Source organism: Mesoplodon bidens, assembly GCF_964165515.1.
Source record: "Mesoplodon bidens genome assembly, chromosome: X".
Taxonomy (NCBI): domain Eukaryota; kingdom Metazoa; phylum Chordata; class Mammalia; order Artiodactyla; family Ziphiidae; genus Mesoplodon; species Mesoplodon bidens.
Genome location: NC_138163.1, coordinates 49,197,875 through 49,342,053, shown reverse-complemented (window position 1 = coordinate 49,342,053; position 144,179 = coordinate 49,197,875). Strand labels below are relative to the sequence as shown.

At 42.8% G+C, this 144,179-nt stretch overlaps 2 protein-coding genes across 2 annotated transcripts; both read left to right on the top strand.

The window, feature by feature from the left end:
• Positions 1–57,783: 57,783 nt before the first annotated feature.
• LOC308609051 (large ribosomal subunit protein uL6-like) lies at positions 57,784–58,395 on the top strand. Its single transcript, XM_081222530.1, has one exon. It carries the CDS (start codon positions 57,792–57,794, stop codon positions 58,368–58,370), a length of 579 nt encoding a protein of 192 aa, XP_081078656.1. The 5' UTR covers positions 57,784–57,791; the 3' UTR covers positions 58,371–58,395.
• A 20,825-nt stretch (positions 58,396–79,220) lies between these two features.
• Positions 79,221–140,601, top strand: LOC308609322 (uncharacterized protein; the record flags this gene model as incomplete). Its single annotated transcript, XM_081223009.1, has 5 exons — positions 79,221–79,707; positions 131,046–131,176; positions 132,007–132,227; positions 136,145–136,282; positions 140,512–140,601. The coding sequence occupies exons 1-5, from the start codon at positions 79,415–79,417 to the stop codon at positions 140,599–140,601; spliced, it is 873 nt and encodes a 290-aa protein (XP_081079135.1). The 5' UTR covers positions 79,221–79,414.
• Positions 140,602–144,179: the final 3,578 nt, after the last annotated feature.

Below are 144,179 nucleotides of genomic sequence, written 5' to 3'. Positions count from 1 at the left end.
ATTAGCCAGACTCATCAAGAAAAGAAGGGAGAAGACTCAAATCAATAGAATTAGAAATGAAAAAGGAGAAGTAACAACTGACACTGCAGAAATACAAAAGATCATGAGAGATTACTACGAGCAACTCTAGGCCAACAAAACGGACAACCTGGAACAAGTGGACAAATTCTCAGAAATGCACAACCTGCCAAGACTGAATCAGGAAGAAATAGAAAGTATGAACAGATCACTCACAAGGATTGAAATTGAAACTGTGATTAAAAATCTTCCAACAAATAAAAGCCCAGGACCAGATGGCTTCACAGGCAAATTCTATCAAACATTTAGAGAAGAGCTAACACCCATCCTTCTCAAACTCTTCCAAAATATAGCAAAGGGGGGAACACTCCCAAACTCATTCTATGAGGCCACAATCACCCTGATACCAAAAGGAGACAAGGATGTCTCAAAGAATGAAAACTATAAGCCAATATCACTGATGAACATAGAGGCAAAAATTCGCAACAAAATACTAGCAAACAGAATCCAACAGCACATTAAAAGGATCATACACCATGATCAAGTGGGGTTTATTCCAGGAATACAAGGATTCTTCAATATACACAAATCAATCAATGTAATACACCATATTAACAAGTTGAAGGAGAAAAACCATATGATCATCTCAATAGATGCAGAGAAATCTTTCAACAGAATTCAACACCGATTTATGATAAAATCCCTGCAGAAAGTAGGCATAGAGGGAACTTTCCTCAACATAATAAAGGCTGTATATGACTAACACACAGCAAACTTCATCCTCAGTGGTGAAAAACTGATAGCATTTCCACTAAGATCAGGAACAAGACAAGGTTGCCCACTCTCACTGCTCTTATTTAACATAGTTTTGGAAGTTTTAGCCACAGCAATCAGAGAAGAAAAGGAAATAAAAAGAATCCAAATTGGAAAAGAAGAAGTAAAGCTGTCACTGTTTGCAGATGACATGATACTATACATAGAGAATCTTAAAGATGCTACCAGAACACTACTAAAGCTAATCAATGAATTTGGTAAAGTAGCAGGATACAAAAGTAATGCACAGAAATCTCTGGCATTCCTATACACTAATGATGAAAAATCTGAAAGTGAAATTAAGAAAACACTCCCATTTACCACTGCAACGAAAAGAATAAAATATCTAGGAATAAACCTACCTAAGGCGACAAAAGACCTGTATGCAGAAAATTATGACACTGATGAAAGAAATTAAAGATGACACAAATAGATGGAGAGATATACCATGTTCTTGGATTGGAAGAATCAACATTGTGAAATTGACTCTACTACCCAAAGCTATCTACAGATTCAATGAAATCCCTATCAAACTACCACTGGCATTTTCCACAGAACTAGAACAAAACATTTCACAATTTGTATGGAAACTCAAAAGACCCCAAATAGCCAAAGCAATCTTGAGAACGAAAAGCGGAGCTGGAGGAATCAGGCTCCCTGACTTCAGACTATACTACAAAGCTACAGTACTCAAGACAGTATGCTACTGGCACAAAAACAGAAAGACAGATCAATGGAACAGGATAGAAAGCCCAGAGATAAACCCACGCACATGTGGTCACCTTATCTTTGATAAAGGAGGCAGGAATGTACAGTGGAGAAAGGACAGCCTCTTCAATAAATGGTGCTGTGAAAACTGGACAGGTACATGTAAAAGTATGAGATTAGAACACTCACTAACACCATACACAGAAATAAGCTCAAAATTGATTAAAGACCTAAGTGTAAGGTCAGAAACTATCAAACTCTTAGAGGAAAACATAGGCAGAACACTCTATGACATAAATCACAGCAACATCCGTTTTGACCCACTTCCTAGAGAAATGGAAATAAAAACAAAAATAAACAAATGGGACCTAATGATACTTCAAAGCTTTTGCACAGCAAAGGAAATGATAAGCAAGACCAAAAGACAACCCTCAGAATGGGAGAAAATATTTTCAAATGAAGCAACGGACAAAGAATTAATCTCCAAAATTTACAAGCAGCTCATGCAGCTCAATAACAAAAAAACAAACAACCCAATCCAAAAATTGGCACAAAACTTAAATAGACATTTCTCGAAAGAAGATATACAGATTGCCAACAAACACATGAAAGAATGCTCAACATCATTAATCATTAGAGAAATGCAAATCGAAACTACCATGAGATATCATCTCACACCAGTCAGAATGGCCATCATCAAGAACTCTAGAAACAATAAATGCTGGAGAGGGTGTGGAGAAAAGGGAACACTCTTGCACTGCTGGTGGGAATGTGGATTGGTATAGCCACTGTAGAGAACAGTATGGAGGTTCCTTAAAAACTACAAATGTGGGCTTCCCTGGTGGCGCAATGGTTGAGAGTCCGCCTGCCGATGCAGGGGACACGGGTTCGTGCCCCGGTCTGGGAAGATCCCTCATGCCGCGGAGCTGCTGGGCCCATGAGCCATGGCCACTGAGCCTGCGCCTCCAGAGCCTGTGCTCTGCAACAGGAGAGGCCACAGCAGTGAGAGGCCCGTGTACCACAAGAAAAAAAAAAAACCCTACAAATGTAACTACCATATGACCCAGCAATCCCACTGCTGGGCATATACCCTGAGAAAACCATAATTCAAAAAGAGTCATGTACCAAAATCTTCATTGCAGCTCTATTTACAATAGCCAGGAGATGGAAGCCACCTAAGTGTCCATCATCGGATGAATGGATAAAGGAGTTGTGGCACATATATACAATGGAATATTACTCAGTCATAAAAAGGAACAAAATTGAGTTATTTGTAGTGAGGTGGGTGGGCCTAGAGTCTGTCACACAGAGTGAAGTAAGTCATAAAGAGAAAGACAAATACCATATGCTAACACATATATATGGAATCTAAGAAAAAATAATGTCTTGAGGAACCTAGGTGTAAAACAGGAATAAAGACACAGACCTACTTGAGAATGGACTTGAGGATATGGGGAGGGGGAAGTGTAAGCTGTGACAAAGTGAGAGAGTGGCATGGACATATGTACACTACCCAACGTAAAATAGATAGCTAGTGGGAAGCAGCTGCATAGCACAGGGATATCAGCTCGGTGCTTTGTGACCAACTAGAGGGGTGGGATAGGGAGGGTGGGAGGGAGGCAGATGCAAGAGGGAAGAGATATGGGAACATATGTATATGTATAACTGATTCACTTTGTTATAAAGCAGAAACTAACACAGCATTGTAAAACAATTATACTCCTATTAATATGTTAAAAAAAGCCCAAATCATCAATTATGGTTATTTTCTGATTTCCAAAGCAATGCGCGCTTGAGAGAAACAATCAGAAGGGAAATATATTAAATGAAAATATTGAACTATTCCCTTATCACTTGTTTGGTCCCTTATATATAATCTTAAAGATATTTTTCTTTTCATATTTTGTACTAATAGGAATTCCTTTCTCTTCTCATCCTCCAGAGGGACAGAAAAATGTATGAAGAGAAAGAGACAGAAAAATATTTAAAGAAAGATATAAATATTGATTCCCATTTGCACACCAGTACCAATACCATAGAATGTTGGAAAACACCATACTAACTTTTAAGTAAATTTGATTTCTCACAGGTCCATGGGTATAAAAGTGCATCTAATATCTGACTTTAGAATTCAGCCACTGTCTGAAAAGTGTGAATACACAATGAGATTAAAACAAGAGGGAAATACTATAATTGACAGCTCTGAAATCTATAATATCATGGTCAAATTTAGATAATCAAAAAATAAATGTTTCAATTGAATATTTTAATTTTTCACAGCCCCTGTTTAACTTCTGTTCTATGACTTTTGCTCTTTAGTTAAATAATGGAAAAATTAGATGAAAATTAACTTTATTTCTCCAATCAACAGCCATGGTTTTGGAGGAAATACAAGCTCTATGTTGTTAACTCCTTTCTAAGTGAGGGCTTAAATAATTTCTGAGGAAAAAAGATAACAATCTTAAGTAAGGAATTCTTTCAAAATTGGGTGCTTTTCTTAATAAAAACCCTACCACGACATTATCTGGAGGCAGTAATTCATTTTCTTTCATCTTTAATCCTGTGTCCCTTGCCTACAATTACTATTTAGTAGAGCTTCTTGTAAGCTGTAGGCTTTATAATTTTAAAGGCTCCAAAAAAGTCATTTCATAAAATATAAGTCAGAAGACCCCTTTATCATAATAAAGGCATAGTCTATAAAATTACATTTAGAAGGAAAATACAGTCTTGCCTATTATTGTACCTTTCCATCTCCAGATTAATTTTAGCATAAGTTTTCACATGTACTTTTTAAAAGCTTATGAGATTGCATTGGGTTAGCAGTGAATTTTCAGCACAATTTTTAAGAATTTCTATCGTTAAAATTGTTCTCTCCTGTTGTTCACCAGTTCATATATTTCTTCACAGTTGTCATGCCTAAATTTTAGGAGGGTTGTTTTTTGTACATAGTATTTAAATGGCAACTGTTACAAACTGAGGACTCATTTAATTGCCCTCGGTTTGCTAATTAGGAATAAAAACTTAGACTTATTTGTCATTTTCCAAATTATATTATATGACCATAAATGTGCATACACATATTCAACTTACCAAACTTTCAGTACTAAATCCCTGACTCCCAATTTTTCTCTAAACAAATAACCAGTCACAAAACCTAGTCTTCAGGTACGTATTTTAGAAGACTATCTCCTACTTAAAAAAAAAAAAAGACCATCTCCTACTTAGAAAAGGAAAAACATGAGCACTTCAGAAAAGGAACCATTCAACACTCATGGTTTATATTGAAGGCATTATTTTAAGACAAGTGTGAATACTCTCCCTTTCAAAGCCCATTCCTTTACAAAACTCAGGTTGCTTCTCCAGTCCAGCAGGCCAACTTTCTTCCAAAGGTGCTCTTTTAACCCTTTGGTCCCTATTACCCTGCCACAGGAAAGGTATCTAGTATGCCCTGTAATTGTAATAATATCATGCATAGTGTTTTGTGTTAAAAAGTCAAGTGTAGCTTCTTCTTTTCCTGAAGGTGGGACCTTTACATTTACTAACATTCAAGTGAGGGAAAAAGATGTATCTTTCAGAACCTATTGATTTCCCTGTGTTGTGCACAAGGATAAGGAGTTGCTCATGTACACAAGATAAGTCATCGCATTATAGTTCATTATAACAACAATGACAAAATGCTATCCATGAGACAGACTGAAAAACTGAGTCTAAGTCAAGAAGGATATGTTATTTATCCATTACAAAGACATACAAATCTAAATGCACTGACACAGAAGAAAAATTCCAGTTAATATAATCAAGTTAGAGATCAATGATGTACAAATCATGCAGGTCATGTAAAACACTACAGGTGGAGAACAATGCTATATATGCTTATTTTGGAATACAGATTCGATAAAGGTGAGTCTTGAATGGTAAACAGAAATCTGATAACATAGTTACACATGAAACAAAAGAGTAACAAGGATGGAAATGGATAGTAAAGGAAGACCTGATTTTCCCCTGTAATATTATAAAATATTACATAGAGAATGCACTTATATGTATATATGCACTTCAATGTAACTTTATAGAGACTTTAGGAGATATGAGATAAAATATCAGATATAAGTGAGAAAAGAAAGTAACCCTAGCAAAATGGTACCATACAAAGGGAATGTAAGGAAAATATATTTCAAAAGTTCTTAGACTAGTATTTTATATTGATCAAAGGAAATATTTCTTATTAAAATTTAGGTACCTAAACACCTAAGAGATATGTAAGGAGTCCCAGGAGAGAGCCTGGGAAATTGAGAATACTGGAAGGAATAATAGCTGAGAATTTACCAAAATAATGAACAATATCAAGCAGAATATTCAAGCTGTGCTTTAAAAAATAATAAACGAACATTTGAATACACACGCATCCCAAAACACACATACACACACACACAAACACACCCCTAGGCCAGTTATAGTAAAACTCCTAGAAAACAAAGCCAAGGAGAAAAACCTAAAAGAGAAGAGACAAAACCAAAAACAATCATAATTAACAAGCAAGGGCCCTCTTTTTTCTTTTCTTTCTTTTAAAAAAAAGTCAAAGTTAACTTAGAATTTTTTTGAGGCTGAAAAAGGCATAAAGGTAACCATGAGGTAACGTGGAGATAGCAATGGTAGAAAGGAGCTAAGGCTCTTAGGTCTGGAAAAACCAAGTGAAGACATAGCAGTTCTGAGAACTCATAAGCTTAGAGGAGGGGTCTTTCAGAGCCAGGACACAGATTCCAAAGAAAGGTGCTGCTCAGCTAAAAGTGGGTTTTAAGGAAGATCAGTAGAGGGACCCCCTAAAACCTAAGACCCCTTACCTCTGATGATGGTGACCTGATCTCTGCTCATGCCAGAGCATCAAGATCTCAGAGGAGGACACCCTCAAAGCTGAGATCTAGAACTCAGGAAAGAGAGAGAGTTCACCAGTGTACTAGTGCTTGTCTTTCTTAGGGGACCTGATGTAGTGAGCCCCTGAAGTTTGGACAAAAACTGTATTTTGGATATTCTGGCCCTTCTGAAATCATATGGCCTTATTTTTGTTCAGGGCCTTTATTCAGGCGACATTGAGAAGAATAGGAACAGAGAGGAAGGCACATTCTTCTTCTCTTTCCTGTCTCCCTTTGGTCAACTTGACTGGCAGAGCCTAACAAGGAGCAGGCTGGTAAAGGAAAAATGAGCTTGGCAGACTCCGAGTCCCAGCATCATGAACAGAGTAGAGGATATGGAGCCAAGAGACTTAGATATCGTTTACCCAGCACCTACTTCTTCCTAAAGCATATACCTGACAAAGAATGCAACAGCAAGTCTTTTAAATGTTATGCATTTTTCTTGAAACACAATAAATACCAAGATAACTGTAACATTAGCAACATCCATTTTCTAAAATGCAAAACCAAAAATCAGAACATTTGTTAAGGAACTCTTACCTGATGCTTATATAATAAATGGAGAGCCATTTATAGATTTCAGTTAATGGTGTTATGGCAGGAAATTTGTTTATTTCCTTTACTGAGAATAAATAAAGAGAATATTTATTAATTTGTGTGTCAGCTGCACACGATGAGCACAATATCACAAGTGCTACCTGCTGACCAGAGTGGTGACTTTGAACACTTGTGCAGGGAATAAAAAGGAAAAAAAAAAAACACTTCTAGTGAGGAATTCTCTTAAAATGTGAGCCCTTCTCTTAATACCACCCTGCCTGGAAAACATGTCAAAGACTCAGAAATAGGCACAGGAGATTCCTGGGACCCTACAGTGGAATGTCAGGCATTGGCTAATGCGTTCTGCAGGAATTAGCTCATTCTATAGAGGTATGGCCTTTTCATTGTCTTTGATTAGACTAATCTGTAGGAGACAGAAATTGACATGTAGAAAACTGATAGTAATGCCACTGTTTCTGTTCATGGCAGTGCAAATGATTCCTATCCTTAGCAGTGCATATACAATTTGTCCTATAGAAAAATAATATCAGTATCTCAAATTCTTATTTGAAAAGTGTCCAATAGTTTACTGGTTCCTTTTTAAATTGTTGAGATAAATAATAACTTGGATAAGAGTTTATTTAACAATAACATGAGAGTCTCAGCATCACAGAGCAGTGTATAAGATTTGGTGCAGAGAGAGGGAGACATAGATATCCTTTACCTAGTACTTCTTTTTAAAGCACATATCCTGATGACAAATGCAACAGTAATTCCTTTAGATGCCATGACTTTCTTTTGAAACATAATAAATACAGAAATAATCATAACACCAGCAACAACTACTTCCTAAACCACAAAAACAAAAATCAGAACCTTTGTTAAGGAACTTGTACCTTATGCTTATGTGATAAATGGGGAGCCCTTTACAGATTTTGATTAGTGGTGTGATGACAGCAAATTTGTCTTTTAAAGAGAATATCTTTCTTATTCTATGTGTAAGCTGTTCAAGGTGAGCACCTTTCAACCCCGAAGTTCCACATAGTTACATTAGAGCTTCCAATCCTACTCATTTATCTCATCATATCTTGACTTCAAATTTTCTCTCCCGTAACATACACATAATAATTTCTTAGTAGAAGTAGATATAAAATGAGCAAAGTGCATCTTTAAGAGTTCAAGCACAAATCTTTTTTAAACAGAGGTGTAAGATCACACATATTTGGAGATATCTGCTTTAAAGAACTCAGATCACAATGCCCTCACACAACAGGTGTCATCTTAGGACACAGAAAAACACAGAAAGGTGACTCATCACCTCAGATTCTCTTTAGTGGGAATTTCCAGCTTCTTCAATAAAACAGGAGGGCTTATAGCCCCTAATCCCCAACTAAATACCTCACCTTCCCAAAGCACACATACACAAACATGCACACACACACTACCTCACAGTGATAGTAATCACGTACTAGGTTGCTAGTCCATCCAGCCTGTAACATCCTTGTAATAATGTTCCTACCTCCAGCATAAAACAGCATATCTCAGTTGTCATAGAAACCAGAATGTCATCAAAATGTTTTTGCTGATGTTAGCTTTCTAAGGAAACCAGGAAATGGTTTCACGTACAACCTCAGAACCAGAGCATTGCACTTGATCTTAGTCACTTATACCATGCCCAATCTGATGAAGGAAATATTGGAGACAATACTAGCCACGGCATAGGCATTTAAAAAAAGGAAGCTTTTTGCACAAGGCATTATCAAGGAAGTAAAGAGGGGTTAAGCAGTATGGTTCCCCTGTTAGAGACACAGACTCATGTTCCAGTTTCTGTTACAAACCACCTTTCAGCCTGCCATAACGCGAGAGTTCAAGTGCACTTGTGGAGGTGGAAACCTGTGGATTGTTGGTCACTTTTAAATGACCTGCAGTGCATAAAGTATCTGGATGTCAGAGGAAGACAAACTAGAAAATCAGGTTTTGCCAGGGTCAAAGGAAGCTGTGCCTGCATTTGGACAAATGTGTTAATTAGGGTTGTGAGGAGAAAATGGTTCCTGAGAAGAGAAACAACTCCCACAAAGTTGCCTGTGCTCTAGGGCAGCAGGGAGATAAAGCTAAGTATCTTGCATTTGGGAATCTGCTCTGCCCACGAAATGCTGAAACCACACTGCCAGTTAATAATTTGCTTAAAGGTAGGTTTCTTACAACCACATTCACATTTTTAAATTTTATTTATTTATTTATTTATTTTCTTTTTGCGGTACGCGGGCCTCTCACTGCTGTGGCCTCTCCCATTGCGGAGCACAGGCTCCGGACGCGCAGGCTCAGCGTCCATGGCTCACGGGCCCAGCCTCTCCGCGGCATGTGGGATCTTCCCAGACCGGGGCACAAACCCGTGTCCCCTGCATCGGCAGGCGGACTCCCAACCACTGTGTCACCAGGGAAGCCCACATTTTTTTTTTTAATCTAGTAATGTTGATAATGACTGCACAAAGTCATCAGGGTACACAAGCACACACAAGTTCTGTCACACAGTCATTCACATTAGAGAGAGTTGCCCGATTTTGCAGCACTTTCTCCTATAATAAATAAACCTGTGTGGTCGGCCCTGAGCAGTAATGCGCATGAAACAGGCCCCCAGGGGAGAGGGCAGTGCAGTCTGGTTTCCAGCAGTTCCAGGTTCCCTGATTTAAACGCCCCCACCACCACCAATAAACACACTGTGGCCTGATATTTTTAGCCACCAAGATGATGTCAATGAAAGCTGCGTTAGCAAATGACGCAGAGAGTCAGAGTCAGCTCTCATGAGCTGGTCTGAGCCAGCTCCAGCATACAACTGGATCTGCGCACTCCAGAGCAAAACAAGATCATCCCACTCTGTGGGATCGACAGGAGAAGTGCCATGCTGAATTAGAGATACACCAGTATGCAAACTACATAAAGGATTTCAAAAGGTTCTTAAGGCACAGGAAATGGAGATAGTCATCAAACCCATGATCTAGCCTATCTAGTTTCTCAGGAAGGGCAAATAGTGGGATGTTTTTATGTTCACTCATTTTAAATCAGACTTCAGAAAAATAGAGGAGGGTTTGACTCTCAGCTCTGCCATCCATCAACAGTGTGACTTTCCCAGCCAGTGCCACTTAACCACTCTGTTCCTTAGTCTCCATTTTGGTGAAATAAAGTGATAATGCCTCATCTTTAAACGGTTGATCGAAGGTCACTAAAGAAAATAGAACCTTTTTGTTTTCAAAAATATAGTTATTTTTCAAAAAGCATATGCTTTTTATTCAAGCATGAAATGGGTTTAACATTGTTACTTTGAATGAATAAATACATTTAAAAGTGCTTAGCATTATTTTTTTAATTTCCAAATAGTGGCACACATAAGCCACCTAAGCAAAGCTTTTTGGGGCCTTCAGAACAAAATGTCTGAGAACAACTGTTTTAGTAGAATTCAGGTAGGCAGTCATAAATCTGCTTCATACAGTGTCGTGAGCTGACTTTCAAAACATCAAACTCTCTCTCACCATTTGTCTCCAAAAAGTACAACACAATAATGAGTCAGAATGCAAAATGTCACCTGCATTGCAAAGTGGTGAGATCAGGTCTATTATATCCCTCACGTCTGTGCGTAGCCTACATGAAGGCTCAGAGGATCCATCCTCCTCAGTTAATGAGAAGGAGGCATGAGAGTGTGTATACACTATTTCAGTGACATTTTCCCCTCAAATTTTTTCCCTCAGTGATGCCATTCTAGAATTTTCATTTGTCATGCAACTTATCATTCCATATCACTGCATAGTGTTCTACCTTGCTTTGTAAAGTGGCATTATTATTCCATTGCATGTATGGATATATGGATGTTTGTATTTTGCCCCATGTTGTATCATAAGCATCCTTTTCAAAAAGTAAATATAATACCTCTCTGTTCTGAGGAATCACAGGAATGTGTCACCTGCTGATGAGAGCTGGTATTCTGCACAATGAGAATGAAAAAGAAACACACCCAGGACACTAGGGCAACTAAAGACAAGGTTCACAGGCAAGACTCTCCAGCCCATGGAATATTTCACCATCACCTAATGACAAGGCTAGCCTCTATGTCTAACTGTCTCCCTCTCAAAACAGTATGCTGTGTATAACACAATGGCATATATTATTTCCGTCTCTTTTTCCCCTCTCATCATAGGAAAGCTGATTGAAAATTCTAAGAATTGGTTGAGCATTTCAGTGTAAACACGAGTGTCTATTTCTCCAAGTTTTTATTCTATCCATACATATATTTTTATTACTTTTTATTGAAGTATAGTTGACCTGCAATGTAATATTAGTTTCAGGTGTACAATATAGTGATTCAATATTCTTAGAGAAAGTTATTATAAAATATTGGTTATATTCCCTGTGCTATACATTACTTCCTTGTAGCTTATTTATTTTTTACATAGTAGTTTGTACCTCTTAAGCCCCTTCCCCTATCTTGCCCCTCCCCACCCCTCTCCCTAACGGTCATCACTAGTTTGTTCTCTGTATCTATGAGTCTGGTTCTGTTTTGTTATATTCATTCATTTGTTTTATTTTTCAGCTTCCACATATAAGAGAAAACATACAGTATTTTGTAAAGGAGCTGTGGTATATATTTACAATGGAATATTACTCAGCCATAAAAAATAATTTTAGTTTTGCCATTTACAACAACATGGAAAGACCTGGCAGTTATTATGTTTGGTGTAATCATACCAAGAAAGACAAATATGATATCCATACATATATTTTTATAAACTCTATGAATAGCTTTTGAAAACAATTCCATAGCATATTTTCACATCCCTTGGAAGTCTCACTTGTCTACATCTTAATATGAATCACTTTGATGGGGCACACTCCACAAACCCCAGAAATAATAATTTGAGTTATTTTTGTATCAAAAGAGTAACATATTCTTAAGATAAACAATTGATATGAAAATCTCTTCAGTAAAACCATTAAACTGCCCTGTTGCTACCGAACTCAGCTTCTGCTGCTCACCACTTGAAAGGCAATACTCAAGAGACAGTGTTGGTTGGAAAGGAAAGGTTGCTTTATTCAGGAGGCCGGCAACCTGGGGAGAAAGTAGACTCGTGTCCAAAACCAACTCCAAAGATTCTGATTGACCATGAAAGTTTTTAAAGGGAGAAAGGAAAGTTAATCATTTGGGGAGGGGGTTCATCTTCCACTGTGTGCAGGCTTTCTTCTGATTGGTTGGTGTTGAGGTAACAAGGTGGTATTCTAGGAATCTTGTGCTCAGCCAAAGTTACCATCTTCCACCTGGGTGGGGGCCTTAGTTCCTGCAGAAGAACTCAAAGATATTGATATGTATATCCCTTGAGGAGGAACCAGGACCCTGCCTTATTGCTGCACTACTCTTTCTTAACTGTCCCTCCTTTGTTTCTGCATTCCCTCCCTTCTGTCCCAAATCAAAGGGAGAATCTGGAAGCCCAGTCCCCCTCCTGCAAATTGCTGAAATCAGGAATCTACTATATAACAGATTAGACACAGTGAAGGAAGAAATAATAAAATGTATGCTGGTTAAGATTTAAAAGTACAGATGAAGCAAGAGAGAAAATGCAAAAAAAACAATATAAAAGACAGGAGACCAAATGTGATTTCAAAGAGATATGTAACTGGATTTGGAGAAGGATATGGAGACAGATATGGGAAGAAGCAATATTTGAAGAGAAAAATGACAGAGAATTCCCCGCCCCAAAATTATGGGAGATACTCAAACAGCAGATCCAAGAAGTAGTCATGAAAAGCAAAGGCAGGATCCAGTCAGAAACACACGTTTATCAGGCAGGTTGAGGTCGGATTTCTGTTTAGAAACCACACATTTATAAGAATAAGAATTCAACAGAGGGAATTCCTTAAATAAGCTAGTGATATCTAAATAGACAAATAGGAAGACTAATGTTATACAGAGATAGGAAGAATAGGGAGGAATTTCCACTCCTAGGGCAGGGCAAACCCAGGGGATATGAGGTGCCTGAGAATCAAAAAAGGAGGAAGACAGGTCCTTAACTGCTGGGACCCAGACTTCTAAGGAAAGGGGGATGCACAGCTAATGGTGCCTCTTAAAGGGGCTCTGAGAAGTGACCCCACAAGCCTGAGAACTTATCTCTGAGGAAGGAGAGATGCTTGGCTGGTGCTGAGCCTTAGGATTTCAGAGAAGGCTTCATGAGTGCTAGAACTCAGATGTAAAGGGGAAAGCGGTAACTAGCTTCCTGATGCTGCTAAATTTTCTGAAGGGGTGTAATGTCCAATATCCTTGGAATTAGAAGAATATGCAAACCTCTCCTTACTGCCCCTACTGAAACCATTGCCAGGTGAAGGGACTTTGTTGGGTGACACTGATAGCAAAAGGAAGCAGAAAGGAAGTGCAACCTGCTTCTCTCTCCCCTCAATTTCCTGTCTGCCTGTGGTATTCTCAAATATCAGATCAAAATGGGAGGCAGGTGGTAAAGGACAAACAGGGCTGTCAGACTCCCGGTCACAGCACCTGTGCATACTCTAAGGAATGTTGATTAAGAGACTCAGTTCTCCTTCACCTACCATATGCTTCTGCTTAAAGCACCTTTCATGCAAGGAAGGCAACAATACATACTGAAAAGACTATGCTTCTCCCTCAAAGCATAATTAACAGAATGAATTACTAACTGCATCATCAACAATATCTACCAGCAGGCACTCAAGCTGACATAAAACAGTCTTTGTTAAGGGACTTGTGCTTTATGCTATAGGTAAAGGAAAGCCATATTGAGATTTAAAGGACTGGTGGGAAAAGATATAAATATTCTTTAGAGAACTGGTTTCCAAAATGATGCTCGGCTATGTGAGTAGCTGTAAGCAAGATGATGATGAATTGGAGCCCAGAAAGATAATATTAGATTTTTCCAAACATTTAAAATCCAATCCTTTATAACAGGGGTCAGCAAATTAAAGCCTGGTGGCTGTATCTGGCCTGCTGCCTTTTTAAAAAAATCAATTTTATTGAAACATAGCCACCCTCATTTTTTATCTTGATGTCTACAGCTGTTTTCCTGTTACAATGGCAGAGTTGAGTAATTCGGACAGAGATTTGTATGACCACCAAAGTATAGCGTATCTATTATCTGACATTTCACTGAAAAAAAATTGCCAACTCCTGTCTTGTAACCTCATTTGTGTGTTTCTTAAAGTGCAAAAATGATTATTATTCTATGCAGATATATAATGGCATATGACACATCTTTAAAGCACTAAAGAAAGCTTTCTAAAACAAGTATGCTTGCTTAGAAAAGTACAGAGACCTCTGATTTTTATGAAATAATATCAAATTGCCCCAACTAGCATAAGGGTCCTATCATCTTAGTTGATAGAATCAAGGAAGGAAAAACATTGGCTAGTGATTCAGCCTCCTCAGGATTCTCTTAGCAAGAGCTGCCAGTATGTCTTACACAAAAAGGAATGGATAAAGCACCCTCAACCCCAAATATATACCTCAATCCACAACCACAGACACATACAAACACGCTATGATGCTAGACTTTGAATAGGCCTGTAAATGATGCAGATTTTCCACCTTTTCTGCCTGTAATTCTATATGATCAATCTACCAGAAAATAATAGCATAGACAGTTGCCATAAAACCAAAATGTTACCATACCTCCTGCATTAGTGTAGTATTGTATGGAAACTAGGATACATATGTTCACTCTGAGAGTCAGATTCATAGTTAAGAGGTCAGCCACTCTAACCTCTACCACTCCAACTAATGAATGAACAAAATCACATCAAGGAACATACTGAACTTGGTTTATTTATCTCGACTTAAATTTTCTACCACTTGGTCCATGTTTAAATATACAAGCTGTTTCACACTCATGCTCACTCATTTGCTGTAAGGATTCAAGGAAATAAAAAAGCTGTTATGCCCACAGTTACAATTTATTACAGTTAAAATTCAGGTCAAATAGATCAAACTATGAAAGGGAAAAGGTACATGGGCTGAAGTCCAGGAGAAACCAGTCTCAAGCTTCCAGGTGTCCCCTCCCAGTGGATTTACACAGAGATATGCTTAAATTTCCCAAGAAACAATGTGTTGACAACTCATGTGAAGCATTGCCAACCAAAGAAGCTCACCTTAGACTTAGTGGCCAGAGATTCTGGGGTAGTCAGTCATATAGGCATGTGACTGACCTCACCTATTCAGACCCTTGCCCCTTTCCCATTTCCAAAGTAACATGGGCCTTCAGCATAAATTATAAACTTACCTGACATACAAAAATAAACTGGACAGGTAGAATATTCCAGCATACAGAGATTATTTCCCAGGAGTTAGTCAAAGGCTGGTTCTGAAGACAGTATTTTCTTTAGACAATTCAGGGATTGAGGAATCCAAGCCAGCTTAATTAATCCTTCCCTGCCCAATCAGTTTCCCTGATCCTTGATGTAAACGCTCTTAGAGAAAAACTATCATATTTTTCTGTGCATCTACATTCGGTATAGCATTTACATAACAGATATAACAATAGTATCATCATGAATGTGCCCAACAGTTGGAGAAGCCACTGTAGAAAAGGGATATATTTAATGAAATGACTAATCTATCCTATAAAGGAAAATATTTCCATATTCTCATACTAAATTGATTACTCATTTCCCTTCTTAATCTACCATTATTTGTACCTTGTGATAAGTTTGTGCAGAACTATTTAATATAGTATATAGCTGATGGTTAGCTAAATCCAGCCCTTCTTATGTCAGTCATTTTCTATCAGTATTATATACTGAGAAGTTCTTTGCTCAATCTACCAATACATTGGCTCATCAGTATCAGTATTGTCATATGATTATTTACCTAAGGCAGGTGCTCAAATTGGGATCATTCCCTAGGGGAATTAGAATTTATCATGTGATGTCCACTGCTTTATTCCCATTAGGAATCTTTCTTTTTCTATTCTGTTTAATAGCTTTCCATCCACAAAAACAAGGGTAATATATTTCTGTGCACAATACACTGTGGCATGCTGGGAAGGCTGCTGCTACCTTTCATCCATTATAACCAGGGACCTTTCTAATTATTTATCACCATGGTTTATAGTTACACAGTAATTAGTCTGCCAGGAGCTATGCACTCCATGGACCCATGGCTCAGTAGGGAGTAGTTCTTGGAAATGCCTTCCCAAATGATACCCTTTGTAATAGATGTAACTGAAAAATAAGAGTCAAAAGATACTGGAACATTACTAGAGTTCCACTCAGTCATTAACTATAAGACTACCTTCATCATATTGAATGACCAAAATGTCTCCAAAAGTAATGCCACTCAGGTTTCCAGCTTTCTATTTGACCTTGTCAAGTTCAAAAAGCAGGGGTGGAAAATATGTGGCTTCACCCTTTTGAGCATTAGGGTATAATTGTGCTAAGAGACAACATCCTTTTATTGTTCTGAGCCTCTCTTGAGGCACCAATATTGAATTTCCATTATTCCATAACCCACTCAGTCATTCCTTTAACCTCAACTGCTATTGCTCCTTCTCTCCAGTTTTCATTGATTTTTACCCAGACTTTTCCATCTTTAGAAGGAATGATAGGTTTAGCCATCGTGTTGGTCCAGATCATCGGCACCAATGCCAATCTAGGAAGTGCCTACCTTCAACAGTTTTCAACAGTTTCTGTGTAAGGAGAAACTCAATCCATTCTTATCCAAATAAGACAAGGTTACATAAATACAGAACTAGTGGGCCTTCTTGACCATTAGGCAATATAGTTGCATTTACTGTCAACCCCAATTTTGCCAGGTAGAAGGTACAGGCCATCCCATCAGACACTTAGGAATACTGGCATAAAGGTTTAGAGGTATAGTTACAGTTTCTTGCTAAGGGATCATTCCTACATCTGGCACCTGCAGCCCTGATTCCAGGATCACTGAATCAGATAGGAAAAAAGAAAGTTGCAGTAATTTGGAGAAGAATTGTATAGTTGTTCCAGGATCTTCCTCTATCCCCCTTTCTCCCAATTCCTCCAGAAAAACATAAGACTCTAACAAATGGGGATCACGTCTTGTCTCCTTTTCACATTGAATGTAAGCTCACATTCATGAAGGTGTGTAAACTAAGATTTCATGACTTTATCTCCACTCATTTTAGACAACTAGTGTTTTAACTGACTGTTCAAATTTTCTATCAAATCACTACTCTGAGGATGATATGCAGTATGATATGTCCATTTGATATGATATCTCTTTGACCATTGTTGAACCCTATGGACTATAACATATGATTCTTGGTTGAAGAAATGTAATTCGATGGTCTGAATTGGTACAATATCTTCTGTTCCAATCCTTTATAGAGTTTTGAGAATTTGCATCTACCACAGTGTAAGCAAAGCTTCATCTGAAGTAAATATCTATTCCTGTAAGGACCTATTTATAGCATCCTAAGGCTACCGGTAGTAGTCTGATGTATTTGAGATGCCAGCTACGCATGGGGCCTTTCCCCTCAGGGAATCTACTCCATCTTCTTTCTTCTTTTTAGAGAATATTTATTTGTTTGTTTGTTTGTTTGTTTATCTGGCTGCGCCGGGTCTTAGTTGTGGCATGCAGGATCTTCATTGCCATGTGCGGGAATCTTTAGTTGCAGGCATGCAGGATCTTTTAGTTGTGGCATGTGGGATCTTTTTTAGTTGCGGCATGTGATCTACTTCCCTGACCAGGGATCAAACAGGGCCCTCTGCATTGGCAGTGAGGAGTCTTAACCACTGGACCGCCAGGGAAGTCCTTCCATTTTCACCTGTAGTTTTTGCCTCTCTGGTTGGAAGACAAGATAGTTCTTGCTGTCATTTTGTACCTCAGAATGTGCAAGTAGGATGTATTAATGATCAGTATCTCTGCATTGCTGCAGCTACCCCGTGTCTACTCATTTTATGGACCCAAGTGGCCACCTCAAACATGTGCACCAGGATGTGCATTTGCTGATTAAAATCACCTTATGATTTGAGAAGGAAGTTCTTCAATGTGCCTCTTAAATTCCTACAATGATTTCCATAGGGCTGTGACACATATAGGAATCATTTAAGAATCCAATTTTCCACTGCCCATCTGCCTGACCATATGGCCAGGCCATTGGCCACCTCTCTATTCCATCTATCCCACCACTGTGTCAGAATAAACCCAGAATTTTAAATTTTTATTGCTGTTCAATTCTTCCATCACTGCAAAGAAAAGAGCATGGATTCTGCCCACTGAGCTGATTTATTCTTATCTTCTTAAATCAGAGTTTTTCCATCAGAACATTATAGAGCAGCAACCTTCCAAACAAGGTTCCATCCACCTTGTAACTGACAACCATAAACCAAGCAGCTATTTGTTGATCAGTTGAGAGCTATGCATAGGGTACCACCCATGTGGTAATAGGATAAGTGCCCAATAGTAAATCAATAATTGTCTCTCAAACAGTGTACAGTGCACTTCCATGTCTAGAAACTTTCTGGTCTAAAATTCCAGTGATCACTGCTGGGCAGCTCTAATGGGCTTTGCCATAACCTTTAATCTGCATAAGTGCAAGTTGCAGATATTTCTAAAATCCTATCTGAGTGTGTATTATAAGGGTTCAAAGTCACTGATTGAGCTTTTTAGCATTTCAGATATAGCCTGGTGTTTTTCAGGTCCCCATTCAAATATGATCTTCCTACAGATGGCTTTATGGATTGGAGCTAGCAGTATTCCCAAAGGTGGAATATGCATCTTCCAAAATTCAAAAACCCAACCAGGGGCTTCCCTGGTGGCGCAGTGGTTGAGAGTCGGCCTGCCGATGCAGGGGACACGGGTTTATGCCCCGGTCTGGGAAGATCCCACATGCCGTGGAGAGGCTGGGCCCGTGAGCCGTGGCCGCTGAGCCTGTGGGTCTGGGGCCTGTGCTCCACAACGGGAGAGGCCACAACAGTGAGAGGCCCGCGTATCACAAACAAACAAACAAACAAAACCAACCAGGTGCTGTGTATATTGCTTATTTCCAGAGGAAGACAATGAGAGCATTTTATTTTTAGTTACTTACGGAATGTCTCAGTGGCTCCCACCCATGTTATTCCTATGAATTTCACCATTTGGAAAGGCCCTTGGATCTTTGCTGGATTTATCAACCAGCATTTGTTAGTCATATGTGTCACCACTCTATTTAAGTGAGTTGTATCTTGCTCTTCAATTTCTGATATTATCATGACATGCAATGTGTTATTGCACTCAATACCTCCATCAAGTCCAAATTCCTCCTAATCAAATTATGACAGTAAGCTGGTGATTTCAAATAATCCTGTGGCAATACAGTAAATTGTAAATTGAGATCCTTTTCACATAAAGAAAAATTGTAATTGACTCGTTTCCATGATTACCATCAAGAAAAAAAGTATTTTCAAAATCAATCACTGAGTAGTCACCTTTTTAACTTGCATTTTTTTCACTTTTTTGGGCTGATGATCCTAAATGAGACACATTATTCAAGCCTTAATAGTCTAATATTTGTCTCCAGGTGCCATCTGCCTGTTCACTGGCTACACAGGGCTATTTACAGAGAATTTGTTGGTCATAGCATTCCAGATTCTAACATGTAATTAATTAAAGCAGTAGTCTGTTTTTCTCTACCAAATAATCTACACTGTTTCAAATTAACAACATGTGTGGACTTAGGAAATTCTGTAGGTTCTCATTTAGCATGTCCAATTAATACTGGCCAAGGGGTGAACTTACATTCCTTCTGTTTTCCCATACAAGACAGATAACGTGTTCCCCAGCAGACATATATCCTTCTCAATAATATAATACATGCAGGAAAAGGAAATGCAGTCACTTCACATAAAGTCCATCCAAACATTTAATTTTCATCCAAATATTGACCTTAATTCCATCAACCAGTGTATCCTCATATCCTCCCATTATAATAGTGTCAACCTCATCTATGCTACTTTATTCATCCCATTCCTTAACAACTATTTAAAGATTTCCACTTTGCTGGAGTGAGTCCCTGGTCTATCCCCTTTTCTTTCTCTGTTCTCTTGTGAAACACCAATTTTCTTAGCATCTGTGAGACTCATAGGGGGAAGCTGAGATAACAAATCTGATACAGCTTCTTGGATCATTGCTTGATTTTGCAACAACAATGTTACATGAGGTAAAAATGCAAAAGATTCTTCCTCAATCAAAGCATTTACTATGACCTGGGTAAGAGGTATATTAAATGGTTGAACCTCCTGATCATTGTAAAGCCAATCCAGCATAGATTGCATATGTATCATGTCAACTGCTTCATCTTGAGAGTTCCACTTGGCTTTTAAAGGAGGGGAAAAGGCATTCCCCTTCTCAGAGTAAACAAACTTTATAGTGGCTTTTATCCAGTCCATAGGGCTAGTTGTCCCCTCAGGAAGAAATTGCTGTGTGTTTGGATCATGTAGAGCCATCTGTTCAATAGTAAGAAATGGGTCCTGCATTAATCCAAATATACTCACCAATTCTGCAACATTCAACACCAAGGAGACTGTTCCTAGGTTAGTAACTATCAGGGTCCATTTTTCAGGAAGCTTATGATATTCATCCTCAGAAGGAGAAAACTCTTTAACACCATACCCACTTGTTTCAGTAGTTTCTCATGTTTACTTCTCTTTGCTACGTGTAATATCTTCTTTGTGACTAGAGGCCAAAGAGGTGCTATCTGTCGTTTCAGCACAATATTTCCCTCTGGTAGCAGCTCTAGGGCTAGTAATTGTAGCTCAGACTGGCTGGTATCTGAGCTTGGTGCAGTGTTAGGATCCACCCCAACACTCTCCTTTACTTTCATTTTATCCATTACAGATGAAAATAACCAAAGGGTTGTATATTTAGCTTGTTTCTCATTATTTTTCATTTCCTTATGTATTCAGGGGCTGACCGAAACACAGCTGCTGTCTCATACAATGGGTGATTCAGTAGCCCTTCAAGCATCAAAGATTTGTCATCCATCACCACCTCATTCTTCGTTTTTCCAAATAATGTGATTACCATTTTTCAGTGAGTTAGGGTCATATGATTTACCATCAAAATCATAGCTTTGCATCACAACTAAGTGGTTCACACTTGACTCACAATTCTAAAACTGAATGAATGAATGAATGAGATAGAGCAGAGAATATGTTAGGATGTGAACACTGAGATGACTTTAATAAGGAAGCAGAGTCTGAGTAATATGGAAAAGTGAAATTTTCCTTCCACTAAGGTTTCCAATTGACTCTTATAGGCTACTTCTTCCAAAAAACAGCATAAAAAAAAGCACCATTGGTAAAGAGATGATTTTAACATATTAATTGAGGTATAATTAATACAGAGTAACATTAACTGGTTTTACATTTATAATTCAATGATTTTATATCAGAGTTACATATTTATGCAACCATCACCACAATCTATACATTCTATTTGGTTTTAGAACATTTCTGCTACCTAAAAAAATCCTCTGGTCCCATTTGAGGCAATTCCCAATCCCAACCCCCAACCAAGACCCAGGCAAACACTAATATGTTTTTTGTCTCCATGGATTTGCTTTTTCAGGATACATCATATAAATTGAAACATGCAATACATGACATTTTATAAATAGTGTCTTTCACTTAGAATAATGTTTCCAAAGTTCATACACATTGTAGCATTCATTTATCACTACTACCTTCTTTTCATCACTGAATAATATTCCACTATACAAATATACCACATTTTCTTTACCCATCCATCAGTTGATGGACATGGGCTTTTAACTTTACTCCTAAGTAACATCTTACTGGACATATAATGTATCTTTCAATTACATTACTGTATTGTTCATTGCTAATATAAAGAAACACAGGTGATTTTTATATATTGATCTTATATCCTGCAACCTTGCTGAATCAATTTACTAGCTCTTTTTAAATTTTATTTTGTATTGGAATAGAGTTGATTAACAATGTTGTGTTAGTTTCAGGTATACAGCAAAGTGATTCACTTATATATATACATGTATCTATTCTTTTTCAGATTCTTTTCCCATTTAGGTTATTACAGAATATTGAGCAGGGTTCCATGTGCTATACGGTAAGTCCTTGTTGGTTATCTTTATTTATTATTATTTTTTTTTTGCTGTACTTGGGCTTCTCACTGTTGAGGTCTCTCCCGTTGTGGAGCACAGGCTCCGGATGCACAGGCTCAGCAGCCATGGCTCACGGGCCCAGCCGCTCCGTGGCATGTGTGATCTTCCCGGACCGGGGCACGAACCCGTATCCCCTGTATCGGCAGGAGGACTCTCAACCACTGTGCCACCAGGGGAGCCCTTCTATTGATTTTTGAGTCAATTCTGTTGTTTTGTATCTTTCCACTAATGTTTACATTTCATGTAAGTTATTTAATTTGTTGGCATATACTTGTTCATAGTACTCCCTTATAATCCCTTTTAATTTTGTAGCACCGGTAGTGTTAAAAAACAAAATTCAACTGAGTAAATTTTAAAGATCTTATTGGCTTTATTTAATGATTCATGAACCAGGCAACATCCAATCTAGCAGATAGAAAGGAGCTCCAAAGAGCTGTACAAAGTGAAAGACTTTTATAGGCAGAAGGGAGCAGGAATTAGGAGGTTATGCTAGCAAAATGCGGAAAGGTGGTGGCAAGGTCACTTTCCTTTAGAGGATGGCATGGGTCTATTAAGAAGATTACTTAACTAGTGCTGATCAGGTGATTCCTGACTGACTGGCTTAAGTTTACACTTCTGGGAGAGTCAAAACTGTAATTAAGTCTCAGTTTGATGACCTGGAGCTTAGCATAAGTGATTCCATTTTGGACCTATTGTCTTGTTTTTAACAATTGTAATGTCACCTCACTCATTCCTGATATTTTTAATTTAAATCTTCTCAGTTTTTCCCTTGGTCAATCTAGATAAATGTTTGTAGTATTTTTTTAAATAAAAAAACATTTGGTCATTGATTCACTCTATTATTTTTCTTTACTTTTATTGAAGTATAGTTGTATCCTGCAACTTTGCTGAATTCATTTATTAGTTCTAATAGTTTTTTGGTGGAGATGTTGGTGGGAACAGAGTCGAAGTTGGCTCTGTTCCATTTAACTGTGTGTTTTTCCCTCTTCCTGCACTGTAACCCTTGCTCCAGAGGGGTTTAGTGTTCAAGCAAGTGGGGCCTTTGCGCAGACAAAGGTCTGATGCACTGCCTGTGCAGGTTCTCGTGATTCTACTCAGACACAGCCTTGGGTGCAAGTCCCCTCCCTTTTTCCTTCATAGCCAACTACTGCTCCCAGCCTCTGCCCCAACCCACACCCCCAACCTGTGGTGGAACCACTGGTCAGGGCAGGCAGTGCCTGCATGGATTCAGCATGTATCAGGGACGACCTGTGGGGGAGTGGCTGCTGTCAGAGATCTGGGTTGCTTCTGAGGCGCTGTTTAACTTCTAACAATAGCCACTGCCGCCCAACTCAGGCTCTGCCCAGGGACCAGGTCACCTTTGCATCCCACAGTCGAATTTTGTCCCCAGTCATGGCTGCCCCAAATCCAGTGCCATGCTGTGATGTGGAGTGAGCAGAGCGTTTACTTGCTTAGGCTGGGGCTTGTGGTGAGTTGGTCACAAGAAAGTTGGCAGCAGCTAGGGCAGAACACTCTGCACCCCAGAACACTCTGCACCGGGTAAGCCGGTGCACATGCACTCTTCACCAGCAGAGTCTAGGCTTCCCACAACCTTCTATCTGTCACAGCAGTCTTCCAACCAGTCAAGGGGGTTTGTCTCCTCTGTGTAGAAATCCAGGACTGGGGTGTCCAGTTTTTGGCTCAAGCCACTCACTTCCCAGGGTGGGTGTCTGCCCATGTAATCATCCTTTTCCTCTGAGTCCCTTGCCAGGGGCATACGTTCTGATGCATCATTTCTCTTCCTTTTCTACTCGATTACGTGTGTACCTTTCTTACAGCCTTGGTTGTACAAGAGTGTTTCTGCAAGTTTCCAGTTAGTTGTCAGTGAGAATTGTTCCACTTGTAGATGTATTTTTGGTATGTTCATGGGGAGAGATGACCTCCACATCCTTTTACTCCACCAGCTTGCTGAATGTCTCTCATATTATTATGAATTCCTACTTTCATACCCTCATATGGGCAAGAATTTCAAATCCCTATTACTGTAAGAAATTACTAAATGATATTTTTGATTAAAAACACATAGTTCATTTCATACTATGTGTTAAGACCTCCATTATGACTTCCAGGTGAGTGAAGCAGGTGTGTAATTGTCTCATCTCCTATTGAGAGTCCTCACTGGTGCTCAATACACACAGTGTCCCTTTATCATAAGGAGATGTTTATAGGGTTATTTACTGCATTTTCTTCAGAAATAACAAGAAAATATCCCTTCATAAAATGTAGGTGTCTATCAAAGTGTGAAAGAATAAATAATCTATGGTCTACCCATAAAATGGAATATTATGCATCAATTAGAAAGAATGAAGCTGATACAAATACAATAAATAGAAAGAAAATCAAATAAAAATTAGTTTACAAACCAATAAGTATTAAATTGTATCCTTTGTTCAAAACTGAAAAAAAATATTTTTTCCTTGTAATATACAAGGACATGTATTAATAAACGCACATAATAAAGGTTTTCAAACATATCCCATAGTCTGATGATAGAGTAACATATGAAATTAAGAAGAATGAAGATGGTGACAGGTGGTGAAACAGGACTGTAGTATTCTTATAACATTTGAAATTTTTTAAAGAAGAGTGTCTTTATGATTCAGATATGCAGCTGAATATTTCCTTTTAAAAGCCTCTAAAGAGAAGGAAAATGTAGAAAGAAAGCACATGTGAACAACCAAAAAGCAAATATAATAAGGCCTATACAAGAAGTAGTAGAATTCATGATAAATAGCTTTCAAAGGAAGGCATATTTTACTCTAACGAAAGTAACTAGTCATCATAAACATTTAAGCACATGACAACATAATTTTGGAATTTATAAATAAAAGTAGAGTAGAACTATATGGAAAATAAACAAATCCAAATGGAAATTCCACATGTAAAAGGAGCACTTACTGAAATTAAGAAATGAGTTAGAGAATTACTTCTGGAATGGTGGAGTAAGGACCTCTGAAAATCTGATCCTTCATAAATGCAATGAGAAGACTGGAAAAAAATTGGCAAAATCAACTTTCCAGAATTCTAGAAATTAATGAAAATCTTTCAATCATCCAAGGAGTATTTTTTTAATGACCACTTTCTTCTATGAACAATAAGCTTTGTGACATTTTAATTTGGCTTATTCTGAACCTCTTTACCCTAGGTCTGTCATAGTATTGAAAACCAACAGTTTTGTAATTATGTAACCTGTGAAACCTGCATCCTGGCAGCCAGTGGAGAGGCAGAAAAGATTTAGAGCTCCCCAACAATCTCATTCTCAGAGGACTGTCAATATTTGACCTGTCTGGCAGCTCTCTAAAAACCTCAATTCTCAGACATGACTTCATTTGTTCTCACTTAGAGTCTGTTTTGGGTGAACTGGCATATCCTCAGGGCATTTGTAAAAATATTCAGCAACAACTGTTTAACACTTCAGCTTCCCCGATGTGGTGCTACTGTTTAGAACTAACAAGGAGCTATTCAAAAACTTAAAATGAAAAACTGGGAAGGAAATGTCCATAGGATGCTTTGAAAAGCTCCAGCATATAACTGAGATCTAGAAGGCCATGAGCATGTGTAAAACTGTGTGCATGCTCAGAATATACTTGAGAAGGCCTAAGTCTCACCTCTGGCTGACAATGAGGCTCTGCACAAGCAGAAACTGAAGGGGTAGGCAAAGTTGTAAACTGCCTACCTGAACATTGAAAACATCCCAAAACATACATCCAAAGCACCTAGATAAATGTTGGAAGATTTATAGGTTCAAGGTCTTTAATAAAAATATCTTTCCAGTCATAGCTGATCACTAAGCTATTAGAGAAGTGAATTCAGTGGCCACAGATGACAAAGTATCCAGGCTTTAATGAATTATTTGGGCAAAGTGACTATATAATCAAAGAAAAATAACAATAGGAACAAACAGCAATCAATCTGGGGAAGGAGACATACTATGATTTTTGTAGTTGCCACAATGTATTATTTTAAAGGAAAAAGTAACAATAAAAGCAACAAGCTATATAAAACATGCAAAGAACCAAGAAAGTATAGTTCATGAAGAAAGAAAAAGACAGTCAGTAGAAACCATTCTTGATGAAGCCTTGACATTGGACTTAACAAATAAAGACTTTAAATCAACTGTTATAAATATATTCAAATAACTAAAGGAAAACATGTCTACATATTTAAAATTAAATATGAGAAAAGTATCTCACCAAATATAGAATATCAATGAAGAGATATTATTTTTTATTTTATTTATTTATTTTTTTTATTTTCTTTGCGGTACATGGGCCTCTCACTGTTGAGGCCTCTCCCGTTGCAGAGCACAGGCTCCAGACGCACAGGCTCAGCGGCCATGGCTCATGGGCCTAGCCGCTCCACGGCATGTGGGATCTTCCCAGACCTGGGCACGAACCTGTGTCCCCTGCATCGGCAGGCAGATTCTCAACCACTACGCCACCAGGGAATCCCAAGATATTATATTTTAAAAAAGAATAAAAAGAAAATAGAAATTCTGAAGTTGAAAATACTTGAAATGAAATTGAAATGAAAAATTTCGCATTGGAGCTCAATAGCTGATCTGAACTAACAAAATAATCAGTTAATATGAAGGTAGGTCAATTAAGACTATCCAAACTGAGGAACAGAAAATAAACAAATGAAGAAAATTGAACAGAGTCAGAGATCTATGGAAGAAGAATCAAGCATATCAACATAAACATAATGGGAGCCTCAGAAATAAGGGAGATGGAGGAATGGGCAGAAAGAATATATGAATAAATTATCACTAAAACTTCCCAAAATAGTTGAAAAAATTAATCTACACATTCAAGAAACTCAATAGCATCCAAGTAGGATGCACTCAGAGAAAGACACAGCTAGGCACAGTATAATCAAACTTTCAAAGCCCAAGACAAAGAGAAAATCTTGAAAGCAACAAGAGAAAAGCAACTCATCACATATAAGAGATGCATCCGTGACTTCCCTGGTGGCACAGTGGTTAAGAATCCGCTTACCAATGCAGGGGACATGGGTTTGAGCCCTGGTCCAGGAAGATTCCACATGCTGCAGAGCAACTAAGCCTGTGAGCCACAACAACTGAGCCTGTGTGCCACAACTACTGAAGCCCGCATGCCTAGAGCCCATGCTCTGCAACAAGAGAAGCCACCATAATAAGAAGCTCATGCACTGCAACAAAGAGTAGCCTCTGCTCGCTGCAACTAGAGGAAGACCGCACACAGCAACAAAGACCCAATGCAGTCAAAATTTAATTAATTAATTAATTTTTAAAAGAGAGATAATTCCTTCTCATCAGCAACCAGGAAGACCCAGAGGCAGTGTGATGATGTATTCAAAGAAAAAGATGGTCAATGAAGAATTATATACCTACAAAAACTACCCTTCAAAATTGAAAAAGAATTAAGACTTTCACAGGTAAACAAAAACTTAGAGAGTCTGTCACTAGGAGACCTGTCCCACAAGCAATATTAATGGAAATCTTTCAAGCTGAAATGAGAGGACACTAAACAATAACATTAATTATTGAATTAAAAAACACCAACAAATGTAACTAGGTAAGTAAATATAAAGACAGGGGATATGGAGATTTTTGTTTGTTTCTCTTTTGTTTTCTCATATGATTCAATGGACACCTATAGAAAAAAATAATGAAAGTGCATTGATGAGTTAATAATATGTACAGACTTCATTTGTATGACAATAATTGTATCAAGAAAGAGGGAGGAAATGCTAATAGTTACAAAGATTTTGTTTACTATTGAAATTAACTTGGTATTACTACACCTTAGTATTGAAATTAACTTGGTATTACTCCATCATAGAAAGTTTTAGCTAAAATGTTAACTATGATCACTTAGGCAGCCATCAAGATAGTAAATGAAAAATAGAGTAAAATTGTCAATAAGGCAATTAAATTGTATAATAAAAATATCTGGGCAGGTCGAAAGGAGGGTCTCTGGAGTGTGGAGGTCTGGAGTTAGGAGCCGTGTGGATGAAAGGCTCTTGGTGCTGCAGCCAGGAGTCAGTGCTGTGCCTCTGAGGTAGGAGAGCCAACTTCAGGACACTGGTCCACAAGACACCTCCCAGCTCCACGTAATATCAAACGACAAAAATCTCCCAGAGATCTCCATCTCAACACCAACACCCAGATTCACTAAACGAACAGCAAACTATAATGCTGGACACCTTATGCCAAACAACTAGCAAGACAGAAACACAACCCCACCCATTAGCAGAGAGGCTGCCTAAAAACATAATAAGTCCACAGACACACCAAAATACACCACCAGATGTGGACCTGTCCACCAGAAAGACTAGATCCAGCCTCATCCACCAGAACACAGGCACTAGTCCCCTCCACCAGGAAGCCTACACCACCCACTGAAACAACTTTAGCCACTGGGGACAGACACCAAAAACTACGGGAACTACGAACCTGCAGCGTGCAAAAAGGAGACCCCAAACACAGTAAGATAAGCAAAATGAGAAGGCAGAAAAACACACAGCAGATGAAGGAGCAAGATAAAAACCCACCAGACCTAACAAATGAAGAGGAAATAGGCAGTCTACCTGAAAAAGAATTCAGAACAATGATAGTAAAGATGATCCAAAATCTGGGAAAGAGAATAGAGAGAATGCAAGAAACATTTAACAAGGACCTAGAAGAAGGAAATATAAAACAAGCAACAATGAACAACACAATAAATGAAATTAAAAATACTCTAGATGAGAACAATAGCAGAATAACTGAGGCAGAAGAATGGATAAGTGACCTGGAAGATAAAATAGTGGAAGTAACTATGGCAGAGCAGAATAAAGAAAAAAGAATGAAAAGAACTGAGGACAGTCTCAGAGATCTCTGGGACAACATTAAACGCACCAACATTCGAATTATAGGGGTTCCAGAAGAAAAAGAGAAAAATAAATGGACTGAGAAAATATTTGAAGAGATTATAGTTGAAAACTTCCCTAATATGGGAAAAGAAATATTTAATCAAGACCAGGAAGCACAGAGAGTCCCATATAGGATAAATCCAAAGTGAAACATGCCAAGACACATATTAATCAAACTGTCAAAAATTAAATACAAAGAAAACATATTAAAAGCAGCAAGGGAAAAACAACAAATAACACACAAAGGAATCCCCATAAGGTTAACAGTTGATCTTTCAGCAGAAGTTCTGCAAGCCAGAAGCGACTGGCAGGACATATTTAAAGTGAAGAAGGAGAGAAACATACAACCAAGATTACTCTACCCAGCAAGGATCTCATTCAGATTTGATGGAGAAATTTAAACCTTTACAGACAAGCAAAAGTTGAGAGAGTTCAGCACCACCAAACCAGCTTTACCAGCTTTACAACAAATGCTAAAGGATCTTCTCTAGGCAAGAAACACAGGAGAAGGAAAAGACCTACAATAACAAACCCAAAACACTTAAAAAAATGGGAATAGGAACATACATATCGATAATTACCTTAAAAGTAAATTGATTAAATGCTCCCACAAAAAGACACAGCCTGGCTGAATGGATACAAAAACAAGACCCATATATATGCTGTCTACAAGAGACCCACTGCAGACCTAGAGACACATACAGACTGAAAGTGAGGGGATGGAAAAAGATATTCCATGCAAATGGAAATCAAAAGAAAGCTGCAGTAGCAATTCTCATATCACACAAAATAGACTTTAAAATAAAGACTATTACAAGAGACAAAGAAGGACACTACATAATGATCAAGGGATCAATCCAAGAAGAGGATATAACAACTGTACATATTTATACACCCAACATAGGAGCACCTCAATACATAAGGCAAACACTAACAGCCATAAAAGGGAATTCGACAGTAACACATTCATAGTAGGGACTTTAACAACCCACTTTTGCCAATGGACAGATCATCCAAAATGAAAATAATTAAGGAAACACAAGCTTGAAATGAGACAATAAACAAGATGGACTTAATTGATACTTATAGGACATTCCATCCAAAAACAACAGAATACACATTTTGCTCAAGTGCTCACAGAACACTCTCCAGGATAGATCATATCTTGGGTCACAGATCAAGCCTCAGTAAACTTAAGAAAATGGAAATTGTATCAAGTATCTTTTCCGACCACAATGCTATGAGACTAGATGTCAATTACAGGAAAAGATCTGTAAAAAATACAAACACAGGGAGGCTAAACAATACACTACTTAATAATGAAGTGATCACTGATGAAATCAAAGAGGAAATCAAAAAATACTTAGAAACAAATGACAGTGGAGACATGACGACCCAAAACCTAGGGGATGCAGCAAAAGCAGTTTTAAGAGGGAAGTTTATAGCAATAAAATACTAACTTAAGAAACAGGAAACATCTCGAATAAACAACCTAACCTTGCACCTAAAGCAATTAGAGAAAGAAGAACAAAAAAGCCCCAAAGTTAGCAGAAGAAAAGAAATCATACAGATCAGATCAGAAAAAAATGAAAAAGAAATGAAGGAAATGATAGCAAAGATCAATAAAACTAAAAGCTGGTTCTTTGAGAAGATAAAGAAAATTGATAAACCATTAGCCAGACTCATCAAGAAAAAAAAGGGAGAAGACTCAAATCAATAGAATTAGAAATGAAAAAGGAGAAGTAACAGCTGACACTGCAGAAATACAAAAGTTCATGATAGATTACTACAAGCAACTCTATGCCAATAAAATGCACAACCTGGAAGAAATGAACAAATTCTCAGAAATGAGCAACGTGCCAAGACTGAATCAGGAAGAAATAGAAAATATGAACAGACCAATCACACACACTGAAATAGAAACTGTGATTAAAAATCTTCCAACAAACAAAAGCCCAGGACCAGATGGCTTCACAGGTGAATTCTATCAAACATTTAGAGAAGAGCTAACACCTATCTTTCTCAAACTCTTCCAAAATACAGCAGAGGGAAGAACACTCCCAAACTCATCCTATGAGGCCACCATCACCCTGGTACCAAAACGAGACAAGGATGTCACAAAGAAAGAAAACTACAGGCCAATATCACAGATGAACATAGATGAAAAAATCCTGAACAAAATACAAGCAAACAGAATCAAACAGGACATTAAGAGGATTATACACCATGATCAGGTGGGGTTTATTCCAGGAATGCACAGATTCTTCAATATACACAAATCAATCAATGTGATACACCATATTAAAAAATTGAAGGAGAAAAACAACATGGTTATCTCAATAGATGCAGGGAAAGCTTTCGACAAAATTCAACACCCATTTATCATAAAAAACCATCCAGAAAGTAGGCATAGAGGGAACTTTCCTCAACATAATAAAGGCCGTATATGACGAACACACAGCAAACTTCATCCTCAATGGTGAAAAACTGAAAGCATTTCCACTAAGATCAGGAACAAGACAAGGTTGCCCACTCTCACCACTCTTATTCAACATAGCTTTGGAAGTTTCAGCCACAGCAATCAGAGAAGAAAAGGAAATAAAAAGAATCCAAAATGGAAAAGAAGAAGTAAAGCTGTCACTGTTTGCAGATGATATGATATTATACATAGAGAATCCTAAAGATGCTACCAGAAAACTACTAGAGATAATCAATGAATTTGGTAAAGTAGCAGGATACAAAAGTAATGCACAGAAATCTCTGGCATTCCTATACACTAATGATGAAAAACTGGAAGTGAAATCAAGAAAACACTCCCATTTACCATTGCAACAAAAAGAATAAAATATCTAGGAATAAACCTACCTAAGGAGACAAAAGACCTGTATGCAGAGGATTATAAGGCACTGATGAAAGAAATTAAAGATGATACAAATAGATGGAGAGATATACCATTTTCATGGATAGGAAGAATCAACATTGTGAAAATGACTCTACTACCCAAAGCAATCTATAGATTCAATGCAATCCCTATCAAACTACCACCGGCATTTTTCACAGAACTAGAACAAGAAATTTCACAATTTGTATGGAAACACAAAAGACCCCGAATAGCCAAAGTAAACCTGAGAACGAAAAACGGAGCTGGAGGAATCAGGCTCCCTGACTTCAGACTCTACAACAAAGCTACAGTAATCAAGACAGTATGGTACTGGCACAAAAACAGAAAGATAGATCAATGGAACAGGATAGAAAGCCCAGAGATAAACCCACACACATATGGTCACCATATCCTTGATGAAGGAGGCAGGAATGTACAGTGGAGAAAGGACAGCCTCCTCAATAAGTGGCGCTGGGAAAACTGGACAGGTACATGTAAAAGTATGAGATTAGAACACTCCCTAACACCATACCCAAAAATAAGCTTAAAATGGATTAAAGACGTAAATGTAAGGCCAGAAACTATCAAACTCTTAGAGGAAAACATAGGCAGAACACTCTATAACATAAATCACAGCAATATCCTTTTTGACCCACCTCCTAAAGAAATGGAAATAAAAACAAAAATAAACAAATGGGACCTAATGAAACTTCAAAGATTTTGCACAGCAAAGGAAACCATAAAAAAGACCAAAAGACAATTCTCAGAATGGGACAAAATATTTGCAAATAAAGCAACTGACAAAGGATTAATCTCCAGAATTTTCAAGCAGCTCATGCAGCTCAATAACAAAAAAGCAAACAACCCAATCCAAAAATGGGCAGAAGACCTAAATAGACATTTCTTGAAAGAAGATATACAGGGTGCCAACAAATACATGAAAAAATGCTCAAAATCATTAATCATTAGAGAAATGCAAATCAAAACTGCAATGAAATGTCATCTCACACCAGTCAGAATGGCCATCATCATAAAATCTAGAAACAATAAATTCTGGAGAGGGTGTGGAGAAAATGGAACACTCTTGCACTGCTGGTGGGAATGTGAATTGGTACAGCCACTATGGAGAGCAGTATGGAATTTCCTTAAAAACCTACAAATAGAACTACCATATGACCCAGCAATCTCACTACTGGGCATATACCCTGCGGAAACCATAATTCAAAGAGTCATGTACCAAAATCTTCATTGCAGCTCTATTTACAATAGCCAGAAGATGGAAACAACCTAAGTGTCCATCATTGGATGAATGGATAAAGAAGATGTGGCACATATATACAATGGAATTTTACTCAGCCATAAAAAGAAACAAAATTGAGTTATTTGTAGTGAGGTGGATGGACCTAGAGTCTGTCACACAGAGTGAAGTAAGTCAGAAACAGAGAGACAAATACCGTATGCTAACACATATATATGGAATCTAAGGGGAAAAAATGTCATAAAGAACGTAGGGATAAGACAGGAATAAAGACACAGACCTACTAGAGAATGGACTTGAGGATATGGGGAGGGGGAAGGGTATGCTGTGACAAAGTGAGAGAGTGGCATGGACGTATATACACTACCAAACGTAAGGTAGATAGCTAGTGGGAAGCAGCCGCATAGCACAGGGAGATCAGGTCAGTGCTTTGTGACCACCTAGAGGGGTGAGATAGGGAGGGTGGGAGGGAGGGAGATGCAAGAGAGAAGAGATATGGGAACATATGTATATGTATAACTGATTCACCTTGTTATAAAGCAGAAACTAACACACCACTGTAAAGCAATTATACTCCAATAAAGATGTAAAAAATAAAAACAACTCAACAAACTAGGATTCGAAGATATCTTCTTCAATGCTCAACATCGCTAATTATTAGAGAAATGCAAATCAAAAATACAATGAGGTATCACATCACACCGGTCAGAATGGCCATCATCAAAATGTTTACAAACAAGGACTTCCCTTGGTGAACCAATGGTTAAGATTCCACACTCCCAAAGCAGGGCTCCTGGTTTCGAACCCTCATCAAGGAACTAGATCCCACATGCCTCAAGTAAGAGCCCACATGCCACAACTAAAAGACCCTGCATGCTGGAACTAAAAGATCCCACATGTCATAACCAAAGATCCCACATGCCACGACTAAAGATCCTGCATGCAACAACTAAAAGATCCCACGTGCAATGAAGATCCTGAATGTGGCAACGAAGATCCCACGTGCCCCAACTAAGAACCAGCACAGCCAAATAAATAAAGAAAATAAAATAATTTTTTAAAAAAGTTTACAAACACTAAATGCTGGAGAAAGTGTGGAGCAAATGGAGCCTTCCTCCACTGTTGGTGGGAAATTAAATTGGTGCAGCCACTATGGAAAACAGTGTGGAGGTTCCTTCAAAAACTAAAAATAGAGTTGTCATATAATCTGGCAATTCCACTCCTGGGAATATATCCAGAGAAAACTCTAATTCAAAAAGATAAATGCACCCCAATGTTCACAGCAGCACTATTTATGATAGCCAAGACATGGAATAATTCTAAATGTTTATCAGCAGATGAATGGATAAAGAAAAATGGTACATATATACAATGGAATACCACTCAGCCATAAAAAATAATGAAATAATGCCATTTGCAGCAACATGAATGGACTTAGAGCTTATTATACTAAGTGAAGTAAGTCAGACAGAGAAAGACAAGTATCATATGATATCACTTACATGTGGAATCTAATACAAAATGATACAAATGAACTTATTGATATTTACAAAACAGAAACAGACTCACAGACATAGAAAACAAACTTATGGTTACCAAAGGGGAAAGGGGGGGGAGGGATATATTAGGAGTTTGGGATTAGCAGATATAAACCACTATATATAAAATATATACATAGCAAGGTCCTACTGTATAGCACAGGAAACTATATTCAGTATTCTGTAGTTAACCATAATGGAAAAGAATATGAAAAAGAATATGTGTGTGTATTTATATATATATCTATGTATATATTTATATTTATATATATATAACTGAATCCCTTTGCTGTACAACAGAAACTAACATAACATTGTAAATCAACTACACTTCAATGAAAATATATTTAAAAATTAAACATAGTTATGAAGCCATTAAAAAGGTACAAACTCTTAGTTATAAATAAGTCATGGTGATGTAATGTACAGCATAATGACTATAGTTAATAATACTATATTGTATATTTGAAAGTTGCTAAGACAAAACCCTCTTAGGTTTGCTCTTAATAAGAGATTATAATAGGTTTTTCCTTACCTACTAAGTAATCTCCGTAGAAAGCAGAGCTTCTGTGTCTTATCAGAATAATTTCCTGTGCTTCTTGTTGATTTATCATGTCCTTTATTTGTAAGATAAATGAGTCTTCTTACTTCTAAAAGAAAGAAGGCTGTTTCTAATCACATTACTTCCAATATTTACTTTTGAAATCTTATATTAGTACTCTGGTTAAATAGGTGGCCAAATAGTTTCTTAGTGACCCATGATTCTATTTAACCAAGTGTACAGATCTTTTGTCATTTCTAACAACTTGTGATATTTTGTCCTTCCAAATTCAAATCCTAATGAAATCTTGATGCACAAATCTATAGATATTCTAAAAACCATTGAATTGTACACTTTAAATAGTATACATTATGGTACAGTAATTATTTCTCAGTAAATTGTTATAAAAATGTTATTGAGACAACACAGTGATCCATTTAATACCAACAAATTTGACAATTTAGGTAGACGAAAAAACCCTAAACCTAGGAAAAATGCAACCCTAACCCAACCCCTATCCTTTTTTTAAACTTTTTTATTGGAGTATATTTGCTTTACAATGGTCTGTTAGTTTCTGCTTTATAACAAAGTGAATCAGTTATACATATACATATATCCCCATATCTCCTCCCCCTTTCTTCTCCCTCCCATCCTCCCTATCCCACCCTTCTAGGTGGTCACACAGCACCGAGCTGATCTCCCTGTGCTATGTGACTGCTTCCCAGTATCTATCTATTTTACATTTGCTAGTGTATATATGTCCATATATACACTACTGCTCTGTCACTTTGTCCCAGCTTAACATTCCCCCTCCCCGTGTCCTCAAGTCCATTCTCTAGTAGGTCTGCGTCTTTATTCCAGTCTTGCCCCTAGGTTCTTCATGACCTTTTTTTTTTTTTAGATTCCATATGTATGTGTTAGCATATGGTATTTGTTTTTCTCTTTTTGACTTACTTCACTCTGTATGACAGACTCTAGGTCCATCCACCTCACTACAAATAACTCAATTTTGTTTCTTTTTATGGCTGAGTAATATTCCATTGTATATATGTGCCACATCTTCTTTATCCATTCAGAGCTGAAATAAAAAGCCTGAATAGCCTCTTACTTGTTAAACATTTTAAATAACTCTTCACAAACCTCTGGGAAAGCAACTCTAGTTCCAGATACTTACACAGGTCAATCCTATCACATGTTCAAGGAAAAAATAATATCCATTGTTCAGAAATTTTCAGAAAACGAGGCCAGTGTGGTGAGTGATTACTACCCAAGTTGTTTATGAGGTTTATCAACATCTGAAAAGGGCATTTTTTAAAATCTGAAAATTACAGTTGAATTTCCTTCTTGAATAGAGTCACAAAAATCAACTCAGTGATACATAAAAGGATAATACATTATGGCAAAGCAAAGATTATCCCAAGACTGCAAGATTGGTTTAATGTTTTTAAGAAATCAATAAATGGCAGACTTCCAGTTCTAGTTCCACATGTGAGGAGATTAGAGGTTGCCACTCCACCCTAAAAACAAGTAAAAAGCTGAACAAACTGAAAATTCAACAACTCTTCTTTGTTTTAAAAATAAATTTATTTATTTATTTTTGGCTGTGTTGGGTCTTCGTTGCTGCATGTGGGCTTTCTGTAGTTGCAGTGAATGGGGGCTACTCTTCATTGCGGTGCGTGGGCTTCTCATTGTGGTGTCTTCTCTTGTTGCGGAGCATGGGCTCTAGACATGCGGGCTTCAGTAGTTGTAGCACACCGGCTCAGTAGTTGTGGCTCGCAGGCCCTAGAGCACAGGCTCAGTAGTTGTGGTGCAAGGGCTTAGCTGCTCTGTGGCATGTGGGATCTTCCCAAACCAGTGCTCAAAACCATGTCCCCTGCATTGGCAGGTGGATTCTTAACCACTGCACCACCAGGGAGGTCCTTAACAACTCTTCTTATATTCATAGCAAAGAGAGGTCACAGGCCAAACCACTGCCTGAACACTGGGGAGACAGGTGAATACAGAGAATCCTAATTTACCAAAGCAAAAACTCAAGATCAGAAACCTCTGTGGGAACCAATGCTGGGGCAGGAAATCTAATTGAAATGAACTCTAATTGATGCATTGCTGGAGGTTCAGTGTGAACAAGTCTGTGAGTTAAAAACACCAGGGGGACCCAGTCATAGGGATTCCCCACACTTTTCTGAGTTTTACCTCTAGGAGCTCAGCCAGGTTCTCACAGTAAATATGTCATAGTAAAAACTCCTCATGCTTCCAGCAGGAGAGGGGAAAAGTAATCATTCTGAAATGTGCCAGAGCACTCCGTTCCTCTTAGCAGTGTTTCACCACAGGATAAATTATTTAACCGGAGCCTAACCTAACCATGTAAAATTGTGTATAAAGTTCTGAGTTCATGAACAGACTGCACATGCGTGGATCTTGAGCTAAAACAATAGTTCAAGATTTGATCTGAGAACTGATCAAACAAGTAAACTACTGTCCAGATCCCACATTCCTCACTGGGTGGCACATATATGGGCCAGATGTGAATAGCAATGCAAAGCCTTTGAAATTTGAACTGAAACTGCAACTACAGACAATAAAACTAGGATAAGAATTTGTGGCCTGAACCTCAAACAAAACAAAAGTAAACTAAACAAAAAACAAAAAACAAAATAAACATGGTTCATAGTACTAAGTCAGATACAATGTCTAACAATATAATACTAAAATGTGCAGGATATACTTAAAAATACTTGGTATAAGAAGAACCAGGAAAATGTCATAAAAATGCCAAGGGAAAATTCAAACAAGAGAGGCAAATGCTAGGATGATGCAAGTATTGGAATCAGCAGAAAAAATATATTAAAGCAGCTATTATAACCATACTACGTGCAGTAATGGCTGTTAGTTACAAACTAAAACAAAAATGATAGGAGCTTAAAGATGGCAGAAGAGTGAGATGTGGAGATCAACTTCCTCCCCACAAATACATCAGAAATACATCTACATGTGGAACAACTCCTCCAGAACACCTACTGAATGCTGGCAGAAGACCTCAGACCTCGCAAAAGGCAAGAAACCCCCCATGTACCAGGGTAGGGCAAAAGAAAAAAGAATAAACAGAGACAAAAGGATAGGGACGGGACCTGCACCAGTGGGAGGGAGCCGTGAAGGAGGAAAGGTTTCCACACACTAGGAAGACCCTTTGCGGGCGGAGACTGCAGGTGGTGGAGGGGGGAAGCTTGCGAGTCACAGAGGAGAGCACAGCAACAGGGGTGCGGAGGGCAAAGCAGGGAGATTCCTGCACAGAGGATCGGTGACGACCAGCACTCACCAGCCTGAGAGGATTGTCTGCTCACCCACCGAGACAGTAATATAAAAAAAAGAAATTGGTCATGAAGAACCAGGGGAAAGATGGGAATAAAGGTGCAGACCTACTAGAGAATGGACTTGAAGATACAGGGAGGGGGAAGGGTAAGCTGGAACAAAGTGCGAGAGTGGCATGGACATATATACACTACCCAACGTAAGATAGATAGCTAGTGGGAAGCAGCCGCATAGCACAGGGAGATCAGCTCGGTGCTTTGTGACAACCGAGTGGGGTGGGATAGGGAGGGTGGGAGGGAGGCAGACACAAGAGGAAAGAGATATGGGAACATATGTATACGTATAACTGATTCATTTTGTTATAAAGCTGAAACTAACACACCATTGTAAAGCAATTATACTCCCATAAAGATGTAAAAAATAAGAAAGAAATTATAAGTAGGGACAAAATAAAAGTTCTGCAGCTGAAAAGCACAGTAAGTGAAGTGAAAAATTAATAAAAGATGTCCAACAGCAAATTTGACCAGAAGAAAAAGAATCAGCGAATTTTAAAAGGTTAGTTGAGATATCCAGTCTCTGGAAAGGAAAAGAGGAGCAGAAAAAGCAAAGAATGAAGAATAATGAGCAAATCCTATGAGACTTATATGCATCAGCAAGCTTATCAATGTACACATAATGACAGTGGCAGAGGCAGAGGAGAGAGAGAAAGGGGCAGGAAATCTTTAAAGAAATGATGCCTGAAAACCTCCAAACTCGGAGGAAAGACATGAATCTACACACCCAGTAAGTTCTACAAACTCCAAGCAGGATAAAATCAGAGATCCCCACCTAGGCACATCATGATCAAATTATCAAAAGTCAAAGACAAAGAGTGAACCTTGAAAACAGCAATAGAAACAACTCCTCATATACAAGTAATCGTCAGTAAGATTTGTGTGCATTCCTCTACAGAAATCATAGAGGACACGTGGCATTGGAATGGCTTATTAAAAGCGTAGAACAAATGAACAAAAATACCCTTTCAACCAAGAATTCTATATGTGGGGGAAATGAAGGGGAGTTAAAGACATTCCAAGACAAACAATAACTGAGAGAGTACATAGCTAGTAAGCTTGCCCTATGGAAAGTACTGAAAGGAGTCCTTCAGGCTGAATTGAAACAATGCTGGGCACGTATCTGAAGCAATATGAAGAAATAAACCACAAAGGCCAAGGTAACTACACAGGTAAACGCAGAAGCCAGTATTGCTGCACTTTTGGTTTATATCTCCTCTTTTTGTTCTCATATATGATTTAAAATACAAATGTATAAAGCATTAACTATAAATCTCTGTTAATGGGCACCAAATATACAAACATGCCGTGTGTCACCATAATTAAATAAAGAAATGTGGCAGAGCTAGGGAAAAGCAGAGGTTTTGAATACTATGGCAACTATCTCCGTATTAATACAAACTTGATTATTATAAAGCTAAGATACTAATTGTAACTCCCAGTGTAACCACCGACACTACCCCACAAAAAGCTCCAGCACTAAAAAAAAAACTAAAAAAGTACAGCAAAAGGGGTGATGAAGGATCACCTTGTACACTATAAAAATGTAATTAATAACAGAAAATACAGTAATTGAGGAGTGAAGGAACAAAAAACGACTGACATGTGGAAAATAAATAGGAAAATGTCAGGAAAACTCTTTCCTTGTCAGTAATCAATACAATAACCATAGATAAAACTGTTCAACGAAAAGACAGCACCAGTGAGTGAACTTCAGGCAGTCACCTTAGCGCTGGATGCTCTGGCCAACAGTTAGCACCATCTGCACATTTTCATAGACAATCAGGCCGTTGTCGTTGGTCTGGCTGTCTGGTCCGGCCCATGGCGGCAGCGACGTTTCCTTGTGTAAAACTGTCCCCTTTGGGGTAAAGAGCCTTGGGAATCTCTTGGCCCACAGACTCCCAAATTATAAATCCAGGTCACACATGTCTCTACACATACTAAAACTACTACGCAGGGCTTCGCCAAGACCCTCCTTATGGGCTTTGGAGTTCCGGGCCTTATTGATGGTGACTGAAGCATGCATTTTACTTCTCAGGATACACCACGCTGGGCTCTTGAACGGCCTTCAGTGGACATTTTGCCTGCCTACCCGGCCTTAGGCTGCAGGACTCAGAGTTCCAGAGTGGCTTACTTCCACAAGTTCAGATTCCATTACACAAAAATGGCACATTTCTGTCGCCTGTCACATGCCAGAGGTGAATTATAGTATAGGGTCTGACTGCATCCTTTGATGTTTGACTGCTGAGGGCTTTTAAACGTCAAACCTCCCTCTTCCCCAATGCCCCACCCTCCACTCTCTCCTTTGGCACGGTTGTAGGGTGGAGGGCAGGAGGAGTGGGCATCAAACGACACTAGCTACTGCCAGCACAAGGGAACTGTCATGCTGGCCCCATCCACTAGTCACAGTAGAACTCCCAAAGCAATTTCTTCCTTTCCTGACTCTCTGAAGTCTATTTTGGAGCAGCTTGAAAAGGCTGCCCTGCTCTCCCCGCAGAAGCCTCCTCACGTAAGGAATACACTTTGCATCGTGTCTCGGTAGTGTGTGTGTGTGTGTGTGTGTGTGTGTGTGTGGTGTCAGCAGACTTGATTGACCGTTGAACCCAACTTGGGATAGGAGGAGTCCATAGTGACTCAGGGTGGCAACAACAGCTCTTCTCTTCAGCCTTCCCAGGAGCGCACTGCAGAATGTGTGCTTCCCATCTGTGAAACGTTAGGATCGGTCAAATTAGATATCCTGGATCCCAACGCGGTGTGCTTATGGAAGTAAGGAACATAGCTTATATTCTCCTAAACGTGAAGTTACTGCTAACACCCAGTCTTGCTTCTATGCCCATCCACAGTAGTAACTGGGATTAGCATAACATAGTTGTCGATATCTTCCTCATTTTCAGCATTTGTTACCCTTGACCACTCAGCTAAGTGGGGCTGAGTACAACAAAAAGTCTCGGACTGTTGACTGAGAAATGATTCTAGGAAGCCTGTGCTGTTAAGGTCTGCCATGCTGTATTAGTCTGCTCAAGCTGCCCTAATAAACTGCCATAGACTGGGCGGCTTAAACAAGAGAGTTATTTATTCTCTCATAGTTCTGGAGGCTAGGAAGCCCAAAGTCAGGGTGCCAGGGTGGTGGAGTTCTTCGTGAGGGCCCTCGTTTTGGCTTGAAGATAGCCGCCTTCTTCCTGTGGCTTCACGTTGGGGTGGTGGGAGGAGAGTACCATCTATGGTCTCTTCCTGTAAGGGCAATAATCCCAATGTGTGGACCCCAGCCTCCTGACCTTACCAAAACTGAATGACCTACCAAAGACCCAGTCTCCAAATACCATCTCCTGGGGGTGGGGTGGGGCTGGGGACGGGCTTCTCGTATGAATTTGGGAGGCAAGGGGTGTGCACAATCCAGTGCAGAGCAGGTGCTCAGCCCAGTCTTTAAAAGAAATCTCTCTCTCTCTCTCTCTCTCTCTCTCTGTCTCTCTTCCCTCTCTCTCTCTGTCTTCATTTCTTGGAGGCTGCAACTGAATTGGGGAGCCCTGATGAAACACTCTCCAGCTCCTGTCTTTACTGCTTCTTCCACTCTCCATTGTCACTGCATCCATATCGACTCTGTATGTCCTTTTCTAAGGAGCCTTAACAGCATTAAAACCTCCAAATTCTCTTGCTCTCTCTTGTGGGAGGCTTTAAGCGTTGCTGAGATTTGATCTATACACCTTCTCTCTCTCTCTCGTTTTTGAACTAAGTGTGTCTGTATAAGCGTGAGCTGCCCCAGGGTGGCAATTGGGGAACACATGCAGGTTCCCATACCCCAGGGCGCCGCCCTTTAGGCGCATTGTAGTTTTGCTCTTGCAGTGGTGGAATGAAAAGCAAGGGATTCCTGTGCTCTCACAGAGGCTGAGGGTGAGCTGGGCCTTTAAGGCCTCCAGGGAAACTGAAGACCTTGATCACTCATTGGACGGTGGTGCTCTCAATCCTTGGCTCCTGACAAAAGAGCTTATAGCCGGCGCTGGAGGAAGTGGCCCTTCATTGACCCTTCCAAGGTCCTCCTCCCGTCGGCAGCCAGTCTGGCACTTTCCCACCCTGTCCACATTGGCCTCAGCCGAACCTCGGTGGGGCGCTCCACGAGACACCCCTCTGCCCTTCCCGTGGTGGGGCTCCCAGAGGCATCTTCACAGACTCTTGTCCCCTGAGCAGCCGGCTTCTCTGCAGCCCCCACCCCGTCCCGGAGGCCCCGCTGCCAACAGCGTCCCCTCCCTCAGCGACACCCAGCCCAGCAGCCTCCATCTTCCCCGCGGTCGTCACTGCAGCCCGATCCGTGTCTGGCGTGTCCCTCCTGCCATGTCTGCCACCGAGGAGCGTGGGCCGATCCCAGTTGGCCAGGACAGAGCTGGTGGTGGGGCAGGTGGTGACCCCAGTACCCTCGGGGTCTGTGCCTCCCCTTCGGGAGGGATGGATGGAGTCGAGGGTGACGCGGCCCTTCTGGCCTCCCTGGGGCTCTGCAGAGCCCTTGATGGGGAGGATGGTGGGCAGGAGGCCGCCCAGGCCGCAGTGGAAGAAGACTGGGATGCAGAGCTGGTGGAGGAGGAGGAAGAAGATTTTGAATTAGACATCGAGGACCAGGAGGAGGCTGAGTACCAGTCAGAAGAGGGGGAGGAAACTGAAGAAGAGGTCGAGGAGGAGGAAGAGACAGAAGAGGAGGACGAGCATGGGCAGGGAGGCGCGGGAGTGGTCGCAGGCCGCGGGGCGCCCGCGGTGCTGTTTCATTCCCTGCTCCGGGATGTGGCCCATTGTCTTCTGCACCACAGCCACTACAATGACCGTGCCCTGGTCGGGCTCCAGGCCGGCCGCGTGATGGTCAGGCGCCGCTCCCGACGGCCCTCGGACCCTGCAGAGGATGCCACGCCTCCTCAGGGGCAGGAAGACCTGGGAGAGGCAGGTGAGGTCTGGCGGGGCAAGTACTAGGCAGAGGGCCCCCAGCCCTGGGAGCTGCGGGAACCTGCGGAGGGGCTGGCATCCCAGAAAGCAGAAGAACCAGTGGCGGCGGCAGCGGAGGCCGAGTTCTAGGCAGGCGAGGTCCTGGCTGATGCCTCCGAGTCCTGGGTGGCAGGGGCTTGTGGACCTGACGATGGGGCCGAGGCTGGCGAGGGGCGGCCCAGTCCTCAGGCCCTTGCAGCCCCTGCTAGGGCATCGGCCTCAAAGGCAGGCCGCGCTCAGCGCTGCCCTCTGGCGGTTAAAGCAGCGGGTCAAAGCTCTCAAAAACCTTCAGGCAGGATATGCACAAGTAGAAGCCCAATTCTCTAAAGACCTTTAGGATCTTGAGAAAAAGTATGCTGCCTTCTACCAACCTCTGTTTGATAAGAGAGATGACATCATCAGTGCAATACATGAGCTCACAGAAGTCGAAGTCAGTGACAAGTCGGTGTTCAGGAAGGAGCTTGGCAGGAAATGGAAAGATAGCCTGAAGGAAAGGGGCAGACAAATGGCGTACCTCGCTTTTGGTTGACGGGTTTTAAAAATGTAAAGATTCTCAGTAGCGTGATCTGGGGAAATGATGAACTTGTACTGGAGCACCTGAAAGACGTAAAAATAAGATTTTCAGGGGTCGAGGAACCCACGAGCTTCACTGTAGAATTACTCTTTAAGTCAAACGAATACTTTTTCAACAAAGTTCTGACGAAAACATACCGCATGCGATCAGACCCAGATGATTCTGATCCCTTCTTCTCCAAAGGGCCAGAAATAATCAGCAGCACAGGGTGTGAGATCCACTGGAAAGACGGGAAAGACCTCACCATGAAAACTCTGAAGCTGCAGAAATGTGAGGGCCCTGGAGGTGTCCTAACGACCACTAGAAAGGTGCCCAGCTCTTCTTTCTTCACCTACTTCTACCCTCTTGATTCTCTGGAGGGTAGAGTTCTGGATGTCGCCACTGTTTATAAGTTGGGCTATTTTTTCTGTGAAGTTCTGGTCCCAAAATCCGTATTATTCTTCACAAATGAAGCGAGTGCTTATCAGTATGAAAACTCTGATTAAGAGGTCCAAGGTGCTGCAGGTGAGGAGGAGGACAGCAATGAAGAACCAGAAGAAGGACGTGAAAAAGATATGGACCCAGCAGAGGGCAGCCCCGGAGAACCCAGGTATCTGTGTGCAGCTCTGAGTATCACCCAGCCGTTCCTGACATACGCCTGTTGTGATATGTTTTTAAAATTTCTCCACAAATTAAATAAGAATTAAAAATTGGTAGAGTCTAGTTTAAAAACAGCTTAATGTTAATGATACTTGTGGGCTAGCTAATATAGGACGCAGCATGTTCTGCAGTGTGCTTCATTCACAGCTACAGGTCCTCTGAGCTGTATCTGTAAGACGTCTGCAGGTGGGAAATTTATCAGACCGGGTAGCCGAGACTACTGTTTGTCTGGAACACAATTATGAGAACAAGCGGGTAAAGTTACTGGAACATACACTAGCTGGGCCCCCCTCATCACTGAGCTACAGAAATACAGTCTCTTGTGCTAACCAGGAGAAAATGCCTTTGAGAATGTGACTACTGACAAAGATGTAATAAGTAAAAATTTTCAAGTGGGAGCACATTTAACGATTGCTACCGAACTATTTGTTCAGTTGTGAGTTTTTATATTTCATGGGACACTCAAAAGAAAAGAATATTAGTCATGGTGAGTTTGTTGTTCATCCCTGAATTGGTAATTAAGTCAACTTATAACTCACCTATCCTTTCCTCTCCTTCTTTCATTGCTTTTTCCTCTTTCTTCTCTTCCTTTTACAGACATGGAAACTGAGGGTCTGGGACATTAAGAGTGTGATGGATGGGTAGAGCACAGGCTTGTAAGGTGGAAAGACTTAGTAAATAAGTCTCTCTCAAGAAAAACAGCAACAACAAAGCAGGCATCTTTGCTGTTTGGCAAGTGGGAGAGGACGTTGGTATGAGGAGTGCGAGATTGATGACATATCCCGAGGTCTGTGTAGCAAGAGGAAAATGTGTTGATTTCTCTTGTTGATACAACAGGCCTAGGTAGGACTGACTATTTTCTTAGATTTAGAAAGTCACTGTTGCATGTTATTGGTTTACAATTGTTAATTGGCTCTTATTTCATCCCACAGTTGTCAGGCATAGAAAGACACGATGGAGGAAGAAACAATGAATTTATTCTTCATGGATTTGAGATTTTCTGCTTCTCAGTAGCCAGTGGGAATTTTATCAACACTGGTTTTGTTCCAGATTTCATTATGCAAAGTGTTATCCACCGACATCTGATGTTCCTCTTACGTTTGTCAGATATATTTGACAGCATTTGTTCATGTTAAAAATAAAAGCTTGCTAGCAATGGATAAGCTGCAGATTGTTTTAGTTGTATAACACTGATGCACATCTATCCTTGTATCTTTTCTTTTTGTTTTGGCCCACCTTACTGTCATTGAAACCATTTTTAAAGTTCTTTTATTGCAGCCACAAATTAATTGAAATATCTATTGATGAACAATTTATGTGAAGAGAGAGATGGAGGTCTAACCTCTCCTTCACTTTATCGAAAGGAACCGATGGATGACCAAGCTTATCTGGAGACCAGATGGGCTGCCCCAGACCAGTGGCATCAGCATCACCTGGGAACTTGTTAGAAAGTACAAAATCTCAGGCCCCACTCCAGATTTACTGAGTCAGAAATTCTGAAGGTGGGCCAGCTATCAGAGTTTTACATGTCCTCCAGGTGACTCTGAAGCACACTAAAGTTTGAACATCACTGGTTGAGAGCAATGATGGGCACGGGGCGTGGGACGGGTATGGTGAGGGACTGAGCTCCTCCTGTGGTAAGACCAGCATTTATTCAGTGACTTGATACTACTTCAGGTAAACTGAATAGGACAGTAAAGGCTGGAGTGGGGATGAGACTAGAATCGTCAAGGTCCTGGGACACAGAAAGACCTCCCAGAGGGGCAAGGATTGGATGGTGGCAGTGGAAAAAATGGATGAGGGAACAAACTAGTTTCAGAAGGACAGGACCATTATGATACCATGAATATGAAGTTTAAACAACATGCCAAACAATCATATTGATTATGGATACATATATGTAGTAAAAGGCATGCATGGAAGGAATGCATGCATATGTAACATGTAGAAAGGCATGTATGAGGATGATAAACCCCTTGCTTAGGATAGTGGTTATGTCGTGTGGAGAGGAAGAGAGGAGAATTTAACTGGGAAGGGTTACTCTTAGGTTCCTAGGACTGCCATAACAAATTACCACAAAGTAGGTGGCTTAAAACAACATAAAGTTTATTGTCTCACAGTTCTAGAGGCCAGAAATCTGAAAGCAAGGTGCTCTATGGGAGAATCCTCTTGCCACCTCCAGTTTCTGGTGGCTTCTGGCACTCCTTGGCTTGTGGCACAATAACTCCAGTCTCTGCCTCTGTCTTCACATGACCTTCCCCATGCCAATGTCTCAAATATCCCTCTCCTTTCTCTTATAAGGACACCACTCAGTCCATTTAGGGCCCATCCCAAATCCAGGGTGACTCCATTAAATTAGATCCCTAATGTAATTACAACTACGAACACCCGAATTCCAAATAAGGTCACGTTTACAGGTACCAGGGATCTGGACTTGGGCATATCTTTCTGGAGGACACAGGTATGTACTGGGCTTCAACTGTATCTGAAATGTTATATTGCTGAAGTTGGGTGGTGCGTACATGGATGTAATATTCTTTATACCATTGTGTAGGTCTGAAATATTTCCTGACCAAAAAAATAAAAAGAAAATAAGTAAGAAAAGAAGAACATGGGACTAAGAAATGGAAGCTATTTAAGGGGGAAAACATGAAGTTGTAATTGACCAGAATACAGGATCAGAGAAGGAGAAAGGCCAAGGGGTCGAGGGTAGAAGACCTCATTTGTGCGTTTTGGTAAGGCTGTGTAGATGCTCTCTAGGTCTCTTAGTAACCCCTTCTTTCATATTCTGTGGTAGTGCGTCTCGAATCCTAATATATTTTCACATTCTTATGTATTTGTGTCTATCTCCACCCCCCACCCCCCAGGATGTGAGCTTCTCAATGATTGGGATCTTAAAGGGATGTATTTTTCTCTGTCTCCCAAAGCATGTAGGACTGTGTTTTCTTCTTAGTATGTGCTCCATAAATGACCACTAAAATAAAGTTAATGCAATGCATCCACCATCCTCTTTTTGTCATCAGTGGTAACATTTTAAAGTGTATTCTCACATAGTAACATGCAGTATTCCTTATGGAATGGCACAGGGCTTTTTGTCACCATTATTTAAAACAAAAGGGCAGTCCAAGTAGGAACTTATCCATGTAATGTCATTTGAAGGGCCTCAAATTGTTTCTTTTTTTAATTTTTTAATTTATTTTTTAATGTCTTTATTGGAGTAAAATTGCTTTACAATGGTGTGTTAGTTTCTGCTATATAACAAAGTGAATCAGCTATACATATACCTATATCCCCATATCTCCTCCCTCTTGCATCTCCCTCCCACCCTCCCTATCCCACCCCTCTAGGTGGTCACAAAGCACTGAGCTGGTCTCCCTGTGCTATACGGCTGCTTCCCACTAGCTATCTATTTTACATTTGTTAGTATATATAAGTCCATGCCACTGTCTCAATTCATCCCATCTTACCCTTCCCCCTCCCCGTGTCCTCAAGTCCATTCTCTACATCTGCGTCTTTATTCCTGTCCTGCCCCTAGGTTCTTCAGAACCATTTTTTTGTTTTTTAGATTCCATATACATGTGTTAGCATATGGTATTTGTTTTTCTCTTTCTGACTGACTTCACTCTGTATGACAGTCTCTAGGTCCATCCACCTGACTACAAATAACTCAATTTCATTTCTTTTTATGGCTGAGTAATATTCCATTGTATATATGTGCCACATCTTCTTTATCCATTCATCTGTCAGTGGACACTTAGGTTGCTTCCATTTCCTGGCTATTGTAAATACAGCTGCAATGAACATTGTGGTACATGACTCTTTTTGAATTACAGTTTTCTCAGGGTATATGCCCAGTAGTGGGATTGCTGGGTCATATGGTAGTTCTATTTTTAGTTTTTTAAGGAACCTCCATACCGTTCTCCATAGCAGCTGTATCAATTTACATTCCCACCCACAGTGCAAGAGGCTTCACTTTTCTCCACACCCTCTCCAGCATTTATTGTTTCCACTACTGTAGTTCTTAGCCCATATTCATAAATTGAGAAAATGCTAAATTTCAGCTTGAGGTTGTTGAAATTAAAAATAAAACTTTTTAAGTTTCAAATTTATAGATCCTCTTAATTTTACCCTTAGATCTTCATGAAGTGTCTATGGGCTTCATGTTAAAAACTCTGCTTTGGCAGAGAAACAAGACCAAAGTAACTTCATATCTAAATACCTACATGGAGTAGAGCTGCCCACTGACCTAAAATGCTTATCTCAGATGTTTAGGTTAGCAGAAATAAACTTTTATATTCTTTAAGAGTCTTATTTATTCCTGGGTTTATCGTCTGTCTATCTATGACTATCTATGTATCTCTATCTGTATCTATCTTCCATTTTAGTTGATTTATTCTATTTAATCTTCTTCCACTGATGGACACTTAGGTTGCGTCCAAGTCTTGTCTATTGCAAATAATGCTGCGATGAACATGGGAGTGCATGTATCTTTTTGAGTTAGTGTTTTCCTTTTCTTTGGATAGATAACGAGAAGTTGAATTGCTGGATCATGTGGTAGTTCTATTTTTGATTTTTTGAGTAGTGTCCATAATGTTTTCCCTAGTGGCTGTGTGCTAATTTACATTCTCATCAACAGTGCGGGAGTGTTCCCTTTTCTTCACATCCTCACTAACGCTCGTTATTTCTTGTCTTTTTGATAATAGCCATTCTAACTGGTGTGAGGTGATAGTTCATTGTGATTTTGATTTGCATTTCCCTGATGCTTAGTGATGTTGAGCATCGTTTCATATACCTGATGACCATCTGTATGTCTTCTTTGTTTCCTCATTTTGCTTGACTCTCTGTGTTGGTTTCCATGTATTAGATGAAATAGCCAGCTCTTCCAGTCTTGAAGGAGTGGCCTTGTGTAGGAGGATGAACCTGATTGTTCAAGTTTGCCCTCGCTCTTGGTTGTCTCTGAAACCTTTGTGATTGTCCTAGCAGACTCTTTTAGCTTTAATAGCTCCCATTGGTTGAGGGTGTGCCACAGCCTGTCAGTGTCCCAAAGTGGGGGGTTCTCAGCCCCCAGGTTCAGGCTGATTGGAAGCTAGATCCTCAGGCAGCAGCCTTTCAAGTATACAAATATAATAGTCCTGTGAGACTACAATGACAAGCCCAGCTGGCCGCTATTGCAGGCAATCTGGAGGTGTTCCCTAGGCGACAGTCACAAAAATCTGGGCCCTAGATTATTGTATGATGTCCTTTGTGGGAGATACCGGCAAGCTATAGCGAGGCAGATGGAGAGCACAGAGATGGCGTCTCCTGGCCTATCTTCCTTGAGAGCACCTCCTTAGGCCTCTAGAAGTGTGCCAAACCCGAAACCTAGGCCAAAGCTCTAGGTCAAGCAAATAGTTCTCTTTTGCAGAAAGACTGGGAATGTGTTTCATTCTCTTGTCTGTGCAGTGCCCTGCAGAGAACTGTCTGATTGTTACAGCCCCATGGAACCCAGGAATGCAAGACCCCCTGGCCACCAGAGCCAGGTATCCAAGGGGCAAATACCCTGGGTGGCACCAGACATAAAAAATGGGGCACCAGACAGCTGTGAGAGCTGCCCTGCAACAGATACTGGTGTGCTGGAGTGCGGAAGATGGAGATTGCAGAAAGAGCGCCGTCTTCTGAGCTCTCTGCTAAGGTTCACCATCAGCCCTTAGGTGTGTGTTTAATTAGACGCTTGCCCTTCAGTCCGAGGCTCTGAGGATAAGTTTATAGGCCTCTTTCATGGAAAGACTGGGCTCCTGACTCTGTTGCCTCTTGCGGTGCCCAGACGGTGATGGCTGTTTCAGCACACTTTCTCTGTTGGCTACAGTCCCATGGGAACTGTGAGTAGAAGCCCGACTGGCCCCCAGAGCCAGGGGATATAGAGGTGTCTCCTGGCAGCAGCTGCAAAAACTGGGATGCCAGACAAGGGTATAAACTCCTTTCTGGGAGATACTGGGCAGCTGGAATGAGGCAGAGGGAGAGTGCCAAGATTGTTTCCACCAGCCTCCGCTCCCTGAGAGCACCTTTACAGGCCTCAAGAAGTTTGCCAGACCAGAAGCCTGCCCCTCAGGCCATAGCTCCTGGACAATCAAGTAGGTCTCTTTCTCAGAAAGGCTGGAGTGTGTTTCAGTCTGCTACTGTGCAGGGCCCTGGAGGCGGTTGTCTGCCCTGTCTCTCTTTGTTAGAGTCCATGCAATCTTAGTCACCTGACTCTGGTGGATTAGTGTTCAGTTAGCACAGGATGGAGGTCAGAGGTGACAAGAAAGGGAATAAAATTTTGGATAGAGAGATTAATCATATCCTCAGCAGGGGAACTCAGCTTTAGGGGGACTGGGCTTCATGGAGCTGCAGGTTTGGTGTAGGAGGAGGAGCTGAGTTCAGGACCTTCCTATGTCCCCATCTTGATCCACCTCCTCATATTGTGTTTTTGATTTGCGTTTCTCTGTTGAGAGAGTGGTAGATGGGGGAAAAGTTTTTAAAATATAACAAAAAGTAAAACACATACAAGAACCTATTGGAGAATGTGACCTCAAGAATAAAACCTTATGTTTGACAAAATACATCCTAAACAAAGTGAAAGTAAGATTTTTGCAATACATAAATCAGGCACAGTGGTATAATGAATGCCTACAAAAGTAATAAGAAAATGACATACCATGTGAGAGAGAAAATGGGCAAAAGTTTGAGAATGCAGTGCTCAGAGGAAGCAACAAGATTGTCCGATAAAACTATGAAAACTGCTGGTAACTGCACCCAGGCTCTGGCTGTAAAGATAATTTTCGAGTGTCACAGGTTGCAGAAGTTAACATTATGACTTGCGTGATAATCTGATTTCTATCATGACTGAGATGCACTACATATTCCACAGAGACAAAGATCTTCTGCAAAGGCATGTGCCGACAGGAACATCTGAAAACCAGCTTCTGGTAGTTGGAATTCCAAGTGACCCTTATCTGTGTGTTTGTGAGTGAGGGTGCTAGTTGTGCAGGTAGACAGAAGGGTTCTGATCCCTTCTGCCATGTGATTCACACCTGAGGCACTTACTGCAGGGATATGGAAATACCTCAGATAATGCCTTTATTCTCCCCCTCCTAGGAAACTGGCATCATTAGATGCCCGGTGGAAGTGAGTCTGGAATTAGGACTGAGTGACCTCTGACATCTCCTTCAGACCCAGCGTATGTTATGGACATGTTTTAAGAGTGTGCTGAACTGGGACTGGAACGCAGGTGTGTGTCTGACAAGCAAGCCAACCGTTTCAAGCCTTCTATCTAAACTGATTTCCTTAAATCATTATTAGACATATTTTCTCTCCAGTGCGTATCCCCTCATAAGTCTCTGGTGTTTTCTCTAATGTTTATTCATTCATTTGTTGGATTGAGGGTTTCAAGTGGTTGAGGTGGAGATTAAAATTTTGCCTCTGAGGATGAATGTGCACTATCTAGTAGCGGTAGGGAAGTGATATCAACCTTAACAACCTGAGGGCCCTTTGGTTTCTATGACAACGGAACTCTACCATCTTACCCTGGGAGGGGAAATATTTAACTTGGATGTTTACAGGCAGAAAGTATGTGATACCGGCATCAAAATAATGTGGCTGGGGGCTTCCCTGGTGGCGCAGTGGTTGGGAGTCCGCCTGCCGATGCAGGCGACACGGGTTCGTGCCCCAGTCCGGGAGGATCCCACATGCCACGGAGCGGCTGTGCCCGTGAGCCATGGTCGCTGGGCCTGCGCGTCCGGAGCCTGTGCTCCACAACGAGAGAGGCCACAACAGTGAGAGACCCATGTACCGCAAATAATAATAATAATAATAATAATAATAATAATAATAATAATGATGTGGCTGTCTACCCTCAGTATGAGTGTGTGTGTATGTGAGGATATTGGGGCAGGGAGGAATTGAATATATGATTGCAAATGTAAGGGTTGATCAATATTTTGTGGTGGGTGGTTGGCAGCCACTGCTGAGAGCGGACTGAAGAGGCGGAGTCACTAGTTAGTCCATTCTGTCCCTTGTTTCTGTGTCTTCAGGTGACACATCATAGTGTGAGGGCTCTGTGATCTGGGATTCTGTAGAGCCAAAGTTTGTAAACCTTTTTGACTATGCACCCCTCTCCAAGAATTATCTTAGCAATATCACTGAAAGATGTATATTTATAATATGTCAACATACATTGAGGAAATTTGCGGAAGGTAGATTATGAATGCACAAATTATGAAGCAAATGAATTATGAGATACAATGAATATAACGGAAATATTAATACATTTTTTCCTGGTCTCCAGTGGATCATTTACCTAGCTCCTAGGTGTTTGAACACGTCTGGAAAATACTACCCCAAAGGAAAACTTTTAACTTATCACATCACTAGTTAAACCCTATAAATGGCTCCCCATTGCTACAGACATAATGGACAAGCTCCTTAATAAAACTTCTGGCCTCTGGTTGAATTCCGATTGTGAATTTTGTTGAAGGGACAGTTTTTTTCATTAATTATATTTCAGAGGAGAGGCAGATTAGTTAGAGTACTTCCTGTTGTTTCCTTTGTATGAAATACACTATAGTAAGCAGTTGGTATAAAGTATATTTCAATCCCTCAGCTTCACATTCCTGACTCTGCTGTGATACTGAAGCGTGTCACTGCTAACCCTGTTTCTGATTTTCTACCTTGTTCACTGTTAGGCTGTGCTCCTAGGGAGGGCCACACAGAGACATGTATTTGGAGGAAGGGAAGCAAGAAAACCACACTTCTGTTTCCTGGGATGAACTCTCCTTGATCGTAGCATATTTTTCTTGTCATATATTGCTGGGTTAATCTGCTAAAATATGGTTAAATTGATGAGGAGTATCAGGCTGTAATTTTCATTTCATGTCATGACTTTTCTTTTTTGATTTCAGTGTAATGCTGGTCTCATTTGATAAGTTGAGAATTGGGAATTCCCTGGCAGTCCAGTGGTAGGACTCTGTGTTTCATTGCCAAGGGTGTGGGTTCAATCACTGATCAGGGACCTAAGATCCCACAATCCACGTGGCGTGGCTTAAAAAACAAAAGTTGAGAATTGTTCCCACCTCTTCTTTTTCCCCAGGAATAGTTTATGTAGAATGACTATCGAATTTCCTTCTGTGTCCACATATGATGGAGGAACAAAGACCTATTAGCATCCTATTGCTGCTATAAAACACAAGCACAAATTCAGTGGTTTAAAACCACACATATGTATTGTCTCACAGTTCTGGAGGCCACAGGTTTGAAATGGGTTTCTCTGGGTTGAAACCAAGGTGTCAGCGGTGGCCATGCTCTTGCAGAGGCTCTAGGAAGAATCTGTTTCCTTGTCTTCTCTAGCTCCTAGCGCTACATGTTTTACCTTCCTTTGCTTAGAGCCTCTTCTTCCATCTTTAAAGCCAGCCAGGAAGCATCTTCAAATCTCTATTTCAATCTTCACATTGCCTTCTCTCTTACAAGGACACTTCTGATTACACTGGGCCAACCCAGATATTGCGGGATATCTGCAATATGCTGCAAAATCTCCGCACTCAAGACCCTTAACTTAATCACATCTTTAAAGTCCTTTTCGCAATATAAGGTAATATATTCCCAGATTCTGAGGGTTAGGATGTTGAGGTCTTTGGGTGTCTATAATTCAGCCTACCACAGGTTCCTGTGAAACACCAAAATAATCAGAAAACAACTATGAAACGATGGTTTTCAACATGCTGGACAAAAAGCTACAAAGGACAATGATAAATGAGAGATTGCAAACAAGTCAAAGCCAGCATCATACTTACTAGAGAAAGACTGAAAGCTTTCCTCTTAAAAATCAAAAGCAGACCAGGATGCCTGCACTTTCCACTTCTATTTAATAATGTGCTCGGGGTTTTAGTCAGGTCAATTAGCCAAGAAAAAGAAATAAAAGGCATGCATATTGAAAAGGAGGAAATGAAACAATATTTTCACAAGACTTGGTCTTACATATATATATATATCTATATATCTATATAGGAACAGGGAACAGCACGTCCAGACATCCCTACCTTGAGTTTGTTCCACTCAGATCCTCACAACAAGGTTGGAAAGGTACAACAATCTTTTCTTATTAAATGAAATGTTGTATTTGAGAGAGAGGCAGGTCTGGTCCTATAGCTGTGTCTTGCTTATTTGAAAAGGCTGTGGCTACCTATTTAGGGGCCATTTCACCTCTGTTTGCTCAACTACAAGGGAAGTCTTTTGCTACCTGGTGACCACACTTCCTAGAAGTCCCCAAGGATGCTTGGTGTTGGCTTACTGGTGTCTTGGCCACAATAAAAGCTAATAGTGTCCCCGGGCATCAGCACTCATTTAGCCTCAATGACAATCGTAAAGGACCCACTGCAGTGAGGACCCGTCAGCACCATGGGCTAAATTAAAAGCTGCCTTCCTTGCCCTAGGCACTGCTCCTAAGGGGAAGGCATGCTGTATTTTCACTGGCTCTTGGGCTCTAGCTAACAGCCTAGCTGTCTGTTGGATTTCATGGGGGATGATTGATTGTCAGAGTAGGCAAGTGGCCCCACTACAGAATCAATGAGCTCCAAAGGCCTCCATCTGGGTTACCTGCCAGCAGGTGACAGGACTTTGAGCTCTGCCCACGCCTGGCAAAGAGTCTACTTCCACCCTCTGCTGCCTTCCGGTGGCTACTTCTGGTGTCTAATAACCTTTGAAACCTATTCGGGCTACGAAGTTGCCATTCCTGTGTGAGCAGCAGATTCTGGCACCACCAGGGTAACACTTGAATCTAAGTTCCGCCACGCTTTTGGCCACGTGTAATCTTTCAGTGCGAGCCATTCATGATGAAGGAGACTCAAGCAAGACCGCCAGAGCACCCCGGAAGTGCCGTGGTGTGTGCCAATGAAGAATACCTTTATGGTTCTCACTCCAAACAGAGTACAGCACTTTTTGACCAACTCGTTATTCTCTGTAATGACTTGAGAGAAGCTGATTCCATGGAGAGAACCAGCAGCCAGAGAGAACTGGATTAGCACAGTTAGAGAGACAAGAGCTGTTCACAATGTACAGCCTTGATCAGCATTCTCAAGACCATATTGGATGGAAGCAAAACCTCTAGGATAAATCAAATAATAAAGGCTGAACTTTCAAGGACTAAAAAAAAAAAGAAATGGGCATGACACGTCATAGGTATTCCATACCCCTTTTCATGCTCTGGTGGCTGGCATGATCAAGAAGTAGAGTGGATTTTCAAAGCTTTGACTGTAACAGATTGCTGGAAAGGCCATGCTGCCAGAATCACTGCCAGACTAGACATTACAGTCAGACTATAGGGTCACTATATGAGGCTGTTCCCAGCAAAGGAATATTCCCTTTAGTTCTTTCTTTCTTTCTTTCTTTGGCCACGCCTTAACGCTTGTGCGATCTTACTTCCCCGACCAGGGATTGAACCCTAGCCCTGGCAGTAAAAGCGCTGAGTCCTAACCACTGGACTGCCATGGAATTCCCCAGGAATATTCCCTTTCTAAAGGGAATGGTTGCTTGGGGGATGTCAGGACAGGGAGATCACTTCACTCTATCAGTGATTCCACACCGACAATCCCCAACCATTCCTCTTTCTTTCTTTTTTCTTCCTTCACTGACCTTAGTCAGAGAACGAAGTGAAAGTGACTCCAGCTTATTGCTTCTACTATTACCTGGCTCCAGTCATTGGACATTGTGGGTCACAGATCACAAGGATAATGATCCACTGGTGGAATTTGTGAAATCTAGATTACCCTTGTGGTGGCCCCCTCAGGCAGCAGTAGGTGATGGTCAATAGACCATTGAAAGTTCTACCATTGTGCCACAGACTATGTAACTCCTGGAACATCCAGATAGGTCTGGATGCAGGTGGGAAATGGCTGGGTCAGTGGAGGAAGTACTGATTACTGAAATAGGACAAGCAAACTATGGGGCCATGGAAGGAAAACAACAATCTCAGTATCTGGGCGAAAGCAACAATGTCAGTATCTTGAGTGGAACTCCTTGTAAGCTGGCAGGTGCAGAGATGGGGATGGGCTTTGTGTTCCCTAAATCCAGCACCACAGCTTGGCAAATATCCCCATGGCCCACTTGAGTCAAGTGGCGGTAGCAGCTGACTGAATTGTCTGAGGTTTGTCATTCCATCCACATAGAGGGGAACAGAAAATCTTCCATGGCCATGGCTGTTAAATTTGACCCCCCTCATACAAACACTCTGACCAGGACAACCTTGTTTCATTATCACAGATACAAATCCACATGGTTCTCCTGATGCATCCATGGCACCAAAGGCATGTATGGATATTGAAGCTGCATTTATTCAGCAACACTGCCCATGTGGCTTTACTAAACCAATATAAAGGTGATCCAAATCAAGTGTAAGAAGCCCCTTTAGGTATTATGCTTGTCTGTGTTGGAGAGTGGGCCACAGAACGTCTTTCCAACGTGAGTAGGGGTAGTGTTTTAAATCCTCTACTGTCCCCTGTAATTATAGGAAGTGACACTAACCTTTGCATCACTTGTTGGGACACCAGGCAAAGAGGGCTGTTCTACCTGGGGAGATACCTGGTTCCATAACCCTGGCATCAGTGTTCAGGCCCTGGAGACAATGGCAGAAACTTATCTTTAACTTTAGTTCTCATAGCCAATAAGGTGGCACCAGCTCTAGAAGATAAGAGAATCAGTCTAAACTTCCTTGTACTCTTGTAATGGATGACAGACTGGCCTTAGGGAACATTCAGGCTCAAGGGGGAGGAGTATATCTGATCAAGAACATCTCCTTTCTGGTTGGCTTAATTCCACCAGGTGGAGCAGCTCAGCTATTCCAGGAGTGCAGGTGTGACACTCTGCATAGTTTGGACACATTCTTCCAGGATCTGGTATATGCAATGAATCAAAAACTGATATTTGCTCTCTTTGCCACATCTACTGCGAGAATGAAGACCATTCTCAGCAATCAGACTGTCGACATTCCAGAAAATGTAGACATTACTCTGAAGGGACGCACAGTTATTGTGAAGGGCCCCAGAGGCACCCTGCGGAGGGACTTCAATCACATCAGTGTAGAACTCAGTCTCCTTGGGAAGAAAAAGAAGAGGCTTCGGGTTGACAAATGGTGGGGGAATAGGAAGGAACTGGCCACTGTTCACACTATCTGTAGTCATGTACAGAACATGATCAAGGGTGTTACACTGGGCTTCCGTTACAAGATGAGGTCTGTGTATGCTCACTTCCCCATCAACGTTGTTATTCAGGAGAATGGTTCTCTTGTTGAAATCCGAAATTTTTTGGGTGAAAAATACATCTGCAGGGTTTGGATGAGGCCAGGTGTTGCTTGTTCAGTATCTCAAGTCCAGAAAGATGAGTTGATTCTTGAAGGAAATGACATTGAACTTGTGTCAAATTCAGCTGCTTTGATTCAGCAAGCCACAACAGTTAAAAGCAAGGATATCAGAAAATTTTTGGATGGTATCTTTGTTTCTGAAAAAGGAACAGTTCAGCAGGCTGATGAATAAGATCTGAGTGATCTAGTTACAGAAACCGCAAGATATTTGTGATATTTTATATCACATATGTGATATTTTAAAAATGAATAAAAACTCTTTTGACTTTTGGGAAAAAAAACTGATATTTGACGCTATGTCGCCAAATCTAGTGTATATAAATCTGGGAACCAAGGAGTGAAAATCAGATTGGCTCACATAAAAATGAGTCTGATTCCTTTATGATGTTTGAGTGCTGAGGACTTTTAGGACTCAGCCTTCCCTCTTTCCCTCCACCCCACAGCTGGGCAAGCTGACAAGAAATCCCAGGTAATCTATTCTTGGAAGCCAGCAGGAGGTTCGAACCATGCAAGCCCCTACCTCTGCACCAAAACCCTCACCCTGGCCCCACCCTGTAACCAAAACAAAAACCTGAAATCAGTCTCCTTTCCCATTCTTTCAAACTGTTTTCAGAGCAGTCTGGGAAGGCTTCCCTGCTCTTCCCTGAAAGCCTTATTATGTAAGGAATAAACCTTGTCCTACCGTCTTAATATGTGTTACGTTTGGTGTCAGCAGTCTTGACATCTGAAGCAAATTTTAGCTGGGAGGATGGGGTCCATCCTTTCTTTCTGGAGTGTCTACAACAGTTCTTCTCACTATCATTCCCTGTAGCACACTTGCAGAATGTGTGCTTCCCATCCCTGAAACTTTAGGGTCTGCCATATTCAATATTTTGGGTCTCAAGAGAGACTGTTTCTGGTAAGGCATACAGGTTGGATTCTACTGAACTTGAAGCTACAGCGACCATCTGGTCATTTCAATCTCCTCATGGCAGTGGATCAGCAGGCAAAGAAAGCAGGTTGATATATTGGGGGGGTTGCGGGCAAGTTGACACTGATTACCATGCAGAGATATGAGTTGTTCCTACATAATGGGGACAGGGAGCAGTATGTCTGAACCGAGAGGATTCATCAGGAATTCTTTTGGTGCTTGCCCAGTAACAACAGGAAATGGAATGAGTATAAAAGAGCTAATGATTCCTTCATAATCTTAAGAATTGTTTACGCTTGAGATCTTGGCTAAGTGGGGCTGAATGCAACAAAAAGTCTTGGACTGTTGGCTCAGAAGTCATTCTAGGAAGACTGCCTTTTCACGTCTATCATGCTTATCTTGGACCTTTAAAACTAGTCTCTTTCTTTATTCATTCTTTGCAGCGTTGAAGTGACTATGTTACTGAACCAAACTTGGGTCTGCTCACCCAACGTGCAGCAAAGCTAATCTCCTGACAGCCGGTTGTGGTCAAGGAACGTACAGCATTTTCTGCAAGGTGCCAAGCAAGCAGTATGGGCAGCTTACGCTCAAAAGACCCAAACTCCCAAATGGCTTTCAGGGAAGGATTTTTAAAGGCAAGGTGAGGGAGAGGGTAGTGGTGTACATGATATCCTTGTCCTTGGTTGGTGATGAGGTAACAGGGTGGTATTTTGGGAATTAACATCATCAATCTTCTGCTTTCAACCTGTCTGGGATCTACTTGCTTGTGGTTAGCACGCAGTTAACGTCTTCCACCTGGTGGAGGGTTTAGTATCTGAAAACAATTCAAGGATATGGCTCAGATTATTATCTATAGCCCTTGAGAAGGAACTACGGTCCATGACTTTGTCATATGGCCAAACTATTATTATTTTGTCTTCCTTGACTGTTCCCCATTTTTTTCTGCATTTTCTCAATTCTCTGATTAAATTTGCTCTTTGGAACTCAGGGAGGGCTTGGGAGGCTACAGCTTTTCTACAAACAAGAGGTGGGGTGGGGGGTGGGAGGGTGTCTGTAACCACAGGGTCCTGTTCCTTTGAAATTTAGCAGCTGTTCATTAAATACTTTCCAGCTCCTGTTGTTAACACTTCTGCAACTTTCTGTTCTGACTGCATCCATTTCAACTTTGCCTTTTTTCTAAATAGCTCTAATAATGTTAAAATGTCCAAATTCTTTTTTTCTCTCTCTTCTGGTAGGTTTTTTGCTATTGCTGACATATTAACTATACAGTTTTTAATGACTCTGCCCCTATTGGCACCAGCCATCTCCAGGTGGAAATCAGGGAACAATTCACCGTGTGCAGCAGAGTGCTTCTATATGGGGACACTTTAGTTTTGCTGGCAGTGGTAAAATTAAAAGGACCAGACATGCGTGGGCTTAAAGGGTAATTGGGGACTCCAAGGACCTGGAAGGAAAGGGAGGAAGGTCTCAAACTCTAGAAGCTGGGTCTTGAAAATTCATTGAATCCCAGGCATGTCAATCCTCGCCTTTCAGCCAATGAGTTTAGAGCTCCCTACGAGGGGGGAGGGAGCAGTTCTTTGTTGACCCTTCAAAGTTCCGCCTCCCGTCAACTGCCTATCAGATTTTTTCCCGCCTTGTCCAATGGCCTCCCAGGCACAGTTCTGGTTGGCTGCTCCTCGGGCCCCTCCCGCCCACCCTTCCTGTCACGAGGCCTCCACAGGCCACCGTCACAGACTGTTCCGTTGTCAGCCGCCATCTTGTCTGCCTCCCACAACTCCCACCCCTCTTCCCCACCCCTTCCCAGCAGGCTCTGCTACCGGGAGCAACGCTTAGCTCGTCAGCAGCCGTTTTTGCCAACTAGGTCTAGCAGCCGTATCGCTTCTCTGGTTGAGGCACTGACTGGTGCATCTTTCCTGCCATTTCTGCCACAGAAAACCGAGGCTCAGCCACAGGTGGTCAGAACAGAGCAGGCAGTGGAATGGGCAACATCCCTGGATCAGTCAGACGAGGAGCGGTCCCTGCAGAACGGCATGCCAGGGGCTGCAGGGTCACTGCCCCTAGGGATTTACAGGCGGTAGTGCGAGCCCTTTGGGAAGAGCAGGGTGGGCAGGAGGGCACCCCACCCATAGTCGAGGAGTACTGGGGTGTACAGCTGGGAGAAGAGGCAGAAGAGGCAGAAGAGGAGGAGGAAGTGGAGGAGGCGGAGGAGGCTGAAGAGGAAGCGGAGGCAGCGGAAGAGGCAGAAGAGGAGGAGGAAGTGGAGGAGGCAGAGGAGGCTGAAGAGGAGGAAGTGAAGGAGGCAGAGGAAGCTAAAGAGGAAGTGGAGGAGGCAGAGGAGGCTAAGGAGGAAGTGGAGGAGGCAGAGGAGGCTAAAGAGGAGGAAGTGGAGGAGGCAGAGGAGGCTAAAGAGGAGGAAGTGGAGGAGGCAGAGGAAGCTGAAGAGGATGAGAAGAAAGAAGAGGCAGAGGAGGAAGACAGACACAAGGAAGAGGACGAGAATTATGTGGACAAAGACGAGGAGGAGGACGGTGAGGAGGGCGCAGAACTGGTCGCGGGTATCTGTGAGTTGCCCACCGTGCGGTTTCAGTCCCTGTTTCCGGATCCGGTCCCTTCCCTTCTAGACCCTGTATTGATTATAACGACCATGTCCTGGCCCGGCCCCACGCCGGCCACGCGGTGGTCAGCTGCTGATCTTGGGAGCCCAGGGAGCCCGGAGAGAGAGGGGGCCAGATGCTGGAAGGCAAGTAACAGGCAAAGGGCACCCCGCCCTGGGAGCCGCAGGAACCTGCACAGGGGGCGGCATCCCAGAAGGCAGAGGAGCTGGTGGGGGCAGAAGCGGAGGCTGATTTCTGGGCGGGCGAGGACCTGTCTGATGCCTCCAAGTCCTGGGAGACTGGGGCCTGTGGACCCGATGACGGGGCCGAGGCTGGCGAGGGGCGGCCCAGTCCTCAGGCCCTTGCAGCCCCTGCTGGGACATCGGTCTCAAAGGCAGGGTGCACTCAGCGCTGGCCTCTGGCGGTTAAGCAGCGGGTCAAAGCTCTCAAAAACCTTCAGGCACGATATGCACAAGTAGGAGCCCAATTCTCTAAAGACCTTTAGGATCTTGAGAAAAAGTATGCTGCCTTCTACCAACCGAGGGGCAAACAAATGGCATACCTCTCTTTTGGTTGACAGGCTTCTAAAAATGTTAAGATTCTTCGTAGGATGACCTGAGAAAATGATGAAATGGCACAGGGGTGCTTTTCAATGGTTGAGGAATCAATGAGCTTCGCGGTAGAATTTCTCTTGAAATCGGGTGAACATTTTTCAGTGACGTTCTGGCAGAAACATAAAAAATGCTCTCAGGATCAAATGATTTCGATCCCTTCTCCAAAGGGCCAGAAATAATCAGCAGCACAGTGTGTGAGATCTACTGGAAAGAGGGGAAAGACGTTGTGAAAACTGTCAGGCAGCAGATGTGTGATGGCCATGGAAGGGCTGTACCAAGCAGTAGGAACATGGCCAGCTATTCCTTTTTATTTATTTATTTATTTATTTATTTATTTATTTATTTATTTATTTATTTATTTATTTATTTATTTTCTGACATATTTCTCTTCTCCAGATCCTCCTGAGAGCAGAGAACTAGATTCTGCTGCTGATTTTAAATCGGGAAATATTTTTCCCCAACTTGTAATGCCAAAGTCTGTATCATTCGAGACTAAAGAAGAGAGTGAACATCAGTATGAAAACGCTGATGAAGAGAAAGAGGATGGAAATGAAAAACCAGAAGAAGGACCGAAACTGGATATGGTCTCAGCAGAGGGCAGCGTTGGAGAATACAGGTATTATTGTATAGTGCAACCATTCCTGACATATACCTGTTACTAACAGCTTTATGTTTTGTTTTGTTTACATACTTACTTTTTTGTTTATTTTTTTAACATCTTTATTGGAGTATAATTGCTTTACAATGGTGTGTTAGTTTCTGATTTATAACAAAGTGAATCAGCTATACATATACCTATATCCCCATATCTCCTCCCTCTTGCGTCTCCTTCCCACCCTCACCATCCCACCCATCTAGGTGGTCACACAGCACCCAGCTGAGCTCCCTGTGCTATGCAGCTGCTCCCCACTAGCAGTCTATCATGTTTTTAATTTTTTGTGTGAAGTAAATAAGAAAAAAATGTTGAAATTTACTTTTGGAAAAGCAACGTTAATAATGTACTTGTATTCTAGATAATATAGAAGAAAGTGTGTTCTGGAATGTATTTCATTTACAGCCCCAATTTCTTGTCCTGTAGCTTTAAGACTACTACAGATGGGAAATTTATCAGACCTGGAAGTAGAGACCTGTGTTTTTTAGAGGTCTAAAGTATAGAGACCTATATTTTTAGAGAATGGTCACCAGGAGAAGCAGCTTAAGCGACCAAGCTGTGCACTAGCTGTACCTTCATCACCTGGCCAAGGAAATGGAGTCTCTTGGAATAACAATGCCTTTGAGAAGGTGACTCCTTACAAAGTAGTAAAAAGTTAAGGATTTCAAATAAGACTGCATTTCATGAGTAATTCACAAATATTAGTTCAATTTAGATGTTTTATTCAAAAGGAAAGAAAATTAGCCACAGTATTATTATTGGCTATCACTGAGTTGGTAATTCAATCCTAGTTTCTCTTTCCGCTACCCATTCATCTTTTCCTTTCTCTCTCTCATCTCTCTCTCTCTCTCTCAGTATCACACTCTTTCTTTCTCCCTTTCTTAATTTTCACACCTGTGGATGTTTAATAACAGCCTCATTCTCATTATACAGATATGGAAACTGAAGGTCTGGGATTATAAGGGATTTATGATTTGGTAAGGAGCATAGGCTCTTAAGGTGGAAAGGCATTTAAATCACAGAGTGACCTTTCAAGAAAAAAAAACTAACATAAATAGTGGTTGGCAAGAGAGAGATGTGGTTGGTGTGATGAAATGATGTGCACCCTGACAGCCAAGGGTCTCGGTTACAAGAAGAAAATATTTTCTTATCTCCTTGGAGAGCCAACAGATGTACATAGTACTGAATCATATTTAGAAAGTCCCTGGTGCATGTAACTGGTGTACAACTGTTAATTGACCCTTATTCCATCCTACAGTTGGAAGGCATAAAAAGAAGTGGACAGCGAAAGAAAAGAAGCATTTGTTCTTCACAGATATTCTAGTTTTCATTTGCCCACAATAGAAATGTTGTTTCAAAGTTCAACATCCCAAAATGATATTAACTGACATCTGACTTTATTCTTACCTTTTGCATATAAATTTGACAGTATTGTTCACATTGAAAATAAAAGCTTGTTTGACATGAATAAGCTGCAGAGTTTTTTTGGGTTTTTTTTAACATAAATAACACTGACTCCAATGTATCTTTGTTCTATGTATTTCGGCCCACCTTACTGTCATTGAAAGGGATTTCTTTCAATTATTTGGTAAGCCTGTTAGACATACTTTTATAGCAGCCTCAAATAAATTAAAATGTTAGATTATAAACAACATGTGTGACGATAGAGATGGTGGCCCAGCCTCTAGTATATGTTATTGAAAGAAACTGATGGATGACCTAGCTTGCCTGGGGACCAGATGGTGCTATTGGCCTGCCATGGAGCAGCAGCATCAGCATCAGCTGGGAACGTGTTTGAAATGCAAATTCTCAGACCCTGCCCCAGACCTACTAGATTAGATATTCTGAAGGTAGGCTGCTAGCCATCAGGGTTTTACAGGTCCTCCAAGTGCTACTGAAGCACACTAAAGTTTGAGAACTACTGCTTTAGAGCAATGGGGGAAACGTTTAACTACACCTACAGTAGAACTAGCCTTAATTCACTGACTTGGTACTATTGCAGGTAAACTGAACAGGATGGTAAGATCTGGACTGAGGAACATACTAGAATTCTCAGGGGCCTGAGACACAAAGACCTCCCGGAGGGAGGTGTTAGTTTCCTAGGGTTACTGTTACAAACTACCACAAAGCAGGTGGCTTAAAACAACTGAAATTTATTTTCTCACAGTTCTGGAGGCCAGAAGTCTGAGGTCAAGTTGTCGGCAGGGTTGGTTCCTTCTGGAGGCTCGGAGGAGGAATCTGTTCCATGCCTCTCTGCTAGTTTCTGGTGGTTGCTGTCAATCCTTGGCATCACTCGGCTTGTAAATGCAGAATTCCAGTCTCTTTCTTCATCTTTACATAGTGTTTTCCCCTGTCTCTGTTTCTGTGTTCTTTCTCTTCTTATAAGGACACCAGTCATATTGGATGAAGGGCCCACCCTAATCCAGTATGACCTCATCTGATCTTTATTACACCTGCAAATACCCGATTTCCAGATAAGGTCACATTTACAGGTTCCGGGGGTCAAGACTTCAACATATCTTTTGCGGGGACACAATTCGGCGTATAACAAGGGGCAAAGATTCAGTAGTGGAAGGGACAAATAGATAAAGAAAAAAACTAGTTCTTAAACAATTAAAGCATTATGATACCATGCACATATGAGGTTTAAAGGCATGCAAAATTATTAGGTTGATTATAGATACATCTATTTGTAGCAAAAGGCATACATAGGAGTAATGCATGCATATGTAGTATGCAGAAAGGTATGTATGAGAACAATAATCTTATTTAAGACAGTGGCTAAATCTATGGAAAAAGACGGAGAATTCAGTTGGGGAGGGGTACACTGGGTTTCAATTTTATTTGTAAGCTTACGTCTCTTAAGACGGCTGATAGATGCATGGGTGTAGCATTCTCTGTACCTTTGTCGAGGTCTGAAATATGTCCTAATTTAAAGAAAATTGAAAGAGGAAATGGGCGTAGTATCTGGAACTTCTTTAAGGGAAAATAGTGAAATGTTACTTGAGCAGAGCAGACGATCAGAGAAGGAGAGGACCAGGGGTTTGAGGGTAGAAGGCCTTATTTCTACATTTAGTTAAGGCTGCTTGAGAGCTTCCTGGTTAGCATCAATACATTTTCTGTTTTCCATGCTAGTTCCTCTCGTATCCTAGAGTAGATTAACATTATTTATGTGTGTATCGCCCCAGCTCCCTAAAGTGGGAGCTTCTGACTTGTTCAGAACTTAAAGGCTTTTATTGATTTCTCTCTCCTAAAGCACTGTGTTTTCTGCTTCGTAGATGCTTGATAAACGTCTTAAAGTGAAGTGAGTGTAATGTATCCACAACCCTTTCCCCTGTCAGTGGGGTTGACATTTAAAAATGCATTATCATGTAGTAACACAGAGTATTCCTCATGGCTAGAACAACAACAACAAAAGGCACGAGGCCTTTTGTCACCATTGTTTAATGAAAAAACAGTCCAAGTAGAAATTTATCCATGTAGGGTCCCTCGAAAGTCCTCAAATTGGTTTGGTTCCATATGGTTCATGCCATGCCAGCAGGGTGTGTGTGTGTGTATTTCTGTGTTAATATAGCTAGCGTATTATCTATAGTTAATAGATAATATTAAAGCCCTTTTCCTGGCCTTAAGAATTTTCGGAGGTTCACTTTATTTATTTATTTATTTATTTATTTATTTATTTATTTACTTATTTATTTTTGGCCACGTCATGTGGCATGCAGGATATCTGGTCCCCGACCAGGCCTAGAACCCGTGCCCCCTGCATTGGGAGCACAGAGTCTTAACCACTGGACCACCAGGGAAGTCCCAGGAGGTTCAGTTTAGACAAACACATGCACACCTCTTTTTGAGATAAGCCTTTTTTGGTGCATGCTCCGAGTCCATGTCCCTGCCCCTTACCGAGCTCCAGTTACCTAGGGCCCTGAATTTACTCCCCTGGTGGTCCCATGTCCCAATCCCCAAGAGGCATGTGTGTTCCTCTTCACTGAGTCTGTGCTTCTGTGGGGTGAGTTGCACTGTTAGTGTTATACTCTCAGGACTGAGGGGTATCTACGAGGTGATAGCCGTGTATACAGGTAACAGGACAAGTGGGCTACGTTATCCACATGTATGCACCTGAAGCCTCTCATGTTGAGGGAGGAAGCTCAGGCTTGCTGCTCTGAGGGTTTGCTGTAGCTCTAACATATCAGGCTTCTCTGAGTCTCTGAGAGATGGTCCCTAAATCAGGTCAGGGACAAATCCTGCATTTCCTGTTTCTCTGGGTGTTTGTGGCTTTTTCTGTATCCACATGTATAAAATATGTTCTCAGTGAGTCCTTCAACTATGAAAATTTATGCTCCTTGTAGGAAAGACCTGTCTTGTCCCTCTCTGCCTGGTCCAGGAAAGGTTACGATGTTCTGATATTTTCCTTGATTATGGCTCCATCTTCTGAAAAGGTTTGATCCAAAAAATCTCCTTTTATTCCACTACCTGAGAGGGACAATTAGGACTAAAACAGAGGGGTAGTTTGGGTGCCAGAGTTGGTAACAGTTTTCTGTACCAGTTAGGGATATGCTAATGACACTAAAGTTAGTGATGAAGAATCACTTTTATTCTAAGCCACCTATTTTCAGATGCTTATAACTCCAAGGAATACAAATGAGTACACGTTTAAAAGTCTAACAGGGCAGGATTCTCAGACAATGGTGCTTTGTGAAATGTGGTATTATCCAGTCCTGTGAATCACATCATATAGTAGGATCCACTTTGGGGCATAAAATGTACATTTCGTAGAAGTCTGAGCAATGAATTATGTGTGTTTATAGGTAAGGAATTCATTTCATCCCCAAATCTATGAAGAAAATGAGTTTGAAACGATTCAAAGAGGCACCTAAAAGATGGCTCTTCCCTCTCTCTCTCTCTCTGTCTCTGTGTCTCATCCAAGTAGTTATTTACTCTGTTGCCTTTCTCTCCGTTTTCCTGCGTTATTATAGACTGCATCATTTCCTGACAAATTATGAACAGTTTCATGTATACAGAAGGTAATACAGCATATGTGTAAGGTATATCATAATAATATAAAAACTTGTGTACCCACCACCAAGCTTAAGAACTAGGACACGGCTAATGCCTTGAAAGCCCACTTGTGCCCTTCCAGGTTCATCTCCTCATTCCTTCCCAGAGGTAACCACAATCCTGAACTTGTTAATAATTCACTTTTTTATACATTTACTGTAGTGGAATGTTCCTTTAAATAATGTTATTTCTTCTCCATTTTGGACTTCATGTAGATCTAATTATACTGGATGTATTACTTGTCTTACTCTTTCTCTCCCCCCCAAATTTGTGTTTGTGAGATTTATCCATGTTGATGTGTAAAACGGTAGTAATCAGTTTTCATTGCTGTATACTTATCCATCATATGAAAATTCCACAATTTGTCTATTTCCTGTTGATGGACATGTGGCTTGTTTCCAGCTTCATGCTTTTGGAAATTATTTTGCGATGAACTTTCTCATTCATATCCCGCTATGCCCATATACAAGAGGTTCTCTAGTTTCTCAGTTGAGAGCAATTTTCCGCACTTCCCCATCCGCCCCAGCCAGGGTGATATTTGATAACGTCTGGAAACGTTTTGGGTGTCATCTAGTGGGTGGAGGCCAAAGATACTGCTAAACATCCTACAATGCACAGGACAGTCCTCTACAACCCAGAATTATCGTTTCCAAAATGTCAGCAGTTGAGAAACCCTGATCTACAGTATAGGCCTAGACATGAAATTTCTGGGTCCTAGGTTCTGCACAAGTTCACTTTACTAGGTAACACCAATTATCTTTCAAAACGGTTGTACTAGTTCATATTCCCAAGAGCAGAGGATGAGATTTCTATTTGCTCCACATTCTTGCCAACTCTTAGTATCATTACCTTCATTACTTCTTGCCTGAACTTTGCCCTAGACTCCTAACCTTCTCCTACCTCCCTGTCTTTCCCCAAAGATACATGCTTCATATACTTGCTAAGTTAACCTTCCTAAAACCCAACTCTGGCCATGCCAAATTCCTGTAAGAAAAATTTGATGACTCTACTGCATACACAATAATCTTGGCATTTAAGACGCACACAAAAGGGCCCACTAGCTCTGTAGTGCTAGTAATACCAACTTATTAGGTGGTTTTCAAATAAGCCCTGCCCTTTCTCTGCTCTCTGCAGCATGTGTGTTGTTGAAGACTTACCCTTTCTTAAGTCTGTTCTACCTTCATTTCTATGTCCATTAATTCAGCCAGTTATTAATTCTTTTTAATTTACTGAGTATTTGTCTTTCTCTCACTCATTTCTCTTAACATAATACCCTCCAAGTCCATCCATGTTGCTGCCAATGGCAAAATTCTTTTTTTATAGCTAATTAGTATTCCTTTGTATATATAACTGACATCTTCTTTGTCCATTCATCCGTTGAAAGACACAGATTGCTTCCATACACTGGCAATTGTAAATGACACAGCTATGAACATTGGGGTGCATGCATCTTTTTGAATTTGTGTTTTTGATTTTTACAGACTGATGCCCAGCAGTGGAATTGTTGGGTCATATGGTAGTTCTATTTTTAGTTTTCTGAGAAATATCCATACTGTTTTCCACAGTGGCTGCAACAGTTTACACTCCTGCGAAACTGTGTAGGATGGTTCCCTTTTCTCCACATCCTCGCCAAAATTTGTTACGTGTGTCCTTTGGTGAGGTGATGTCTCGTGATTGTGATTTGCATTTCCCTGTTGATTAGTGATGTTGAACATGTATACATGTCTCTATTCTCCATTTGCATTTCCCCAGAGACAGCAGTGGAGACTTCATTCTGAAGGCTACAAGAAGACACCAAGGGGCTCTGATTTGGGAAGTAATTTGTGTTTTAGAAATGTCACTCTGAAAGCAATGTGAAGAAAGGATCAGAGGGGAGCAAGAATGGAGTGCTCATTGTAGCAGTGATTTATGTGAGAGATGCTGAAGTCCTAGACTAAGGTAGGGGTATTGAAAGCACATGAATAAGTGTATAGAACTGAAAGTCAACAGTTGATTGGCTATGGGTGATAACTGGATGTGGAGATACAGAAGGTGTTATAAGCATAGAAGAATAAGTGGTGGTAGATGTATTGAGAACTTAGTATGCCTGAGTGGGAGCAGGAAAGGAAGGAAAAGAGGAGAAACCCTAGGGAATTCCCTGGCAGTCCAGTGGTTCGGACTCGGCAGTGGCTGGGGGCCCGGGTTCGATCCCGGGTCAGGGAACTAAGATCCCAGCAAGCTGCGTGGCACGGCCAGAAAAAAAAAATATAGGGAGAAACCCAAAGCAAATGAATAGTGACAGGAGGGAGAGACAGAAGAGGGAGAGTGCAGATGGGCAGAAAATAGAGAGGCCAAGGAATAGGAGGGCTCAGTGAGATAAAAGACACGTGTAGAGAGAGTGGAAGAATGAGAGTAGCATGGCCAGGGGCTTGCGGTCCAACACTGGGATATTTTCATTTTAGATGTAGGAGGTAGAGTAGTTTAGGGTGAAGAATAAACCAGAGTGTGTCTGTGAGAGGGGTTGGCTAGTATGTTGTAAAGATGTTCATTGGAAATGAGAGCGTCAAATTGTTGAGTGATTGATGTGGAAGTTGGAGTCATGTAGAAGGTGGTAGGATGGGGCAGAGAGCAGTAGATGGCTGGGGTCAGTGGATGATAGCGTGAGGGCGTTATAGAAGGTGGCATAGCAGGATAGCTTAAACCTCAACGATAAATTTTATGACTGTAGGACTGATAGATACGTTAACAATGAGAGCTGGAGATTTTAACCCACCACTCTCAGAACATGAACGTCCAAGCAAACAGAAATAAGCAGTGATATCAAAGGCCTAAACACAATAATACCTTGAGCTATTAGATACTATAAAACTTTATACCCAACAAGCAGAGAACATAAATTCTGTTGAGCATATTGACCGTTTACAGAAATAGACCTTAATAAGAAAAAGGAAGCCTCAATAAACTACAAAGGAACACTGGCATGAAATCTATGCTCTCTAATCATAATGCTTAACGCAGAGGGTAATAACACAGAGATAGCTTTAAAACACCCAAATATTTGGAAACAAAATAGCATACTACTAATTAATCCTTGGACTGGAGGAAATCAATAAATATTTAGAACTGAATAACGGGAATATTCAGTATCCCTCAAAGTTTAAAATATATTTACCATGGACCCACTAATACTACCACTAGGCGCTTCGCCTAGAGAACCTCATGCCCGTGCAAAGCAGATGAAAAGGCCAAGGATGCACAGAGCTGCATTGTTTGTAATTGTCCAGAACTGGACACAACCCAAATTCAAATACTAGTTGGGTAGGTATATGAAGTGATATATGCATCAGTGGAATGTCATACAGCAAAGAAAATGAACAAACTTGGCTACATACAAGATACATGAATCTTATGAATCAAGATATCAAGCCAAAAAAAAAAAGAACAGATACACACAAGAATACATTCTATAGGAGGCCATTTTTACAAAGTACAAAAACAGGCATGCATAAATAAATTACAAAAGCCTACAAAATACCTGGGTGTATGAGGGAAAAGCACGAGAGACTTTTGCACGGGGAGGTGGTCATGTTTGTTTTAACTCAAGTAGTAGTTATAATTTCCAGAATTGTTTTCTTGAATAATACCCCAGAACTGGTACAATCAGGAGGGTGGAAAGTGAAGAAGACATTGGACCACTCTGTTTCTGCTGAGAGCATCACAAATTTTGACTTTGAGACCACATTGCCTCCTTCTCCATCTATACAAAGTTGATGTCCCATGCCTTGCCTTTTGATACCCACAAAACTAGGAACTGTACCCTGGGACTTCTATTATTACTGCTGCAGGGGAAGCGAACGTTTCTGAGCCCATGCTCACTAAGAGAAACCAGAAACCACAGAGGAAGCAGCATAGACTCCACCTTCCTTCTCCTACCAAATCTCATGGGGGTTTATTATCTGCTTGCCAGAGGCTAAGTTATGTGTGGAACCCAGGCCATAAGGGCGGGAGTTCAGGAAATGTAGACTTGGTCTACAACCTCAATCAAGCCTTACCTGCTGTGATTGGGATTGTAATGGAGCCAAGTGAGCTAACCTATGATATTTGCCACAGGATTTAAAACTGGAAGTGGGGAAGCCAATTAGGAGGCTATTGGAGTAGTCCACCTGAGAGATGATGGGAGCTTGGACCAGAGTGACAAAAGCAAGGCGTTATAAAGTGGTTGGATTTATATTTTACTCAGAAAATAGGACTTGTCTATAAATTATGGCAGGGTTGAGGGAAAGACATAAAAGTGTGAAGATTAATACTTCCTTTCACTCCTGCCCCAGACATCCAGTTTTCTCTGCAAACCCTCAAGCCTGGTTCAGGAGCCCCTCTTATGTATATCACTGCACCATGTGTTTTGGAATTCCTTGGCTCATCATCTATATTTCTAGTAAAGAGTTGTTTCCCTGAGGGCAGACCGTGTGGCTGTGCATGGCACAGGACCTGGCATATGGTTCTCTCTCAATAAATACTGCTATCATGAGGAATGGAGGAATACCGGATCACCTTGAGTTCACCAACTCAGTGACCTGGGGAATTCCTCTGTATTAAGGGGCCCTATGACTCCTTGCTTATTTCCAGTGTTGCCAGATGGGGCTACATCTTCCAGTGTGCATTGTGAACACATTTGGGTAGTCAGAAACTGCAATCCAACCCCAAGGGAGGGGCACAGGACTGAGGCTTACTCAAGTCAACACACATTATGTTCCGCTAAATTTCCCCTTTGCTCTCCATGGGAGTGATTGCCCTAAGCACACTTATCCCTCATTATAGTAAATCAGAAACACAAAAACATTCTGCATTTTCCCCTGGGCTCCATTGTGAACAAGGCTGTATCCACATGAATATCTGAGACAAAGCTGCTGACAGGTATAAATGCTGAAGCTGCTCTAGGAACTTCTTGAGAGTCTTAACTGAAAAGTAAAGGGGAAGGTAGTTTGATATGGACTAAGGGCTTTGAACAAAGTAATAGTTGAAACCATTTACATTCTGTGATGACAACGGAACACGAAATCCATCCATTAGAAATTATAAGGTAAGGTGATAAGGTGGTTGCGTGTCACTCAGGGGTTTGACGTCCCTACTGGGTAAGCCAGAAACTGCTTCAGGTCTCCCAAAGAAAAACTATGATGAACAATCAGTTGCTTCATACATTGCCACTTGTAAATTAAGAGGGTAAACTAGTACTTTTAAAGTGAATGTATTGTGATTCATTGAGCTTAGTAATTTGTATATTCCTTGGGGTTCTAAACGCATCCTGGAGCCTGTGTGGGAAAGGGCCTTCTCTCATCTCCGGGATTCCAGGAGCTTCTGGCTGGGCAGACACATTTGGGACATATCTTAGGCACTGGCTCCCCATGGAGTGCCTTCTCCAACCCTTGTAGACACCTCCCCCTGCCCCCAGTCAGGGTCACACAGCTCATTTCAGGAACTATGGATAATAAGGCCAGGCTGCTCCCATGACCCATGTTTCTTCTTCTAGTCGGCTTCAGTGATGCATATCTTTCCTTCTCATTCGTGCTATTAAGTGGCCACAAAAAATGGCCTCATAAGTCTAGAACAAGTAGATTTTCCATTTTTGGAGCACTGATTGTATGATTGGCCATAATAATTTAGGTGCTTTCCATGAATTAACTCATTGCAGCCTCTAAAGAAGTCCTATTATTATCTTACTCTAGAGATGAGGAAACTGAGGCACAGAGAAGCTATGTAACTTGCTTAAGATTCCACGGCTAGTGGGTAGCACAGGTGAAATTCCAACCCAGGCAGTCTGGCTTCAGAGTCTAACCTCTGACATCTACTATATCATCTCCCCTCCTGGCTGGAAAATGGGAAGAATAATACCTACCTTACAGAGCTGAAGTGAGGATTAAATGATTATTATTCGTCCTGGGGAGGAGGGTGGCCATTTTCTGATCAGTGGGAGGGGTAGAGAGTACATTTTGTCAATAAAGGTCCACACATAATCCTCAAGGTAAAATGAGCATTTCCATTTATTTTTAATAAATTCAAAGTGAAGTTCTGTATAAGCAAGTTGCCATAATAATGCATTTCAGTGTAAAGATGCTCTCTTAATATGTTTGCATTAAATGGAACACAAGAGGGCTTCCCTGGTGGCGCAGTGGTTGAGAGTCCGCCTGCCGATGCAGGGGACACTGGTTCGTGCCCCGCTCTGGGAGGTTCCTACATGCCGCAGAGTGGCTGGGCCCGTGAGCCATGGCCGCTGAGCCTGTACATCCGGAGCCTGTGCTCCACAACAGTGAGAGGCCACAACAGTGAGAGGCCCGCGTAACGGGAAAAAAAAAAAGGAACACAAGAAAGGTCACTCTGACTCCATTTCCATAGCTTACTCCTAAATAGGATCTGCAGATCCACACAGAAGCTTTTCCAGACCTAATAGCTCTTGGAATAGGTTTATGCACTTGAAATTCTTCCTTAGCCCAATCAAGGTGACACATAAAAGTAACCGTCATAATTCCTATGGAGAATACTCACCCCTTTCATAGCCCATGAGATGACATACTTATAAGATGACGACCTTTCATGTATGACTAAGAAAATTTGAACAGCTCCTAGGTGTCAGGTTGCTCTAACAAATAGATTTGCTAGGAAATGTATTTTATTAATGAAGAATGAAATGGAGAATGTTTATAAAATAGTCGTTCATGGTAAGTCTGAGCAAAAGGTGTTCTAAAGGCAAGCCTGTAAAGGCCCATCCTCTTGTCTTTATTTCTTCTGCTCCTGCCCAAGGTCAAGATTCATTATCTCTAACTTGGATCATTAATATAGCCTTCATTCTTTCTGATTTCCTGCACTTTCATTATGATGTGTCTAGGAGTGAATATCTGTTTTTTATCCTGCTGAGAATTCACTGGGCTTTTAGAATCTGTGGATTGGTGCATTTCTTCTGCTCTGGAAAATTTCTGGCCATCATCTTCTTTCCCATTTCTCACTTCTGTCCTTCTAGGATTTAAATTAAATGTATGTTAGACTTCTTCACTCTATTCATTGTGTCTCTTATCCTACATTATTTTTTCATATAATTCATTTCTCCAGGCAAAATTCTGGATGATTTCTTTGGTCTATCTTCTAATTCAGTAATTCTCTCTTAGGTTTATTTCTCTTCATCACATTTATCATCATCTAATGATTATGTATAGCCTTCTGTTAAACTCATCCATTAAACCCTCAATCGTTATATTGTTTAGTCCTAGATGTCCTATTTGATTCTTTTTCAAATTGGCTATGCCACTTAGGATTTTCTGTTCCCTGAAAATATTTTGAAGCTTTTTAAAAATTTTTTGAACTATAGTAGGCCATAGTGATTATAGTCTGTGTCTCATAATTCGGATATCTGAAATATCTGAATTTGTTTTCATTGTCTATTTTTTCTTTGAGCTGTCACAATGTATTTTTTTGCTTATGTGTCCACTTATCTTTGACTATGTGCCAATATATTATTGAAAAATTATTTATCAGACTGATTTCAGGCATAGGAAGACAGAACCTTCCTGCAGAGAGCATTTTTACTTGCTGCTGCGAAATGCCTGGGGTCACTACCTGTCCAAGACCACTTTAATCCAAGTTTAGGGCTTGAAGTTCCTTGGGTCACTCTGGTGATAGATATCTAGACTGCAAGTCCATGCCAGGGCTTGTTGCTTCTGGTTCACCATTATCCCAAAGGGGTAGCCACTTATTTTAGAGTGGCTGGAGGGCTTATCAGATCTACTCACTGGGGATGAGAACTTCAACTTTTCATCTCTTTTCCATGAGGCCACCAAAACCACAGCTCAGTGTCACAATTCTTTCTTCTGGATTTGCTAATGCCCTCAGGCAAAAGTGGCTTTGAGTGCTGGGCTTTCCTATTTGGGTTTTTGCTTTCCTCTAGATTTTAGCCTCAGAGTTTCTTAGCACTTAATGAAGATAATTTCTTTTTCACATTTCACCCAGTATTTTTTAGTTGTCCTCATTGGGATGGTGAGTGCAAATGACTTAGCCTGCCATGACTGGAAGCAGAGGTGTGCACCACCCTCCTAACTTCTCTCCTTGTCCCCAGTCTCTCTTTGTTCTAGTTCTTCCTCCAGAAAGTAACTGAAAGTTTCTTCCTGATGGTGTCATTTTCCTGCACAAATTCTCCAAAAGCTTACTGTTGAATGTAAGATAGAAATCAAATTCCTTAGTTTGGACAATCAGATCTAAAACTCTCTTTCTGAGAAACTACTGTATAGCACAGAGAACTCTACTCAGTACTCTGCAGTGACCCAAATGGGAAGGAAATCTAACAAAGAGGGGATATATGTATACATATAACTGACTCACATTGCTGTAGAGCAGAAAATAAGACAACATTGTAAAGCAATTATACTTCGATAAATGTTAACTTAAAAAAATAAGAGATGCAGATGGAAAATGGAGTATGTGGAATAGGTTATGGAGAGAAAGGTTGAAGAAGAAAAGTTCCCTGCCAGTCAATCAGAAGACTTTGAACTTATTAAAGTCAGAAAATGATGTGAGTTTATTTGGGTTTAGACATGGCACTTTGTGGGCAGTATGGAAATTGCTTAGGTGTCCTAAATAGAATGTTTGCATTCCCCCCAAATCTATGTGTTGAAATCCTAATCCCCAAGATAACGGTATTAGAAGGTGGGGTCCCTGGGAGGTGCCAAGTCATAAGGGTGGAGCCCTCACTAATGAGATTAGTGCCTTATTTAAGAGGGTCCAGAGGGATACTTTGCCCCTTCCACCACGTGAGGACATAGCGAATAGTTGCCATCTATCATCCAGGAAGTGGCCTTCACCAGACACCAAGTCTCATGGTGCCCTGATCTTGGACTAACCAGCTACTAGGACTGTGAAAAATAAATGTTTGCTGTTTATAAGTAAAAAAGTAAAATAGAACTCTCCTTCTTAGCTTCACTTATTCATCGAGGAGGTATTTTCTGTGCACTGAATGTGTTGCCCTCATTAGGGCAGATGGTACCTATTCTTTTGCTTCTTACCTATTTTACCTCTTGCCTTACCACCCAATCCACCTTATACTCTAGACAAACTGGAATATTTGCAGTCATGTGTCAGAGCTGGGTCAGAACTCAGATGGGCTAATACCTAGGTCAATGCTATGTCCTCTACACCATGATCCCATATTCATGTTTAATTCCATTCAATGTGGTTATTTATGTACATTCTAATAAATGAACTAGACAAAAACTCAACAAGTACAAATTATACTGGCTTTTTCATATTCCTTGCTGCCTTTGGGGCTGTTTGTCATGTGAGTGTGGGACATAAGCTCTGGAAATAAATTCATTTATGCCATCAAGTTTTTGGCCATCTCCATAGTCACAAGGATGACTAGGATAAAAACTTCAGGCTTCCTTTACCTGTCAGTTGAGACACTGATTGCAGAATTTGATTCCAGGAATAGGAGTAACCTGCTTCCAAACAAAACAATTCCCACATGCCTGTGGCTGCCTGAAATAACAGTCAAAGCTGACTTTCACTGGAAAAACACACTTTTCTGGATGTAGGCCAACCTGGAAATATGGTTCCAATTTTGGGCTTTGCCACTGTGTAACATTGGGCCCATCCACCCTCCTACTCTAGGCTTCAGTCCCCACCCCTCCCCGCCCATATACAATTCAGGTGCTTGGACAAAGTGATGTGAAATGGCCTTTTCATTTTTGACAAGCAAGTATTGTCTCTACGAGGATGCCTGAGTGACCAGAGACAAGGGGTGCAGGATTAAGAGCAGTAGGGCTGGGCTCAACTGACCCACTACTGTTGTGATGGTTCGTTATAGAGGGATCCCCCACCTAAGTAAGTGGGTTAGTTCTATGCGGATCTGCCCCGTAAGTGAGAAGAGAGCACTTACTGCAATAGAAGGAAAAAGAGGGGGAAAGGAGAGGGAAAACGAAGTTGTGAAGATGCTCTGCTGGTGAAGAGAAGGAAGGAAATTAAGAGACACATTTTAAACACGCGTGATTCTAAAATCGTTTAAAAAAAGAAGAAGAAAGAGGGTGCTTGAGAAGAGGTCGAGGTGGGGTAAAGAGTTAAATTTTTAGCTGTACAAAACACTCAGCCACCCCAGAGAGTTCCATGCAAGTAAAGCTGTGCAATATGCTGGACACAAGCAGTCCCAGCTCTTTTCACCAAATACTGAAGGAAAGGGGAAGGGGGGGGAATGTTTGTTTGAATATTCTAGTTGACCAAGAGTGAACCTGAAATCCATTTTGATTTCAACACTTTTACATGGCATGCCTCATGAGGTACAGCGCTGGTGAATATGACTGAGGTCTATCTGTTCATTGCCCATGAGGCTTATGTGCTCTGAAGAAGCCTCTTTCTGACCTTGCTTCATCAAGGTACCTGAGATGGGAAGGATGAAGGGTAGTGAATGAGTGGAAACATTTCCTCTTTCTCTGAGATATTTCTACTCTATGTGGCAATGTTCAGGGTAGCAGAAAGAAGAGAAGCCCTCTAGCAAAAATGTAAGGTTTTTTTTTCCCCACATGCGGGGCCAGAATGCTGGAGCATTAGAGTGGCCTGCTCTCCGGGGGCTCACTGCCTTGAAGATCCGATACACTGACCGTTGCCTTCTTTTCCCCTTCAATGCTGTCAGCCAAGAACCCTCACTTCAACTGTGCATCCCTTAGCTATGGGAGGGGGGCTCCTGGAGCCCAATTTCGGTCCTGATGATGGGCCAGAACCGTGTCACAAAACGCACTGGTTGAATCTCCTCTATGCCTTCCAGAGGACAGGCAGTCTGGTTCACTGGAGGCCCGAGGGTCAGGGAATGACCACCAGTCAACTAGGTCCTGATTCCTCAAAGGTGTCCAGTATTTTCAAAACGCAGATTGAGCCTGGGTGGTCAAATTACTACTTTCACCACAAAAAGCAAACTCTTGGGCATACGCTGTTCCAAGTGAAAAGCACATTTTGCGTTTTTGCAGAGGGGAGGTGCAGGGCGGGGTGCCCCACGCCGCCGACCCCCGGCCCAGCTCTCCAGCTGCCAGGGAGCTGGAACTGCGGCTGACCCGGGAATGACTGCAGACGCCAGAAGGAACAGAGGGCTGGGCGGCACACAGGCTGCGGTAGGAGGCGGGACCATGCATCTCGTTGAAAGGCTCCCGGCGCCTGCCTGATTGGCGAAGCTCGCTTGCCATCGGGGTGGGCGGAGCCAGTTGTGCGCCGGGCCTCAGGCCCGCCCAGCGGCCGCCAGAAGGGCGTCAGACCCCGCGCTGTCTGCAGCGGCTGGGTTCGTGGTCGGGGTGCTGCGTGGAGTGAAGTTGCTGGGCGGCTGCTCTTCTTGCCGCGCCGTGGCTCAGGGCCGCTGGTCGACCCGCACCCTCCGCGCTCCCCTTGGCCTCGATGTTGTCACCTTACAGGCGGCTCTTTGCAGAAGCACGACCTCCTCGGCCCGCTCCTCTTGGTTATCCCGCGCCCCCCGTCGTCTATCGGCCTCCCACTCCGCAGCGGTCTCCAGGGTTCTCGGACGGTCGGAGCTATGGCGTCCCGACATGCGGCGGGCCGCTGTGCGCCTACTCCTCATCAGGACCCGGCCCTTGGCGGGCGACGACCCCAATCCCAGGTGGAAATTCCACTTTGGCTTCTGACCTCTCCTCGCCTGATGTTCCTGACGTCGTTCTGGACTTCTTTGATTGGTGAGCGGGGTCGCCAGGCTGCCATGAGCTGGGCGGGCAGAGGGTGAGTGGGCGACCTCTTAGAAGGAGACGGCTGGAGCAGACGTGGGTCTGGGCTTTTGAACCGCTGCCCACGCGCGCTGCCTGCTGGCCAGTCCGTAGAGGAGTTGGTGGTGGGGCTGGGCACGTGCAGCTGCGATGGAGCCCCCTTGTTTCAGCCCCTGTGTTGCTGTGGTACCTAATAGCGCTGAAATGGCGGGGGTCGGGGAGCTACCGCCCCAGGGTCCACCCCTCCATCTCCAGGGACTGAGTTCTCCTCAGCCAGGTATACTGGCCCCTGTGTGTGAGTGCGCGGGGGGAGGGGGTGATGGTGCAGTGAGGGCTAAAGTTAGTATTCCGTGCTGAGTTGATGGCTGGTAAAACTGAGAGGGCCTCGAACGGCCTAATCCCAGATTCCGCTCCCCACTCTGCTCCGCCAGATAGGGTCCTCTAGCAACAACCCTTCTTATTAAATGCACCGGATGCATTCCTGCTTCTTACCCCTGAATAGTGTTTCCTTGTCAGCCAGCAGAACGATTCAAACAAGCCAATCACATCCTTGCTTAGGCACCAGGGCGTACCTCACCCTCTTAGTACTGCACAGCCCGCCTCCCACAGAGCCTTCTGGTTCACGCTGTTCCAGAATGCAACCCCCACGTGTCCTGCATGGCCTGCGATGTCCTCCTCTCCTTGGCTGCCCAAGAGGTGGGTCAGGGTGCCTCCGAACCTGTCCCCATAAGCACCGAAAAGGTCTGGACCACTCATGATTAAATGGAGATAAAACCCAAAGCTTTAAATTTGCCCTGGTAGAAATCTAAAATATTCTGAGGGAATTTGTATAGAGAGAAAAGACAAAATAATAATAATAATAATTCCATGCAGCGCAAGTGGCAGCACCATAGCAGAAGATGGTTTCAGTCCACCCACCTCTGGCTTGGGGGCCCAGCAATCTTCTGCTGTGCCACTCCTTTGAGTATGCCTCTGTTGCAGTAAAAATCATGATCATCCTAATGATAAGGAAAAGCAACCATGGCACTTTTGTGACACAGTGATGAAATTAACCCCAACTTAAGCCAGAGTCCTTAAGACTTAGTAAGCAACCATTGCCATAGGGGAGGCTCCTAACCCTAATGAAACTGGTTTGATGCTCTCTGAAGGAAGAAATCTATAAATATGAGCAGATTAGAGAGGACACCCCCTCACACACACACACACACACGTACACACACACACACACACAGTACTTCCAGTGACAAACAAACAAGCAAAAAGAATCAGAGAGAAAGAAATCAGAAAACTTGAATACAGAGGGAGGAAACAATTTAAATTGATACAAAGGTCCACAGTTCAATCCAGTTGGAAGTCTAGAATTTGCTAAAAGAATTTATACCCTGGTGAGACCTTTGTCCTTGGCAAACAGCTGGCTTCTCACTGTGTCCTCACATGGCCTTTACTTTGTTCAGTGTGGGGAGAGAGAGAGCTCTGTGGCGTCTGTTCCTCTTTTTATAGGGATACCCCCCTGTTGGATTAGAGCTCCAAGCTTATGACCTCGTTTAACCTTGAGGCCATATCTCCAAATATAGTCACACTGGGGTTAGGGCTTCAACATATGAATTTGGGGGGAACAGAATTCAGTCCATAGCATCTTTTTTTTTTTTTTTTTACTTTTGGCTGTGTTGGGTCTTTGTTGCTGCACGCGGATTTTCTCTAGTCGCGGCAAATGGGAGCTCCTGTTCGTTGAGGTACACGGGCTTCTTACCATGGTGGCTTCTCTTATTGTGGGGCATGGGCTCTAGGTGCGCGGGCTTCAGTAGTTGACACATTTGGGCTCAGTAGTTGTGGTTCACGGGCTCTAGAGCTCAGGCTCAGTAGTTGTGGTGCACGGCTTAGTTGCTCTGTGGCAGGCGGGATCTTCCCGGACCAGGGTTCATACCCGTGTTCCCTCCATTGGCAGGCGGATTCTGTTTTTTTTTTTTTTTTTTTTTTTGATTCGCGTGCCTCTCACTGTTTTGGCCTCTCCCGTTGCGGAGCACAGGCTCCGGACGTGCAGGCTCAGCGTTCATGGCTCATGGGCCCAGCCGCTCCGTGGCATGTGGGATCTTCCTGGACCGGGGCACGAACCCGTGTCCCTTGCGTTGGCAGGCGGATTCGTAACCACTGCGCCAAGAGGGAAGTCCCAGTCCATAACACCTTTTTTTTTTAATAACATGTTTATTGGAGTATAATTGCTTTACACTGGTGTGTTAGTTTCTGCTTTATAACAAAGTGAATCAGCTATACATATACATATATCCCCATATCTCCTCCCTTTTGCATCTCCCTCCCTCCCACACTCCCTATCCCACCCCTCTAGGTGGTCACAAAGCACCGAGCTGATCTCCCTGTGCTATGCGGCTCCTTCCCACTAGCTTTCTCTTTTACATTTGGTAGTGTATATAAGTCCATGTCACTCTCTCATTTTGTCCCAGCTTACCCTTCCCCCTCCCCATATTTTAAAGTCCATTCTCTGTTAGGTCTCCGTCTTTATTCCCGTCCGGCCCCTAGGTTCTTCATGAACTTTTTTTTTTTTAGATTCCATTTATATGTGTTAGCATACAGTATTTGTTATTCTCTTTCTTTTTTTTAATAAATTTATTTATTTTAGGCTGTGTTGGGTCTTCGTTGCTGCACATGGACTTTCTCTAGTTGTGGCTCGCGGGCTCTAGAGCGCAGGCTCAGTAGTTGTGGCGCACGGACTTACGTGCTCTGCGGCATGTGGGATCTTCCCGGACCAGGGCTCGTTCCCATGTCCCCTGCATTGGCAGGTGATTCTTAACCACTGCGCCACCAGGGGAGTCACTGTTTTTCTCTTTCTGACTTACTTCACTCTCTGTGACAGACTCTAGGTCCATCCACCTCACTATAAGTAACTCAAATTTGTTTCTTTTTATGGCTGGGTGATGTTCCATTGTATATATGCCACATCTTCTTTATCCATTCGTCTGTCGATGGACACTTAGGTCGCTTCCATGTCCTGGCTATTGTAAATACAGCTGCAGTGAACATTGTGATACATGTCTCTTGTTGAATTATGGTATTCTCAGTGTATATGCCCAGCAGTGGGATTGCGGGGTGGTATGGTAGTTCTCTGTTTAGTTTCTTAAGGAACCTCCATACTGTTCTCCATAGGGGCTGTATCAGTTTACATACCCACCAGCAGTGCAAGAGGGTTCCCTTTTCTCCACACCCTCTCCAGCATTTATTGTTTGTAGGTATTTTAATGATGGCCATTCTGTCAGTCCCTAACATCTTGATCTATATTTTGGGTATCTGTGAGGCAAGTGATTCCCAGAGTTCTTTACCTCAGAGGGGACAACGTTTAGGCAGTGGCCCAAGAGTTTATAAAAATGTACAGGTGGGCCCATTTGTTAGCCAGGGCATCCAATACTAAAATGACTGAAGTTTGGTCAATTGAGCTGACTCTTTGGTCCTGTCCTTTAGCATAGGCATCTGGTTAAGGGATCGACAGCAGTAATATGGATGATGGTGACTATACCATATGTAGTGTACAACGCCCAATATTGCCCACTCACTTGATTCCAAGGGGCTCCCCAGGTAGCCAAGAGGTCTGGGAGAGAGGTGATTTCTTCTACCACTGTCTCATCTGGCAAGGGACTAAGGACAGGTGAGGCCATTCCCTCTTGCAAGAAAGATATGCCAGAAAGCTATCCGGTGTCAAGGAGGCCTCAGTAACCATGCTGAGGTTTTGGGGTGCTGGTTCCATGATCCAAGGCATACTGGGCACCTGGGTACAGAGGGTCACAGGCTCAGGGTCTGTGAGAACCTCTATTTTGAGGATGGCCCGGTATGTGGCTGACAGTTGCCACTCTGATGGTTTATAATACAAGGCCATGAAGGGCAGTTTCTTGCCTCAGTAGCCCATGGGCAACGTACAGCCATCATGTGTGGTTCAGAGATGCCAGGGAGCAACAGGAGAGGTTACTAAAGCCTCAACAATGAAGGAACCTCTGGAGACACTACTGGGAGTGTCCAGTGATTTAGACTTGGACAGATTCTAGAGTTATTTTGTTGGAAGACACTTTTAGCATTTTGTTAATACACATTTTTTTAGTAAATTCTGGATTTCTAATTGGATTAAATTGTAAATTGAAACAGAAACAGACATAAAACAAGTTTATATATTGATTGGTTGATGAAAGTGTTGTAACCAGAGGCTCGCAGGAACCTAACCCTGTATTTCCCCTAGGAGCAGTGGTTTAGTAGTCAGTGATTCATGACTTGTGGTGACTTTATAGGACATATAGTAACACGCACACACATTGCAGGGACTGATGTTCCTTGGTCAGCGTGTGAGAGTACATTAGGATGACAGTGATGCTCAGGGCCTGTTCCCATTCCCATGCCCTCTGGGAGGAGACAGCCCTGCTGAAGGTCTCAGGTGTGTTGGGTGAGCACATCAGAGAGCTTTGGAAAGGCCAGCTGTCTGCAGGGCTCTGGCTGGCTACTTGCATATACTCAGCCAAGACACCTCCAGGCTGGAAATACATGATTAGTGAGAGAAATGCCAGCTCCCAGAGTGAATGTCTTTGAGAAGACAGCCTTGAGGCCTAAGAGTGTGAAATGACTTTGTTGGGCGAGGGCCAGAGGTTCTCTCTCTGTGTCAAGCCATATGCCCATCCCTAAAAACAGAGGTGTACGAGAGCAAGGATGACATGGGTATGACAGCAAAATGCGCAGGTGGGGAAATGTGAGTTTGTGCTGGAGAACGTAGACTGGTTAGCTCAGCTGAGGAGGGCACTGAGGGTGGAAGAGTACTTTTCCTGGGGCAGTCAGCTTCCCCTGAAAGGACGGCCACCGGCCTGGAGAGCTGTGTCCATTGCTGATTACAAACTGGGGCTCTTTAGGGGTTGAGGTAATGCATTTTTCTGAGGGCTGCCCCCTGCCTGCTTCCTCTCCTCTCCACTTCCCAGAATGCCGGCGCCCGCTCCCCCAGCCCCTCATCCTGCTTGGTAGTGTGGACCCAGTCTTTGTGCCCCATCCTCTGGATAAAAACTGGGGCGGGGGAGGAGGAGTCTGCCTCACTGCGTGCTTCTGGCTGACTCACCGTGGGGAGAGAAGGGGGTGGGGGAGAGAACGTGTACACATACGACTATACATGTCTGCATGTGTGCAGGAGAAGGGAAAGTCCTGGAAAGGTGACAGCTGCGGTATTCTCTGCTGTTTGTCCTCTGGGAAACAATGTGGCCTTTACTGATGACCAATGACTTCTCTGTTTCAGCAAAAACTATGCAAATGAAAGTGGTTCAGAAGGTTTTGGACAGGATGCTGATGAGATATGGTATCCATCTGAGTCCACATATTGGAGGTAAACAGCTTATAGATGCTTGAGGGTGTTTTTTTTTTTTAGTGAAGTACATTTGATTTACAATGTTGTGTTAGTTTCAGGTACACAGCAGAGTGATTCAGTTTTATATATATATATATATATATATATATATATATATATATATATGTATATATATCTCCTTTTTCATATTCATTTCCATGATGGTTTATCACAGGATATTGAATATAGTTCCCTGTTCTATACAGTAGGAGCTTGTGGTTTATCCATTGTATACATAACAGTTTGCATCTGCTAGTCCCCAACTCCCAATCCTTCCCTCCCCTACACCACGCCCCCCACCACCTTGGCAACCCCAAGTCTGTTCTCTTTGTCTGTAAGTCTGTTCCTGTTTTGTGGATAAATTCATGTGTAGACACCTGAGGTTCTTCTGTTGACTAGAGCTGAAACACAGGAAGACAGCCCACCATGTAAGCTTACCAGTGGTCCTCTCCCAGGCTCTACACCTTTGCCTCTCGAGATCCCACCTTCCTGACTTGCAGAGACCTGCACTGGGGATACTCCTGGGCTCCCAACTTCCAGGCCTTTTGCTCTGACCCTGCAATTTCTCCCACTTCTCTGGCTTCACGTGCACGAGGCCTTCTGCTCGCTCCACACTCCCTTGAGAAGGTCCCACACGTGTAGTACACTCCCTGGTGTGAGTGGAGGAGCACTACCCACAGAAATGGGTGTGCAGGCTGGAGGGCGCTGTGGTGCTCGAGGTAGAATTTTCTGCTCCATCTGTCAGGCTCCATGGGGAGGGCACTTGAACACACCTTCTCTGCACCCTGGGTACTCACCCTATGGAGTTTGTTCAAAACTGAGCACATGATCTCTGTCTAGTCTGCTTCACCTACCCGGGCCCCAGGTGCTTGCCCCTCTGCCTCCCAGGCCTTCAACTCCCACCAGGTTGTATTGGTTCTACCTCCAGAAAACATCCCAACTCTGTTCTTATCTGTTGATCATGAGCCAGCCCTGGATCAGGCCTTGGGCATCTTCCTAGTGAATTTCTGCAACAACTTCCCAACCTGTCATCTCCCCAATATTAGCATTCGTCCCTCTAATCCATTCAGCACACTGTAATCAGCATGGTCTTTATAAATCAATCCTGATTATGTCAAGAACTTCTGATGACTTTAGCTGTCCAATAAAATCCAAATCCTTTAGCCTAGCATTCAGATTTCTAGAGCAGAAATGAGAAATGACAAAGAAACAGAAATACAAACCACCACGAAGGCAATGAGTCAGTGTCTTTCTGTATTCCCTCCTAGCCATCCCCTTGGATGTGGCTAGGCCACACAGCTTGAAGTGACAGGAAACCTACCCTAAGACCCTAAGACCAGTATTCTGTCCAGTAGTATCCTTTGGCCCAGGGGACACCCAGGAACCCTAAGCCAATGACAGAGAAAAGGAAGGGTACATTAATTAGAGGTTCTATGGGAGCATTAATTAGAGGTTCTATGGGAGGTTGAACTAGATACTAACTCTGAGGGGCTAATGAGCGCTCATAGTTCATATTTGTGGAAATGAATACAAGTCTTTTGAATATCCGGTGCCTCCACCCTAAGGAGCACACAGCTGTGAGGATTTGGTGCTTGGGGGTAGACCAGTGAGGGCACCATGTTTGCCCTGGGAGCTACCTTGAAAACCAAGGCCATTGCCCTGGGCCCTGAGCTTTGGAGGTGGGTCACTTGACTGCTGCTTTCCCTTTGCTGCATTGTTCTCGCCAGCGTGTGAGAGGTTAAGGTGTAGCGCGCATGTTCCAAAGTGCGTGTGTGTGTACCTAGGGGCTGGGAGGCTGGGGTGGGGAAGGCAGAAAGCAAGCTCCTTCAGTAGCCTTACGTTACAAGGACAGCAGTGGCTCTAGGTGGAGACCTTAGGGAGGAGAGCGAGGGCTAGAGGGCTGGGTATAGAGGAATTCAGGTGTTAGAGCACAGCCCCTGCCCCTTGTATGATATTGTTTGGGTCAGTTGGCCCAAACACTGGTCGGTGTCAGGGAGTAGCTGCCTCATTTCCTCCTTTCCATGTTCTCCTATATCTCAGCAGAGACCAACAACCACAGTTTAAAAACACCAAGCACATTCTACCATTGTTTTAAGCAAGATAGCATCTCAGCAGGCATCCGGGGCCAGAAGGAGGGAGCAGGGGCAAGGGTCAAGCTCTGGGGATTGTGAGGTGTGGATAATCTGCATTATCTCTGAGGCACCTCATCACCATCTTTCAGACTCTGATCTATTTACACCTGATGCCTAAGGTGGGAGGGGGTGGGTTACATTAACCATTTTTGGAATGCAGACGTGGGACATATGAGGAAAAGGAGGCACCTGGATAGCTTTGGCCAAATATTCGATGAAGAGAGCAGTACAAGAACAACTTTGGACTTTCTTTAGACAGAAGTGGGCACCGCAGGCGCTAAGTCTGGGGCTGTCGCGTGTGTGAGTGTGTGTCTGGGTATGTGCGTGTGTCTGTGTGTGTGTGTGTATTTGGGGAGCAGGGAAGCCAGTTGGTGGGGCAGCTGCTCTCTGATTGGGGTGCCTGGCAGTGCTGGGGGAAGCGGAGAAGGAAGCCGAACACTGTGGTGCAAGGTGTGTGTCCTAGGAGGTAACTTCCCTGCCTGGCCTGCAACGGCAGCATGCATGCTCTGGAGAGGAAGGAAGCTCAGCCCATTGGGGCAGGAGAAGAGGAAGGTGAGCATCTTCCAGGGACCCATAAGTACCACAGGGACAAGGTTACAGTTGCTGGGGGGTGTCACGCTGGGAGAAGAGCACCAGGGTAGAGATTTGCAACCTGATTCTGGAAGAGAGTGAGACTCTAGGAATCAAGGAGTGAACATACTGGCTTACATTCTGAATTGCTTTAATTGAAGGAAGAAAGAGGCAGCAGGAGAATGAGAGCTGACACTGGACAGAGTTGAGTAGAGAAGTCAAGACAGAGAGGATGAGGGATGAGGGTAAAGAACAGTGAGGACAGGAAGGAGGACACTGCCTGGAGATAAGTGGTAGTCTCAAGAGCACTGAAAACCCATGTGAACCATTGCCTGCTCCACGGGCAAGTTGAGCCCGAGCCCATCCCCAGGTCTGTGAGGTTACCAGCGGCAAGCAGGATCCAGGCAGCGGCACCTACCCTGTGAGAGTCACCTGCCATCACACCTGTTCCTCTTCTCAAGCAGGGCTTCAGGGAGATTGGGCCAAGGGCTTCAGAGTTTAGGGACCCCTAGATCTCCCTGTGAGGCCTCCCACTGGGCTGAGTCGAACCTGTCTTTGTGTGTGAGGTGGAGGAGAGCCTCAGGGTTTAACCCGTTCTTCCTCTTCCCCCACGAGTTCACAAGCAGAAGCCTTAGGAACTTTGTCCTGTTCAGGTTCAAACAGGAGCTTTATTTTTCCTTGAGAAGGAAGGGGCAGTGAGAAGAGGAGGAGGAGGAGCCAGGGAAAGCTAGCAAATCAGCTTCCAGGCTTCCGTCTGGGCAAGAGAACTGGAAGCCACAGTGTTGTGAAAAGCAGCTGGCTGAGGGCTTCACCCAGCCCAGCACCTGGTAGGACAGGGGCACTCCCATATTGTGGAGTGAAGGAATAAATGAGACATTTTTTATTCTTCCTTCCTTCGTCTTTCCTTTGAAGCCTGAACCTGTGATAGACACTGCGGAGAGAGAGAAGCTGGAGCAGTGAAGTTCAAAGAGGAAGGGAAGTGGTTACCCGCACAACTTTTCTTGCCTTCAGGGAGGACAGTGATAGCTTATGGAGCTGAGGTCATCACTGCAAAGATGGGATGCAGGCACCTTCTCTGGAGGCTTCTTGTCTTAGTTCTGGCCACTATAAGAAATATCCCGTAGACTGAGTGGCAACAACAGACATTTATTTCTTATCCTTCTGGAGGCTGGGAGGTCCAAAACCAAGGTGCTGGACATTTTGGTTTCCTGTGAGAGCTCTCTTCCTGGCTTGCTGATGACTGCCTTCTGGCTGTGTGCTCACATGGTGGAAAGAGAGAGAGTTCTGGTGTCTCTTCCTCTTCTTGTAAGGGCACTAATCTCACCATGGGGAGTCCACCCTCATGACCTCATCTAAGCCTAATTACCTCCCAGATACCATCACACTGTTAGGCTTTCAACATGGATTTTGGTGGGTACACAAACATGCAGTCCATAACACTTTTTTTTTCCTTTTAATTTATTTATTTTTATTTATTTTCTGGCTGTGTTGGGTCTTCGTTGCCACGCACGGGCTTTCTGTAGTTGCAGCAAACGGGGACTACTCTTCGTTGAGGTGTGTGGGCTTCTCATTGCAGTGGCTTCTCTTGTTGCGGAGCCCGGGCTCTAGGCACGTGGACTTCAGTAGTTGTGGCACACGGGTTCAGTCGTTGTGGCTCGCGGGCTGTAGAGTAGAGGCTCAGTAGTTGTGGCACAGGGGCTTAGTTGCTCCACGGCATGTGGGACCTTCCCAGACCAGGGCTTGAACCCGTGTCCCCTGCATTGGCAGGCGGATCCTTAACCACTGCACCACCAGGGAAGCCCAGTCTGTAACACTTTTAATTTTCCTTTTAGAGATGTATGGATACTTTAGCTAAGTTCTCACACCGATCACTGCTAGCACATAAGGCAGCCCCTCTGGGCAGATAAAATAGAACAAGTTTCCCTTCTTCTGGGCTGCATTTCGGTGCCAGGGCACATGGCTTGAGAGGGGAATGTGGACTGCATTTCAGCTCCCATTTGCTGTTTTAGCTGGGAGCCCTTGGACAGGGCTCTGTGCTGGCCCTTTAGGGTCCTCAGGATTCCCCCAAAAGTGATGGAGTTGCCTGAGTGGCACTGAATGGTCTAGAATGAGAAGTATGACCCTGGGGTTGGTGGGGTCCCTGGCTCCCTGGCCCTGCTGGGGTTTGTTAACTGTCTTACACAGCTTCCATTCTCTAAAGGCATGTGAGGTGTGCCAAAGGTTGTAATAAAGGACTGTGTTTATAGGAACCCCTGTCCCTACAAAGCACATTGCTGGGGCTTGTTCACAGTAACCCTAAATGCTGGAGTCTTGGATTTGCCCTAACACAGAAACCCACTTACTTCTCAGTTGTCATTCAGATAATTATTCCCAGTAGCACTTTGCTTTCTGAAGCATTAGGCTTGGAGTAACACATTTCTCTCTTTGCAGCTCAGCTTCTGGGCACTTACCCTGCAGTGAAGCCAGCGGGTTGAATCACAAGAGTCACACATGTTTCTATAGCAGCACTGTGATGTAATACACAGAGAATAATGTGGCCTAGTTGTAGAGCTGGTTAAAGACAGCTTTGAGCCAGTAGAAAATAAAAACTTCTTTGTGCACAGTGCCTTACAGTTCACTCTATGGATATGGGGTTCTGAAAAAAAAGGAACACACTCAAACGCATGCTCACCCATTCACTCACACTTACACATTTAATCTGTAACACATATAAGCATTCTCACACATCCACTTACACAAACACACATGCTGACACATTCACGCACGAACTTACTTACACACGCTCTTACATTTTCACATCAACATGTTCACACATGTGGACATGCTCACACAGTTTTCACACAGGAACATGCTGGTACATTCACACATAGAGAGACTCATACACTCGCATTCATTCACGCATGATCCTGCTCGCACATGGACATACCTGCATATTTACTGAAAGAAATGTGCTCAAACGCATACACACTCACCAAACACTCACACGTGAACAAGTTCACACATTCACACACATGAACATGCTCACATGTACGTGCATATGAACTCAGTCACACACAAGAACGTGCTCACACCCTGACAGACACCATAACATCCACTCACAAACTCAGTCACTCGCACACAGACATGCTCACGTACACTCATACTCACACATCCACTCACACACGTGAACACACTGATGCTGTCTCACACACATAAAATCATATATTCGTTCCCACTTGCACGTGAACATACACCTACAGACTCACAAGCATTCCAGCATGAACACACTCATGCATTCAGTCCCCCATAGGAGCCCATTCTCACATTCATCCACACGAATGAGCGTACTCACATTAACACGCGTATATGCGCAAACATGCTCACACATTCACTCACACCTAGATGCACTCAGGTCCAATCACAGGACACTCACACAGTCATGCAAGCTAAGACGTTAACATTTTCACCAACGTGAACATGTTCTCACACACAAAACTCCATTTGCTCACACACAAACATGTTCATATATTAATCCACACATGAATACAATCACATAGTCACATTCATGAATGTACACATATTAACACACATTTCAGTACAATTACACATATTCTAACATGTTCATTCACACAGATACCCATATTCTCGCATTCACTGAATGAACATATTCACACTTCAACATACTCAAACACACAAAAACCTTACACATTTATTTACACAAAGGAAAATGTTCACATAAATGCACATCCTTATGTTCGATCACACACACAAAGCTGCTGAGACACTCATGAGCACAAGAAGACATTAACACGTTCAAACAAACATAGTGACATATTCACTCACATGAACTTGCTCACAGATTAATTCCCATATACAGACACACCCACATACACTCACAACTTCACTTAAAATTGTACATCGTGCTCACATACATGAACTTGCTTACACATTTAATTGCACACAGGAAAAATAATTATACATTAATACCTTCACACACACCAACTTGTTCATACATTAATTAGTACATGTGAACATGCTCCCTTACATGCATATGCTCACACACTCAGATATGAATGAACACACAAATTCATTTAAACACACACACAAACTTTCACACTTGCACATTACCATGCCCAAAACACAAACATGTTCAAACTTTCATTTGCATATGTTCATGCTCAAACACACAAGTATACTCATTCACACACACATGAACGTACTTAAACATTAACATTCCCAGACACGCAAACGTGCTCACATTAGCACACGAACAAGTGGACACTCCCACTTTCACTCACATGCACACATAAACACACACATTCTCATCGATTTACATACAGACATGACATGACTGCGCACACACACACTCACTCCCTACCTCCACTCACACATTCACACATGGACATGCTTTCACATTTATTTAAAAAACAACATGCGCACACACACACATCACTCATGCATGAACAAGTTCACACAGGTGAACACATTCACATATTCACACAGCCTACATGTTCATAAACACACATGCTCTCACATTTATTTAAAACACAACATTCACACACACCCCAAAAACACTCATGCTCAGGCATGGACACGATCACACTTTCACATATACACAGGATCATATTCACTCACACAGCCTCTCACACACAAACTCACATACACACACACTCACAGCTGCACAGAGACATGCTCACATCACTTCCACACAAACGAACACACTTCATCACACACAAACGTAATCGCATTGACTCACACAACAGAACACACACATTAAAAGGCTCCTACGGGGCTTCCCTGGTGGCGCAGTGGTTGAGAGTCCGCCTGCCGATGCAGGGGACACGGGTTCGTGCCCCGGTCCGGGAAGATCCCACATGCTGCGGAGCGGCTGGGCCTGTGAGCCATGGCTGCTGAGCCTGCGCGTCCAGAGCCTGTGCTCCGCAACGGGAGAGGCCACAGCAGTGAGAGGCCCGCGTACTGAAAAAAAAAAAAAAAAAAGGCTCCTACACACAAGCATGTTTACATATTCATTAACACACACATTCCTATATTGACTTAAACTTGCATTTTAATAATATGCACACATATGTGTGTGTATACGTATATACTCACGCATTTACTGACATAAAAATTTTTGCACATTTACTCAGACACAAATGTACAAAAACACATCTACAAAGCATAAATTCACTCACGTTCATGAACATACATGATATGCTTACACGTTCATCCAGACACTGGAACATGATCACATGTATATACTCACACAGTCATTTGCACACAAACATGAAGATGTTCACATATGCACACAGGGAACCTGCTCATAAACTCACAGGTACCCTCATTAACACAGTCATGTACATGCATCTGATCAACATTCACACATACACATGCACTCCTGCGTTGACTCAGAAATAGATGCACGCATTAACAAGCTCACAAAAATGAACACGGTTACACATTCACTTACAGATGAGCATGCTACCATCATGCACATGCTTACAAATTCACTCATACACGTGATCACACAGAAACACCAACACACATTAACACACTGACATGTGAACAGGCTCCACTCACTCTTACACACAGACATGATCACATACATCCATAAGTTACACATTCACTCCAATGAACGTGCTCACAGATTTACTCCCATTCATAGACACACTGACACATGCACACATTCGTTCCAATACAAACATACTCAATTAACATGGTTGTGCATTCACTCACCCACCCGAATATGCCTCACGTACACTGTGTCACTCATACATTTACTTACGTGCACGATGAGCATGCTCATCCTTAAGATGTTCACACCCACATGCACACTCATTCTCACACACAAACACGGTTGCAAATTCCTTCACCCACATAGACATCCTTATATATAATCATTTGCACACACACGTGAACATGCTCACATATACAAGTGATCACTATTCACTCACATCCACAGCGTATTCTTCACGTGAACACATTCACAGATTCACTGAGATATAAGAAATGCTCACATATATGCACACAGCCAAAAATTCTCTAACATTGGAACGTATTCACTGACTCACGATCATACTCACAAATTAACTCATAGGCATAGACACACTCATATATGATCATACCCACATTCACTGACACAAAATCCTCACATGTCCACTAACCCATGAACATGTTTACAAATTCATTCACATACAGACATTCATATATGCTGACAACAGTACACTCAGTTTCACTTATATGTGCACAGTAACGTGCTCACAAACAGCACACTTTCATGCATTCACTTGAACACAGATTTTCTCCAGTCATCACAAAGCTCACACCTTCACACACAGATACACTCAAACTCACAAGCATACTCTCTCAGATATTCACAGAAATACACTCACACATTAAGAAGCTTACACAAATGAACAGTTACACATTCACTCACTCATGAAAACATGCTTACACATGCATTCCCTCAAACTTGCTCCCACATTCACTCACACACACCCATATATGCTCACAGTTGCATACTCATACATTTCCCCACACACAGCATGTTTACAAACAGCATCATACTCATACTCTCACAAATGCATATGCTCACGCTTACCATGGAGTTCAGACATTTTACTCACACACATAGAGATGCTCAGATATACTCCCACACACACACCTGCACATTAACTCACAGAAATCTACTCCACTTTCACATGCTCACAAACACACATTCACTCACACGCACACACACACACAGACACGAGTATGCTAACATCCATGCACATGCTCACGAATTCACTCATACATATGAAAAGTCCCATTTACTTCAACACACAAACTCATATTTTACTAGGCTCCCACGTTCGCTGTCACACCTGTGCTTATATACATGTGCAAGGTCACTTTCACTTGCACAAACATGCTCACACACTCCTTTGCTTACAGTAACTGCTCACATTTCACTAGAATATGCTGACACATTGAGAGTCACAGTCACTTACACTTACATACTTACACTCATTCCCTCACATACACGTTAACATTCTCCCAACTAGGAATGTGCTCACACTCACCAAGAGCCTCACACATTCACTCACATACACTCACAAATTCATTCATTCAAATACACTAATGTGATTGACCCTTGAATGACACAGTGGTCAGGGGCGCGGACCTTCCACGTGCAGTTGAATACGTATACCGTATAGTCCGCCCTGTGTATATGTGGTTCCTCCGAATCCAGGGTTCTGCATCTGCCGACTCAACTAATTGCATGCATATTTACTGAAAGAGATGTGCTCAAACGCGTAGTACGGTAATATTTGCTATTGAAAAAATCTGCATATACGTGGATCAGCGCTATTCAATCCCCTGTTGTTTAAGGGTCAGAAGTACTTTTAAAATGTCAGACAGGGGAGTTCCCTGGTGGTGTAGTGGTTTGGACTCGGCACTTTCACTGCCGTGGCCTGGGGTCAGTCCCTGGACAGGGAACTGACATCCTGCAAGCTGTGCCGCAGGGCATGGCCACCCCCCAAAAATATCAGGCAAATAAACATGCTTACATTTTCGCTCACACAAACATGCTCATATCCATGCACATGGTCACCTGTTCACTCATGCGTATGAAGGTGCACAAACATTTACTTGATCACACAAATAAATTCCTATTAACGCAGTCCTACCATACTTGAAGAGGCTCACCCATTCATTCTCCAACACGGACATTGTTATGTAAAGGAGCCAAAGATGGCCTCTCTTTCCTTCTTCACAGCAGGCTGGAGCCCATTATCTCAGAAGCCTGGCCGCACCAAACTCAATTTTTACACATTCATTGGCTTTGAATATATTCCAAGTACGTAGATTTTAATCCATTCAGAGCTTGCGTGCAGCCAACACCCGTTAGCTATAGATAAGATAAGGCCTGTAGTTATAAAAGACCCCACACCACTGCTGCCCTTTGGTACTCTCCGACCCAGAGGCTCCCCATCACGCTACGGAGTGGTATCACCTAAACCTGGCATTTCCCTTGCTTTTCTTTCCTGAGTGGTGCTCCCACACAGTAGCCTCTGGAAGTTCTCCTGTTATTAAGACACTTCCCGTGCATGCAAAGCTGTGAAAGCTTCCTCCAGATAAAGGTCATCTTGTGCTCCTGCCCCTTTCTGGTGATAGTTTAATCTTTGATCTGCCCCTACATCCCTCGCACTCATTGCTCGTGTTGATGAGGAAAGTGGAGGCTTTGGGTGACAATCAAGAAATCAATATAGGGTCCACCCAGTCAGGAGGACTATCCATTGGCAAAACAATCCTGGGCAGTCTTAAGTGGTTGGGACTCAAACTGTGGAACTCCCCCATGTCAGTTTGACATGGCATTGCTCTGTGCTGTATTACACTTTATCTGTATTTATGGTGTCTCCCTGTGTGTCATGAACCTGATCAAGCAGCAGCAGCAGTATTTGAGCCAACCCGTGCCATTGTAACTGAGTTTTGGGGATCAGAGGCACTGGGCTCCCCAAGAAAGATCCGCCCACCCACCTGGGTCCCTCACTAGGCAGGTACTAGACGTTGTAAGACCTGTGGGCCCAAATAGGAAAAGGGGAGGAGTGCGGGTGTCTGGACCAAGAGTGGGCTACCTCTGATCCCATAACAGGCTCCCTGTAGCTGGGCTGGTGATCTGGGGTGCTCTGAGGTGAGAGGACATCCTCATGGCCGGGGTGTGGCTATGGCAGGTAAATGAGTCAATAAGGCAGAGGTGTCAGGCCGAGGCTAGTCTCTTAGGACATCTGTGTAAACAGCTAGCCTGTCTCTGCTGCTGTCTCACTCTGACCTGCTGTTGCAGATGGCGTCTTTCTAGTCCCTCCCACAAAGGATGTGGGCTAAAAAAAGCATTACTTAAAATGACCGAATGCATGGAAGTTAATATTCCTGCTGCTCCCAGGACTTGAAGGAGGTGGCTGTCTTCTTTGTTTTTTGTTCGTTTTGGCTGCACGGCACGTGGGATATCAGTTCCCTGACCAGGGATCGGAGCTGTGCCCACTGCAGTGGAAGCGCAGAGTTTTAACCACTGGACCGCCAGGGAAGGCCTGGAGGTGGCTGTCTTAATGAACACATGCTCCAAACCACAAGACGTGTCGGGCTCTGTTCACTGTTGTTTTTGCTTGGAGCCTTAACTCCTTTGGAAGTCGAGACAAATTGGAGAACCCTGGGAAAAGAGGTCTGGTGCCCTCTAGAAGAAAAGGCAGTGCAATACCATCCTGACAGTTATTTATCCTCTGTTTTGCTGGTAACCACTCACAAAGTAATAAAGACAGAAAAGACAAAGTAGGAGGGCTAAGGAGGTGAGGTGTGCTCTCAGTTGGAGGAGGAAACACATCCTTTCTCTCAGCCATCCCTGAGACCCAGTCTCTCCTTAGGGACGTAGTCGAAGAGCAAAATGAAGAAAGGGCTCTCTGGCTGTAAAGAATCTGGGGGACAGTGAGCTCCACCTAGCAGGGAATGTAATTAATCAATTGACTGCCATAATATGGGATGGGAAAATGGTGTCCCTACTGAAGTATGTCACGTAATTAGTGCAGAAGCTAGGAGTGTTCCCAGAGGAGGCCTTGGAGCTAGCTAGCTAGATAAGTAGGTAGATACTTTGTTGATGTGGACTTTTATTTCTTAGAATGCCGCCCACCCTACGTTAGGCCTCATAGTGATCCTGGGCAGACTCTTGAAGGAAAACATTAGCCTCCACCAGCTGGGGATGTTGGGATGGGCTTATCAGGCGACAGATGGCATGCAGCATGGTGATTTGCCAAGTCTCGAGGAGGCTGAATTTAGTCCTGAGTCCACCAAGTTGTTTCTCAGGGGGCGCTCCTGAACAGTGTAAGTTCTCTTTCCTGACAGTGATGGCTCATGCTGAGACAATTCAAGAGGACATGGCTGCCCTGGATTTAACAGAAACTCCTGAAAGCCAAACTCAAAGTGAAGTGCTGCCTGTTAACAATACCCCACCTGGCCTAAATCAAAATTACTGTCCACAGAGCGATTGCCCCCTTCCTCGGCCAAACAAACCACTTAAAACCAGGCCCCCTCTTAAGTGTGAACCCTGAAATGAACAAGAGAGGTTGGTTGTATTGGACCCTGAGGGACAAGGAGCCCAGAGATATTAGATGATCTCTGGTAAATCTGTGGAGCAATTAAAATATTTACTAAAGTTAGATTCCAACCTGGCCAGGCTTTTCCTTCAGAGACAACCTTACCTTCCATGTCTGCCCCTGACCTCTGCCAGTGGCAAGGACCTGCTCCCACCTCAGGACCCATTGGTCTCAAAGCAGGCCTCTTCTGGCCGACAGTAGCCCTTTTACCATGTGAACTGTAAAATATTAATGACACTGGCTGGCTCTGGTGGACACAGGTGTCCAAAGCTCCCTAATCCCAGGAAGCACTCGAACTTTAACCCCCCACCCCCACCCCCTCCAGGAGATGCCGGGCTTTGGAGGAGAATTAATTGAAGGGATAATTATCTGCTTAGCTTTTTTTTTTTTTACTTTTTGTGTGGCATGCGGGATTTTAGTTCCCCAACCAGGGGTGGAACCCACGGCCCCTGCAGTGGACGTGCGGAGTTGACCGCTGGACCGCCAGGGCAGTCCCGTCTGCTCAGCTTTTAATGTGGGCTTAGTTTTGCTAAAAGATGCTTCTGCGCTGGTTGTTCTCTGAGACTCTTTTCTCATTACTGGAATGGACTTCCTCAGTGAGCAGGTAACCTCATGAAACAAGCCTAAGGTTTTGATGCCACTGGTGGACGCTGGCCAGTGGGAACCAGTACACCTTCCTCTACCCGTGTAAGAGGTACTGACTAAAAGGAAAGCACTGAAGGATTATGGCCTGTCCTAGCTGACTTAGTGAAAGAAAGGAATGGATTCCCACCTTTCAGTTCTCTGGTATGGCCTGTGCTTAAAGCCACTGCTAATGAGTACAGGCTATCTGTAGACTAGAGAGAGTTAAACAAGGCTGCTCCCTGTATTAGAGCCCCTCTACCATGTATTGTTCCCTTAATGAATGACATTCAGAATAACACTGGTAAATGGTTCAGAGTCATAGACTGGGTTAACATGTTCTCTTTGTTAAATATCACACTTTGCCTTCCCCTTTTAGGATCAACAGTACACCTTTTTCCCAGTGACCTGTGGGGTACTTGAATGCCCCCGTGATTGCCCGTGGGATTTGCAGTCGGGACCTAGATGCCTGTGCGGCACGAGCCACCTCCTGCAGAGACTCAGCTCTGGCATTGTATCGATGACATCCTGGTCACTGGACCTGGCCAAGACTCTGTGTCACACACCATCACAACTGTGAGTGAACACCTCCCTGAGAGGGGATGGGCAATTGCCCGCCATAAGGTACAGGGCACCTCCTAGGTTGTTAAATTTCTGGGCTATGTTTGAAACTCAAAAGGGTAAACTAGTCCCGGTTGGGTAAAAGAAAAGCTCCTAGTGCTCCAGCCAACCTCCCAGATTGGTAAAGGAGGCCCAACATTTGGTAGGCATGTTTGCATTCGGGTGCCAACCTCAAATATTTGCTGGCCCCCATCTATGGAGTCACCCATAGGACCTCCACTTTTCCGTGGGGACCTGAGCCACAGCAGGCACTAGATAAACTGAAGAAGGCTATCATTTCAGCTCTCCCACTAGTGCTCTGAGGGCAGGACTTACAATCGGAAGTTTTGGCCACCCTAACGTTCACTTATGGGAGCCACAGGACCAAATGTCTGTGGGCTTTTGGCATAAGTGACTCCCAGCCTCAGTGCAAAGGTATTGGCCAGTGAAGAGGCAACTTCAGGAGGTACACTGAGCCCTTCCTGAAACTGAAGGCTTTACTGGAGCAGAGCCAGTTATCCTGTGGATGGAGATTCCTCTTATATGCTGGGTCATAGCAGAAGCTCCCCGTAGAGCAACAAAGGCCTCTACTCAAATGATAATGGGATCTACTGGATTGAGCTAAAGCTGGCCCTACTAGAGTGCTACAACTCCATGAGAAAATCACCACATACCCTGCCACTGAAGTTAATTTACCACAACCTCCCGGCCTTCTATACAGGCCTTCCATTAGTATATCCATGCAAGGCACAGGTCTCCCCTCTCCTCATATCATTGAGGGCTTGACAAAATAGCTTTTACAGCCCTTGGGACTGCCACACAAGTTACACCGCCAGACCAAAGTTCCCACAACCAGCAATGGGCATTACAAGAAAACTTTGCTTGGGTTTGTCACCTATCCTATCATCTTCCAGTAGCAGTGATCATGGAAAGACATAATGGACTTTTAACTCAAGGGCTGTTGAGAGAACTTGGAGGGCAGTGGTCCTTCAAGTGGTCAAAAATACTGCCCACGGTCCAGATTATATTAAGTTCATGCCCCTGTGGCATAACTACACCATATTTAAATTCACAACAAATGACGAGACCACCAACAGGGACATTTCTATCTCTGCTGGTGTACACATCCACAGCAGACACAACCCAGTTGTCAGTTTTCACCGACATGGGAGCCCAGGCATGGCCATGCACAGAAAAGAAACTTTCACCAGGTACTGTCATCCTTCCTTTCTCCCTCATAGACAACCCGGAGCTTAGCCACTTCCTTCTTGATCCTGATGAGAACCTGACGTGGACCAGTGATTCTGAAACCATCCTTAGCCTGCGTTCATTCGTCATTTAGTATAAGCCAAGCAAACTACCCACCACTTTCTGGAGAAAGAGGTGTCCTTATCTGCCGTCCATGTACTTTGCTCCGCTAAAGGCACTGTGGAACACAGGAGGTGGAACGAAACCTCTCCCAGACCAGGTAACCCCATGTGAGCAATACCCAGGGACAATCAGGTCCCCTACTGATGGCTACAGGTGACCTCCAACCTTAATCCCTACCCTGTTAGTATGCCCCTTCTTACCTGAGGAGTTACTGCCCTTGCCATTGTTGACTGTCTGTCTATTTGTGGTACACCCAGCCCTAGTAATCTACACACTACTGTTGACAGGGTCTGTTGGCAACAGTATACCATATGCACACACCACGGCGTCTTACAACATAGGTCAGACTGGGGACAATGGGAGCCATGCTGTTGGCTATTCAGGTTGCTCAATCCTACTGACATGACCACAGATACCAACACTGAGGCTAGCGACCTTCTCCTGTCTCTTCTACTACTAACAACACCCATTCTGGCTAAGCCAGACTCTTTGGATAACGCTTATGACTCATCGATGCCTTCTAAACCCTCAGGGCCAACTTTTCCCTCAGATCAGATGAGACCCAGTGTTATGAGGTAGTGCCATTAACCAAATAGAGCCACTACCTCTTGAGTCTTATTTAAGGCATGCCCAGGGATAGTATGTATGCTCAGTGACACTCATAAAATATCTTGACACATTTATTCACTCAAACTGGCTCACACAGTCACTTAAATGAACATGGTTACAGTATCACTCATGCACAAGACATTCATATGTGTCACATGTACATACACATTCCCTCACAGGTGCACGTAAACACAAACAGGGACATGCTTACACATTCACTTGCAAATGAACATGCTTCCAAGCACACACTCACACTTTCACTCCCAGAAATATATTCATCCATTACGAAGCTCACATACATAAACACACTTGCAACATTCACTCACACACCTAAAAATGCCCAAACATCCATTCACTCACATGATCACAAATTTATTCCAACCTACAGACATACTAATTTAGGCTCACGTGCACAGATCCTGCACCTACGTACACTCTCAAACCCTTTGCACGTGCAAATGAACACAAATGGGAACACACCCATTCAATTGGAAATAAACATTTTCACACTCATCATGAAGCTCACATGTTCAGACACCCACAGGTGTACATACACACGCACAAGTAGATGCTCACATATTCACTCATAAGTTTACTCATCCATTAGCAACCCCATGCAAACTAGTATGCTTACAGATTAACTCGCACACATGAGCAAGCTACCATCCATGAACAAATTCACGTATTTACTCATACATGTGAATAGGTACAAATATGTGTTAAATACACAAGTATACTCACACCAACACACTTATGCCTGAATAGGCTCACACACCAGTCTCATACATGCACACACATTTACTCCCTGACATGATCATGCTCAGAGGTTTACTCACACTGGTGGAGACGCTTATGTACTCACAGATACATGCTCATTCACTCACTCAGACAAACAACTAGTACTCAAACCAACATGGCTACACACATGAAATGCTCACACCTTCACTCACTCGTGAAAATACGCTCATATAACCACATATTCTTTCACTCATACGTATCAACACTCATATATTTACTGATGTGTGTACTTTAATTTAGGCTCACACACATTGACATGTTCACTTACAAACACAAACATGGTTGAAAATTGGCTTGCACACGTAGAGTTTCACAAATAATCACTGGCACATATTCTCACACCCAGTGACAGATGCATATCAACATATTAAATATAAAACTTGATTACCATTCACTCATATGTGTGTTCAAACACACAAATAAACTTGTGAATTTACTCAGACACAAAAATTGATAATACACATGCACACATACACATTGTTACTTATAATAACATGCTCACAATTCACTCCAAAGGGCACAGTGACAGATTAACTCACAGTCACAGTCCTGTACTCGCGAGCAGTCTTACACATTCTGTCACTTGCACAAACATGCGTGAACATTCACTCACATGAGCATGATAATACATGTATTCACTCACGTGAACATGCTCACAAAATCATTCACATACTAGACAGACTCATTTGCACTTATATGTACATACACTGTTTTCTAAAGATTTTTTTTTGATGTGGAGCTTTTTTTTATATTTAGTCTTTATTGAATTTGTTACAGTATTGCTTCTATTTTCTGTTTTGATTTTTTGGCCAGTGTGAGATCTCAGCTCCCTGACCAGGGATTGAACCTGCACCCCGTGCATTGGAAGGCAAAGTCTTAGCCACTGGACTGCCAGGGAAGTCCCTGTATATACACTTTAACTTCCATAAAATAACATGATCACAAAAGGAGCATGCTCATGTCTTCATCTGTACGTGAACATGCTCATACTTACAAACGCTCACACAATCACACCCAAATACGCTGACACATTAACATGCTTAAAGGTGAACACCTGTTCACTCACAACATGCTTACAAATTACTAACACACATAGACACACTTACATCTACGTGGTCACACATTCAATCCCACAGACTGGGTCACACATTTATTTGTTCACAAGAACATGCCCACAAATTCATGCACACGCAAGACACACTCATACATGCTTACGTTCACTCGCTCACACCTTCTCTCGTTAATATATATAAACACACAAACCAGGACATACTCATACATTCAGCCACACACGGGCATCCCCATCTTAACATGATCACACGCTCAAATGCTTAACACATTCAATCAAACACACACGTGTTAAAAAGTCATTTGCATATGTACTCTTAGATGTCATGATTTATACAAATCACATGGCCAGTCTTACTCCTGTATTTACTCATTCACATGCACAGACATCTCTGTTCAGTCACACACACCTACCTGTTCTCACCCATGACCATACAAATTCACTAAAACAAATTCATGCTGTTCTACAGACATATTCACGTATTCACTAACACAAACGTCCTCAGTCCTCACACACATGTAGACACACTCACATATGCTCCCACCAGTGCACATATTCCCTCATTCACCTGAACATGTTCACAAATTTATTCACAAAGAAGACACACTCACAGATCTCACATGAACACATTCCTTCATTTACACACATTAGCACACTCAAAAACAGGGACATGCTCACACATTTACTGGCACAACATGCATTCTCACAAACTCATACTTACAGAGACATAGTCATATAGACTGTGTTCACACTGAAGCCATTCACTTACACAGGCACATTAACATACTCACAAACAGAAATATGCTTACCTATTCACTCTCACACAAACATGCTCACACTCAGCATCAACTCAAACATTCACTCATACACAAAGATTCACTCACAGATTTAACATACAATACACTCTCAACAAGCTCATGAAAACAGACATACATATTCACTCACAAAAACATGAAAATATGTATGCACATGCTCACAAATTCCACACACTTGAACACCCCCATTTACTTCAACACTCAAATATTGTCACATAACACACTGTAAGACATGAAAAAGTTCACAGATTCACTCTCACAAGTGTACATGCTTACATATATGCACATGCTCACACATTCACTTATATTAACATGTTTCCTATTTGCTCACACAAATGAACATGCAGAAAAATTATTCACACATATAAACACATTCATGTACTTTCCCACCCACATGCTCACACATTCACTCACTACAAATGTGCTCATACCTCATACTGTCAGGTGAACATGCTCACAAATGTGCTCAAATTCATAGACATAACAGATACCCAGTCACCCACACTGTAATAAATTCACTCCATATAAACATGCTCAAACATTCACTCAATCACATGAGCATTCCTACAAATTCACTCACACAAGGACACAAATATAGGGCTTCCCTGGTGGTGCAGCAGTTGAGAGTCTGCCTGCCGATGCAGGGCACATGGGTTCGTGCCCTGGTCCGGGAGGATCCCACATGCCGCGGAGCGGCTGGGCCCGTGAGCCGTGGCCGCTGAGCCTGCGCGTCCAGAGCCTGTGCTCCGCAGCGGGAGAGGCCCACAACAGTGAGAGGCCCACATACCACAAAAACAAACAAACAAACAAAAAGGACACGAATATATAAACTCAGACGCTCCCAGTCACACATTCACTTGTGCGTGCACATTAGCACTCTCATAATCAGGACCATGCTCACATGGACGCTGTCGTACAAATGTGCGCACATCCTCCACAAAGCAGAACATTCCCTCATAGAAGAAAATATACTCACATGCACTTACTTTCAGATGCTCACATTTCACTCCTACAAGTATACTCAACACATTAACTGGTTTACAGCAGTGAACCTGATACACTTTCACTGAGTCATGTGAAAGTGCTAGCATCCATGCACATGGCCACAAATTCAGGCACACGCTTGAACACACACAAACACACATCTCAGCACTCAAACATTCCTCTAAGGTACTCTCACATGTTCAAGTTTATATGTCCACTCTCTCGAATAGTCCAGCTCACGTATATGCACACACTAACACATTCACTCACATAAACATAGTCGGATCTCACTCATTCACATGAGCATTATCACACATTCGCTCACATACATGATCAAAAATTCACTCACACACCAAACACTCATGAGATTTCTATACTCACAATCACACATTCATTTACATGTGGAAACCATCATCAATGCAAAGAGAAACACGCTCAGATGTTCACTTGCATGAGAACAGTAACACCAGGAAGCTCACAAATTCAGTCACATAAATATACTCACATTCACACATATATGTGCCTTTATACAAATACAATCATATGTTAATAAGCTTACACCGAAGAAACACTTTAGTACACACAAACGTGCTAACGTGTGTTCATGCTCACAAATTCCTTCATACAAATGAGCACACAGAAGTATTCACTTAAGCAAAAATTTACTCACAGTGGAATACTCTCACCTATAAATAGGCTCATGCACACACTATCACACTTACGCTCACACACACAGAAATGCTCAAAGAAAAATAACAGACAAAAAACCTAAAAAAATGCTCAAACATTCACTTAACATAAAAGCTCACTCATTAGCTGACAGCAATGGGATAAAACTTTCACTCACATGGCTGCCCACATTGAGATTGTTGGTTTGCAACCTCAGCTGTTCCCTGGGTGAAATTTGAAACTGGCCCCCATATGCGAGGACAAGGAGAGACCAAAGAAAGAGGCAGAGCGCTCCAGGTTGGTTGGTGGCAATCGTAATAAGCAAGAGAACTTACACACAAGGCTTGTCTTGAGTGGCCATGAGACAAGTGGATCTCCCCACGTGCCTGCCAGAATCTTAAGCTTATATGGAGGACTTAATGGGGTTCAGTCAAATGTCCAGCCCAGACGATCTCAACAACACATTACTCTTTCAAGGCTGTGTCTTTGAAACAGCACGTGGTGTGGGAACTGTGGGCAGAAGATACATGGCAAGGATGGGGAGGAGGTGAGGAGCCTCCTACCGCCAAGGTTCAGCTCTTGGGTCAAGCAGCGGTCATGTCTTCTTGATGACTTCCTCCAACATTCCATCCCACACGACCGGCTCTTACACTCTTATATGTACCCCTCTTCTGCATAGTGCCCTTTGCGGTCAGCAAGGGGTTATATGAACATGGAGGTGGCTCATTTGGTGGCTCTCTGGCTGCACTGGAGGTAGATACCCCAACAATCATGCAAGTGTATGCAAGAGAAAAGACAGACTAAGGTCACGATTCCTGCTAAGTAGCATTTTTCCCACCAAGAGCTCCATGATCTGAACCACTGATGTATTAAGTCCCCTGGCAGGGGGTTGGATCACTCAGGGTGTTTACTTGTGTCCTCATGTGACTTAATAAGGATGATAGATTAGTAGACTCCTCAGATACCAACACATAACATTCTGTGACCCAACAGTTGGATTGATTCCTTCGGTGGGCACGTGAGTGGGCCTACTGGGGGCAGGTGTTTCCCTCAGGGCCCCCTGTGTGACCAGACACTGGAGCAGCAGTAGTCTAAGGCTGAAAAGTCAGAACTTTAGTAGGAACTCGTGTGGGACGTCTTTGCCTTCCATAAGAATTACACTTGTGGCCTGATCCTTAGATGTTAACGGTTCGTGTAGCTATGGCACTGGGAATTTGACCTGGTTGTTTATACCATATATGTTGGCTGGGGGAGGCATGAGGAGATGAACCGTGGGCGAGATATGCTAGAACAGAGCTCCCACCTTCTCCCCTCTTTCCATGGTGTGTGTTGCATTCCAAGCATAGTGTGTTTCCACAGGGCTGGCTTGCAGGACAATAGGATCCCAGTGGAAACTCAGCAGTGCCCCCCCGCCCCCCTTCCCCACCCAGGGGTACAAAGTACCTCACCCACCTTAGTGGGCTGTCTCATTCCAAATTCCAGTAGATAACGCCTTTCCCAGGTGTGATGAAGCTTGGTGCTCCCAGCAGCAGAGCGCATTGATCCACGGTGAGAGGAGTCAGGGCAATGTGTGTCCCACGACTTTCGTGCCTTTACACGATGGGGTGTCTAGGTAGGGGTCCGCAGTCTAGGTAGGGGTCCCCAGTCTGGCATATGGGGCAGTCAGCCCTACTGGTGGATCATTCAAATGTATTAAAGCCTGAGATAGTACTTTAGTCCACCTGGCCACAGTGGTTTTACCTGTTAGTTATTGAATCTGCTGCTTGAATACTGTGTTCTTTCTTTTTATCAACCATGCCGCTCACTTGTTATCGGGGAGATGGAACCTCCACTTAACGTCATGTTCTTTTGCCCAGGCTTGAATATCATGATGTTTGAAATGTTCCCCCGATCGCTGTCTGTGCGACTAGGGGATTCATACATGGTACTCACCTTTTCAATCCCCAAATGGTGCCATGCTGGTTTTTGTGGTGACTGGGGAAAGTCTCGGTTAGGCCAGACACAGTGTCCACACAAAGCAAGATATTTAGAACCCTCACTCGGAGGGAGGGGCCCAATATAATCAAGTTTTCCTCCCAGTGACTCAGCAGTGGGGAGCTCCAATGAATGGCCCCAGACTCCCTTGGCAATTGCCTTGCCCAAGGAGTCTGGCAATTTGGGCGTTATAGCACACGAAACAGCCGCATGAACCAAGTCATTGTGTCTCAGGGGCACTCTGGCACCCTTGGCAATGTGCCATCCCTTCGAGCACTGTGGTGGCCACTCTTTCTGTGCACCCAATCTGCTGTATCTACTGAAGGGCAGCTTGCTAAGGCTTGTACCTGGGCTAAGGCATCTGCTTCCTGTCTGCCAGGGGGTATCAGTGTCTTACGAGCTGGTACGTGAAAAAGAGTGACAACTGACTCAGGCTCTTGCAAGCAAACCCAAATGTCTTTCTATATATTCTAACCGCAAAAGGGCTTATTTATGATTATCCACCCGTCTGCTTGCCATCATCCAAGCCGTAGGCTTAATCCCTTTAGAACAGCCCAACTGTCAGGGCAAGGTGTTAACAGCCAGGACTTATGAGTGATCACCAGTGAAATCGCTCTGAGTTCATCCCACTGGCTGCCGCCGTTCATTCCTGTTTCTGTCCAGCTGATGTCAGTGTTGGGCTGAATCGTGACTGCTGTCCCTAAGGACTGCATGCCCGGACTAGACCAATGTGTATACCAGACATCAGTGAAAACTTTCCTCATTCCCTCTCTACAGGCCTCGGGGGCTGCCAGAGGAATAGGAGCGGGGCATTTGGAGGATTTACGTATCCTTTAGGGCCTAGTAGCACCTGCATGTTTAGAGCCAGTGTTCTGGCACACAGGATGCTCCTCTGCTGCAGATAGGCTGCCACTTGGTCACAGTGGGGGTTTGAGCTCTGGCAGGTGTGGGTCAATAGAGCATCTTCTCAGTCTACCCCTTGATAGGAAAGGAAGTTCTTACCATAATATGCTGTTCCTTAAAGCTGTCTGGTCATATCTGATTCTGTGTACATTCTCAAATATTCCAGTCAAAGCCTGGGTACTATAACCAACGTCTCTAGTTGTGTCCTGTTACAAGGAGAATAGATTCTTATTGAATTTATGCAAATAAATATATTGCTGCAGAAATCAGAATGCTCACTGAGAGTTTCCAAATTCTGGAAGGATCAGATAGGGAGATAAAGGTAAATGTTTCATCTTTGTTCACAAAGGTGTATGTTAGCAAACTACCTATAGCTTACGAGAAAAGAGAAAAGGTTTTCTTAAATCTGGAAAAACAAAGCACAGAAGAACCAACAATGTTTCAAACAGAAAGTCACAAAATTATAATCATCCTCATCAGTTCACTCAGTCCTATGTAATTAATTTTTTTCATCTTGATCTTTTGTTAGCACTTTTATGAATTCATCAGTTTTCCACTAGAGTTCTGAAAATGCTTATTCATTCAGTTCAACAGTATAGTCAGTTACCAGAAGCCTGTACTTGTCAGAGTCTTTTCCATGAATTCCTTGAAGATGAAGCCCTTTTATAGGAACATTTTTGCAAAAGCATCAGAGTACACCCAGAACTGTCTGTAAATGTCAAAAGACTTAAAATGACCACGGTTAAAGATTTGATGAAAGTTCATAATGATGCAGTTGACAAGGAAATTTAGTTATTTCTGAGATGTATATTTTAAAATAATAACTAGAATTATGACTTATAACATTATACCAGAACATATAACATATTTAGGAGTTTCATGTAATGTCTGAAACATTTATATTAGCGTATTTCCATACAAATAACCCAAATAAAGTTTAGTATTAATTTTTATTTGATACTACCTCCCATATAAATTAAGATATCCAATAAACCTAATGAGTTTAATACCTCTCTTTTATACGGAGAGAGAAGAAATTTTTTTTTGAGATATTCCAGGGACCCTCTGGGAGATCCTGAAGTTCATTCAAGGTCAAAAAGAGTTGATTTATAATTTGATTTGGGGGAACTTTGTCCAAAACATCAGAAAGTTTTAAAACACTTGATTAAATAGTTTCATCGGTCACTGTGAAATAACACTTAGTTATTTTATCAAACTGAATTAAGGACTTCCAAGGCAAATACAGAAAGTTACATGGTTGTCAAAACAAACTTTGCTCTTTTAATAAAGAAGATTCCGTTTTCTTAAGTAATCAAAGACCTGAGAAAGAGAACATGAAGCACAGGAAATTATTTTGATACAAACACAGTCTTTGTTTTCTAGGCAGATTACTCAAAAGGTACAGAAAATCTTTCACAATCTCACCAAGAACAGACCAGTAGTCAAAGAAAGTGTCCTTTTAGCAGATGAAAGGAAATTAATAATAATAATCACTTTCAAAAATGTGCATCCTCACATATACGCACAGGATCACACACTGACTGACCAACATTTAAGATGAGTATAGTTTACTTCTTGCAGTGAACATCCTGACGAGTTCCTCACATATGTAAACATGCATACATTCGCACTCACACACACACTTCCCTTCACTCACACAATCATGCCGACAACTCAGTGAGTCACAGAAGCATCATCACACATTCACACAGATGAATATGATAAAAAATTCATTCATACGCCATACATATTAGGTTTAGAGTTCCACAATCACACATTCACTTTCAGTTTTATGCAAATTCTCATTGTCTCAAACGGAAACATGCTTACACATTCACTTGCACAGAAATCTTCTTACAGTCACCAAGAATCTCACAAATTCTTACAACACATAAAACACATTCCCTTACAGCACACTTTCACACATGACCTTACTCAAATGTACTCCCACATAAACAAGATAAAAAAGAAACCCACCATATAGTCACGACACAGAAACATGCTAATGTGTCTGTACATGCTCACCATCCATACATACAATGAGTGCAATGAAACATCACGTGAAAAATGCTTGCTCACAATGAAGGGGCATGAGCAGGCTCACTCATACACTTGCACAGAGACATACATATATACACACACTCACATTCATCACTCACAAAAAAGTTTAAGCATTCACGCATTGAAATATGCCCACAAAGTCACTCATATTCAAAGATATGCATTCACACACGCAGACTGACACATTCAGTCACACAACGTGGTGACATTCACTCAGCCACATGACCATGCCCACATTCGTTCACACAGAGGCTGCAACTGAGACATTCACTTACACATGCAGATTAACATTGAGAAGATCAGGATCATGCTTGTAAGAACCCTCACACAAAAACATGCTCACATCCACTATGAAACATACACTTTAAAACACACATATGTCAACTTTCAAATGCCATCCTAACACACTGTCACATGTATAAGTTTACACATTCATTCTCACGAGTGTACATGCTTACATATGTTCACACGCTCAAACATTCCCTCAGTCCTGTTAACATGCTTATAGTTCACTCACTCAAATGCACATACAAACTGGCTCACACACATACCCATACTAACATATGCACACTCAGATCCTCAAACATTCCCACAAAGTAGCTCGTACCACACTCGCATAAGCATAATCACATACTCACTTATACACACGAAAGTGATTACAAATTCCCTCACATTCTAGACACATTCATTGCATGTATATGCACACACTCACACAATCACTTTTCCATGCAAATTATCATTGTCACAAACACAGCATGCTTACAGACTCACTTGCTCAAGAACATACACTAAGAATCTCACCCATTCGCTCAGTTACATAAAATCCCATTCACTCACACATGCTCTCAGAGTAGGTTATTCAAATATAGTTGTACGTTATCAAGATCACATGAAAACCACCTGCTCCTACCCACTAATATGCTAATAGGTTTGCACATCCTAACAAATGGATGCATAGAGATGGGGACACAAATATTCACTTTGTAAACACAAATTTACACTTAAGAACACAATCACCCATGAGCCGGCTCACACTTAAACCGTCATAGAAGACATGCTTGCGTACATAAACATGCTCACACAGTCACTCACAAAACATACTCAAATACTCATTCAAATATGCCCACAAAGTTGCTCACATTCAAAGACATAGAAACATTCATGCATACCAACACATTCACTCCTTCACACAAACCTACTCAAACGGTCACTCAATCACATGAGCGTACCCACAAATTCATTCACACGGGGACTCAAAGATATATACTAAGATGCTCCCACTAACACATTCACTTATACATGCACATTAATATTGTGAAAATCAGGAACATGCTCCCATGGACACTTACACATAGTGTGCTCACTTCTACGTGAAGGTCAAATAGTCACTCACAGAAGAAAATACACCCACATGCACTTACACTCATGTTCGTATTTCACTCGCAGAAATACACTGAATGATTCAAGTCACGGTAATAAACTATACATATTCACTAACTCAGAGAAACATGATAACAGCTGTGCACATGGTCACAACTTTAAACATACAGTTGAACACACAAACATGTCAACATACACAGATGTACAGGTTCACATATTCACTCTAAAGAAGATAAATGCTCGCATAGAAGCACGTGGTTACACATTCACTCACATTACCACTTGCATTCACTATGCAAATGCATATAGTGACAACTTACCCACATCCATACACATGCTAACGTACATTCACACCCAAATGTTCATACTTCCACACACTCACAAAAAGTATCCCACACCTCACTCACTTTCATGAGCTGAATTACACATTCATTCACTCATGAAAGTTATTACAAATTAACTCATTTGCAGATATGCTCATTACAGTTATAAACACCCATTCACGCATGCACATTATTATTGTCACTAAGAGTAACAAGCTCATATATTCACTTGCACACAAATATGGTCACACCAAGCTCACAAATTCACTCAATTACACTACTTAAGAATAGTTGCATTCACTCACTCACATGCTCACAAATTACTTTATTCAAATATATTCACTCATTTATGAGATCACTTGAAAAACAAACTCACTGACTGAGAACTCAGCATTATACTAACCTGCATTCACATGCTTATAAATTTATTTATACAGATGAGCATACATACATGTTCACTGTAAGTGTGCAAATTTACAGCCAGGAAATTACTCTTACCCCTAAACCATCTCACACATAGACTGTTGCACACAGATATCCTGACTTACATAGAGGTACACATTCACTCAGAAAGCACACCAAATATTCACAAACTCAAACACAAAAATTGACTCACATTCAACAACACATAATGCATTCACACTCACACACTGACACATTCACTCTTTCACACTAACATGCTCCAACGTGCATTCAATCAAACGACCATGCTCACACATTCTCTCGAACTGGGATACAAATATATACAGTCAGATGCTCCCAATCCACACCTTCACTTACACATGTCATTCACAGTCCTAACCACCAGAGTATGCTCACACTGATGCATGAAAACAAACATGCTCACATCCAACTTGGAGCTCAAACATTTGCTCACAGAAGAAAATACACTCACATGTCCTTCCATGTACACACCCATAATTTACACGAATGCTCACACTTCCTTAACTAGCTGAAAACAGTGAATCTGATACTTATTCCCTAACATGCTAACATCCATACACATGGTCACAAATTAAAAGATGCACCTGAGCACGCACAAACATGTACATCAACACAAATATTGTCTCAGATTTACATGTTCATATATTTAGTGCTGTGAGTGGACCAGCTCAGATATATGCATACTTTCAAACATTCATTCACTAATATTAACATGCTTTAAATTCACTACTCAGACACGTGTAGTGACAAATTTACTTATACATATACACATATACAAATATATACCCCTTCAGGCACTCAGGCATTCATATACCTACCCAAAATTTCCAACATCACACTTGTGAGCAAATGCACACATTCACTTATACACACAAGAGTGATTACAAAGTCACTCACATTCCAGACATGCTCATTGTGTTTATATGCACAGTCCTACACATTCATTTACTCATGCAAATTTTTGTTAATAACATTAACATAGTCATAAATATAATTGCACACAAACATGCTCACACTGACTTAGAAGCCCACAAATTCACTCATTTCTATAAAAACCATTACATTTAGTCACACATATGGGCATGAATGACCTCATTCGAATATACAGCTGACCCTTGAACAACAAGAGTGTCACCTGTGTGGGTCCACTTATATGCAGATTTTTTTTCAATAAATAAACGGCTAGCCCTCTGTATCAATGGGTTTTGCTTTCACAGATTTAACCAGCTGCATATCACGTGCTATGTTTATGATCCACAGTCGGTTGAGTCCGAGAATGCAGACTACGGGGATAGAGAGGGCTGACTATGGGACTTGGACACTCTCAGATTTTGGTATCCTTGGTGGGTGCTGGAATGAGTCCCCCGTGAATAGTCTGCAACTACTGTAGTCACATATTAACAAGGTCACAAGAAAACATACTTGCTCATCCACTGTACATGAATATGCTAACATGATTCGCAGGCTTACAAGTTCATTTATACAGGTGAGCATACAAAAGTGTTCACTTTAAGCGTGCCAATGTAGATCCAAGAGACCACTCTCACCCATGAACAGGCTCACCTTCACACTGTCACAGACAGATGTGCTCACATACATACACTCACACATTCACTCACTCACAAAACACTTAAACACTCAGACATTCTCAAACTTGCCCACCAATTCACTCCCACTCACAGACACACATACATTCACACGTACATATTGACATTCACTCCTTCACATGAACGTGCTCAAACACTCAATCACATGACCATGCCAAGAGATTCATTCACACAGGAACAAAAATGCATACATTCAGGTGCTCCCACTCACACATTTAGTTACACATGCACATGTTCACTCTTAAAATCAGGAACATGTTCACATAGATATTCACATACAAAGACGCTCACATCCTCCATGAAGCTCAGAATATCCACTCAAAGAAGCAAATACACTCACATGCACTTCCACTCATGTTTATTCAGGTTTCACTTACAAAAATATACTCACCTGTGAACTAGCTCACCACAGTGAACCTGATACACGTTCACTTACTCATACAAACATGCTAACCCCCATGCATATGGCTGCAAATTCAAGGGTACGCTTGAACATACATTTACAGCAGTCCTCAGAGACTGAAATACTAGCACACTTTGAGATTACAAGGCCGCATATTTACTCTCACAAATGCACAAGCTCACGTACATGCTCGTTTGTTCACTCACATTATCATGCTTACAGATAACTCACTCAAACGCATATACTGACACATACACTCACACATACGCACATACTAACATACATTCACACTTGGTAGCTCACCGTTCACACACACACAGTGGCCCCACCTCACTCATTATCATCATCACTCATGCACTTAAAACATAAACATGGTTACAAATTCACTCACACTCCAGGTACACTCATTTCATTTACACATGCACACACCCATTCCCTTACCCATATAAAATATCCTTGTCACCAACAGTAACATGCTTACATATTGAATTGCACAGGAACGTGCTCACAATCAGCAAGAAGCTCACGATTTCATTCGTTCACTTAAAAAACCATTACATGCATTCCCATATACATGCTCCCTTATTCAAATATATTCACACATAAACAAGAACACACAAAAAACACATTTACCCCCAACTACTCAGAATTATGCTAATCTGCCTTCACGTGCTTACAAATTCATTCGTACAAGTGAACACACTTAAATATTAATTTTAAACACAAATTTGCACCTAAGAAAACACTCTCACCCATGAACATGTTCACACTTACAATGTCACAGAGAGATATGCTTACACACAGTCACATGTTTGCACACTCCCTAAACACGCTCAGATTTGCCTACAAATTGAAATTTAAAAACACGTACATTCACATGCATCCACTTATACTTTCACGGCTTCACATAAACATGCTGATATATTCAGTTAATTTCATGACCATACTCATAAGTTTACTCACATGGGGACCCGAATATAAACACTCAGATGCTTCCCGATGCTGTTACTCACACTTTCACTTGCACATGCACATTCTTGAAATCAGGAACATGCTTACGTATAGATGTACACACAGATATGCTCACATCCACCGTAAAGCTCCAACATAAGCTAACAGAAGAAATTCCCTCATATGGACTCAAATTCTCACATTCTCACATTCTCTCACATGAATATGCAGACACATTACCTAGCTCAGCAATGATCCGGACACATTCTCTCACTCACAGGAACATAGTAACATCAGTATTGTCAATAAAAAAGTATGCCATATGGAGTTTAAGGCATGGAAGGCTTTTTTCAGGATCATTGTAATAGGGGCCAGGGACTATTGCAATAGGGAAAATAAACTCAACTCCACATACAAGACAGACAGATGACAGTTTATGGCCAACAGGGAGGGTGAGGGAGTTAGTGAATGGCAGATTACTGAGGGGAACTTAGGTATTGTGTTGGTTAATTTTAGGTGTCTATTTGATTTGAGTAAAAGATGCCCAGATTGTTGGTGAAACATTTCTTGGTGTGTCTGTGAGCAGGATTCCGGAAGAGATTAGCATGTGAACTGGCAGACTTAGTCAAGAAAATTGCCTTCATCAATGCAAGTGGGCATTATCACAATCTCTTGAGGGCCTGAATAGAACAAAAAGGCAGTGGAAGGATGAGTTTTCTCTTTGCTTGAGCTGGGACATCCACATTATTCTGCTCTTAGACATCACTACTCCTAGTCTTGGACCTTTGGACTTGGACCAGGATTTGCAGCATCAGTCCCCTGATGCTTGGGCCTTCAATCTTGATCTGGGACTTTCCTGTTTGTCAGGCCTTCAGACTTAGAGTGGTTTATACCACTGGCGTTCTTGGTTTCCCAGCTTACAGACAGCAGATTGTAGGACTTCTCAGCCTCCATAATCTCATGAGCCAATTACTATAATAAATCTCCTCATCTATATCTATATCTATATCAACATCTATATCTCTATATAACAGAGAAATAGCATTAATATAAAGATATATCTATAAATATACAGATATTAGATATCTGACATAGCTATCTAGATATATATACCTACCATTGATATTGATCTGTAGATATAGATAGATAAGCTATCTATATGCCTATCTGTTTCTTACTGGTCCTGTTTCTATGGAGAACCCTGACTAACACAAGGATGAAGGGAGGCTGGGGGGTGGAACTTGATTAGACCTCAAGAGGAGGGATGAAGAGCTTAGATACCAAGGAGGGGGGATTCTTGCTAAACTGGCCTAGGAGGATTTTTGCTAAAACTGGGCTTGGCAGGCCAAAGATAGGATCAAGCTTGAGGCCTAGTGAAGAAGAGGACTCAGAATGGCCTCAAGTTTGGTTAAGAAGGGAGTTACTGTGAGTTCCCCTTCTTGTGCAAGGCAAGAAGAGGCATTCTTTTTTCCTGTGAACAATATAAGTCCATTTCTCATTCAGTCACCTTTTGTTCATTAAGGAACAACTGAGCCATCTGCTGATGTTTGGTAGTAGAGGATATTTGCTGGATCATGCCAGCAATGAGGCATTTAATGAGGAGGGTTTCTAAGAAAAGGAAAAGAAAGATTAATGTTTGTAGTGGACTATTTGAAGCCAGCTTCTGAGTCCAGAAGGACAGCCCATTGAAGATGCTGGGCTTGAAGCATGTTTAGATGGTGGAGTGAGGATGGCAGTGGCAATCTGATGGATTTCCTAGTTTACAGTGGATGTTTTCTGATGGCCTAGACATCAGTTAGGTTTGGGTAAGATCATCCACAGTCATGATTATTTCGTGGAGCAGAGCATGGAAGATAAAGTGAATTTCCCGAGTGGCCCACACGGCAGCAGTTCCAGGCACGAGGATCATACATGATCTGCTGCAGGGAAGAGTCCTTTGAAGTTTACATCAAGTTGCCCAACTTCAGCTCACAGGGATTCTTTAGATCCTGTGAAACAAAGCCAGTTAGAAGAAAACCTAAGGATCCAGTAAGAATCTGGGTGGTCAGCTTTGAGTTCTCTGCGATGTCAAATCAGGAGGGTTGGAGAAAAATTGGAAACATTAGTTTGAAGAGTTGTAGCCAGATGTTGAAGGAAATTGGAAGAATTGAGAATTTGGTAAGGACTGACAAAATGTGTGAGATAGCAGGAGCTAGTCCAATTCACATGTAGGTAACACAACCACGTAGTTTACAAAGAAGTGTAAATTAGCTGAAAGATAATGAACGGGACCAGAATCTCATCACTCACAAGGGTGTGTTTTGTATTGAAATATAAAATTTCACTCAACCGTCACTTCCTTTTTTTTTTTTTGCGGTACGTGGGCCTCTCACTGTTGTGGCCTCTGCTATTGCGGAGCACAGGCTCCGGGCCGCTCTGCGGCATGTGGGTTCCTCCTGGACCGGGGCACGAACCCATGTCCCCTGCATCGGCAGGCAGACTCTCAATCACTGCACCACCAGGGAAGCCCCGTCACCTCCCTTTTGATCAAAGATAATCAAAGTAAGATTATTCTTCCTTATAGAGTGTCTGGTCTTATTAGATTTGGCTTGCTTATTTGCACAATTGCAGCAAGAATGATAATTGACCACATAGGCCATTCTTAGTTTACTCTGCTGGAACTTTTCAGAAGGAGTCTCACTCCGATTGGACTTTTAAAAGCCTCTCAAAGCTAGGAATTCAAGCCCAAATCTCACCACCACAATTCCCCTGCGGTACCTATAGATCTGGGTAAATTAATCTCTTCTTGAAGGCCCCCAAAATATCCTAAGTTTCCTAGGCCTGCCAGGAGGTGACCTCTCCCACTCACCTGTAAGGCTGAGAAAGCTGTAAACCAGGTGCCAGGCCCATTTTCCAAGAAGTCTTCGTAAGCATTGGCTCCATAAAGTCACCTTTAGTTCCTTAAAACTATCTGGTCATATCTGATTATATATACTGTTCTCAACTATGATAGTCTGGGACTTCCCTGGTGGTCCAGTGGCTAAGACTCTGTGCTCTGAATGCAGGGGGCCTGGGTTTGATCCCTGGTCAGGGAACTAGATCCCACATGCCACAACTACGAGTTTGCATGCCACAACTAAGGATCCCACATGCCGCGACTAAAAGACACCACATGCCACAGCTGAAGTTCCCACATGCCGCAACGAAGATCCCTCGTGCCGCAACTAAGACCTGGTGCAGCCAAGTCAATCAATCCATCACTATTTTTAAAAACACTGTATTCTTTCAAAACATGATAGTCCACTCAGAGCTTTGGTCATATAGTCAAATCAATTATGTTCTGTTCCCAGGAGGAAGGATTCTTAGTGAACCTAAGCAGTTCATTGTATTACTGTGAAAATAAGAATACTTAGTAAGAATATTCAAATTCTAGAGTGATCAGGCAGGCAAAAAAAGATAAATACTTCATTTCTGCTTACAGAAGTATGATCTACTAAACTGTTATGAATTGTAGATAGCTGAAGTTAGAAAAGTAGGCAGTTCTTTATATCCAGAAACGGAACATTAAAGCACCAGCAGTAGTGCAAGCAAAAGCCATAATCGTCCTTGACCAATTCATTCAGCCCTATGTAATTCTTGTTGTGCTTGATCTTGGGTTAGCCATCTCATGAACTTATCAGCTTCTCCAGGAGAATTCTGGAAATCCTGACTCAGGCCGGTGGTACGGTCTCAAAGTTATTTAAGCAATGCCATTAGGAGTTCTGTGCCTCAAGAGTACCTGGCATAGTCCTTTCTGTGGGACTCCAAGATAGTGCCATTTTGTTGACGATAATTACTGTGGCCTGTAGCTGATTGCAAGAGCTTTCAGGGCGGCATCAAACTAAAACAAGTGTGGATGACAAAAGAGTGAAAATGGCCATGGTAAAAGACGTGAAGAAAGTTCATTATAAAAATGATTCAGTTGCCAAGGACATTTGGTTGTTTCTGTGGCATACAACATTTTAAGACACTAACTGGCATGACAGCTGATAACATTATGCTGATGTTGTCTAATTCTAAGGCAAAGCAGCACCAAGATACATCATGGACAGCAAGGGCACTGACATTTATAGGAATTAATACAATTTCTGAAGTATTTGTATTAATAACATTTTACACATAGAAATATAAACTAGAGAAGGTTAAGCATCTCTTCATATTTGGCAGTGCTTCCTGTGCAACTCAACTTATCAAATAAACCTACTTATTTTAACATCTCTCATTTACAAGGTGAAAGAACAAACTGGATTTTCCGCAGGCCCTCTCGGAAATATCAGTGTCAGTATTATATCAAGCAGATTTCATTTAGGATTTGAATTTGGAAAGACCAAATATCACTAGCTGTGAGAAATGGCAAAAGATTTGTACACTTGACTAAATAGAATCATGGGTCACTAAGAAACTATTTGGCCACCTATTTAACCAGAGTACTAATATAAGATTTCAAAAGTAAATATTGGAAGTAATGTGATTAAAAAGAGCCTTCTCTCTTTTAGAAGTAAGAAGACTCATTTATCTTACAAATAAAGGACATGATAAATCAACAAGAAGCACAGGAAATTATTCTGATAAGACACAGAATCTCTGCTTTCTATGGAGATTACTTAGAAGGTAAGGAAAAACCTATTATCATCTCTTATTAAGAGCAAACCTAAGAGGGTTTTGTCTTAGCAACTTTCAAATATACAATATAGTAGTATTAACTGTAGTCATCACGCTGTACATTACATCCCCATGACATTTATTTTATAACTAAGAGTTTGTACCTTTTTTATGGCTTCATAGCTGCGTTTCATTTTTTAATATATTTTTATTGAAGTGCAGTTGATTTACAATGTTATGTTAGTTTCTGGTGTACAGCAAAGGGATTCAGTTATATATATAAATATATATATATACCTATATACATATATATATATACACAAAGACACACATTCTTTTGCATATTCTTTTCCATTATCGTTAACAACAGGATATTGAATATAGCTTCCTGTGCTATGCAGTAGGACCTTGTTGTTTACATGTTTTATGTATAGTAGTTTATATCTGCAAATCCCAAACTCCTAATTTATCCCTTCCCCACCCCCTTTCCCCTTTGGTAACCATAAGTTTGTTTTCTATGTCTGTGAGTCTGTTTCTGTTTTGTAAATATCAATAAGTTCATTTGTATCATTTTGTACTAGATTCCACATGTAAGTGATATCATATGATACTTGTCTTTCTCTGTGTGACATACTTCACTTAGTATAATAATCTCTAGGTCCAATGATGTTGCTGCAAATGGCATTATTTCATTATTCTTTATGGCTGAGTGGTATTCCATTGTATATATGTACCACGTTTTCTCTATCCATTCACCTGTCGATAGACATTTAGGTTTCTTCCGTGTCTTGGCTGTCGTAAATAGTGCTGCTGTGAACATTGCAGTGCATTTATCTTTTTGAATTAGAGTTTTCTCTGGATATATGCCCAGGAGTGGAATTGCTGGATCATATGGCAACTCTAGGTTTAGGTTTCGAAGGAACCTCCACACTGTTTTCGATAGTGGCTGCACCAATTTAATTTCCCACCAACAGTGTAGAAGGGTTCCTTTTGCTCCACACTTTCTCCAGCATTTAGTGTTCATAAACGTTTTTTTTAAAATTTTATTTTTTTCCTTTATTTATTTGGCTGTGCTGGTTCTTAGTTGGGGCACGTGGGATCTTTGTTGCCCCGTGCAGGATCTTCATTGCACGTGGGATCTTTTAGTTGTTGCATGCAGGATCTTTAGTCGTGGCATGTGGGATCTTTGGTTGTGACATGTGGGATCTTTTAGTTGTGGCATGTGGGCTCTTACTTGTGGCATGCGGGGTCCTTTAGTTGTGGCATGTGGGATCTAGTTCCTCGATGAGGGTTTGAACCTGGGCTCCCTGCATTGGGAGTGTGGAGTCTAAACCATTGGACCACCAAGGGAAGTCCCTGTTTGTAAACTTTTTGATGATGGCCATTCTGACCGGTGTGAGGTGATACCTCATTATAGTTTTGATTTGCATTTCTCTAATAATTAGTGATGTTGAGCATTGAAGAAGATGTCTTCTAATCCTAGTTTTTTTGAGAGCTTTTATCATGGAAGTTTCTTGAATTATGCTAAAGGCTTTATAAATGTCTCTTAAGATGATCATGAGGATTTTTCTGGTATTCTGTTAGATGTATTACACTTTGATTACTTTTTTTAATATAAATTTATTTATTTTTATTTTTCTCTGCGTTGGGTCTTCATTGCTGTGCGTGGGCTTTCTCTAGTTGCGCTGAGCGGGGGCTATTCTTCATTGCAGTACGCGGGCTTCTCCTTGCAGTGGCTTCTCTTGTTGCGGAGCACAGGCTCTAGGCGTGCCAGCTTCAGTAGTTGTAGCATGTTGGCTCAGTATTTGTGGCTCAAGGACTCTAGAGTGCAGGCTCAGTAGTTGTGACACACGGGCTTAGTTGCTCCGGGGCATGTGGGATCTTCCCGGACCAGGGCTCGGACCCGTGTACCCTGCATTGGCGGGTGGATTGTTAACCACTTCTCCATCAGGGAAGTCCCTACACTGTGATTTCTTTTCTTTCTTTCTTTCTTTATTTTTTGCTGCTGTTGCATCTTCGTTGCTGCATGCGGGCTTTCTCTAGTTGCAGTGACTGCAGGCTACTCTTCGTTGTGGTGTGCGGTCTTCTCATTGCGGTGGCCTCTCTTGTTGCGAAGCATGGGCTCTAGGCACGCAGGCTTCAGTAGTTGTGGCACTTGGGCTCTAGAGCGCAGGCTCAGTATTTGTGGCACATGGGCTTAGTTGCTCCGTGGCATGTGGGATCTTCCCAGACCAGGGCTCGAACCTGTGTCCCCTGCATTGGCGGGTGGATTCTTAACCACTGCTCCACCAGGGAAGTCCCTACACTGTGATTTCTTAATGTTAAATCAACATTATATTCCTGGGATACAAATCCAAATCAACATTATATTCCTGGGATAAAAATCCTTTGGTCAGGGCATACAGTCTTTGTGTATGTTCTTGGACTGCTACAGGCATTATACCCAAGGAGTCTAGGTCGTTTACAGGGAGAGTCCAAAACGGGTTCCAAACAGGCAAGTACAAACAGGCAAGAAACTCATACAATATGGAAGATTCTCTTCTATCATTATACAGAATCATGCATGAAGTGAATCTTTTTTTAGAATGAGAAAAAGTTCATAATGAAAAAAGATAACAACTACCATGAACAAAAATTACAAAATATCACACACACACACACACACACACACAAACACACAATGCCACATATGGCATGATTCCATTTCTATGAAATGTCCAGATCAGGCAAATCCATAGTGGCAGAAAGGAGATTAGTGGTTGCCAGTGTTTGAGGATAGGAGGGAATGGGGTATGACCGCTTCCTGGGTATAGGGTTTGTTTTTGAGTTGATGAAGATGCTCTGAAACTAGATAGGGGTGATGGTTGCACAGCATCGTGAATGTACTAAAAGAACTGATTTGTACATTTTATTTTTAAAACTTTTTATTTGATTTGTCCATTTTAAAGTGACTGAAATCATTAATTTTATGTTATTTTATTTTCACTTTAGTTTAAAAATAATAAAGGAAGAAATGTGCAACCCCGTCTTAACAGAGAAGAGGCTTCTTGTAAAAAAAAAAAAAAAAAAAAGCCTGAGTTGGGACGTTAAGGATGATTAGGGCTTAGAAAGTCAGTTTTGGCCAAAGCTATGCATAAGGTCTAGTTAGAGGAATGAAGATGGGCAAAGATCCATTAGAAGAAAGAGAACATAGCATATTTGAAGGATTAAAAGATGATCTGTGCAGCTACAGCAGTGAGCATGGAATGTGTTCATTTTGTGATGTATCCAGACATTAATTTGCACTTACTCTGTGCCAAGCTCGACATCAAGTAGGCCCTTGTAAAGTATTAGCTCATTAAATCTGTACAGCAATCCGATGAGGTTGGGACTATTTTTCACCTCATTTACTGATGGAGAAATTGAGAATTATTATAGAAGACAGGATTTGAGATATTAAATCCTGAGCCCAAGATCTCACAGCCTGTAAGTGAACTGGAACTTTTATCCAGGCAGTCTGGTTTGAGAGCTCACACCCTTTAACTGCCACAGCTGCCCAAAGACACCAGGTCCTGCCTCTGCAGGGCAGCTCATCTCATGAGTTTAAAGACACAGGGGATTGGAAAGTGTTTCTGTGTAGAGTTTATGTTTACAGTTTGCCTAAAGTTCAACTGAAACAATCTTTACCCATACACTCACACACACCCACTCAACCCTCCAGATACGTTTCTGAGTCATACAAGGTTTTTGCTTCTACATAGTGTTTGCACAGATTTTACCTTTAGACCTCCCAATTCTTCCCAAATCTTAAGGGTATTTTGACCTCCCAATTCTTCCCAAATCTTAAGGGTATTTTGAAATCCTTCAGGTAGAAACACTGCCTCACCTGAGAGTGGTGTTCCATCAGGGGCGCAGGCAGAGGTGTTGAGTATATCTGAGGCTAGGATATTAAACCAACATATGGGGAAGGAAGCTTTTTTCCTAATCTCTGAGTTTCCTAGGTGGCCATGGGAGAAAGAAGAGAAGTCATTATGTACATGAAATTTTCTACATCAAAATTAATGATATATGTAAATTTCATTAAAATCTGTCAGTGGTTCCCTATTTACTATCTAAACATGAGTACACTCCCTAACAAAGGTCTTAAATTTTGTTTTTGTGTTTTTGGAAGTGGGTGTTACTGATGTTATAGTCACTTCTCTGTTTATTTTGTGTCAGAAGGCACACTGTTTGCATTCTTTGTCAGGATATATAAGAGGAAGTAGATGCGAGGTAAGTAAAATTTGTTTAATATCTGAGCTCAAAATTCTATAACCTGTTCTAAGTTTCTGGGTCTCTGTCAACCCTATTTTGCCTTTCCAGCTGGCTCACTATTAAGCTGTGCCTGTAGAGATTTCCTGAGAGAGACAAGACGTCTGAAGGAAGGAGAATCTACCATGTCTTGTCTCTGTTCCTGTTCCTCTCTGTATCACCCCCAAAGACAAGAATAGTCTTGCAAATGAACTTTTATTACTTTATTTATTTTGTTTTTATTTATTTATTATTTTTGGCTGTGTCAGGTCTTCGTTGCTGCGCATGGGCTTTCTCTAGGTGCGGCGAGCGGGGACTACTCTTCGTTGTGGTGCGCGGGCTTCTCATTACGGTGGCTTCTCTTGTGCAGCACGGCCTCTAGACTTGCGGGCGTCAGTAGTTGTAGCACGCGGGCTCAGAAGTTGCAGCTCACAGGCTCTAGAGCACAGGCTCAGTAGTCGTGGCTCACAGGCTAAGTTGCTCCGCAGCGTGTGGGATCTTCGCGGACCAGGGCTTGAACCCATGTTCACTGCGTTGGCAGGTGGATTCTTAATCACTGTGCCACGGGGAAGCCCTCTGATGAATTTTTAAGAAGAATTCTTTGATATGTCTTTTATATAATTGTGATATGTTCTTTATCCTTTCATTGGCCCAGAACACTTAGCTTGTCTCCATTCCTTGGCTCTTGTGAATAATGCTGCAATGAGCATAAGGGAGCAGAGCAGAAATCACCTCCTTTGGATCTGTTTTCAGGAGTGGGATTGCTGGCTGATCTGACAGTTCTACTTTCAGTCTTTTGAGGAACCTCCATGCAGTTGTCCACAGTGGCTGCACCATTTTACTTTCCCACCAACAGGGCACGAGGGTTCCCTTTTTACCACACTCTTGCCAACACATGCTGTCTCTTGTCCTTTTGATAATAGCCATCCTAATAGGTGTGATGTCTTAATTGCAGCTTTGATTTGCATTTCCCTGATGGTTAGTGATGCTGAACACCTCTTCATATACCTATTTGCCAGTTGTATGTCTTCTTTGGGAAAATGTTTATTCGAACCGTGTGCCCTTTTATTAATTATTGGTTGATGTTTTTTTTTTGCTGTTGAGTTGATTGAATTCCTTTTATATTTTGCATATTATCCCCTCAACAGATAACATGATTTGCAAATATTTTCTTCTGCTTCATAGGTCAGTTGCCTTTTCATTTTGTTGATTGTTTCCTTTGCTGTGCAGAAACTTTTGAGTTTGATGTAGTCCACTTGTTTATTTTTGATTTTGTTGCCTTTGTTTTGGTGTCATTTCAAAAAAATATCATTGCCATAACCTATGTCAAGGAGCTTACCCCTGTGTCTTCCTCTAGGAGTTTCACAGATTCAGGCCTTACGTTTAAGTCTTTAATCCATTTTGAGTTCATTTTGGGGTATGGTGTAAGATAAGGCTCCAGTATAGTATCTTTGCACGTGGATATGCAGTGTTCCCAGCAGCATTTATTGAAGAGACTATCCTGTCCTCATTGTGTGTTCTTGGAGTTCTTGTCAAATAGTTGAACATATACGTGTGGGTTTATTTCTGGGCTGTATATTTTGATCCATTGGTCTATATATATATATATCTGTTCTTATGCCACTACCATACTGTTTTCATTACTATACCTTTGTCATATAATGAAATCAGGAACCATGATGCCTCCAGGTTTGTTATTTGTGGGGTGGTTCATCAAAGGGTACAAATGATCAGTTATAAGATGAATACATTCTAGGGATCTAATGCACAGCATGCAGATTTAATTTAAGATATTGTATGGTATGCTGGAGACTTGCTGAGAGAGTAGATCTTAGTTTTATCCCATGCACCACCCCAAAAAACCTTCAGCTATGTGAGGTTATAGATGCATAAATTAGTTTGACTGTGGTAATCATTTAACAATGTGTACGTACACCAAGCATCACATTGTTCCCCTTCAATATACAAATTTTATTTGTAAATTATACTTCCATATAGTTGGAGGGGATGGGAGGAATGTGTATCCTGTTCACATGGAAAAAATTAATTACTATAAACTGTCAGAGGTGAAGCACAGTATTTGGGTTACTAGAAAAATAGACTTTTAGTCAGCTGTCTTCAATAAACTCAATGAGCGAAAGGAAACAGTGATCAAAGAACTAGGAAACAATGAGAAAGATGTATCCCAAAGAGATAGAAATTATAAATAGGGACAAAGTAAAAGATCTTCAGCTGAAAATCACAGTAAGTGAAATGAAAAATTAATAAAAGATGTCCAACAGCAAATTTGAACAGGAGAAAAAGAATCAGCAAAGTTTAAAAGGTTAGTTGAAATATCCAGTCTCTGGAAAGGAAAAGAGGAGCAGAAAAAGCAAAGAATGAAGAATAATGAGCAAATCCTATGAGACTTATATGCATCAGCAAACTTATCAATGTACACATAATGACAGTGGCAGAGGCAGAGGAGAGAGAGAAAGGGGCAGGAAATCTTTAAAGAAATGATGCCTGAAAACCTCCAAACTTGGAGGAAAGACATGAATCTACACACCCAGTAAGTTCTACAAACTCCAAGCAGGATAAAATCAGAGATCCCCACCTAGGCACATCATGATCAAATTATCAAAAGTCAAAGACAAAGAGTGAACCTTGAAAACAGCAATAGAAACAACTCCTCATATACAAGTAATCGTCGGTAAGATTTGTGCACATTCCTCTACAGAAACCACAGAGGACAGGTGGCATTGGAATGGCATATTAAAAGCGTAGAACAAATGAACAAAAATACCCTTTCGACCAAGAATTCTATATGTGGGGGAAATGAAGGGGAGTTAAAGACATTCCAAGAGAAACAATAACTGAGAGAGTATAGCTAGTAAGCTTGCCCTATAGAAAGTACTGAAAGGAGTCCTTCAGGCTGAATTGAAACAATGCTGGGCACGTATTTGAAGCAATATGAAGAAATAAACCACAAAGGCCAAGGTAACTACACAGGTAAACGCAGAAGCCAGTATTGCTGCACTTTTGGCTTATATCTCCTTTTTGTTCTCATATATGATTTAAAATACAAATGTATAAAGCATTAACTATAAATCTCTGTTAATGGGCACCAAATATACAAACATGCCGTGTGTCACCATAATTAAATAAAGAAATGTGGCAGAGCTAGGGAAAAGCAGAGTTTTTGAATACTATGGCAACTATCTCCGTATTAATACAAACTTGATTATTATAAAGCTAAGATACTAATTGTAACTCCCAGTGTAACCACCGACACTGCCCCCACAAAAAGCTCCAGCACTAAAAAAAAACTAAAACAGTACAGCAGAAGGAGTGATAAAGGATCACTTTGTACACTATAAAAAGTAATTAATAACAGAAAGTAGAGTAATTGAGGAGTGAAGGAACAAAAAAGACTGACATGTGGAAAATAAATAGGAAAATGTCAGGAAAACTCTTTCCTTGTCAGTAATCAAAACAATAACCATAGATAAAACTGTTCAACGAAAAGACAGCACCAGTGAGTGAACTTCAGGCAGTCACCTTAGCGCTGGATGCTCTGGCCAACAGTTAGCACCATCTGCACATTTTCATAGACAATCAGGCCGTTGTCATCGGTCTGGCTGTCTGGTCCGGCCCGTGGTGGCAGCGACGTTTCCTTGTGTAAAACTGTCCCCTTTGGGGTAAAGAGCCTTGGGAATCTCTTGGCCCACAGACTCCCAAATTATAAATCCAGGTCACACGTGTCTCTACATATACTAAAACCACTACGCAGGGCTTCGCCAAGACCCTCCTTATGGGCTTTGGAGTTCCGGGCCTTATTGATGGTGATCGAAGCATGCATTTTACTTCACAGGATACACCACGCTGGGCTCTTGAACAGCCTTCAGTGGACCTTATGCCTCCCTACCTGGCCTTAGGCTGCAGGACTCAAGAGTTCCAGAGTGGCTTACTTCCACAAGTTCAGATTCCATTACACGAAAATGGCACGTTTCTGTCGCTTGCAACACGCCAGAGGTGAATTATAGTATAGGGTCTGACTGCATCCTTTGATGTTTGACTGCTGAGGGCTTTTAAACGTCAACCCTCCCTCTTCCCCACTGCCCCACCCTCCACTCTCTCCTTTGGCACGGTTGTAGGGTGGAGGGCAGGAGGAGTGGGCATCAAACGACACTAGCTACTGCCAGCACAAGGGAACTGTCATGCTGGCCCCATCCACTAATCACAGTAGAACTCCCAAAGCAATTTCTTCCATTCCTGACTCTCTGAAGTCTATTTTGGAGCAGCTTGGAAAGGATGCCCTGCTCTCCCCGCAGAAGCCTCCTCACGTAAGGAATACACTTTGCATCGTGTCTCGGTAGTGTGTGTGTGTGTGTGTGTGTGTGTGTGTGTGTGTGTGTGTGTGTGTGTGTGTGTGTGTGTGTGTGTGTGTGTGTGTGTGTGTGGTGTCACCAGTCTTGATTGACCGTTGAACCCAACTTGGGATAGGAGGACTCCATAGTGACTCAGGGTGGCAACAACAACTCTTCTCCTCAGCCTTCCCAGGAGCGCACTGCAGAATGTGTGCTTCCCATCTGTGAAGCATTAGGATGTGTCAAATTAGATGTCCTGGATCCCAAGGCAGTGTGCTTACTGGAAGTAAGGGACATAGCTTATGTTCTCCTGAACGTGAAGTTACAGCTGACACCCAGTCTAGCTTCTATGCCCATCAACAGTAGTAACTGGGATTAGCATAAAATAGTTGTTGATTTCTTCCTCGTTTTCAGCATTCGTTACCCGTGACCACTCGGCTAAGTGGGGCTGAGTACAACAAAATGGCTCGGACTGTTGACCGAGAAATGACTCTAGGAAGCCTGTGCTGTTAAGGTCTGCCATGCTGTATTAGACTGCTCAGGCTGCCCTAATAAAATGCCATAGGCTGGGCGGCTTAAACAAGACAGTTATTTATTTCCTACAGTTCTGGAGGCTAGGAAGCCCAAAGTCAGGTGTCAGGATGGTGGAGTTCTTGGTGAGGGCCCTCGTTTTGGCTTGAAGATAGCCGCCTTCTTCCTGTGGCTTCACGTTGGGATGGTGGGAGGAGAGTACCATCTATGGTCTCTTCCTGTAAGGGCAATAATCCCAATGTGTGGACCCCAGCCTCCTGACCTTACCAAAACTGAATGACCTACCAAAGACCCAGTCTCCAAATACCATCTCCTGGGGGTGGGGTGGGGCTGGGGACGGGCTTCTCGTATGAATTTGGGAGGCAAGGGGTGTACACAATCCAGTGCAGAGCAGGTGCTCAGACCAGTCTTTAAAAGAAATCTCTCTCTCTCTCTCTCTCTCTCTCTCTCTCTCTCTCTTCCCTCTCTCTCTCTGTCTTCATTTCTTGGAGGCTGCAACGGAATTGGGGAGCCCTGATGAAACACTCTCCAGCTCCTGTCTTTACTGCTTCTTCCACTCTCCATTCTCACTGCATCCATATCGACTCTGTATGTCCTTTTCTAAGGAGCCTTAACAGCATTAAAACCTCCAAATTTGCTTGCTGTCTCTTGTGGGAGGTTTTAAGCGTTGCTGAGATTTGATCTATACAACTTCTCTCTCTCTCTCGGTTTTGAACTAAGTGTCTGTATCAGCGTGAGCTGCCCCAGGGTGGCAATTGGGGAAAACATGCAGGTTCCCATACCCCAGGGCACCGCCTTTAGGGGTATTGTAGTTTTGCTCTTGCAGTTGTGGAATGAAAAGAAGGGATTCCTGTGCGATCACAGAGGCTGAGGGTGAGCTGGCCCTTTAAGGCCTCCAGGGAAAGTGAAGACCTTGATCACTCATTGGACGGTGGTGCTGTCAATCCTTGGCTGCTGGCAAATGAGCTTAGAGTCGACGCTGGAGGAAGTGGCCCTTCGTTGACCCTTGTAAGGTCCGCCTCCCGTCACCAGCCAATCAAGCTCTTTCCCGCCTTGTGCGCAGCAGCCGCGGCCCAGTCTCGGTGGGGCGCTCCGCGGGCAGGCCGTCTGCACTTCCCGTAGCGGGGCTCGCAGAGGAAACTTCTCCGACTCTTGTCCCCTGGGCAGCCGGCTTCTCTGCAGCCCCCACCGCGTCCCGGTGGCCCAGCTGCCAACAGCGTCCCCTCCCTCAGCGACACTCAGCGCAGCGGCCGCCATCTTCCCCACGGTCGTCACTGCAGCCCGATCCGTGTCTGGCGTGTCCCTCCAGCCATGTCTGCCACCGAGGAGCGTGGGCCGATCCCAGGTGGCCAGGATAGAGCTGGTGGCAGGGCGGGTGGTGACCCCAGTCCCCTCGGGGTCCGTGCCTCCCCTTCGGGAGGGATGGATGGAGTCGAGGGGGCCGCGGCCCTTCTGGCTTCCCTGGGGCTCTCCAGAGCCCTTCACGGGGAGGATGGTGGGCAGGAGGCCGCCCAGGCCGCAGTGGCAGAAGACTGGGATGCAGAGATGGTGGAGGAGGAGGTGGAAGAGTTTGAATTAGACACTGAGGACCGGGAGGAGGCTGAGTACCAGTCAGAAGAGGGGGAGGAAACTGAGGAAGAGGTCGAGGAGGAGGAAGAGACAGAAGAGGAGGACGAGCATGGGCAGGGAGGCGCGGGAGTGGTCGCAGGCTGCGGGGCGCCCGCGGTGCAGTTTCATTCCCTGCTCCGGGATGTGGCCCATTGTCTTCTGCACCACAGCCACTACAAGGACCGTGTCCTGGTCAGGCCCCACGCCAGCCGCGTGATGGTCAGGCGCCGCTCCCAACGGCCCTCGGACCCTGCAGATGCTGCCGCGCTTCTTCACGGGCAGGAAGACCTGGGAGAGGCAGGTGAGGTCTGGGGGGATCGAGTACCAGGCAGAGGGCCCCCCGCCCTGGGAGCCCCGGGAGCCTGCGGAGGGGGTGGCATCCCAGAAGGCAGAGGAACCGGTGGTGGGGGCAGGGGAGGCTGAGATCTGGGCGGGCGAGGTCCTGGCTGATGCCTCCGAGTCCTGGGTGGCTGGGACTTGTGGACCCGTCGAAGGGGCCGAGGCTGGCGAGGCGCGGCCCAGTCCCCTGTCCCTTGCAGCCCCTGCTGTGTCATCGGCCTCAAAGGCAGGGTGCACTCAGCGCTGGCCTCTGGCGGTTAAGCAGCGGGTCAAAGCTCTCAAAAAACTTCAGGCACGATATGCACAAATAGAAGCCAAATTCAATAAAGACCTTTAGGATCTTGAGAAAATGTATGCCGCTTTCTACCAACCTAGGGGCAAACAAATGGCATACCTCACTTTTGGCTGACGGGCTTCTAAAAATGTAAAGATTCTCAGTACGATGACCTGAGAAAATGATGAAATGGCACAGGGGCACATTTCAGTGGCTGAGGAATCAATGAGATTTGCGGTAGAATTTGTCTTGAAAGCGGGTGAACAATTTCCAGTGAGGTTCTGGCAGAAACATACAAAAATCCACTCAGAATCAAATGATTTTGATGCCTTCTCCAAAGGGCCAGAAATAATCAGCAGCACAGTGTGTGAGATCTACTGGAAACGGGGATAATGTTGTGAAAACTGTCAAGCAGCAAAAGTGTGAGGGCCAAGGAAGTGCTTTATCAACCAGTAGGAACATGACCAGTTATTTTTCTTATTAATTTATTTATTTTCTGACATATTTCTCTTCTCCAGATCCTCCTGAGAGCAGAGAACTAGATTCTGCTGCTGATTTTAAATCGGGAAATGTTTCCCACCACCTTGGGATGCCAAAGTCCGTATCATTCGACACTAAAGAAGAGAGTGAATATCATTATGAAAATGCTGAGGAAGAGAAAGAGGATGGAGATAAAAAAGCAGAAGAAGGACCGAAGCTGGATATGGTCTCAGCAGAGGGCAGCTCTGGAGAACACAAGGTATTATTGTATAGTGCAACCGGTCCTGACATACACCTGTTACTGACAGCTTTATGTTTTGTTTTGTTTACATCCTTAATCTATTTTATGTTTATCTTTTTAACATCTTTATGGGAGTATAATTGCTTTACAGGAGTGTGTTAGTTTCTGCTTTATAACAAAGTGAGTCACCTATAGTATACCTATATCCCCATTTCTCTTCCCACTTGCGTCTCCCTGCCACCCTCCCTATCCCACCCGTCTAGGTGGTCACAGAGCTCCGAGCTGATCTCCCTGTGCTACGCAGCTCCTTCCCACTAGCTATCTATCATGTTTTTATTTTGTTTTGTAAAGTAAATAAGAAAAATTTGTTGAAATTTACTTTTGGAAAAACAGTTTAATGTTAATAATGTACTTGTATTCTAGATGGTATGGAAAGAAGTGTGTTCTGAAATGTATTTCATTTACAGCCACAAGTCCACTGTCCTGGAGCTTTAAGTCTACTGCAGATGGGAAATGTATCAGACCTGGAAATAGAGACCTATAATTTTTTAGAGGTCTAATATATAGAGACCTATATTTTTAGAGACTGGTCACCAGGAGAAGCAGCTAAAGCGACTAAGCTGTGCACTAGCTGTACCTTCATCACCTGGCCACAGAAATGAAGTCTCTTGGAATAACAATGCCTTTGAGACGGGGACTCCTTACAAAGTAGTAAAAAGTTAAGGATTTCAAATAAGACTGCATTTCATGAGTAATTCACAAATATTAGTTCAATTTAGATGTTTTATTCAAAAGGAAAGAAAATTAGCCATAGTATTATTATTGGCTCTCACTGAGTTGGTAATTCAATCCTAGTTTCTCTTTCCGCTACCCATTCATCTTTTCCTTTCTCTCTCTCATCTCTCTCTCTCTCTCAGTATCACACTCTTTCTTTCTCCCATTCTTAATTTTCACACCTGTGGATATTTGATAACAGCCTCATTCTCATTATACAGATATGGAAACTGAAGGTCTGGGATTATAAGGGATTTATGATTTGGTAAGGAGCATAGGCTCTTAAGGTGGAAAGACACTTAAATCACAGAGTGGCCTTTCAAGAAAAAAAACTAACATATATAGTGGTTGGCAAGAGAGAGATGTGGTTGGTGTGATGAAATGATGTGCACCCTGACAACCAAGGGTCTGGGTTATAAGAAGAAAACATTTTGTTTTCTCCTTGGAGAGCCAGGAGATGTACATAGTATTGACTCATATTTAGAAAGTCCCTGGTGCATGTTATTGGTGTACAATTGTTAATTGACTCTTATCCCATCCTACAGTTGGAAGACATAAAAAGAAGTGGACAGCGAAAGAAAAGAAGAATTTGTCCTTCACGGAGATTCTAGTTTTCATTAGCCCACAACACAGATTTTGTTTCAAAGTTCAACATCCCAAAATGATATTAACTGCTATCTGACTTTATTCTTACCTTTTACATATAAATTTGACAGTATTGTTCACATTGAAAATAAAAGCTTGTTTGACATGAATAAGCTGCAGAGGTTTTTGTTTTAACATAAATAACACTGACTCCAATGTATCTTTGTTCTATGTATTTCGGCCCACCTTACTGTCATTGAAAGGGATTTCTTTCAAGTATTTGGTAAGCCTGTTTGACATCCTTTTATAGCAGCCTCAAATAAATTAAAATATTAGATTATAAACAACTTGTGTGATGATAGAGATGGTGGCCCAGCCTCTAGTATATGTTATTGAACGAAACTGATGGATGACCTAGCTTGCCTGGGGACCAGATGGTGCTATTGGCCCGCCATGGAGCAGCAGCAGCAGCATCAGCATCAGCATCAGCATCAGCTGGGAACTTGTTTGAAATGCAAATTCTCAGACCCTGCCCCAGACCTACTGGATTGGATATTCTGAAGGTAGGCTGCTAGCCATCAGGTTTTGACAAGTCCTCCAAGTGCTACTGAAGCACACTAAAGTTTGAGAACCACTGCTTTAGAGCAGTGGGGGAAACGTTTAACTACACCTACAGTAGAACTAGCCTTAATTCACTGACTTGGTACTATTGCAGGGAAACTGAACAGGATGGTAAGATCTGGACTGAGGAAGGTGCTAGAATTCTCAGGGGCCTGAGACACAAAGACCTCCCGGAGGGAGGTGTTAGTTTCCTAGGTTTACCGTAACAAATTACCACAAAGCAGGTGGCTTAAAACAACCGAAATTTATTCTCTCACAGTTCTGGAGACTAGGAAGCCCAAAGTCAGGGTGCCAGCATGGTGGAGTTCTTGGTGAGGGCCCTCGTTTTGCCTTGAAGATAGCCGCCTTCTTCCTGTGGCTTCACGTTGGGGTGGTGGGAGGAGAGTACCATCTATGGTCTCTTCCTGTCAGGGCAATAATCCCAATGTGTGGACCCCAGCCTCCTGACCTTACCAAAACTGAATGACCTACCAAAGACCCAGTCTCCAAATACCATCTCCTGGGGTTGGGGTGGGGCTGGGGACGGGCTTCTCGTATGAATTTGGGAGGCAAGGGGTGTGCACATTCCAGTGCAGAGCAGGTGCTCAGCACAGTCTTTAAAAGAAATCTCTCTCTCTCTCTCTCTCTCTGTCTCTCTTCCCTCTCTCTCTCTGTCTTCATTTCTTGGAGGCTGCAACGGAATTGGGGAGCCCTGATGAAACACTCTCCAGCTCCTGTCTTTACGGCTTCTTCCACTCTCCATTCTCACTGCATCCATATCGACTCTGTATGTCCTTTTCTAAGGAGCCTTAACAGCATTAAAACCTCCAAATTCTCTTGCTGTCTCCTGTGGGAGGTTTTAAGCGTTGCTGAGATTTGATCTATACACCTTCTCTCTCTCTCTCGTTTTTGAACTGTGTCTGTATCAGCGTGAGCTGCCCCAGGGTGGCAATTGGGGAACACATGCAGGTTCCCATACCCCAGGGCGCCGCCCTTTAGGCGCATTGTAGTTTTGCTCTTGCAGTGGTGGAATGAAAAGGAAGGGATTCCTGTGCCCTCACAGAGGCTGAGGGTGAGCTGGGCCTTTAAGGCCTCCAGGGAAACTGAAGACCTTGATCACTCATTGGAGGGTGGTGCTGTCAATCCTTGGCTGCTGGCAAATGAGCTTAGAGTCGGCGCTGGAGGAAGTGGCCCCTCGTTGGCCCTTCTAAGTTTTGCCTCCCGTCACCAGCCAATCAAGCTCTTTCCCGCCCTGTGCGCGGCGGCCTCGGCCCAATCTCGCCGGGGCGCTCGGCGGGCAGGCCGTCTGCTCTTCCAGTAGCGGGGCTCCCAGAGGAATTTTCTCTGACTCTGGTGCCGTGGGCAGCCGGCTTCTCTGCAGCCCCCACCCCGTGCCGGAGGCCCCGCTGCCAACAGCGACCCCTACCTCAGCGACACCCAGCCCGGTGGCCGCCATCTTCCCCGCGGTCGTCACTGCAGCCCGATCCGTGTCTGGCGTGTCCCTCCTGCCATGTCTGCCACCGAGGAGCGTGGGCCGATCCCAGGTGGCCAGGACGGAGCTGGAGGCGGGGCGGGTGGCGACCCCAGTCCCCTCGGGGTCCGTGCCTCCCCTTCGGGAGGGATGGATGGAGTCGAGGGGGACGCGGCCCTTCTGGCCTCCCTGGGGCTCTCCAGAGCCCTTCACGGGGAGGATGGTGGGCAGGAGGCCGCTCAGGCCGCAGTGGCAGAAGAATGGGATGCAGAGCTGGTGGAGGAGGAGGAGGAAGAGCTTGAATTAGACATCGAGGACCAGGAGGAGGCTGAGTACCAGTCAGAAGAGGGGGAGGAAACCTGAGGAAGAGGTCGAGGAGGAGGAAGAGACAGAAGAGGAGGACGAGCATGGGCAGGGAGGCGCGGGAGTGGTACCGGGCCATGGGGCGCCCGCGGCGCAGTATCAGTCCCTGCACTGGGATGTGGCCCATTGCCTTGTGCCCCAGGACCACTACCACGTCCATGCCGTGGCCGGGCCCCACGCCGAATTCGTGATGGTCAGTCGCTGCTCGCGACGGCCCTCGGACCCTGCAGAGGATGCCGCGCCTCCTCAGGGTCAGGAAGCCCCGGGAGAGACAGGTGAGGTCTGGGGGGGCGAGTACCAGGCAGAGGGCCCCCCGCCCTGGGAGCTGCGGGAACCCGCAGAGGGGGCGGCATCCCAGAAGGCAGAGGAACCTGCGGCGGCGGTAGTGGAGGCCGAGTTCTGGGTGTGCGAGGTCCTGGCTGATGGCTCCGAGTCCTGGGAGGCTGGGGCGTGTGGACCCGACGACGGGGCCGAGGCTGGTGAGGGGCGGCCCAGTCCCCTGTCCCTTGCAGCCCCTGACTGGGCATCGGCCTCAAAGGCAGGGTGCACTCAGCGCTGGCCTCTGGCGGTTAAGCAGCGGGTCAAAGCTCTCAGAAACCTTCAGGCACGATATGCACAAGTAGAAGCCCAATTCTCTAAAGAACTTTAGGATCTTGAGAAAAAGTATGCTGCCGTCTACGAACTGAAGGGCAAACGAATGGCATACCTCACTTTTGGTTGACGGGCTTCTAAAAATGTTAAGATTCTTAGTAGGATGACCTGAGAAAATGATGAATTGGCACAGGGGCACTTTTCAGTGGTTGAGGAATCAATGAGGTTCACGGTAGAATTTGTCTTGAAATGGGGTGAACATTTTCCAGTGACGTTCTGGCAGAAACATACAAAATTGCTCTCAGGATCAAATGATTTCGATCCCTTCTCCAAAGGGCCAGAAATAATCAGCAGCACAGTGTGTGTGAGATCTCCTGGAAAGAGGGGGAAAATGTTGTGAAAACTGTCAAGCAGCAGAAGTGTGAGGGCCAAGGAAGTGCTGTATCAACCAGTAGGAACATGACCAGCTAGTCTTCTTATTTATTTATTTATTTTCTGACATATTTCTCTTCTCCAGATCCTCCTGAGAGCAGAGAACTAGATTCTGCTGCTGATTTTAAATCGGGAAATGTTTCCCACCACCTTGGGATGCCAAAGTCCGTATCATTCGACACTAAAGAAGAGAGTGAATATCATTATGAAAATGCTGAGGAAGAGAAAGAGGATGGAAATGAAAAAGCAGAAGAAGGACCGAAGCTGGATATGGTCTCAGCAGAGGGCAGCTCTGGAGAATACAAGGTATTATTGTATAGTGCAACCGGTCCTGACATATACCTGTTACTGACAGCTTTATGTTTTGTTTTGTTTACATCCTTAATCTATTTTTTGTTTATCTTTTTAACATCTTTATGGGAGTATAATTGCTTTACAGGGGTGTGTTAGTTTCTGCTTTATAACAAAGTGAATCACCTATAGTACACCTATATCCCCATTTCTCTTCCCACTTGCGTCTCCCTCCCACCCTCCCTATCCCACCTGTCTAGGTGGTCACAGAGCTCCGAGCTGATCTCCCTGTGCTACGCAGTTGCTTCCCACTAGCTATCTATCATGTTTTTAATTTTTTTGTAAAGTAAATAAGAAAAAGTTGTTGAAATTTAGATTTGGAAAAACAGTTTAATGTTAATAATGTGCTTGTATTCTAGATGGTATGGAAAGAAGTGTGTTCTGAAATGTATTTCATTTACAGCCACAAGTCCATTGTCCTGGAGCTTTAAGTCTACTGCAGATGGGAAATTTATCAGACCTGGAAATAGAGACCTATATTTTTTTAGAGGTCTAATATATAGAGACCTATATTTTTAGAGACTGGTCACCAGGAGAAGCAGCTAAAGCGACTAAGCTGTGCACTAGCTGTACCTTCATCACCTGGCCACAGAAATGAAGTCTCTTGGAATAGCAATGCCTTTGAGACGGGGACTCCTTACAAAGTAGTAAAAAGTTTAGGATTTCAAATAAGACTGCATTTCATGAGTAATTCACAAATATTAGTTCAATTTAGATGTTTTATTCAAAAGGAAAGAAAATTAGCCATAGTATTATTATTGGCTCTCACTGAGTTGGTAATTCAATCCTAGTTTCTCTTTCCGCTACCCATTCATCTTTTCCTTTCTCTCTCTCATCTCTCTCTCTCTCTCAGTATCACACTCTTTCTTTCTCCCATTCTTAATTTTCACACCTGTGGATATTTGATAACAGCCTCATTCTCATTATAGAGATATGGAAACTGAAGGTCTGGGATTATAAGGGATTTATGATTTGGTAAGGAGCATAGGCTCTTAAGGTGGAAAGACACTTAAATCACAGAGTGGCCTTTCAAGAAAAAAAACTAACATATATAGTGGTTGGCAAGAGAGAGATGTGGTTGGTGTGATGAAATGATGTGCACCCTGACAACCAAGGGTCTGGGTTATAAGAAGAAAACATTTTGTTTTCTCCTTGGAGAGCCAGGAGATGTACATAGTATTGACTCATATTTAGAAAGTCCCTGGTGCATGTTATTGGTGTACAATTGTTAATTGACTCTTATCCCATCCTACAGTTGGAAGACATAAAAAGAAGTGGACAGCGAAAGAAAAGAAGAATTTGTCCTTCACGGAGATTCTAGTTTTCATTAGCCCACAACACAGATTTTGTTTCAAAGTTCAACATCCCAAAATGATATTAACTGCTATCTGACTTTATTCTTACCTTTTACATATAAATTTGACAGTATTGTTCACATTGAAAATAAAAGCTTGTTTGACATGAATAAGCTGCAGAGGTTTTTTTTTTTAACATAAATAACACTGACTCCAATGTATCTTTGTTCTATGTATTTCGGCCCACCTTACTGTCATTGAAAGGGATTTCTTTCAAGTATTTGGTAAGCCTGTTTGACATCCTTTTAGAGCAGCCTCAAATAAATTAAAATATTAGATTATAAACAACTTGTGTGATGATAGAGATGGTGGCCCAGCCTCTAGTATATGTTATTGAACGAAACTGATGGATGACCTAGCTTGCCTGGGGACCAGATGGTGCTATTGGCCCGCCATGGAGCAGCAGCATCAGCATCAGCATCAGCATCAGCTGGGAACTTGTTTGAAATGCAAATTCTCAGACCCTGCCCCAGACCTACTGGATTGGGTATTCTGAAGGTAGGCTGCTAGCCATCAGGTTTTGACAAGTCCTCCAAGTGCTACTGAAGCACACTAAAGTTTGAGAACCACTGCTTTAGAGCAGTGGGGGAAACGTTTAACCACACCTACAGTAGAACTAGCCTTAATTCACTGACTTGGTACTATTGCAGGGAAACTGAACAGGATGGTAAGATCTGGACTGAGGAAGGTACTAGAATTCTCAGGGGCCTGAGACACAAAGACCTCCCGGAGGGAGGTGTTTGTTTCCTAGGTTTACCGTAACAAATTACCACAAAGCAGGTGGCTTAAAACAACCGAAATTTATTCTCTCACAGTTCTGGAGACTAGGAAGCCCAAAGTCAGGGTGCCAGCATGGTGGAGTTCTTGGTGAGGGCCCTCGTTTTGCCTTGAAGATAGCCGCCTTCTTCCTGTGGCTTCACGTTGGGGTGGTGGGAGGAGAGTACCATCTATGGTCTCTTCCTGTCAGGGCAATAATCCCAATGTGTGGAACCCAGCCTCCTGACCTTACCAAAACTGAATGACCTACCAAAGACCCAGTCTCCAAATACCATCTCCTGGGGGTGGGGTGGGGCTGGGGACGGGCTTCTCGTATGAATTTGGGAGGCAAGGGGTGTGCACATTCCAGTGCAGAGCAGGTGCTCAGCACAGTCTTTAAAAGAAATCTCTCTCTCTCTCTCTCTCTCTCTCTCTCTATCTCTGACTCTCTTCCCTCTCTCTCTCTGTCTTCATTTCTTGGAGGCTGCAACGGAATTGGGGAGCCCTGATGAAACACTCTCCAGCTCCTGTCTTTACGGCTTCGTCCACTCTCCATTCTCACTGCATCCATATCGACTCTGTATGTCCTTTTCTAAGGAGCCTTAACAGCATTAAAACCTCCAAATTCTCTTGCTGTCTCCTGTGGGAGGTTTTAAGCGTTGCTGAGATTTGATCTATACACCTTCTCTCTCTCTCTCGTTTTTGAACTGTGTCTGTATCAGCGTGAGCTGCCCCAGGGTGGCAATTGGGGAACACATGCAGGTTCCCATACCCCAGGGCGCCGCCCTTTAGGCGCATTGTAGTTTTGCTCTTGCAGTGGTGGAATGAAAAGGAAGGGATTCCTGTGCCCTCACAGAGGCTGAGGGTGAGCTGGGCCTTTAAGGCCTCCAGGGAAACTGAAGACCTTGATCACTCATTGGAGGGTGGTGCTGTCAATCCTTGGCTGCTGGCAAATGAGCTTAGAGTCGGCGCTGGAGGAAGTGGCCCCTCGTTGGCCCTTCTAAGTTTCGCCTCCCGTCACCAGCCAATCAAGCACTTTCCCGCCCTGTGCGCGGCGGCCTCGGCCCAATCTCGCGGGGGCGCTCGGCGGGCAGGCCGTCTGCTCTTCCAGTAGCGGGGCTCCCAGAGGCGTTTTCTCTGACTCTGGAGCCGTGGGCAGCCGGCTTCTCTGCAGCCCCCACCCCGTGCCGGAGGCCCCGCTGCCAACAGCGTCCCCTCCCTCAGCGACACCCAGCCCGGTGGCCGCCATCTTCCCCGCGGTCGTCACTGCAGCCCGATCCGTGTCTGGCGTGTCCCTCCTGCCATGTCTGCCACCGAGGAGCGTGGGCCGATCCCAGGTGGCCAGGACGGAGCTGGAGGCGGGGCGGGTGGCGACCCCAGTCCCCTCGGGGTCCGTGCCTCCCCTTCGGGAGGGATGGATGGAGTCGAGGGGGACTCGGCCCTTCTGGCCTCCCTGGGGCTCTTCAGAGCCCTTCACGGGGAGGATGGTGGGCAGGAGGCCGCTCAGGCCGCAGTGGCAGAAGACTGGGATGCAGAGCTGGTGGAGGAGGAGGAGGAAGAGCTTGAATTAGACATCGAGGACCAGGAGGAGGCTGAGTACCAGTCAGAAGAGGGGGAGGAAACTGAGGAAGAGGTCGAGGAGGAGGAAGAGACAGAAGAGGAGGACGAGCATGGGCAGGGAGGCGCGGGAGTGGTCCCGGGCCATGGGGCGCCCGCGGCGCAGTATCAGTTCATGCACCGGGATGTGGCCCATTGCCTCGTGCCCGAGGACCACTACCACGTCCATGCCGTGGCCGGGCCCCACGCCGAATTCGTGATGGTCAGTCGCTGCTCGCGACGGCCCTCGGACCCTGCAGAGGATGCCGCGCCTCCTCAGGGTCAGGAAACCCCGGGAGAGACAGGTGAGGTCTGGGGGGCCGAGTACCAGGCAGAGGGCCCCCCGCCCTGGGAGCTGCGGGAACCCGCAGAGGGGGCGGCATCCCAGAAGGCAGAGGAACCTGCGGCGGCGGTAGTGGAGGCCGAGTTCTGGGTGTGCGAGGTCCTGGCTGATGGCTCCTAGTCCTGGGAGGCTGGGGCGTGTGGACCCGACGACGGGGCCGAGGCTGGTGAGGGGCGGCCCAGTCCCCTGTCCCTTGCAGCCCCTGACTGGGCATCGGCCTCAAAGGCAGGGTGCACTCAGCGCTGGCCTCTGGCGGTTAAGCAGCGGGTCAAAGCTCTCAGAAACCTTCAGGCACGATATGCAAAAGTAGAAGCCCAATTCTCTAAAGAACTTTAGGATCTTGAGAAAAAGTATGCTGCCTTCTACGAACTGAAGGGCAAACGAATGGCATACCTCACTTTTGGTTGACGGGCTTCTAAAAATGTTAAGATTCTTAGTAGGATGACCTGAGAAAATGATGAAGTGGCACAGGGGCACTTTTCAGTGGTTGAGGAATCAATGAGGTTCCCGGTAGAATTTGTCTTGAAATGGGGTGAACATTTTCCAGTGACGTTCTGGCAGAAACATACAAAATTGCTCTCAGGATCAAATGATTTCGATCCCTTCTCCAAAGGGCCAGAAATAATCAGCAGCACAGTGTGTGTGAGATCTCCTGGAAAGAGCGGGATAATGTTGTGAAAACTGTCAAGCAGCAGAAGTGTGAGGGCCAAGGAAGTGCTGTATCAACCAGTAGGAACATGACCAGCTAGTTTTCTTATTTATTTATTTATTTTCTGACATATTTCCCTTCTCCAGATCCTCCTGAGAGCAGAGAACTAGATTCTGCTGCTGATTTTAAATCGGGAAATGTTTCCCACCACCTTGGGATGCCAAAGTCCGTATCATTCGACACTAAAGAAGAGAGTGAATATCATTATGAAAATGCTGAGGAAGAGAAAGAGGATGGAAATGAAAAAGCAGAAGAAGGACCGAAGCTGGATATGGTCTCAGCAGAGGGCAGCTCTGGAGAATACAAGGTATTATTGTATAGTGCCACCGGTCCTGACATATACCTGTTACTGACAGCTTTATGTTTTGTTTTGTTTACATCCTTAATCTATTTTTTGTTTATCTTTTTAACATCTTTATGGGAGTATAATTGCCTTACAGGGGTGTGTTAGTTTCTGCTTTATAACAAAGTGAATCACCTATAGTACACCTATATCCCCATTTCTCTTCCCACTTGCGTCTCCCTCCCACCCTCCCTATCCCACCTGTCTAGGTGGTCACAGAGCTCCGAGCTGATCTCCCTGTGCTACGCAGTTGCTTCCCACTAGCTATCTATCATGTTTTTAATTTTTTTGTAAAGTAAATAAGAAAAAATTGTTGAAATTTAGTTTTGGAAAAACAGTTTAATGTTAATAATGTGCTTGTATTCTAGATGGTATGGAAAGAAGTGTGTTCTGAAATGTATTTCATTTACAGCCACAAGTCCATTGTCCTGGAGCTTTAAGTCTACTGCAGATGGGAAATGTATCAGACCTGGAAATAGAGACCTATATTTTTTTAGAGGTCTAATATATAGAGACCTATATTTTTAGAGACTGGTCACCAGGAGAAGCAGCTAAAGCGACTAAGCTGTGCACTAGCTGTACCTTCATCACCTGGCCACAGAAATGAAGTCTCTTGGAATAGCAATGCCTTTGAGACGGGGACTCCTTACAAAGTAGTAAAAAGTTTAGGATTTCAAATAAGACTGCATTTCATGAGTAATTCACAAATATTAGTTCAATTTAGATGTTTTATTCAAAAGGAAAGAAAATTAGCCATAGTATTATTATTGGCTCTCACTGAGTTGGTAATTCAATCCTAGTTTCTCTTTCCGCTACCCATTCATCTTTTCCTTTCTCTCTCTCATCTCTCTCTCTCTCTCAGTATCACACTCTTTCTTTCTCCCATTCTTAATTTTCACACCTGTGGATATTTGATAACAGCCTCATTCTCATTATAGAGATATGGAAACTGAAGGTCTGGGATTATAAGGGATTTATGATTTGGTAAGGAGCATAGGCTCTTAAGGTGGAAAGACACTTAAATCACAGAGTGGCCTTTCAAGAAAAAAAACTAACATATATAGTGGTTGGCAAGAGAGAGATGTGGTTGGTGTGATGAAATGATGTGCACCCTGACAACCAAGGGTCTGGGTTATAAGAAGAAAACATTTTGTTTTCTCCTTGGAGAGCCAGGAGATGTACATAGTATTGACTCATATTTAGAAAGTCCCTGGTGCATGTTATTGGTGTACAATTGTTAATTGACTCTTATCCCATCCTACAGTTGGAAGACATAAAAAGAAGTGGACAGCGAAAGAAAAGAAGAATTTGTCCTTCACGGAGATTCTAGTTTTCATTAGCCCACAACACAGATTTTGTTTCAAAGTTCAACATCCCAAAATGATATTAACTGCTATCTGACTTTATTCTTACCTTTTACATATAAATTTGACAGTATTGTTCACATTGAAAATAAAAGCTTGTTTGACATGAATAAGCTGCAGAGGTTTTTGTTTTAACATAAATAACACTGACTCCAATGTATCTTTGTTCTATGTATTTCGGCCCACCTTACTGTCATTGAAAGGGATTTCTTTCAAGTATTTGGTAAGCCTCTTTGACATCCTTTTATAGCAGCCTCAAATAAATTAAAATATTAGATTATAAACAACTTGTGAGATGATAGAGATGGTGGCCCAGCCTCTAGTATATGTTATTGAA

Coding starts and splice junctions, on each gene's coding strand:
- LOC308609051 (XM_081222530.1), top strand. CDS start 57,792: ATGAAGACCATTCTCAGCAATCAGACTGTCGACATTCCAGAAAATGTA.